This window comes from Garra rufa, chromosome 8 (assembly GCF_049309525.1).
Source record: "Garra rufa chromosome 8, GarRuf1.0, whole genome shotgun sequence".
In the NCBI taxonomy this organism is placed as follows: Eukaryota; Metazoa; Chordata; class Actinopteri; order Cypriniformes; family Cyprinidae; genus Garra; species Garra rufa.
The window spans coordinates 32,399,773-32,524,638 of NC_133368.1; the positions used below are offsets into that span (position 1 = coordinate 32,399,773).

Consider the following 124,866-nt stretch of genomic DNA (forward strand, 5'->3'; position numbering starts at 1 on the left):
ACTTTCATTTTATATATTCAGACTTTCATTCCATATATTCAGACTTTCATTTTATATATTCAGACTTTCATTCCATATATTCAGACTTTCATTTTATATATTCAGACTTTCATTTTAAATATTCAGACTTTCATTCCATATATTCAGACTTTCATTTTATATATTCAGACTTTCATTTTATATATTCAGACTTTCATTTTATATATTCAGTTTCCATATATTCAGACTATTTTATATATTCAGACTTTCATTTTATATATTCAGACTTTCATTCCATATATTCAGACTTTCATTTTATATATTCTGACTTTCGTTCCATATACTCAAACTTCGTATTATATATTCAGACTTTCATTCCATATATTCAGACTTTCATTTTATATATTCAGACTTTCATTTTATATATTCAGACTTTCATTTTATATATTCAGACTTTCATTCCATATATTCAGACTTTCATTTTATATATTCAGACTTTCATTTTATATATTCAGACTTTCATTCCATATATTCAGACTTTCATTTTATATATTCTGACTTTCGTTCCATATACTCAAACTTCGTATTATATATTCAGACTTTCATTCCATATATTCAGACTTTCATTTTATATATTCTGACTTTCGTTCCATATACTCAAACTTCGTATTATAAATATAATTATTTCCTGAACGGCATGCCATAATTATATATATATATATATATATATATATATATATATATATATATATATATATATATATATATTTCTTCAGTTGCTTTTTTTTTTTACAGAAAAAAAGTCTGTAGTGCATTAATTTTTTTCACTAGATGCAGGTATATTAATGGAATGTATTACTGTGTATAAAAAGCAAATATAATTAATAGTGCTGGGCAACGATTAATCGCTTTCAAAATAAATGTTATTTTTATATATTAAATATAGTTATATATAATATAAATTATATGAATATAAATATATACATGTAAATTTTCAAAATATATACTGTATGTGTGTATGTGTTTTTATATATACATAATAAATACAGTACACACACATATACATATTTATATACAGTCGTGGCCAAAAGTTTTGAGAATTACATAAATATTGGAAATTGGAAAAGTTGCTGGTTAAGTTTTTATAATAGCAATTTGCATATACTCCAGAATGTTATGAAGAGTGATCAGATGAATTGCATAGTCCTTCTTTGCCATGAAAATGAACTTAATCCCGAAAAAAACTTTCCACTGCATTTCATTGCTGTCATTAAAGGACCTGCTGAGATCATTTCAGTAATCGTCTTGTTAACTCAGGTGAGAATGTTGACGAGCACAAGGCTGGAGATCATTATGTCAGGCTGATTGGGTTAGAATGGCAGACTTGACATGTTAAAAGGAGGGTGATGCTTGAAATCATTGATCTTCCATTGTTAACCATGGTGACCTGCAAAGAAACGTGTGCAGCCATCATTGCATTGCATAAAAATGGCTTCACATGCAAGGATATTGTGGCTACTAAGATTGCACCTAAATCAACAATTTATAGGATCATCAAGAATTTCAAGGAAAGGATCGTCTCCTAAAGAGGATTGAGCTGCAGGATCGGAGTGCCACCAGTGCAGAGCTTGCTCAGGAATGGCAGCAGGCAGGTGTGAGCGCATCTGCACGCACAGTGAGGCCAAGACTTTTGGAAGAAGGCCTGGTGTCAAGAAGGGCAGCAAAGAAGCCACTTCTCTCCAAAAAAAAAACATCAGGGACAGATTGATCTTCTGCAAAAAGTATGGCGAATGGACTGCTGAGGACTGGGGCAAAGTCATATTCTCCGATGAAGGCTTGTCCGGAGAAGAAAAGGTGAGCGCTACCATCAGTCCTGTGTCATGCCAACAGTAAAGCATCCTGAGACCATTCATGTGTGGGGTTGCTTCTCATCCAAGGGAGTGGGCTCACTCACAATTTTGCCCAAAAACACAGCCATGAATAAAGAATGGTACCAAAACACCCTCCAACAGCAACTTCTTCCAACAATCCAACAACAGTTTGGTGAAGAACAATACATTTTCCAGCACGATGGAGCACCGTGCCATAAGGTAAAAGTGATAACTAAGTGGCTCGGGGACCAAAACGTTGAAATTTTGGGTCCATGGCCTGGAAACTCCCCAGATCTTAATCCCATTGAGAATTTGTGGTCAATCCTCAAGAGGCGGGAGGACAAACAAAAACCCACTAATTCTGACAAACTCCAAGAAGTGATTATGAAAGAATGGGTTGCTATCAGTCAGGATTTGGCCCAGAAGTTGATTGAGAGCATGCCCAGTCGAATTGCAGAGGTCCTGAAAAAGAAGGGCTAACACTGCAAATACTGACTCTTTGCATAAATGTCATGTAATTGTCGATAAAAGCCTTTGAAATGTATGAAGTGCTTGTAATTATATTTCAGTACAACACAGAAACAACTGAAACAAAGATCTAAAAGCAGTTTAGCAGCAAACTTTGTGAAAACTAATATTTGTGTCATTCTCAAAACTTTTGGCCACGACTGTACATATTTGATTATCAAACAATTATATATAATTATATATATATATATATATATATATATATATATATATATACTATATGTATATTTATTATGTAAATATAAATACACACACAAGCATGTATATATTTAAGAAAAATATGTTTATATAAAATATATTTATATATAATATAAATTAAATGAATATAAATATATACATGTAAATGTGTGTATTTATATTTACATAATAAATATACACAGTACACACACACACACACACACACACACACACACACACACACACACACACACACACACACACACACATTATATAACAGAAACTTTTATTTTGGATGCTCAGCACTAATAATTAAAGGGATAGTTCACCCAAAAATGAAAATTTAATGTTTATCTGCTTACCCCCAGGACATCCAAGATGTAGGTGACTTTGTTTCTTCAGCAGAACACAAACAAAGATTTTTAACGAAAACCGGTGCAGTCATATAATAGAAGCGGATGGGCACCAGACCTTAAAATGGTAATTACTTGCGCTTATCCTGATTGTTCAAACCGTTTTAAAACTAAAAGATTACATTTTCTTGCGCAAACTCATCTGGGACTTTTCACCGATTTCCCCTTACAGCATTTGCATATACTACGCCAGAGCGCGTACACGTGTAACGAGCCGGATGATAAACTTGTGCTCAGGACAGATGGATGTGGCTGTGTATCAAAGGTAAAAAAAATGTCCTAAGACACGAAACAATCGGTTTTTGCAAGAAACTGAACAGTATTTATATCATCAATGTATCGTCACGAGCCGCAGGGTGTAATTTGGATTTGTCTGTGCATGTTTTTTTTGTACTTTTAAAGGTCTGGTGCCCATCCACTGCCATTATTTGTCTGGCAGACTGCACCGGTTTTCGTTAAAAATCTTCATTTGTGTTCTGCAGAAGAAACAAAGTCACCTACATCTTGGATGCCCTGGGGGTAAGCAGATACACATCAAATTTTCATTTTTGGGTGAACTATCCCTTTAAGCAATATTGCACAAGCAAAATTACTGTTTACTGAATAGCAGCATGTTAACGTATTTTCTTAAAAAAATTAGCCAGTTCATTCTTCCCCATATTTCAAATTCATATTTCAATATTAGCCATCTACATAAAGGAAACCCTGCTATGAACGATCCTGACACAAGAGAAACATTCCATGTTCTGCTGCATAAATATATCTGTTTTTTTTTTTTTTTTTGCCTTTCATTTTTGTAGTGAAGACAAATTCCTCTATGTAATTTTTATTGTGGTCCAAAGAAAACATTCATATGAGAGAATTTACAGGAGGTAAATAAAAGATGGGGAAAATGAGTTCTCCGGGTGTCTGACCGTGTCTCTTTTGCATAATTTCTGTCGTTATAGTAACAAAACCACAGAGGACACTGAAATTTGCAAGCAAACATGTTGCTTTACTTTTAATGAGACATCTGACTATAAGACAGCTCCCTTTAGTCCAAAGTGCTTTGTTTGTCTGTTTTGTCATGACGATGAGATCTTAATGCAGCTGTCCGTGACACATTGTTTGCTCCTCCAGATGTACTGCGACAGCACGGATCTGATGTTTAACTGGCACCTGTATTGCTTACCTTTTGTTCTCTCTCAGTAGGTGAAAGACATTCGGTGGGCACACACTGTCATGGGGATTACGTCTCAGTGGTCGTACCTGACAAAGGCTTTCTTGACTGACTGACAGGAGGACTGTCAACAAAATGACTTGAACCAAACCCTGCTGCGTTTGAAGGAAACCCGTTTCACGGCGGGACGCATGTCCTTGTCCATCTAAGCAAAGAGAGGTTGGTATTCCCACTGGTTTGTTAGGGCTCCAAATATATTTGTTCTTTTTAGTTACCAGTTGACTTTGGTTTTATAGTGGTTTTGTTGAAGCAAGCATCAATAATAAGCTTGAGGTTGAACCTCTAACCCTAGTATTAAACTTCAGGGCATTACTCATCTTGCACTGTTTGTGCTACAGGCATGAATTTTCACCTGGTTGACGATAAAGCAAGTGAAAAAAAATCCCATAGGCTGAGGCCAGGGCTGCTTATATTTTTAGAGTTATTCATTTATTTGGATCAGTTTATATTAATGCATTCACTGAATGCATAAATCACACAAGTACACTTTTCAGATGTAACATAAAAAATAACATGGTTTGCGCAGGGCAAGAAGAGTGTACAGTTAGCTGTACCAAATGTGAGATGGCAGTGAGAAATTTCTGAATAATAATAATTTTATTATGTGGATATATAAGTTAATTAAGGAAATAACATAAATAATATTGTACGGCGAGAGGCAATTGATAGTTTTTAAAGAAAAACTAGTTGCTCTGGTATTTTTAAATACGGTACATATAGGTGCTATTTACTTACTTATTGTATTGTATTTATTTTATTTATTTTTATTATAACATACAAATAGGTGCCATTTATTTATTTATTTATTTATCAAATTCGGAAAACTCTGTTCATTATTGTTAGAAATACAATTTTATGTAAAACTAATGAGAAAAAATTCTTAATTCTTAAATTGTTAATCATAATACCAGACAAATAGGTGCCATTTATTTATTTATTCATAAAATTCAGAAATCTCTTTTCATTATTGTTTGAAATTATATTTTTGTAAAAAAATAAAATAAAAAAATAAAAAATAAGCTAATAATAATAATAATAATCATAATAATAATAATGGGAAAAACTGTAAAATTGCCGAAATTTCTTTCCATGATGGTTAGAAATTACATTTTTTTGTAAAAATAATGGGGAAATTTGTAAATTGTTAGAACATAATGGCATACAAATAGATGCTATTATTTATTTATTTGGAAATCTGTTTTCTTGATTGTTAACAGTGTTGTTTTCGTCAACGATGACGATGACGAAATCATTTCGTTGACGCCACTTTTTTTCCATGACGAAAACGAGACGATGACGAGATAAAAATGGCTCGTTGATGACTAAAACATGACGAGACGTGTGTGAGTTTTCGTTGACAAGACGAGAATAGACGAAAATGTTAGTGGGTGGTCCGTCAGACGTTTAAAATGCATGACATTTCTGCTTATTGTGCATGCCAATTAAAACCGAAAAAAGTACCTGCGGCTATGGCAAGCCTTTTAGCATTAAATGCTCTTTGCCATACTAGTATGGCAAGCCGTTTTAGCATTCCATCCTTGTTTGTCTTTTATGTTCTAAAACATTCCTTCATTATTGTAATTATTGGTGAAAATAGTCGATCTGGAAGCTCACATTGTGTTGAACTATAGATCTGCTATTTTCACAACTTATAAGTGACACTACCCAACAGCAAAATACTTACTGACCTACATTAATTTGTTAAAAGACTACTTTTCCCCTTTTTTTGACTAAAACTAGACTAAAACCTTTTTGACTTTTCGTCGACTAAAACTAGACTAAAACCTTCTTGACTTTTCGTCGACTAAAATTGGACTAAAACTATCACATATAGAAGTGACTAAAATTTGACTAAAACTAATAACCATTTTAGTCCAAAAGACTAAGACTAAGACTAAATCTCAGATGGTTGTCAAAAACAACACTGATTGTTAAAAATTATATTTTTTGTAAGTAAAAAATATTAAATAAAAAAAGGAAAAATTGTAAATTGTTGGAACATAACATACAAATAGGTGCTATTAATTAATTAATTTATTTATTTAGCAAATTCCAAAATCTCTTTTCATGATTGTCAGAAATTATTTTTTTTTGTAAAAAATAAAATAAAAAATAAATAAAAAAATAAGCTAATAATAATAATATAATAATAATAATTAGGGCTGGGACACGATTAATCGCGATTAATCGCATCCAAAATAAAAGTTTATGTTAACATACTAAATGTGTGTTTACTGTGTATATTTATTATGTATATATAAATACACACACATACATGTAAAGCCTTTAAAAAATACTTATATGTGTGGATAGTTATATTTGTATTTAATTTAGATTATATATAGAATTATAAATATTTTATTTATTTTAATTTAATTTTTATTTTCAGTTTTCTTTAATATACATGTTTGTGTGTGTATTTATACATACATTATATATACACACAGTAAACACACATTTAGTATGTTAACATAAACTTTTATTTTTTAATCGTGTCCCAGCCCTAATAATAATGTGAAAAACTGTAAAATTTCCGAAATTTCTTTCCATGATGGTTAGAAATTTAATTTTTTTTGTAAAAATAATGGGGAAATTTGTAAATTGGCATACAAATAGGTGCCATTTATTTATTCATTTATTTGTTTGTTTGTTTGTTTATTTAACAAATTCCGAAATTTCTTTTCATGGTTGTTAGAAATTATATATTTTTTGTAAAATAAATAAATTGTAAATAAATAAATAAAATAATAATAATAATAATATTAAAAAATAATAATAATAATGGGAACAATTGTAAAGTCTTATAACACAATAGCATACAAATAGTTTTTTGGTTTATTTATTTATTTATTTATTTATTTATTTAAATTCATAAAATATTTTATGTAAAAATAAATAAATAGCGGGAAAGCTTTTACATTGTTACAACGTAATAGCATAAAAATAAGTGGCATTTATTTATTTATTTATTTATTTACAAATTCAGAAATCTCTTTCATGGTTGTTAGAAATTATATTTTATATAAAAAATATGGGGAGAAGTGTAAATTGTTACAACATAATAGTATACAAATAGGTGGTATTTATTTATTTCATAATTTCATATTTTTTTATTTTTATATATGCTATTTTATGTCAATAATGGGAGAACCACAGTATTTAAGTTTTTTTTTTGTTTGTTTTGTTTTGTTTGTTTTTTTGACTAGATTGCAACCACCCAATTAAATGGAAAAAAATAAAATAGTCTGGCAAACTCTAACTTGGGTTTGCATGGGTACGCACATTTTCCTCTGAAGATCTAAGGTCTTTTATTTATTTGTTTATGAGTTTATTTTGATGAGCTGACAAGCTATAACCCACTGAAGTTCTCTTGGGCCAGTGCTCTCAATTTAATCTGACGGCCCGTATTACTTTGATAAACTTGTTTTATTCAAGCGTAATTTGATGTTAAAATTGACCCTAAGGAACAAATTCCTCGCGATGTGTGACACATTTCAATTTCCAATTACTTGCTCTGTGTTCATGGTTAGATGAACCATCTAATCAACAGTTCAGATATTCAGGTACTCCGTCTGTGACAGCACATGATTAGAATATAAGAGCGTGAATTACTGTAATTCAGTCTGACATGCTCTTAAAATCACTCTCTAATAATTTGACATAGCAGGAGCTGTGCCCTTCAGAAGTAATTAGGGCTTGTGAACAGAGGGGTCAGTGAATGAGGCCATTTTCTCCTCACTATCAAGTCTGCACGCTAAAAAAAATCTTTGAATCAGATTCATTGAATGATGACACTCTTAGTATTTTATTAAGCTTCTGACAGTGACCCGGCAATTCATAATGTATTTATGTGTCGAGTTGAAAATCACCTTGTATGTTTCCACAACGCTGAGACAACTCTGCCCCCTTGTGATACGTGCAAAACACAAGACCTCAAAGGTGCTTAATGTCTCAGAAACATGCTATCATTTCAGTATTAGATACTTAGCTTAACATCTGATTGTAGCCGGGGGAAAAAAAAAACCTTGCAGTTGTAGTTCTGCCTCTTCAAAGAATCTATTTGCAAATATCTGAAAGATTCCTTTCAGTTTTACAAACCCTAGAGATTTCACAGAGAAATATAAAAGCGTGGGCTATTATGAACAGATATAAATACCCCTGGGAGACACATCAACGAAACAGAAATGCATGTCATTGGAAACAAAACGGTTTTCAGTTGAAACAGTAAGGGATATTAGCATTTGTGTCTTTGTTTGACATAAATATTCTTCTGTCACATGTACAGTAAATAATGCTTTTAAATCGATCATTGCTTTTAAATGCTTTTAAATCTATCATTGCTTGTGAGATGTCTTACTATAGCTCCACTGACACTGCTACAGCAGCCATCCGACGTCCAAAAATACAGTGTGTGTCTTTTAGATAAAGGAAGTTTGTGTTGGATGGAACAGTAAAAAGTGACAAAAGCAAGAGGAGATGTCTCTTTTAGGCCTCTCAGGTGGAACATCGAAGCCTGTGTTGGTCGCATAGCTGTCCGTGTTTCATTAGGTTCAGGGCATAAACAGGAAAAAGTGCATTTGTTCTTCTCGACGGGTGGCGAAGAGCTGATACTCAACAATTTTCACAGGGAGCAATTTAGACTTCATCCCTTACCTTTCTAATGTAAGTACATTCTGCAAAACTCTGACCACAACAGGTATTTCAAAGGGCAAATTATGAGAAACCAAATTAGATGTTCATATGCAGCTCCCTATAGGGATTGCTCACATACACATATACACAAAATTATTTACTTGTGCTTATGCATCTGACTGTACTGACAGTGTCACATGGAAACTATCTATTTAAAGGGATTGTTCACCAAAAAATTAAAATTACCCCATGATTCACTCACCCTAAAGTAGGGCTGTCCTCGACTGAAGATTTTTATGGTCAACTAGTAGTCGTTCATTTAAGCATTAGTCGACTATTAGTCGCACGTTTAATAAACCATATAAATCATAATAATGAGCCTTTAATTGCCTACATAGCCTAATAAGCACTCAGCGCATGCAAAAACGCGTGCCACAGTGCACTGGCAGATATAATATTTATGAATGTTACAGGGAAAAACAGCAACACTGCATTGATGTTTGATTAAATTGATAAAATTGATAAACTAGTGCTTTCTTAGTTTTCGGCTTAAGAGATGAAGTCCGCAGTAGTGATGGACCTGTATGTTTCATAAGGATTACATAATCTGAGAATATTTGTTTTCTATTTGAATTGGTTTATTTAAAAGTAGACATTTCACCCTCTATAAATAGCCTATATTGTTCATGTCAGTAAGATTAGAATACAAAGTTTTGTGCTTAAGTTCACAGAGACCTAGACAGCAGAAAGCACATCCTGTTTGCTTACTTTACACAAGCACAACATTTCGTTATTCTGAGTGCACACAAATAAACGTAGAGTCTTTACAGATTCAAAATTAAAAATTGATTACACTCCACAGTACACATCCATCTGTCATGCAGTAAGCAAGCTACTATGCAGCTTCCACACTTCCACACTTGAATAGCGCACATTTTTCTAGGGTAACATTAGCGGCCATGTAAAGTTGCTACTACTAACATATTTCAGATGAAAAGCCATTTTTGATGTTGATGGATGATAGGTGAGCGTTTGGATGTCCTGCCCGATGTACTCGTCGACTAATGGTTAATTGATTATTAGGGGGCCCTACTCTGAAGTCGTCCTAGTTGTATGAGACTGTCTTCAGAAGGCATGGAAAAAATTAACAATATAGCCTAATTCAATGAAACAAATGTCTCATTATTGTAATCAGAAAGATGGTTACATAAACACATTAGCATGAAAAACACACATTATATTAAGACATTGTTTGTATTTAGACTATTCTTGTAGTATTTCAGCTTTACTCTCATAATTTCTACATTTTATTATCATAATTTTGACTTTATTTTCGAAATATTACTAATTTATTCTCATAATTTCAGCTTTATTCTTGAAATATTACTTGTAGTATTTTAACTTTATTCTTGGAATTTCGACTTTATTCTCTAAATATTTCGACTTTATTCTTGTAGTATTTCAACTTTATTCTTGTAGTATTTCAACTTTATTCTTGTAGTATTTCAGCTTTACTCTCATAATTTCTACATTTTATTCTCATAATTTTGACTTTATTTTCGAAATATTACTAATTTATTCTCATAATTTAAGCTTTATTCTTGAAATATTACTTGTAGTATTTTAACTTTATTCTTGGAATTTCAACTTTATTCTCATAATTTCGACTTTATTCTCTAAATATTTTCGACTTTATTCTTGTAGTATTTTAACTTTATTCTTGGAATTTCAACTTTATTCTCATAATTTCGACTTTATTCTCTAAATATTTCGACTTTATTCTTGTTGTATTTCAACTTTATTCTCATAGCATTTCGACTTTATTCTCGTAATTTCTACTTTATTCTCATAATTTTGACTTAATTTCAAAATATTACTAATTCTCGTGATTTCAACTTTATTCTTGAAATATTACTTGTGTATTTCAATTTTATTCTTGGAATTTCTACTTTATTCTCAGAACTTTGATTTTATTCTCGTAATATTTCACCTTTATTCTCTAAATATTTCTACTTTATTCTCGGAATTTCTGCTTTATTCTCATAATTTCGACTTTATTCTCATAATATTTTGACTTTATTCTCAAAATATTTCACCTTTATTCTTGTAATTTCGACTTTATTCTCATAATTTCGACTTTATTCTTGAAATATTGCAACTTTAATCTCGTGATTTTAAATTTTTTTATTTTTTAATATGGCACTAAAACACTTTCGTATATTATAAAACTTAAAAAAGTCTGGACATTTTTAAATATAACATTGATTGTATTCATCAAAAAGAAGAAAGTCGTATACACTTAGGATGGCTTGAGGGTGAGTAAATTGTGGTGTAATTTCTATTTTGTAATTCAGTTAAACTATCCCTAATTGAATTGATCTGAATGAAGACACTTTTGTCTTCTGTAGAGCTGCTTTATAGCTACAATTAGAATTCTTTTATATATATATATATATAATTGATGAACTTTGCGACACTGAAAGTTCACTGAAATTGTTCATAAGTAAATAACGCTTTAAATAGTAAGGTGAGTTAACAGCTACTTGAAACAGTGTGAAGTGTTCATGTGTTCTCCAGCTCTGCCCTTGAGCTGTATCACTGAGAAAGTGTTGAACATCATGAAGGGGAGGGAGGGTTTGTTGGCTGTCTGAGTTTAGAATGCAACTGGAACAGACACCAAGCTAACAGGTGTGATTTATCACAAAGTGACAGAAGTCATTGTTTGTCGACTAGGCTTTTTTAAGAATGATCTACACCACTCCCATTCTTGGACATCATTCATTATTCCAAATGAAAGAAAGTGAAGGGCCTCTCAGTGTGTCGTACACCGTGAGACAGTTATACATTGCTGTGGGACTATAAGAGTTGAAGTGGGCGGAACTACTGATGTCATTTCCTGTCTAGATTAATTATGTTAGCTGCATCATGAGTATCCCTTAAAACATCCATCATTTGTGATGATGAATGAAGTGGAGGAGTAATCAAAACATGCTTTACGAAGGCATGATGTTTCTTGGATGAACTTCATTTTGTAGACCTCATTAATTTCTTGGATAGCATCTCGGTCTGTGTCGCATTAATGTGCACATGTCTGAAATATGTGTTCTTCTCATGGAAATACCCAGATATTATTGGCATCAGATGCATCCAATGGTGACTTGCACGGCGGATCAAGCCTCCCTCGGAAGCGGTCAGAGTCGAGCAGGTTCCCGCTATCAGAACAGACCTTTTAAAGCCCTGCCTTAGGGCCCTCTCTCTAAGACGATTCGCCAGAGAAGAGGAGACACGTGGACCGGATCCAAGAGAATCAGCACTGAGTGTGTGGCGCTGCAGTCTGACACATTCTGTGAGCTGAATTCTAAAGCGCCGCCTTCAAGGCTTGACAGACTTCAGGGCATCTGCTGCAGAAGCTCTTCCTCTGGAACATCTCCATGGTGGGAAATCTTTGACTGACATACTGTTGATTTATGCTTTTCTCAGCTCTACTTCCCAGAATGACAGGCTTTACATTAGTAAGAATCATGAGCCACGTGACCCCCTGCTCTCAAACAGTCTTTGTTATGTGATTTGGGAGCTCACGTCAGCCAAGTTAACCCACATTTCCTTCAGTTGGATGAGGACACTGGCATGGGCTCATGCATCTATACAGTTGGTTTACTAAGTAGTAAGACACTTCCTGCTTTATTTGTGTGTTACTGGTGTAAATAATGCTTGAAATTATGAGAACCATTGATTAACTAGCATGTCACTTTCTTTTGGCCTTCTGGTGATGTTAACAGGCAAACTTAGAAAAAGATAAAAATGTTTTGTAGTGTCACTATCCATTCCATTTTTTATCAGTTTATAGGAATTTCATGAGCCAGACAGCAATGTTCTACAATACAGAGAAAGACTTTTAAGACATTTAAGCAAACACTGTATGTTCTGTATCTAAGTTCCCTTGCTAGGGGCCTTCAGTCTGAACAGTCAAAAGTTTACATACACCTTGCAGAATCTGCAAAAGGTTAATTATTCTACTAAAATAAGAGGGAGCATACAAAATGCATGGTATTTTTTATTTAATACTGACCTGAATAAGTTTTTTTCACATAAAGGATGTTTACATATAGCCCACAAGAGAAAATAATAGAGTCCCTTGTTTGTCCTGAACAATTAAACTGCCTGCTGTTCTTCAGAAAAAAAAATTAGGTCCCACAGATTCTTTGGTTTTTCAGAGTTTTTGTGTATTTTAACCCTTTCCAACAATGATTGTATGATTTTGAGATCCATTTTTTGAAACTGAAGACAACTGAGGGACTCATGTGCATCTATTACAGAAGGTTCAAATGCTCACTGATGCTTCAGAAGGAAAAACTATGTATTAAGAGTCAGGGGTGAAAACTTTTGAACAATGGAGGTGTGTATATTTTTCATATTTTTTCATTTAGTACTGTCCTTCAGAAGCTACTGAAGATACTTACATGCTCCCCAGAAGACAAAATAAGTTAAATTGACCCTGAGCTTCAAATTCTAAAAGTTTTCACCCCCTTAATCCATCATTTTTCAGTGAGTGTTTGAACCTTCTGTAATAGTTGCATATGATTCCCTCAATTGTCCTCAGTGTAAAAAGCCAAAATAATTGTGGGACCTGACGGATTTTTCTGAAGAACAGTGGGCAGTTTGACTGTTCAGGATGAGCAAGGAACTTATGAACAACTATCACTAAACAAACAAACAAACAAACAAACAAAAAAACAGATGTGGATCATTCAGGTAACAAGTAACAGTATTAAGAATCAAGTGTATGTAAACTTTTGAACGGGGTCATTTTAATATATAAATTCAACTATTATTTTCTCTTGTGGACTATATGTAAATGTATTTTATGTGAAATGTCTTATTCAGGTCAGTACTAAATAAAAAATAACATGCATTTTGTATGATCCCCCTTATTTTGCTATAAAAACAATTACCAGATACCGCAAGGTGTGTGTAAACTTTTGACTTCAACTGTGCATGCACTATTTGGAATCTCAGTTATGCTTCTGTATCTTATATGTATACCTTATAAATTCAGTAGGAATTTATTACAAATACTCTTAGGTTCAGCTCACAGAAATGTGCCCTTTGTTTCCAAGGAATGTTATTAATCTTCATAACTCCGCTTTGAACAATGTAGAGCTGAATAAAAACAAGGCAAGGAGAGTGTATACATTTACAGCTTTGATCAGTCAGGCAGTATGGGGAGAACAGGCCCTGCTCTATTAGAAGAAAATATTAAGATGTGTTTAAGGGAAAGAAAGAGGGATGCAGAAAACAACAACACTTTGTGGTGGAAATCTCACAAGACTTAGTGCCAGGGTATTCATTCCCTGCTTCTACTTTTTCCCCGTTGCTTTTTGTTTCATTCTTTTTGAGGCGGTAAAACAGCGAGCATTTGTAATAGTTTTCTTACGCAATGATTACAGCTCCATATGTTTTGCTTTCTGGCTGTAACAAACTGGAATGGAATGGGTATTAGGATGTGGAATCCTTGGGTACGAATCCTGTGAAAAACACGACTCACGGTGAAAGAGCTGAAAGATGACAGATTGAAAAACAAGCTAAAATGGCATGCTTGCAATTATGTTTTTATGTCACATTCACTTTTGTTCATACTATTGGGTAGGTTTAAGTGTAGAGTGTAGTTTACACTCACTTGACATTGAATTGAAGATTTCATGATTTCAGTTTAGAGAAAGTATTTAGTATTGAGCATGAATTTTTTTTTAAAGTATTTTTCCTGTTCCTGTCTATCATTTTCTATTTGACATTTACTATATACTGACTAGTAAATAAGTCTTGTGTGCACATAGTTTATAATGCATTAACATTATTTGTTGTTTGTGCACTCATTTGAGTTCCTGAACTTTAAAAACATTAACAAGGCCTCTGGGGTTAAGCGGCCACCATCAGCCCAGTGAGACAGGAAGGTGAAGATTTTGTTCCCAGCATTCTCTACACTTCTCACTAATTGACCCAGCCAAGTGCCTTCGATTTCATCATGCGGCTAGCACTAGCCCATAATACGCTGCCGCCAGCCTGGTTTGGTGGCTGGAGATAAGACAGTGGCAGCTGCGAGAATCTGCTGTACTGTTATGGCTAAGACGGCATGTCTGGGGTCACACAGGCTAATTGGTTTGTGCACAATGGGAACAGATCATTAACCATGTCACCCTCGAGAGAACACAGTTCTCTCAGCTCCCATTAATGGGAATTTTCTCTACTATGAAGACAACTTTAAGTAGACAGTGGAGCTTTTTAAGCGACTGTTTAATACCCAGATTTTCTTGTTATCTATCAAGAGTCCCTGTAACACCTGCATATGATCCCCAGTGCCCTAGAATGATCAATGTCATTTTGAAAGCAGTTTTGCTATTTAGTGCATTTTAATTAGGTACTTGGCACACTGATTAGACTGAGTCTGAGTAGTCCTCTAATGTTAATTCTTTGAAGGTTACTCTGAACTGCTACTTAAGTACTTCCACTACATCTATCTATCTATCTATCTATCTATCTATCTATCTATCTATCTATCTATCTATCTATCTATCTATCTATCTATCTATCTATCTATCTATCTATCTATCTATCTATCTATCTATCTACAGTGCCTTGCAAAAGTCATTTTTTCACGTTTTGTTGCAGCATTATGTTAAACTGCTTTAAATTACTTTTTTTCCCCACATCAATCTATCTCATGCACCATAATGACAAAGCACAAAACAGGTTTGTAACAACTTTGCAAATTTATTAGAAATAAAAAACTAAAAAGATCCCGTTGCATAAGTATTCACACCCTTTTCTGGGACACTCGAAATTTAGCTCAGGAGCATTCATATTGCTTCTAGATGTTACTACACTTCGAGTGGAGTTAAACTGTGGCCAATTCATTTGAATGAGTATGATTTAGAAAGGCACACACCACTAAGAAAAAGGTCTAACAGCTGAAAATGCATATCAGAGCAAAAACCAAGTCCTGAGGTCAAGATAACTGCCTGCAGAGCTCAGTGACAGACTTGCGTTGATCTAGGGAAGAGTTCAGAAAAAAATCTGCTGCATTCAAGGTTCACAGAAGCATGTAGCCTCCATTATCCATAATGGAAGATGATTGGAACAACTAGGACTCTGCCAGCCCCCATCCAAGCTGACAGAGCTTGAGAGGTGAAAAGGTGAGGCAAAGAATGGCAGATAATTGCTAAATGCAGATGTGCAAAGCTTGTCACATCATACCCAAAAAGACTGGGGGTTTTAAAGATGCTTCAACTATGTACTGAGTTAAGGGTATGAATACTTATGCAATGTACTTATTTCAGTGTTTTATTTTTAATACATTCGTAAAATTAGCAAATCTGGTTTTTGCTTTGTCATTATTATGGTGTATGGAGTGTAAATTGATGTGGGGAAAAACTAATTTAATGATGCTTCTTAAAGCAAAGTTCGGGAGGAGCACGTCAGATACTTAGCCTAATTAACACAGCTGGAACTCACTCAAGCCAATCTACATCATGCATAAATACAGCCGACTCACCTCTACCCATTTGACGGATTATCAGCATCCCTCCACCACCCCATCTCCTCACTCCGAGTTCCTTCTACACATATACATAGGGGGGGGTACTCTAGGTTCGGGCCATTCCCGAGCTCGGAGCCCTTCCCCGGACAGCACGCCAAACATGCTTACATACTCCAGCTAATTATATGTAAGTGGGAACTCGTGAAAAGTAGTTTAACATAATGCTGCAACAAAATGTGAAAAAATGAAGGGGTATGAATACATTTGCATGGCACTCTATCTATCGTTCTATCGATCGTTCTATCCATCTATCTATCTATCTATCTATCTATCTATCTATCTATCTATCTATCTATCTATCTATCTATCTATCTATCTATCTATCTATCTATCTTTCTATCTATCTATCTATCTTTCTATAATTCTGTTTCTCTTGTATGGATTATCTAGCTGTCGTTCTATCATTCTGTTTGTTGTTCTATCATTCTAACTATCATTGTATCGATAGTTCAGTTCTGTCTTTCTATAATTCTGTTTCTCTTGTATGGATTATCTATCTATCGTTCTATCATTCTATCTATCGTTTTATCCTTCTGACGTTCTATCTATCGTTCTATTTGTCATTCTATCTATCAATCTATCTATCTATCTATCTATCTATCTATCTATCTATCTATCTGTCTGTCTGTCCGTCTGTCCGTCCGTCCGTCCGTCAGTCAGTCAGCATTCCATTATTCTATTTGTAGTTCTACCATTCTATAAACAGTTCAGTTGTCTTTCTATCATTCAGTCTTTGCCATTTTCTTTATCATTTGTTTCACTTGATGTTTTTTCTGTTATCTGTTTGTGTCTCTCATTCTATCAGTGTATTTGTCGTCGTGTCAATCGTTCTATCTGTTGTTCTGTCTGTCTGTCATCTATGCATTAATCTATCTGTCGTTCTGTCTTCTTAGCTGTTGTTCAGTTTATCCATCATTTTATCTTTCTGTCTGTCATTTTGTCTATGATAGTCTATGATAGACTATCATTATTAGTGCACTCCTGGAACAATATTTCACCATTTAATTAATGGTTTGAAATTAAACCGCAGCAAATTAAAGAACCATAAATGATAAATTCATTAAACAATAGTTCAGTTGGAGGTCAAACCAGATGCTGATAATTGAACGTGTTGTTTTGATGTATATTTATGACACAGAGTTAAGGTGACACAGTTCTTAATTAAGACGGAAAGAGATCAAAAAGGACAGACTGCTATATTAGTCTCCCTCTCTTCCTCATCATCATTCTAAGCAGGAAGCAGGTTATCAGTGCTGTAGCTCTTCATTTAGAGAGTACGGGACAAGATAAATTCCACATCATTGGAATCTAATGATGTTGCGTCTAATGTCGACGTATCCACCGAAGGAATTTATGAGTGCGAGGCTTCGTTAGAGACAGCGGGTTAAAGTTGCTGCGATTATCCAAAGAACTGCGACAGGATGTAATCTTGCCAACTCCTTGCCTAGTGCTTTAAAAATAAGACACACAGCAGTGAGTCTGTTACTGATCCTAAGTTGATAATGACTAGCTGGCTATTTATTCTTAAAACTAGTGGATAGACTGTAGTTTTTTTTTTTTCTTCACTCTTTGCTCTAAATCTGTCACTGTGGAGTGAGCGTTTCATCAGCCTCATTCACACAATCCTTGCCTGCAGCTCCTCTACAAAGGGCAGAAGATTTTCAGACAAAACACCCAAGGCATTTTGTCAATGTTTTGGCACCTGTATCAGCTCAATTACTTAGCAGCCTCATCCGTGCATGGGATTGGAATGTGTTCCATGGCAGATTCCCATTTTGCTCCTCATCACGGTGTAATTAGAGGGAGATGGTGGAGATTGAATTTGCGAGGCTCTCCGCATGGCACCAGCTACAGATCCCTCACTGAGGGAACAGTATCTGGTAATTGAGAGGTGAGCTGGGAAAGAAGTGGAGGTTGAGGGAACAGCTGTATAGAGGTGTTAAGACTCACTTAATGTGGTCGCCTGACAGCATTGAGGAAGGCAGGGACTGGAAACAGCAGCGTGATTCAACAGCATTTTTTAGTTAGAGGTACTTTGGCTCCTCTGGTGGATGTGTCCCCTTTTGATATTTTTAATTTAAATATTGACACTGGCAAAGATCTCAACTAGCGCAGAACAGATTGGTATCTAAACAGATTTGAGCACCAAAACCCTAGTCAGTTACACACTGGCAATGTGAGGGAGATGCGTACTAAATTATCAATAGAAAGCTGTTCAAGGTGTTGGTATTTACAAATTTAAGGTTACAAGTTGTTACAAGAGGTAACAGTGACATTATTGTTTGTTGGTTGATTAGTTGATTGGTTGATTGATTGATAATTGAACATTTTAGAGGCCGTAATTAACAAATCATATATATCAAAGTACATTCATGTATGGCAAATGGAAATTATGTGAACAAATTAAATTAAAATTGGAGTTTTCTATCTATCTACTTACTTACTTACATTACTTACTATACTTGCTTGCTTAAGTACGTACTTACTGGCAAAAAGCACTCACTGGCATTTCTCTGCCATTTCCAACCAATAAAATACTTTAGTTTTAGTTTCTTTTTCTTGTTTTAGAAAAACATAAACATTTGCATAAAATTTGAATATTTTATTAATTTTCTTAACTTCACTGTTTTACATTTGCCTTATAAGTCCAAGTTTTTTCATGACACCGCTTTTTTTCTTTTTAAAAAAAAATTAAAATAAGAAATGTGATGTCTGCTTACATTTTGACTGTTTTAAAAGATTATTTAGATGTTGTTTTTATTTCAAATTTTTTTTTTAGAAACAAACATTTACATTAAATTTTATGGATTTCTTTGACTCCACTTTTAAATTTCCCTCATAAATCCAAGTTTTTCATGACAGTGGGGATTTTTAATTAAAATAAGAAATGTGATGTCTGCTTACATATTGACTGTTTTAAAAGATGATTTAGATGTTGTTTTATTTTTTTTAGAAACAAACATTTACATGGGATTGTAAGATTTTATGAATTTCTTTGACTGCACTCTTTTAAATTTTCCTCATAAATCCAAGTTTTTCATGACAGTGGGGATTTTTAATTAAAATAAGAAATGTGATGCCTGCTTACATCTTGAATGTTTTGTAAAGATTTAGTTTTTTTTTTTTTTTAGAAACACAAACATTCACATGAAATTTTAAGATTTTATTAATTTTTTTTGACTTTACTCTTTTTTTTATTGACCTCATAAATTCAATTTTTTATGCCAGTAGGGATTTTTTATTCAATTAAAATAAGAAATGTGATGTCTGCTTACATATTGACTGTTTTAAAAGATGATTTAGATGTATTTTTATTTTTTTTTAGAAACAAACATTTACATGGGATTGTAAGATTTTATGAATTTCTTTGACTCCACTCTTTTAAATTTTCCTCATAAATCCAAGTTTTTCATGACAGTGGGGATTTTTAAATTCAAATAAGAAATGTGATGTCTGCCTTCATTTTGACTGTTTTGTTAAGATTTAGGTTTTTTTTGTTTTGTTTTTTTAGAAAAACAAACATTCACATGAAATTTTAAGGTTTTTTAATTTTCTTGACTTCACTCTTTCAAATTTACCTCATAAATCCAAGCTCTTCATGACACTGCAGATTTCTTTTTTTTTATTAAAATAAGAAATGTGATGTCTGCTTACATCTTGACTGTTTTAAAAGATGATTTAGATATTATTTTTGTTAATTATTTTTAGACAAACATTTACATGAAATGTAAAGATTTTATGAATTTCTTGGACTCCACTCTTATAAAGTTTTTCATGACAGTGGGGATTTTTTTAATTAAAAAAAGAAATGTGATGTCTGCTTACATCTTGATTGTTTTGTAAAGATTTATTTTATTTTTTCATTCGCATAAAATGCGATAAAATTAAGATTATATGAATTTAATGACTTAACTCTTTTACATTTTCCTCATAAATCCAAATTTATTTATTTATTTATTTTGTCATCAAAATAAGAAATGTGATGTCCGCTTACACCTTGACTGTTTTTTAGAGATGTTTCTTTTTTTTCATGAAATTTTAAGATTTTATTAATTTCCTTGACTTCACTCTTTTAAAATGTCCTCATAAAACTTAAAATTAAAGTACCTAGTAGTTTATATAAGTAATTCTGTTCTCTATGTGAAATAGGTGGTAAATTTGACTAATAAAACTGGCTTATAGTGCCAGGAGGGAGGCCTTAGGCTCCAGGCCTTGTACTCCGGTTCTGCCATAATGATCATCGAAGGATCACACCAGCTTCAGCTGGAGATCTGGAGTTGAAAACGGATTACTTCAATGTTTTTTACCAAGCTGACATTTAATTAAAGAAAAGCTAGGGATTCATAGCTCATTTCAATTACGTCTAAGAGACAGACCAAGTGATGCACTTTGCGTTGACAAGACAGGTAGTTCTCCGCGTAAAATAACACCCGCAGACATTCTCAACACGATGGTAGAATGAATATGGAAGAGCAAACATGCTGTATCTCTCTCTGTCTTTCCCGCTCGCTCGGCGTCTGTGCAAATTCAATGGTTTTATCGGTGTAATGCCAGCACTCACTATCCTAGTGTGTTTAAAACAGATTGCTCACTCCTGTACATTACATTCGGTTGCACATCGAGCCGTGTTATCAGTAAACAGAAAACAGAATGTCGGTTGCACAGGAGATTATTCATTCTGTAAGTAATGCGATTAGAAAACACTCTCGAGATGCCAAGCTACCACCAGAGGGCATCCCATCATTACTGTCATGAGCTTCATCAGTGTCAAATGAATTTCAGGCTTCAGAGGCATAGCAAACGCTGTTCAACGCTGGATGTAAAGGTACAGCTGTAGAGAAAAAAAAATGTTGACTTTCTTGACAAATAGATATTTTTTATGCAGTTATTTATTGTGTTGTAAATTAACAGACATTTAGAATAAAACCATCCATGCTTCGCGGAAATCATCATGCTTTTACCAATTTTTTTGGACATTGGCCATGGATATTCTCTGAACTATGCTTTATATGACCACTTGAGAGCATCACTGTACTATGATACTGTGTTATATTGATTACTGATATATTGAAGAGTGTTTTTTATTGATTTACTTATTTATTGTATATGATATAATGGTAATACCATGTTATTATTTGAAACTTTATATAGATTTCATAGCATTTATTTGATAATCATTCAGCATCTCTATATAAACTGGTAGTGTGTTTGTGAGAGATTCTGCAGTAGTTGGCGGTGTTTCGGTGTGTTTAGTTTTGAAACCTGTTGGATGTAAAGTACAGATGTACAGAATTGTCTGTAGTGCCTGTTCTTGCTGTTCCTCCGCGCTGTCTAAACCTCGGGCTCATGCTCAGTTTCCTCTGACTTCCTTGAAAAACGTAAAGGTCAAAATTGCTGTAGTCATGAGTGATTCTGTGAGTGAGAGGCTTTGTGTTTTATTTATAGGTGATTCTTCACCTACAGGCATTTTGGTTGATCTTCATTAAAACTAACAGGTTTTAGGTTTTTTGTAACATTTCTCCATGCCTTATTCAGAGGTTGGAATACACTACACGACCTTCTGTACCAGTTTGGAGGAGCTAATGCTAGTTGTTGAAAGTCAGAGCCAGTGTGCTGATCATAGTTGACAGATTTGATGGGTACTCTGATTTATTTAGCTTCAGAGTCAGACTGTTGCTAAATTTACACTGCAAACGTGGCACTGAAACGCCTCTGAAGTGGCATTTAGGTGTCATTACTAGACTGTTAAATGCTTCTCAGAGGTGGCATGAATGCATTTACACAGCAATTTCAACTGTATTAGGGCTGTCACTAAAGTCTATTTTGGTAACTGTATAATCAGTCGATTATTCTGACGATTAATCGAGTGATCGGATAATAATAACTTGTTTTTTTCGTAGTAATAAAAGTAGACCTTAGCGAACAATAGCCTTTAAAATTAAAGTACATATGAAATAGCAACAAGGTAATAATAATTAGTTTAAATAAAGTATCAAAGCAAGTAATCATATGGTTTTATTGAACAAAACCTGTAAAAAATACAAAATGTATTATAAACAATAGAGTTAAGGTGCAATACGCAATATAACAAACAACCTGACAATTGTTTTTACTCTAAGATTGACTAAACAACACTTGAGTCACTTAAACTTTAATATTTGGCCATTTCTTCATGCTACAGCCACTGTAATTACTTGAGTATGTAGACGTCAAAACATGTAAACTCAGAGTAAGGGTTTGAGCTTTTATTTTGACATCGCAATGAACGGTTAGCGTATTGAGGGTTTGCACTTGCGTCATGATTTGGTCAGTTTACTTGGATGTGTGGCCATATTGGTTATACTAATGTAAAAAACAGCATGGATTGCATGGTAATGTACCGCTGAGTACGTGTTACCACTAATTTATGGTGTCTAAACCATAGTAAAAACGTCTGGAAGCTGCTAACTCATATAAAGAATTGGGATCTAGTAAACAGGAAAGCTCAGAATTTTGACAAACTAAAGTTAATAGGTGGTAAAGATACGTATGAGCAGTGTTAATTAAGATATTAGCCTAATATTTCACCTACCTGACCAGAAATGATAAGAACAAATACAAATGTTGTCAAGATTCTTGCCCTGGAAATCCTGGTTCAGTTTGGCCAACCACAAATGCCATTTGTTCCTCAGTTTTTATGCACTCTTCTTGATTTGTTATAACTTTTGACAGTCTATAGTACTCCAAATGTTTTTCCCGGTCTGACCGATTTGCACAGCCCAAAGCATGACAAAAATTGACTGTTTTCAGCAGCAATAATCAGCAAAATATGTAAGTTTTGTTCCGTTTAGTGGCATTGGATGTTCAGTGCCGCCAATATGGCCGATTGGTCAAATTATTGCAGTTATCGACCCTTGTTTTTTGCAGCAAACACATAGAGTTGTATATGTGAAAGAAGTTAATGTGTCTTCTAAAAATATAAACAATTAAGACAGTAATATTTATGTTTTAAATAAATAGAATAAATGATAAACTCGATTTATCCCTTTTAATGGTATAAAGGCTGAAATTCCATTGTATAAGATATTTTGTTTTTGTGTGAACCTGTATCTGAATTATAAATCATGCCATTTTATGCCTTAATATTCTACCGTACATTGTCCAATCCTACTCATACTGTTCATTTTACTTGTGCAGCTCTTAAAAAGGGTCATAAATTGCCTTTAATTGATTTTTAAAATATTTAAAATAGTAAAATAAAATTCCTTCCTTAATATGTTTGTTTTATTTCTATACTCTGCAGTATCAACTGCACATCCCCAGCTACTCCCTAAAAGGTATTTCAGCCCAAAGTGTTTTAAAGCCTGTTGTCTACAATCTTACAATACAATACATCAGGGGCCACATATATTTTCAATAGTGACCACACAGAGTTTAATATAACAGCTGTTCTTTATTATTGTGTTCAACAGAGAGAAGAAAATCTTTAGGTTTGACCATTTAATACACAACAATTTCTAATCAAAATGAATAGGTCCAAAGAAAATATTTTTAATCTTTTAAACATTAAAATGGTCTTTTATGTTCTGTTTCTTTCTCAAAACTGCTTCACAGCATTGGCTGCTAGAAGCCTCTGTAATAATACGTATATCAGCAAGGAATGTGTCACAATATACAGTACAGTTTGCTGTACTGATGTTTTGAGCACAGCCCTGTTTAGGGAACCCCTTTTATAGTGATAAAAATATTACTAATTCTATTGTTTGAGTCTTGAACTAAACATAAATGCAATTAAAACTACGAATAATGCATTATTTGTCTTATTAATGACATTGGCTGTGTCCAAATTCAGGGTCTGCATCCTCCTTAGGATCCTTCCTACCCGGTTGAAGGAGGAGGGGTCCTCCGAAGACCGCAAAACCTGGAAGTAGGTGTCTGTGAATTTGGACAGCCTACCCTTCTTTCAGTTCCCTCCCCTACCCGTTGCTCATATTCGGTCGCCTAGCAACCGTGACAGCGCTAAGCAAGAAGTAAGGTTATCTGTACTGCACAAAACAAAAGAACTGCTCTTTCGTCCCTAAAAGCGTTAAAAACAGCTTCAATCACTAACAAGAAATTAGCTGTGTGTAAGGGGATATTCACACAGGCAGTAAGAAAGAAGCTAGTTTACGAAAGAGATGTTTTTTTAACATATAAACATACAAATGTAAAAAAAAAAAATAAGCTTAACGCTAAAACCAAAGGCCTAACAAGACAACCGCTGTAAAAAATATATTTTTTTAAACTTACATCATTACTACCACTCGCTTCGTCCGCTATTATTTGAAAATTCCAGAAGCGCTCTGCCGAAAGGAATTATGGGATAGGTAGGACGGGAAAGGATCCACCAGACCCATCCTTCCAATTCGGGGAAAAGGAGGACGTATTTGTGGGCCGCATTTGAAGGATCCTACGAATTTGGACAGCCTTCGTCGCGGCGCTGTGACGTAACATCCTTCAAATGACTCCTCCGAAGGATGTAGACCCTGAATTTGGACACAGCCATTGTTATTTGTTACGTAAGTAACTGGATGCCTACATTGAGGTGATGGACCCAAGGGGCTCTTTAATGCCTTGTTCCAGGTGCCCTTTTTATACTTTGAGCACCTGCCCCTTTAAAGGTCTCTGCACGGCCCTGCATATGATGCCCAGTTTTTCTCTGTAACTAGCCTATAAGTCGTTTTTCTAAATATCCACAGACCCTGTAGTAAAAGAAGCATCCATTCAATCTATTTTGGTAGTATAAGTTGAAGGAAGGCCCCTAGTCTATAACCGCTGAGCCCCCCTGAGTTCCTTTTACGTGACATTTCTACCAGTTGTGGTTATTTACCAGTCCTGCCGTTTCCATTCACCTCAAGCATAGACTGCTCGGAAAGACGACAGAAGTTTCGCTGTGAAACGTGATGAAGAACACCGCTTTAAACATCTGACCCTCCAGGCAGATTAACCTATTGATAGAAAGGAAAGTGTAAAAGTGTAAGGATTGGGATCTGAACTAGAGAAGGCTCCACTCAGCTTTTGCTAAATGGTTTTGGCATTTAAAAGGATTTGAAAGTAAAAAGGAAGACATTCTTGCCTTTGAAACTTTCAAAAGGTCTACGACTAAACAATTAGGCAGAGGTGCTTTAAACAAGGACTATTCTCTCTGAGTAATAGTAGTTTTTTAGTGTTCAATTTTGCATTTTAAAGGATATTTCAGAAAAAAGTCTGAACATTTACTCACTTTCTTGTTCTTTCAAAACTGCAAGACTTTAGTTTTTTAATGGAACAACAAATGAGATGTTTAGAAAAATATCTGAGCTGTTCATTCACTAAAAATCTTGGTGTATGGAAGCAGCTGCTTTTGTGTTCCACTGAAGAAAAATCAAGAGTGAGTAAAAATGACACAAGGGCTTGAAAATGAGAAAAGGCCTTGAGTATGATTTTTAATGTGTCTATCTCGAGAGAAAGAAAAACATGGCAAACAATGTAAAACTGACAATGTTACTGAAAGGTTAGAGTTTAACAGGCGCCTGTGCTGTTGAAAGTACTGCAACAACTTAGTTGTGCAAGAGTAAAAGGTCACAGCCGTATGCACACAGAGACTTTATTCATCCTAATAAGCGTTCAAGTGCCGCAACTCTGCACAGCACAAGCATTAATGCTGCTAAAGTAAGAACAAAGCTAAACCGTAATTGTCTGAGACGTAAAGCAGTTTTGGCAGAGCTGTTGTTCAGCTACTGGTAAATCATTGTGAAATATGAGAATTGAATACGCAAAATTGAAATATTTTGTGTTTGGGTTGGGCTGGAAATCAAGGTTGTTACCTTCTTTCAACATAATTTTGGCAAACACTGCTTTTTATTCGGCATCGGTTTTTAAGATTCACATAATATAAAATATTTTTAAATATACAGTGTATTTTTTTTAAATAAACTTTTGATTAAAATGTATTAAGTAGGTGCAATTTAGGCAATAGTTTGTCTAATTATTGTTTTGTTGAGTGACTTTTCTTTGTGCATTCATTACGAATGCAGTAGTAATTTTGAGCATGAACACATGCCAGTAATAGTTCTTTTTGTTTTCAAAGGCCAGTCACTGTAGTTTTGTAATGACTCCAGTAATTTGCCTAATTGCCTTTTTTTCCAAGGATGAGTCAAAGAGTCTATTTATGAGTGGAAGTGGTTTGTCAAGATAAGAGTACAGTGAAGTGAGTATATGATAGTCATATCTCACCTGACTGATGGCAATGTCACCCACACAGTACTGGAAGTTTACAGGTGCTATCACACTACAAACCCCAGGAGAGTTTCTCCACAGCCCACCTTACATTCCCATACATGGGCTTAACACATGTTCTCGAATGGGAGGGGGTGAGATGATAGATCTGCCGTGGGGGCTGGGAACGAACTTTGTGGTTCATGGTGAGAACCCAAGCAGACACAAGGAGCACAGCGTCACTTTCAAGAATGTGAATTTGTCATAGATCTTGAAAGATTGGCTTTAGCCGTGCTAAAGTCTTATAGGTGTCTTAAAAACTGATATTGATATGACGATGCCTGTCTGCGCTGTTGTTTTGACCTCAGACGAACTTTCATCCAGTGTAGGAAATCTTCAAAGCTACAAGCTGCAGGGTTAAGAGGTACCGCATGCAGCACTTACTCACGCGGTGTAGCTACTTAGAGATGTCAACACTTCAGATGAGTTGTTAATGTGAGTCTCACAATAGTTTCACTGAAAATTGAAAGTAACACATTTTAGGGTTCACAACAGTGATCATTAGCGATGATGATGCTAGCATAACACAGGGGAATGGTTTATCGCTTAGAGGTAGCTCAAGGCAAATGGTTACGTTTCATCTTAGTGTCAATTTGCCGTCTCGTAGAATTCTTTTATCAAATAAATTAGACGTTGTTGATGTATGATAAAGTATATCATGTGAAATGAATGTTGTTAGCGTAGCTAAGATGATTTGGTCTTTATTTCGAACAATTGAGTTCAAATTGAAATCTTGGCACATCTGAGCATAGTTTGAGACACTTCGATCTCTTTTTTCAGAAGCTAAATCTACTTGTCAGTGTCTTTGTCATCTATGAGAAACATTTATAGAAAAAGTTTGTTTTAGAAGATTAGAATGCAGTCCATTTTCAACACTGAAGATATTTAGACTGTAAATGTTTGTCAAAGTTTTTTGAATCCTATTTATGATTTGGAATGGGTAATTGAGTTCATATTAAAATCTCAGACATTGGTATTTTGGCAAATCTGAGCACAACTTTACTGACATCTTTTCTGAAACTCAACAGAGATATAAGTGAAAAATTACTGGTGTCTTTTTTGTCAAGAGAGACTCCATTTGCTCTCCAATGATGATATAAGAGATCTTGTGTGATTTAAAGTGAAACGTTTTAAAACATTTGCTATATGTCAGTGATTTAATAATCCATATTCAACAGTAAAGCTACTTAGACTACTTTGTAAATGTCACAGATATTTGAATCCAAATTATGATTTGGAATGAGAAATGATTGAGTTCATATTCAAATCTTGCCAACTTTGGCATTTGGAAAATCTGAGCACATGACAGACGTCATTGAAATGTTTTCGGAAACTCTACAATGATACATTTGAGATTATGTCAGCAGAAAAATCTGCTTTCGCGCTCTATTTAATCTCAGTGCAGTCTATGAGAAACAGGTGCGATATACAATTGAAGTCAAAAGTTTACATACACCTTGCAGAATCTGCAAAATGTTAATTATTTTACCAAAATAAGAGGGATCATACAAAATGCATGTTATTTTTTTTATTTAGTACTGACCTGAATAAGATATTTCACATGAAAGGCGTTTACATATAGTCCGTAAGAGAAAATAATAGGTGAATTTATAAAAATGACCCTGTTCAAAAGTTTACATACACTTGATTCTTAATACTGTGTTGTTACCTGAATGATCCACAGCTGTTTTTTTTTTTTTTTTTGATTTGTTTAGTAGTAAATGTTCATTAGATCCTTGTTTGTCCTGAACAGTTAAAGTGCCCACTGTTCTTCAGAAAAATCCTTTTTTGTGTATTTGATCCCTTTCCAACAATGACTGTATGATTTTGAGATCCATCTTTTCACACTGAGGACAACAGAGGGACTCATATGCAACTATTACAGAAGGTCCAAATGCTCACTGATGTTCCAGAAGTAAAAACGATGCATTAAGATTTGAAGATCAGGTAATTTTAACTTATCTTCTAAAGTATCTTCTGTAGCTTCTGAAGGACAGCACTAAATGAAAAAAATATGATATTTAGACAAAATACTTTTCTGAAGAACACCAGGCAGTTTAACTGTTCAGGACAAACAAGGTACTTATGAACAACTATCACTAAACAAAAAAACACAGCTGTGGATCATTCAGGTAACAACACAGTATTAAGAATCAAGTTTATGTAAACGTTTTAAACAGGGTTATTTTTATAAATTCAACTATTACTTTCTCTTGTGGATTATATGTAAACATATTTCATGTGAAATATCTTATTCAGGTCAGTACTAAATAAACAATAACATGCATTTTGTATGATCCCTCTTATTTTGGTAAAAATAAAAATAGCATTTCGCAGATTCTGAAAGGGGGTGTAAACTTTTGACTTCAACTGAATCGAGATCTTGTTATTTAAAGTGAAAAGTTTCTGCCACTTTACGGTTTTAAAACATTTGCTATATATATCATTGATAATCAATTTTCAACAATTAAGATATTTAAGATAACGTTGTAAATGATTATTACAGACAATTATGATTTGGAATGAGAAATGATTGAGTTCATGTTAAAATCTTGCCAATTGCATTTGGAAAATCTGAGCACATGCAACTTGAGACATTATTGAAATGTTTTCTGAAGCTACAGACATTTGAGATGATGTCAGCAGAAAAATCTGCTTTTGAGCTCAATTTAATCTCATTGCTGTCTGTGGGAAACAGTTGCGATATAAAGAGATCTCTTGTGTGATTTAAACATTTCTGTCAGGTTTAAAACATTTGCTTTCTTTTTAGTGGTTTTAATAATCCATTTTCAACACTGTAAATATTTAGACAACTTTGTACAGTAAATGTTCATCAGTCATTAGAATCAGTAGCTTTTGCACTGCAGTTATTAACTTTCCACATTTTTGCTTTTTATTTTCAAACAAGCAACAGAGATAAGAGCTTCTGAGAATTTCAATGTGTGAAACTTTAATGTCAGTTTTCAGTTAAAAACCAAAGAAGAATTTATGAGAAGTTGCTTATAGTGATAATGTAACGTTTATCCTCTCTACCGTGAATGGATGACAGGAGCAGATACTTGTTGTGGCTAACTTGAAGAGGATCATGACTCAATACTAAACTAGCAGTCTGTCCAAACTCAGCCTTGAGCCAAACTGTTGTTTGCATCAAGGCTAATTGCTTTTAACACAAAGAAACCCACCTCTGTGAACCAAAGCAGGATTTCTGTGAATAGTCTTACAATGAATGTGCTGAGCTGTCGGGGATTCCTGTAAACCTTTAACACACATTAGTGGGCAAATGTAATGTTGGAAAATCCATCTGTAGTGTAATATGTATGCTGCCACACAAAGGCAAAATGCTGTAACTTTGTTTTTGGTTGAAAATTAGTTATTGATATTTTTGGGACGATCAAGACCTTCTTTATCAAGTGGATAAGTATTGTGAGTCAATTTTTTTTTTTTTTTGAGAGAGAATATTAGGTTGTCCTAACAGTAACTTCGAAAAGCACAGGAGAAACCAAGGAAGAACACCTTATAACACCAGTTAGTGCTCTTTGACTTTGTTTTGTAATGCTAAAAGTGAGTTACGGTACTTTGCCTTTGTTTAGCTGTGCGTCAGTATGAAGTTACTGTGCCGGTTTGGAGTTATACAGTATTCTGCCTTTGTTTTAAATTACAGTGTAACTTTTGTACTTTCATACAGTTGAGGTCAAAAGTTTACATCCCCATTTCAGAATCTGCAAAATGTTAATTATTTTATCAAAATAAGAGGGATCATACAAAATGAATGAACCATGTGTTTCTTTGTTTAGTCATAGTTGTTAATGAGTCCCTTGTTTGTCCTGAACAGTTAAACTGTCTGCTTCTTCAGAAAAATCCTTCAGGTCCCACAAATTCTTTGGTTTTCCAGCATTATTTGTGTATTTAAACCCTTTCCAGCAATGACTGTATGATTTTGAGATCCAACTTTCACACTGAGGACTACTGAGGGAATAATTTTGTCTTCTGGGAAACATGTATTATCTGTAGCCTCTAAAGGGCAGTACTGAATGAAAAAAAAAAAAAAGATATTTAGGAAAAATAAGAAAAATGTACACATCTCCATTCTGTTCAAAAGTTTTCACCCTCGGCTCTTAATGCATTGTTTTTCCTTCTGGAGCATCAGAGAGCGTTTGAACCTATCTGTAATAGTTGCATATCAGTCCCTCAGTTGTCCTCAGTGTGAAAAGATGGATCTCAAAATCATACAGTCATTATTGGAAAGGGTTCAAATGCACAAACATGCTGGAAAACCAAAGAATTTGTTGAACATGTATGGACTCGAATTCCTTGACAGCATAGCATGTATCACACATAAAATCAGTAGTAACAGTTCACAATTAAATCCATTTCCTTTACTTGTAACCCAAAAAAATCCATGGCAGTAAATGTCGTCTGAGATGTTCACTCCACAAGCATTCTGTTAATTTTAGTTGGTGTCAAAATATTGCGCTCTTTCCTGCTTACTAAGTCCTTCTCTGTATGATTTAACAGCCTTCACACATTTGATCTGTTGTTTAGACAGCATAAATTAACAAAACAATGTATTTAGTAGTACATTAACCATCATAGCCCATGATCACTAGATTTTATACTAGTGTTACTAATAATTTTGTAAATGGTGACCAAATGGGAAATAATGTACATAATGTGGAATTTACTTCCTTTTGTCTTGGCGTGACTTTTCACTTTTTGTAGACAATGCAAAGGCAGAGTACAGTAACTTCAGAATAGGGGTAAAAATAAAGTTTGAGCTCAATTTTTTATGTAGAACATTTTCATTACTAAAACACCTTATTGTCAGATTTTCAATGTCCTACCTAAAATTAATTCGGCTGGGCAAATAAAATTTTTCTCAGTTTCACACTCACGAGTTAAGGTCTTCTGCCTTTGTAGGTCAGTATGTATAGATGTATGTATGTAAGTATATTAAATTTTTTCTACGACTAAGATGGTGAAAAAAATTGTGTTTGAAGTCTAACAGCATGACAAAGTCAATTCGGAGAAATATAGACTGTGACCATTATGATTCATAATGTTTCACTTCACTGAAATTATCTGTAATATGCGCAATTTCTGTCTTTTTCCTTTCGTTAGGGGAAAAAAATCACAGTCACCCCTGGGAAACAAATGTTTGAATATAAATGGGAAAAAAAAAATCAATACTTTCTGTTTCATTGTGATTAGTGATAGCAAGTGGCAAAGACCAGACTGAAAAAAAACAAAACAGTCTGTACAGTCTTACATGTTCCTAAATGAAGCATTATATACGGTTTTCCTGAACTTCATATGTCACAGCTGGACCTACATTTCATTACAGACTGTAATATCACCAAAATATGAGCGTCAGGTTTTTCCTTTGGGATAAAAGACCTTTAGCCTCAATAAATGTACTGACATGCTGCAGAAAGCTTATAATGCTGTTAGTAGGATTAAAATATCATAGCTTCTGTACCACCGCTGCTGTACAAAACATTTAAGTAACTTAACATGCTCTCGTGAACTCACTTTAGGAGATTTTACAGAGAAAGGAAGCACTCACCTGGGAGTAATTCCTCCTTTTGGTAGTATACAAAAGAAAGTGTTGACCTTGAGAAAAGCTGCCCTTGTTATAAAGATTGTGTCAGGCTTGCTGCATACAGAGCATATGTATTTCCCAATAACCCTGAGAGCAGATGATGCTGTTGTGATTTCAGTCACTTTTTGTTGCTTTTATTGTTCACATCATTACCACCTTTAAAGAAACAGTTCAACCAGTAAACACAAGTAGTACAACTCGTGTGCTGAATTCTATAAGTATTCTGAAACCATACTATAGTTAGACTGAAAGTTATAGTCACAGCGGTTAACAAGTCACTGGAGGGACTGAGTCAGTGAGTAAGTGAGTTGAACTTACTCTGAGAACCAGATCCGTTTTGTGAACAAATCATTTAGACCGGATTTGTGACTAACTTTGTAAGTATGAACTGATTCATTAAAAAGATCCAAATGTTTATTAACAAATTGGACATTGCTGATTGTGAATAACAACTTAAATTTCAGTTTCTCACACAAAACTATCAAACTTTTAAGGGCTTGTTTTGTCAAGAATCTTTAAAGGGATAGTTCACCCAAAAATGAAAATTTGATGTTTATCTGCTTACCCCCAGGGCATCCAAGATGTAGGTGACTTTGTTTCCTCAGCAGAACACAAACGAAGATTTTTAACAAAAACTGGTGCAGTCTGTCAGCTATATAGACGGTTTCAACGGCAACAACATAAACAAACGTTACTGCGCATGCGCGCTTTTGTGGCCCAAACTTAACTTCCGGTAGACATCCAAATAGAATCAATAACAACAGCTAAGTCCTTCTAGAGTAGATTATTTTTTTAATAACAAGCGAAATATGTTGGCTGCGTAAATTAGACTGATTTATTAAAAATGCAAACTTATTATTTGCCAGCAGGAGGTGCTTTAAGCACGAGAAACGAGGTTTCCCCGGTAATGGCTATAGACAAAGCAGCTCTTAATTTAAAAACGCTGCCTTATGCAGGAGGAAATGAAAATGACATTTTCGAAAGACAGTCTTTCTTCAGAAATACAGTGATATAAAAACACCCACGCCTCGGTTTGATTTTTAAACGTGCATTACGTTTATTCAACGAAGTCTATTAATAGATTAATTAATTAGTCTATTAATTTCAATTTCCAATTGGAAAATCAGTCGGTTTTTATATCGTGGCAGGTCGCCACAAATAAATAAATGTTTGGGAAACACATACCACAGCACAATAACCTGAGACCAACTTCATTACTCATTATTAGCTGGTTTGTAGCCCGCGACACGAACCAGACAGATAAACAAACACAGACCGGAAGTTAACTTAGGTCCAGGCGCGTGCGCCCGATGAAACCGTCTATAATAGAAGTGGATGGGCACCAGACCTTTAAAAGTAAACAAAAACATGCACAGACAAATCCAAATTACACCCTGCGGCTCGTGACGATACATTGATGTCCTAAGACACGAAACGATCGGTTTTTGCGAGAAACTGAACAGTATTTATATCATTTTTTACCTTTGATTCACAGCCACGTCCATCTGTCATGAGCACGAGGTTAGCATCCGGCTCGTGACATGTGAACACGCTCTGACGTAGAATACGCAAACGCCGGAAGCGATCTGTCGCATGTGTACGACACTCATTGTTTACACAGTGCACAGAGATTTTGGGTATAGCGGCTATTCAAAATGCTAATTACTTGCGCTTATCCTGATTGTTCAAACCGATTCAAAGCTAAAAGATTACATTTACTTGCGCAAACTCATCCGGGACTTTTCACCGATTTCCACTTCCGGCGTTTGCGTATACTACGCCAGAGCGCGTTCACATGTAACCGATGATGAGCTCGTGCTCAGGACAGATGGAACTGGCTGTGTACCAAAGGTAAAAATTACATAAATACAGTTTATCGCAAAAACCGATCATTTCGTGTCTTAGGACATCAATGTATTGTCACAAGCCGCAGGGTGTAATTTGGATTTGTCTGTGCATGTTTTTGTTTACTTTTAAAGGTCTGATGCCCATCCACCTCCATTATTTGGCTGACATCCTCCACCGGTTTTCATTAAAAATCTTCGTTTGTGTTCTTCTGAGGAAACAAAGTCACCTACATCTTGGATGCCCTGGGGGTAAGCAGATAAACATCAAATTTTCATTTTTGGGTGAACTATCCCTAATAGAGCTGTTTATACAATATGGTTTTCTTTTTTATGTTTTACCTAATACTTTTTTTTTTTATTAATATATTTTTTAATGTTTGTATTTATCATATTGCCTGTTGAATCTGCAATGTAAAAGCCTCTGGAGCTGATATGGCATTAAAGGGTTAATTTACGGCAGGCAAAATGGGGTTTTAATAATTTGACTGTCTATAGACAAAGATAAGAAAACTTCAAAACCCATAATGCGCTGGGCTCGATCAGACTCTCCATGCACAGGAATACAAAAGGGCTAAAGTATGATCTGCAGTTTTCACAGAAGCCCTGGGGCTGTCAAAAGTCATCCAACATGCTTTTGCTGACAAATAAATGGAAATATCTTGGTGAAATACAGTCCCCAAGTCAACTGATACTTTTGTGAAGTTAATCAGAATTGGGATTCAGAATTTCTTGTTGCATTTCGTGGAAGAAAGTCATATGGGTTTTGAGAGTAAACCTGTAATGTGCAATCTCAGTATTTATTTTGTCTGTTGATCTTCGTTTATTGGCCTGAAATGAGTGGTCCGATTTCCTGCCATCCATCCTGGTGTTGTTTTAGCACACTGAAAATGAGGTGCGGGTCTCAGGGGCTGTTGTTGACTACAACTCTAAATGTGGTGCTGATAAAGTCAGCAGGTGATGGTAATCATTTTTGTGGTCCCACTGACTCATTGCAGTGTCTATGGGTCAACTCACGACTCCTACATATGGTCTGTTAGAAGTGTAGGTAACCTACTTCAGGCTCATGCTATGACAAACGGTTGGCTTTGTTTTTACAGTAACATACTGTAATGACTTAAGAGTTTTTACTTGTTATGACGGCAACCCTATTTTGGGGTACAATGGGGCTAAAGGCACCCCCTAAGAAGTGTATGATTGCAGAAAAATACATACGTTTGTATTGAACATTTATGGAGCAACAGATTTTGTGTGAAAATAAATCATACAACTCGTTTATTTTGTTTAAAAAACTCATAAATGTATGAGGTGTCAAGGGGGTGCCTTTTACCCCACACACGGGGTAAAAGGCTCACCAGCATGGGGTAAAAGGCACACAGTATTAATACAAATGCTTTAGCTACTTTAGATCTTTTAAAAAATAATAATAATAATAATGTACAAGTTAATACTTGTTCAAAACAAAGTTTGTAAAATTGTCTGCTTATTTCGATAAATAAAATAATTATTTTTTGTTTGATAAATATAATGCCATTAAACTGTTAATATAAAACATATATTTTAAAATACAGAAACTAAATAATTTGAAAATGTAAAGATTCTAAAAACATTGAAGGAGATCCCATAATAATTTAATTTAGATTTACAGTAGTAACAACAAATTATATTTTATTATATGATTTGATTAATATACCATTATGTTTTTAAATATGACGGTTTCATTCTAAACATGGTGATTATCTCTAAGATGACCCACACTTAGAATAGACTACATACCCTATTCAGGGCTCATTTGCAATAGTGGGAAGAAGTTAACTAAAAGTAAATTTAGTAGTGTTGTAAATAAGTGTTTTTGGTCTCTCTTAAAGGTGACATATCATAAAAAAAAATCTGACTTTTTCCATGTTTAAGTGCTATAATCGCGTCCCTGGTGCATCTACGTTTTTTTTGGTAAGCCTGTCTCTGCAAGCTTGTAAAAAACGAGCCACTCAGATTTCGTTCCCCCAGTGACATAGAAAGGGGATTTTATTATAATATTACCGCCCCTTTAATCTCCACATTTCTAACCAGCCTTAGAGTAGACAAGAGAGTAGTGAATTTATTGATTTGTTTACTGTATATTACGCTGCTTCCATACAGATCTAATATAAACATAATTTCTTTCCCAGCTGTTTACCTTCCAGGGCTCTACAGTGCGACCATTTTACTCACATTTGCGACTGAAAACTACTACATGCGACTATAAAAAATATTTAGGAGCACCGTGTTCGACTGACCCGATCAGCATATTTGCGTTTGCACTCAGGGGAGCTTCAAAGATTTCTACGTGTTTTTGCAACGTTGAGTAATGTATCACAGACATATCTCACAAATCCTTTCATGAACAAAGTGTAGAGAGAGTGTAAATAAGAGATTGCTTGTGCAGTGTAGAGAGCTTCATTGATTATAATAAAGCTTTGTGAGATCGTGAACTAAGATGATTGTAAGTTTGTAAATAAGATATTGATTTAATACAACAGTTAAATAAACAAGAAGTTATTATTAAGTGACTTACATTGTCTGACTATAACAATATTGCCTGATTTTGTTCTATTTCGTCGTCTAAAACAAGTCACAACTGAGTCACTGCGCATCTCCATTCAAACACAGCGGTGTTTCGTTTATGAACGAATGTGCGTTTTTAAACGAATCTAGTCTAAAATAATCAATTTCCCATTCATAAAGACAGTCACTTGCTTTACTCCTGAATGAACCAGCCGTTTGAACGAATCAAATGAATGATGTGATTCAGTAATTAAATCAGTGTCTTGCCGCCACCTGCTGGCAGATCTTTTCAGTTATTTAAATCATTTAATATTTTTCTATTCAAAATTTTATATTTAAAACATTCTCAACATGAATTCATGAATTTGATTGAATTCACGCCACCTCTGAGTCTCATTAAACATATGAAAAGGTAAAAAACAAAATTCCCCTGTAAATCACTTTAAGGAGTCAAATATCACCTTGTAACGAGAAGGCTAATTTTTTATACAATTTTTTTTATATATTGTGTAGAATGTGCTCCTGAAATTTTGACACAAGTGCTTCTAACAAGAAAAGTAAGCACAGAGACCTGCCTTCACAGACATAACCGACTGTTTTTGTAACTTGTGTGGTTTAGAATAAACTTCTGTGTATGCTCAATAAGATATGAAAGAGAATTTGTTTAGTACTCACATGCCGTGTGACAGGCGTTTTTTGTGCACGTTGTTCGGAAGTGCGCTCGGAAAACCCTATATCAGAAGTTTAAACTAAAATGTTTTAAAAACGCATGATTTCAGTGCGATAGACATGATAATCAAAACTAAACAGATGTTTTTTAGCAGATTATCTAAGGTACGAGCTGTAAAGGCAAAGCCCTATTCTGGAAAAGGGGGCGGGGAGCAGCAGCTCATTTGCATTTAAAGAGCCATGCACGAAAACAGCTTGTTTCTGCTTCGACTCAAAATAGGCATTTTCAAAATGAAATAATAATAAATGATCTATGGGGTATTTTAAATGTGAAAGCTGAAACTTCACAGACAAATGCTGGGGACACCTGAGAGATATATTACATATTGTAAAAAGTGGCATAATAGGTCTCCTTTAATGTTCTCTTAATTTTGGATTCCAGAAATATATATTCAGTTTTAATCTGCTAACATGACAAAAATGCTAGGATTTATTTGATCAAAACTACAGTAAAAAGTATTATTGTGAAATTGATACAGTAAAAAATAACTCTGGTATTTTGTTTCACTTTTTTTTATTTTTTTTATTCCTGCAGTGCCAAAGCTGAATTTTCAGCAGTCAATACACTCTTAAAAATAAAGGTTCCAAAAGGGTATTTTTGCAGTGATGCCATAGAAGAGCCATTTTTGGTTGCCTAAAGAACCGTTCAGTGAACAGTTATTAAAGGAACCATTTTGAAGATCAATCTTCGACTATAAAGAACCTTTTCTGCATTTGAAAGGTTCCATTGGATGTTCAAGGTTCTTGAACCATCAATGCCAATAAAGAACGTTTATTTTTAATAGTGTAATAGTGTAAAAAATATTTAAACTAGAAATCATTTGTAAACATATTCATTTATTTACTCTCACTTTTGGTCAATTTAATGCATCCTTGCTGACTAAAAGTATTAATTTACTGGCTAACTTAGACTTCTTCTGACTTACACTATCGTAATTTGTAATGACTTGCACAGAACAGTAGCGGAAATTTTTTTCATCTGCCACGTGATTTGAGCACAACAATAACCCTGTCATGACCCTGGTCCTCCTCACCAATATGATCAATGAAGTTACATTTGCATTTGCATTACATTTGAAGTTAAAAGTCAAAAAGTTGGCAGCCTGTATCTCCTGCATATGTTTGATTTTTTTTGGATGGCTCCTGTAAATGCATTTTGAGCTTCGTTTTGCACACATTATATTCATCCTGTTATCTGTGTCTGCAAGTTGTTGACTGTAAAATCCATCCAGATTGTTGAGTCTCTTACATGCCTTCGGGCATAATGCCAGTGCCGATATGAGATATGATTGGGGTTTTGCAACCAACTATTTCTACTTCTTCCCACACTCTTATAAAGCCAGACATATGAAGGGTGCACGCTGCTGTGGCACAGGTTGCAATGTGCAATTCACTGTTATATACAGTACCTTACAGAATCATTGTTCCTTGTTGTAATAAGGTTCTAAGGGGCGACTTGCTGTAGGCACTTTTTCCCTTTGGTGTCTCATTTTATTATATGATTTTCAGACACATTCAGCCATACCTCCACTGACAGACAATAGGAAACCTGGGACAGAGAAGGCTGCTGGGAAATATGTCTAGATCAATAAATGTGTATGCCAGGACACATGACAGCCATGAACAAATCTCATTGCGAATTATTCAGTTGTTCCCTACGTAAAATGTTATCCTTTTGTGCTTTAATGCCTAGTTTCTGTTTTGATTTTGTGAACTGATGAGGAGAGAAGTGTTTCACATCAACATGTGCTGGATCTGGATCTACAAAATGACAGATAATATTAATCTAACACAAGATTGAGCAGGGTTTATGTTATATCTTAAAAATTGAGAATGCAAGCATGAGTTTAATGGTAATGTTTATGTAACATAATATCTATGTTCAGTCTTCGAAGAAAGAGGGTTAAATAATTAAGTAATTTTTCTGATGAAATCTTTAGGATGTGAGGAGATTGAGTTAGGAAAATGGGCTTATTATTTAACATGCTGTGTGAATATTGAATTTTGTTCATTTGGAGGATCCGGAAGACCAATAGTGCCATCTACCAGCTGCCAAAGGCTACATATCCTTTTCCTAATGGAAGCTATAGTGCATAAGCATCCACTCTCCTTGAACATTGCGTTACAGCATGAAAGCATGATGGATTAAACTGCCATGTTTAAATGCCATGATTTTGTTGAAAAACCTCACGTCTTCCTTTAAGCTTTGGTAAAAGGCACACTGAAGGAATATTCTCAGATCCAGAAGTTTTCAAACTGGAGTCCGAGAGGCTGAACCTTTCTTCTGCTTTTTTTTTTTTTTTTTTGTCATTTTTCTTTTTCTGGGTTGTTATAAAATTTACATAAATTTTAAAAATATTATTTAAAAATACAAATATTCAAATTGGTTGTAATATATGTGGGATTATTAGCAGAAATAATACCATGTGTTATACTCGCAGGGGCAGTATACATATCTTCATCTTTTTTTTTTCATTTTTCTGTTTTTGGGTTGTTGTAAAATGAACATAAATTTTGGATATATTTTTAAAAAATACTAAATAAATAGTTTTTCTTTACATAGAACATTAACATTGAGATTAAAGTAATATTTTGAGAATAAAATCGAAATTACGAAAATAAAGTCGAAATGTTTAGAGAATAAAGTCGAAATGTTTGAAGAATAAAGGCGAAAAAAATCGAAAATTACGAAATTAAAGTTGAGAATAAAGTCAATATATTTTGAGAATAAAGTTGAAAGTAGAAGTAGAACTGTTTACTCTATTTTTGATCAAAAATCCATTGTTGGTGAACATAAGAGACTTAAGAGAACATAAGAGAAAAAATACTATGCCAACCCCAAACTTTTGAATGGTAGTGTATTCTTATTCCTACTCTAACTACACTAGTAGTCAAAAGTATTTGAACAGTAAGATTTGTAATGTTTGTTTAAAGAAAACAACTTAAAAATATATATATATATTTCTGTTTTTTTTTCTATTTAAATATATTTTTAAATGTAATTTATTTCTGTGATCAAAGCTAAATTTTCAACATCATTACTCCTGTTTTCAGTGTCACATGATCATTTACAAGTCATTTGAATATGCTGATTTGCTGTCCAAGAAACATTTTTTTTATATTATTATTATAATCAATATTTAAAACAGTAAATTCTTTTCAGGATTCTTTGATGAATAGAAAGATCCAATGATCAGCATTTATCTTAAAAATAAAAAGCTTTTGTAACACACTTTACCATCCAAAAGCTTGGAGTTAGTATATAATATAGTATATAATTAGTATATATTTTTTTGGTTTTGGTAAAGAAATGATAGAAATTACTGCTTTTATTTAGCAAAGATGCTTTTGATCAAAATATTGATTTTACTCTGTTTTCAACATAATAATAATACATGTTTTTTTTAACAGGAAATCAGAATATTGAAAACAGAAGGATGTTTTGAGAAAAGTAGAATAAAGTCAAAATTACGAAAATAAAGTCAAAATGTGTTAAGAATAAAGGCGAAATTACTAAAAAAAAAATCTAAAATTACGAAAATTTTTACGAAAATTCTTTACGAAATTAAAGTTGTAATTTGAGAATAAAGTCAATATGTTTTGAGAATAAAGCCAAAACATTTTGAGAATAAAGTTGAAATGTTTCAAGAATAAAGTCGAGATGTTTTTGAGAATAAAGTCAAAATGTTTCGAGAATTAAATTAAAATGTTTTGAGAATAAAGTCAAAATTATGAGAATAAAGTTAAAATGTTTTGAGAATTAAGTTGAAATGTTTCGAGAATAAAGTCGAAATGTTTTCAGAATAAAGTCGAAATTATGAGAATTAAAGTTATAATATTTTAAGAGTATAGCCCAGGGATCATCAAATCTGGACCTCGAGATCCATTTTCCTGCAGAGTTTAGCTCTTACCCTAATCAAACACACCTGAGCATGCTAATCAAGGATCATTAGAGAATAACAGGTAGGTGAGTGTGATCAGGGTTGGAGCTAAACTCTGCAGCGCATTGGACCTCCAGGGTAAGATTTGGGGAACCCTGGTATAGCCTGTTCATGCAAATGACCTGGATTGGGAGCACCGGGAGAAGTTGCCAGGTCACTGGAATTGATTTGAATATAAGTGAGATTATTAACAGAAATCATACCATGTGTTATACTCACAGGGACAGTAAGCTTAGAAATAATATGTCATGTCCTCGATTGCATTACTGTAGTCTCAGCTTTAAAAATGTGTCAGTTTTATAGCGAAATACAAACAATGTATCTTGCAATAATGATACAACTTTATTCTCAAAATATTTTGACTTTATTCTCTTAATATTTAGATTTTATTCTTGTGATTGCAACTATATTTTTAAAATATTTTGACTTTATTCTGTTAATATTAAGATTTTATTCTCGGAATTGCAACTTATTTTTTTAAAATACTCTGACTTTATTTTCATAATTTTGACTTTATTTTTGAAATACTACATCTTTAATATCGTAATTTTAGATTATAATTTGTTTTTTAACATGGCCCTAAAATGCCGTCATAAGTGTATTATTGCCTTAATGTTTTAAAGGCCTCCTATTATGCAAAATTCACTTTTACATGTTGTTTGAACATAAATGTGTGTTGGCAGTGTGTGAACATAACCACCCCATAATGATAAAAATCTTTTTTTTAATCTCCATAAATCATAAGCAGTGGCTCAGAACAAGCTGTTCATGACTGTTGGCGGACACAGCCGTATTAACAGAGACCCTGCACACAATCTGCCATGTTTATCTTAATGCTAGAGCATTTAAAAGCAGCATTCAAATAAGAAATGTCATCTTATTAAAGCTATAGACACGATTAAGTCCAGAGCTGTGGTGATTTTCTGCTTTTTTTATTGTTTAGGTCATATTAACATCATTGACAGTAGGTGTATATTATGCTGATGTCACTTAATATATCTAATATAATCATGTAATTTCTTTCCTTGCTGTTTACCTGTTAGTTGTTTTGTAACTTACATGTGTTTTTAACATAAACGTGTGTGTATTTGACAGTTTAAGTGCATAGAACTTAGTTTAGTACTCACATGCCATGTGACAGCCGTATAGGAGAAGTTTAAACTGATGTGGCTTTAAAACGTGCGATTTCAGTACGGTAGACTTATTAATCAATAACAAACATATGTTTTTAGCAGAGTATCTGAGCTACGAGTTGTAAAGGCACAGTTATTTTCTGAAAAAAGGGGGCGGGGAGCAGCAGCTCATTTGCATTTAAAGAGACATGCACGAAAATATTCTTCACAGACACATTATAGGGACACCTGAGACTTGTAAAAAGGAGCATAATAGGTGCCTTTCCAAGGAAATACCTCACAACTGGAACATTATATCTGGGGGACCTTTGACTTAAAAAGAAAATCTTAGTGTGAAGAGCCATTACATAAGAACAATAACTCTATATTTTCTTTACATCACACTTTTCCGCATCAGAAGCTGTACAACACATAAAAAACAAAAGAAGCATCCATGGACCAAGTAAAGAAAGCTCCTTTTGGAAAGCACGCTTCGATCCACAATATCACTATGACTCTGAGGGCGATTTATGTTCCAACTGGGAACATAATGACATGAAACATAAAGCAGAAACCACACTGGAGTGGCTCAAAACCAAAGAGCGTGTTCTGGAGTGGCTCAATCAAAAGCCCAGTCCACAATTCAACTAAACATCTGTGGTAAGACATAAAAAATGTCTAAAAAGGGTTGCTTCTGAAATCAGTGTAGTTTAGGAAACGCAGAAATAGGGATTCATCCAACTCTGTCTTATCCAAAGGTAGTATGAGAGCATCTGGGTATATTTGTCTGGACTTCATAATCTTCAACATCCTTCAACCTTCTTGCATGCGAACTGTTAATAGCACTACCAGACTAAAGTTATTTCACAGATGCTAAATTGGATTGAGGTCTGTGCTTTGACTGGGCCACTCCAGGACAGACATATATTGTGTATTGTAGGTCATTGTCCCATTGGATGATGACTCAGCCTCTAAATCCCAGTGATTTTGTGGATTTCAGCAGGATTTCAGTTGTCTTTCAGGATTTTTCTGTGCTCCATTCATTGTTTGCTGCTTTCATCTTTATGAGTTTTTCAGGCCTTGCTGCGGAGAAACGCTACTGAAGAATAACGATGCTATCGCAATGCTGCATGGATAACTGCACTTGGTTTTGTCGTTATCAAACATAGCACTTGGAGTTTATATACAGTACACAATGTATTTATAGAAATTATTACTTCAACAAGGATTTTGGCCGCTAAGACATTTATAATGTTACAAAATCTGTCTAATGTGAAAACTAATGTCACAGTTCCCACAAAAATATTAGACATATCAATAGTTTTCAATATTGATACAAATATGAGCTATTTCTTGAGCATCAAATCAGCATATTACAATGATTTCTGAAGAATCAGCAAAAAAGACTGGAGTAATGGCTTCTGAAATTATAATTACATTTTACAGTAGAACTGTTTACTGTATTTTTTTTAACAAAAATCCATTGTTGGTGAACATAAGAGATTTGGTGTATTCGTATACCTACTCTAACTACACTACTAGTCAAAAGTATTTGAACAGTAAGATTTTTAATGTTTTTTTTTTTAAAGAAGTCTCTTCTGCTCACCAAGCCTGCATTTATTTGATACAAAGTACAGCAAAAAAAATAAAAGTATTTAAATAGAATATTTTTCTATTTGAATATATTTTAAAATGTAATTTATTTCTGTGATCAAAGCTAAATTTTCCTTCAGAAATCTTTCTAATATGCTGATTTGCTGTCCAAAAATGTTTTTTTTTTTTTTTTGATGAATAGAAAGATCCAAAGAGCAGCATTTATCTGAAATAAAAAAGCTTTTGTAACATTACACACTATCCAAAAGCTTGGAGTTAGTATATATAATTTTTATTTTATTTTTTGGTAAAGAAATGATAGAAATTACTGCTTTTATTTAGCAAAGACGCTTTACATTGATCAAAAGATTGATTTTACTCAGCTGTTTTCAAAATCATAATAATAATAATAAAAATAATAAATGTTTTTGAGCAGCAAATCATAATATTAGAATGATTTCTGAAGGATGATGTGACTGGAGTAATGATTCTAAAAAAAATCAGCTTTGAAATCACAGGAATAAATTACATTTAAAAATATAAAAAAATAAAACAGTTATTTTAAATAATCAAAATTCTAAATGTTACTGTTTTTTTTTTTTTTTTTGTCTTGGTAAGCAGAAGAGACTAAAAAATTGACTTTCAAAAAACTTTTGACTGGCAGTGTATTAGAGAAATACACGATGGTTTTATACTACAACATCAGAAATTGTGAAAAATGAGGTAAATACTCAACAGTTGTCATACTCTTCACATGCTGTCACTAGGCAGTGAAATGCTTCCTATGTGCCACATTAATATGCTCGAGGTGCCTCATTTAGTCACAAGCAGGAAATGGCTTTCTCCTGTGAAAGACCTTGGGTTGTGTTCCAGTCTTGGGTATGAAGATGTTTCCTGTTTAAAAAGTGCATCAGTGACTGTGAGAGAAGCTAATGTGCAACCTGCACGCTCTCACAAGCTTTCAAACATTTTCACATATATGGCCATCCATCCTCGGTGCAGGGCTGTGCAGATATCCAACCTCACTACATGTGATCTCCGTGTGGGTGTCTGAAACTCAACCCTATCTGAGGTTTTACTTTGGTTCTCTTTCTGTGTGCAAAGAGCATAAGTCTGGTAGGCACAAGTATCTGTGGTGAATTAATACAGGTTGATTATGTGTGTGTGTGCATGTGAAATGTGGCATAAACCTCACTTTTGGATATCTTCCGTTATATAAAACAACTTGCAATTTCTTTTTTTTATTATAAAAATGCAAAAGGCTTTCCTTTAGGGAGGTTTGTGAGTGTGAAAATAAGATCGAAGCACAAAATCAAATATAAAGAGCTGTGCAAAACATTAGAAAGAGTACAGTGACAGTTGTTGTTCATACATGTCTCTATGGTTTTTTTTATGTGTGTGTGTGTGTGTGTGTGTGTGTGTGTGTGTGTGTGTGTGTGTGTGCGTGCGCGCTTTGGGGTACAGAGGGTTGGAAATGGGGGAGGTGAGTGCAAAAAAAGAAAAAAAAAACATTCTCAATTAGAATATGAGGAAAACGAGGCCTGTGGTTTAGGCTGTTTTTCTAATCAGTGGTTTTGTGACACATTTAAGCTTGAATATGTGTTGCTTGTTATACACGACTGCACCAGCATATGCCAGATGAAGATGAAACAAATTCCTTCGTTTCGGTTTAGACGTAATGAGACTCGCTTCGCTTCTTGACTGAAACCAAGTTTCAAAAGTTTGCAACCATGATCGTCAAACTCAGTCATATGATCCACACTTTTTTCAGATTTCCTTTTATTTCAGACCTCTTAATCCAAATATGTCCTCCTCAACTTTTTTTTTTTAAGTGGAGAATAATTAAATGCTTTTAGAAACATAACGCTTATATGCTGTAAAAACCATCTGAGGGAATCGGTTACCATAACTCCACCGGTGAACAGAGAAACCATATCTGTGACATTATTTTGATTCATACTGAAGTCATAAGAGATGATTGTTCTGGAGAAATAGTTCATCCTCATCCCAGACATCTTTTGGCTTTATATTTTCTTGTAAAATCCGTATTCTGTCGTCTTACTCTGATAGATAGAGACAATAAAATCCTATTTTATCTATTTGAGTTATGTTAGAGTGAATCTAGTTGAGTAAAATAGAAGGTACCCAAGAGTAACAGTATTGAAAGAAGTGAGATAAACTACTGAAGGAATGAACTAGAAAGCTTATTATAGAGCTGAAATTACTGATTGACCGGTAGTGAATTATGATTAATTTTTGTGCCCAATAGGAATCCAAAATATTACTATTATTGTTCACGGAAAAGCTTCAGAAAAAGTAATAGCCCAACGGGTGTGTAATTTTTATTGATTGTATATATAGAGTACAATGGGCTTGAAGGTCTCCTGTGTGTGTGTGTGTGTGTGTGTGTGTGTGTGTGTGTGTGTGTGTGTGTGTGTGTGTGTGTGTGTGTGTGTGTGTGTGTGTGTGTGTGTGTTTGTGTGTGTGTGTGTGTGTGTGTGTGTGTGTGTGTGTGTGTTTGTGTGTGTGTGTGTGTGTGTGTGTGTGTGTGTGTGTGTGTGTGTGTGTGTGTGTGTGTGTCAAAACACTAATAAGCAACACCATTTTCTCAAACACCTGCTGTTACTATCCACTGCAAAATTGTCATGCATTAATCTTGGAGTGTAAGGACAAAATATTCATTTTGAGGTAATTTTGAGTCTGTAAAATAATAATACATTCGTCACACTTGTTTAAGGTGATTAAAATCTATGGTTTTTAAAGGAGAAGTTCACTTCCAGAACAAAAAATTACATATAATGCACTCACCCCCTTGTCATCCAAGATGTTCATGTCTTTCTTTCTACAGTTGCAAAGAAGGAAAACATTTCAGGATTTTTCTCCATAGTGGACTTCTATGGTGCCCTAAGTTTGAACATCCAAAATGCAGTTCAAATGCAGCTTCAAACGATCCCAAATGTCATTGTTAACGATCCCAGCCGAGGAACAAGGGTCTTATAGTGAAACATTCAGTTATTAAAAAAAATATATATATATATACAATTTATATACTTTTTAACCTCAAACACTTGTCTTGGCTTGCTTGAACTTTTTTTTTTCTGGTTCAATTAGGGTATGTCGAAAAACTCTCATCCTTTTTCTCCCTCATCTTCAAAAAATATTTCAAAATCACCCTACATCGCTCCAGAAGTACCGACCCAGTGTTTGCAAAGTGAACATGCAAAGATCAAAAATCTTAACAAAAAAGTAAAACAGCGATGTAGGGCGATTTTGAAGTTGAGGGAGAAAATGAGATGGGAGTTTTTCGACATACCCTAACTGTCTTGAACCGGAAAAAAACTGTTTAGGCAGAGCAAGACAAGACTTGCATTTAAGGTAAAAAAAAATATATATAAAAATTGTAATTAAAAAAAATCTATTGTTTTGCTAGATAAGACCCTTCTTCCTCAGTTGGGATTGTTTGAAGCCACATTTAAACTGCATTTTGGAAGTTCAAACTTGGGGCACCATAGAAGTCCAGTATATAGAGAAAGGGAGAAATGTTTTCCTCAAAAACATCATTTCTCTACGACTGAAGAAAGAAAGACATGAACAGCTGAGGAGCTGAGTACATTATCTGTAAATTTTTGTTCTGGAAGTGAACTTCTCTTTTAAGTGATGACTGAATAAGTAAAAGTATTTGAGCACCCACACCTTACCATAAAAAGTGATATTTGTTCTTAAACTTGTCTTTAAACTTTTTTTTAAATTGTGATTAGATTGATCTTACACAATCAAAATGGACTCCAGTCCATCAAATAATGTCTTGTAAAGCTAAAAATTGCATATTCATATGTAACAAATCCATCATTAAGGTGTTTTCATTTCAAACCATCACTTAAACCATCAAATAACAGTCCAAAATCCATAATAACACTTCTTAGTGAAAAAAAAAAACTCACTAAAATATCTGTTTAGAACTGTTTTTACTTGCATATTTCTCTCCTGATTCAGACAAGACAACATTTTCACTGGAGAAAGCAATGTTATAGATAGAGAAATCGTTTTGAAGTTAAAACATTTTAATGGTGTATTTTTCACTTTTCACTTCACAAGATGTTAATTGATGGACTGGATTTGTCTGGTTTGGTGGATTATTGTGATGTTTTTATCAGCTGTTTGAACTCTCATTCTGACGGCACCCATTCACTACAGAGGATCCATTGGTGACCAATTGATAAAGAAACACTCATCTGTCTTAAATGTAAATGTTAAGCAACTTTTCATTTTTTGGGGTGAATGATTTCTCTGAGGGGGTCTTTTAGCTCTATTATAATATATAATATATATTTTTAACCTTAAACAAATAGAGAATAGAATAAAAAGGCAGAGATTCAACCCATGTAACTTGTCTAAGTTTATGTAGAATATTTAACACACTTTACAAACATTGGGTGAACCTCGTTACCCACGATTGAACCTGCACAGGATGTACAATGAACTTCATGCTTCAGTTAGCACATTTGCTTTTCTATTGTCAAAATGTGCCCTGACAGTATGTACAGTATATTTCATATCATCAGCTAAATCTATAAATCTTGCTTTTCTATTGTAAGCCTTACTTTGCTTATATTCGTTATTCTTATTTTCTCTGTAATTTGTTTTATTCGGTGACTGATTTGTTTTCTTGATTCACTGTCCATTGTTTAACTTTGTTTTTTCCAACTGTTTGAATTGTAGTTATTTTTTATTCTTTTTTTTTATGTGTAACTAAACAATTGCTCAAGCCTGACCTTCATGATTGAGAATATAAATCAAACCTGTTGAATTTAATTTTAGTCATCTGCTGACTCCAGTTACAGTCTAAATGGTTCACTAGAACTAAAAGATGCTGACACTCACCTGAGAATCCTTATTTGGAACTGAGCTTAAGTCTATGTCTGGAACACTCTCTATTTTACTGGCACTAAATATATTATGCTCATGCAGGACTGTGGAAACCATTACAGAATGAATGAGGTAATTCATGGATGGCTGAAACCTAAAGAAGAGAAACATAGACAGCAATGTAAAAAAACAAAAATGAAATAAATAAAGACATAAAAGAGAGGTAGGGGAGAGGGTTGCAGAGGAGGGGGGCGTCTAACGGTTTCCCCTCTACTTCAAACAGTGCTCTTTAAACCATGGAAAGTTAACCAGCAGCTTCTGAACAAAAGCAACTGATTGTTATCTGAGGATACTTCTACAAATCAGAGAGCTGATGGCAGAGTAAACAAACAATGCGGCCTCAAAGAACACAGTTGAACATGTAAATGGTGACCTTATTAAATTGTTCAAAGCAAATCTGCTTTTGTTCATTTTTAGTCCATTTTCCAATGAGATCACTTTTATAAATATTTGTGGGTGAGAAATGATCTCAGCCTATTTTATAATTGTTTGCCTAGTTTTTACTGTGGTAAAATGTTTATGTATGTATTTGTATATGTATGGACTGATTTGGTTTGAGTTATCAAATTATTTATTAAACAGTTTTTTTCTGTATGTAGTAACAATAGCACAATATCTGAAACCCTTTGAAATGGTGACCTTATTACATTATTTAAAACAAATATTTTGTTCATTATTTAAATAAATCAATTATTTAATAATTTTTTGTTGGTGAGAAATTATCTCTACTGGCTTGTGTAGTTTTTAACTGTGGTAAAATGTTTATTTATGTATTTAAATGAACTGATTTGGTTTAAGTTATCAAATTATTGATTAAACTGTTTTTGTTTCTGTATGGAGTAACAATAGCACAATATCTGAAACCATTTTAAATGGTGACCTTATTACATTATTTAAAACAAATCATTTTTTGTTCATTTTTTAAATAAATTATTAAATACATTTTTGTTGGTGAGAAATCATCTCTGCCTATTTTATAATGGCTTGTGTAGTTTTTACTGTGGTAAAATGTTTATGTTTATGTTTGGATGGACTGATATGGTTTGAGTTATCAAATTATTGATTAAACTGTTTTTTTTTTCTTGTATGTAGTAACAATAGCACAATATCTTTAACCATTTTAAATGGTGACCTTATTCAATTGTTCAAAGCAAATCAGCTTTTGTTCATTTTCCACAAGATCACTTTAATAAATATTTGTGGGTGAGAAATGATCTCAGCCTATTTTATAATTGTTTGCCTAGTTTTTACTGTGGTAAAATGTTTATGTATGTATTTGTATATGTATGGACTGATTTGGTTTGAGTTATCAAATTATTTATTAAACAGTTTTTTTCTGTATGTAGTAACAATAGCACAATATCTGAAACCCTTTGAAATGGTGACCTTATTACATTATTTAAAACAAATATTTTGTTCATTATTTAAATAAATCAATTATTTAATAATTTTTTGTTGGTGAGAAATTATCTCTACTGGCTTGTGTAGTTTTTAACTGTGGTAAAATGTTTATTTATGTATTTAAATGAACTGATTTGGTTTAAGTTATCAAATTATTGATTAAACTGTTTTTGTTTCTGTATGGAGTAACAATAGCACAATATCTGAAACCATTTTAAATGGTGACCTTATTACATTATTTAAAACAAATCATTTTTTGTTCATTTTTTGAATAAATTATTAAATACATTTTTGTTGGTGAGAAATCATCTCTGCCTATTTTATAATGGCTTGTGTAGTTTTTACTGTGGTAAAATGTTTATGTTTATATTTGGATGGACTGATATGGTTTGAGTTATCAAATTATTGATTAAACTGTTTTTTTTTTCTTGTATGTAGTAACAATAGCACAATATCTTTAACCATTTTAAATGGTGACCTTATTCAATTGTTCAAAGCAAATCAGCTTTTGTTCATTTTCCTCAAGATCACTTTAATAAATATTTGTGGGTGAGAAACGATCTCAGCCTATTTTATAATTGTTCGCTTAGTTTTTACTGTGGTAAAATTTCTATTTTTGTATTTAAATGGACTGATTTGGTTTGAGTTATGAAATTATTGATAAAACAGTTTTTTTTCTGTATGTAGTATAGCAATAGCACAATATTGTAAACTATTTTAAATGGTGACCTTGTTACATCATTTAAAACAAATTATCTTTTGTTAATTTTTTAATAAATGAATTCTTTAATACATTTTTGTTAGTAAGAAATTATTTCTGCCTATTTTATAAATGCTTGTGTAGTTTTTACTGTGTTAAAATGTTTATTTATGTATTTAAATGAACTGATTTGGTTTGAGTTATCAAATTATCGATTAAACTGTTTTATTTTTCTGTATGCAGTAACAATAGCACAATATCTTAAACCATTTTAAATGGTGACCTTATTACATCATTTAAAACAAATTATCTTTTGTTAATTTTTTAATAAATGAATTCTTTAATACATTTTTGTTAGTAAGAAATGATTTCTGCCTATTTTATAATTGCTTGTGTAGTTTTTACTGTGGTAAAATGTTTATGTATCTGTTTGGATAGACTGATTTGGTTTGGGTTTGAGTCATCAAATTATTGATTCAACTTTTTTCTGTATGCAGTAACAATTGCACAATGTCTTAAACCATTTTAAATGGTGACCTTATTAAATTATTCAAAGCAAATCATCCTCTGTTCATTAAAAAAAAAATCTTTAATACATTTTGTTGGTGAGAAATTATCTCTGCCTATTTTATAATTGCTTGTGTAGTTTTTACTGTGGTAAAAATCTTTATTTTTTAAATTTGTTTCACCTTTGATTTGAGTGTAGATTAAACATTTTTTTTTTGTATAAAACCATTTTACACCTTTAGATTGATCCAAACATTTAACAGATATGTTTCAGTTCTCATCACCATATAGTCAAGGAAAGAGTGCTTAGTGAAATGGAAAAGTTAAAAGTTTTTTTTTTTTTTTGTTATAAAAGAAATGCAACCTCTTTAAGCAGATCACTTACAGTAATAAATTTTAATACCCACATCTTCAATTTACTGTAAAAGAAACAATGAAAAAATGGAAGTGCACAACCTTTCATGACTAATATGACCTGCTTCATTTCCTTCAGTTATAAGTTATTCATCTCAGTGAAACATCTCAGTGACATTCTTATGCAGATCCAAATGACCACACTGATTCACTCTCTAAGGATGATAAAGAAAATGACAAGATCATTAGTGGCACTGGTTTCGCTGACTTATTGAAATTATTGCTCAGTTTGTTTTTCATATATATATACATATATAAAGATCTATCTTAAAATTGTATCTGATATGTATTGTATTGACATGAATTTTTAATAATGTGTGATTTCCTCAGCATTTTCAAAAAGAACTTTACTGATATCACCAGCTCTCCACAGTTCTGACAGGATTCCAACTAGGTCAGCGGTGTATTTCTCTCTCTGGTCAGTAGAGGGCGCACACGAGAAGAATTACTGCCATTCAAACTGATGCCCACCCTGAATCTTTTATTTAAATATATATATATAAAAAAAATTAACTGTAATAATTGACTAATTTCTCACATTCTTCCTCCACATTAGAAATGTGTTTGAAAACCTATTTAAAACGAAAACTTTAGGCTAATATAGGCTAAAGGAAGCAGTGAGGAGGCGTAAGGATGTGTAAGAACAAGCCCCCAACAGTGGTCATTGCATATGGAATAGCTAAAAATAGACCAAATAATCATAACAAAGGCTTATAATGTTAATAACCACAATTTCGTTATAAGACAAGTTGTGAATATATTATAACACGCAACTGGATTTGGAATAACAGGTTTAATTCCAGTTTCTCTTCTTTCGTGCGTTCCTATAGCTGCCTAAACAGTGGATATCATGCCAAACGTATTTTAAATGCAGTGATAAGGCGTCTAATCGATTACCGAGTGGCACTGATAGATCCGTTTCTCTGAGTCAGCCGGTCGCTGCTGTCCGTTCTGAAGATGGAGGAAGCAGGCGAAGGGAATCGCTACTGCTGCGCGTCTATCGCACTGCAGTGGATACACAGTATTTAGAGGCTGTCTGGAACTCCATATCAGTTGAGATGGATGTGTGTCCCCCCGTGCATTGCTAAAGGTGAGCTAAAACGTCCGTTTTGAACGTTAAGGTTTTCCTAATGTCTTTATGCGTCTGTGTTTTGACAGGTCCAGGACGCGTCCGGATCAGGGTGCGAATTATGGGGGAGTTTGACCCCACCTATTTAAGGGTTGAACCCCTCAAAACAGGCTTTATAAAAAAAAGTGTGGAGTCTTAAAGTGTTAGTTTTTTACGTGTAAGTATACGTGCGTTTCAGCAGCGTTTTCAAACGTTTCTATAACCAAAAAAGTTGCATTATAAGTTACAAGTGCTTATATTACAAGAGAAGAAGTCGCGAACAGAAATTGACCATACAGCTAATTGAGGTAACCACAGCAACAGGTGCTTGCATAAAACATATTGTCATTACTTATTTGAAAAATTCATATAGTGGCCTGCGACTGCGACTATTCATCGCCAGTTAAAATTTAGGTGAATTGTTTTTTTTTTTTTCATTTATTTATTTTTGTTAGGCACAAACAGATATGTGATAGGTGAATCTGTATTAACGTCCTAAATTATCATAGTAGCCTACATGTTTTAGACAGCGGTCAAGCAGTTGTTGCTTGCTTTGGGTAATTTTTCAGGTAAAAGCGATAAACAAACATGCTAAATAAGTAGCGCGCTCGAAGTAACTTGTAATCTAACTTTGTAGTTAATCGTATACTTACATGGAAAAAAGTAACTACGTACTTTAAAGACCCCCCATGCTTTTTTAAATAATTGACACTATAATCCGTCCATAATTCGCACTTTTACCAGTATTTATGACTCGTGTTTGTAAATAAAAGAATGAATCATTCCCGCATTCATTGCGCATTAGGAGAAGTCGTGACGCCTCTGCCAAGTTTTTTAATTGATGTGAATTAGCCTACTATCGGTGTATGTGTCACATGAATACTGATACACTTAGCTGCACATGAAGCATATAGAAAACACGCACACAGTCATCCCACAACCTTTGACGGCGTGTCAGACAGGTGGAAATATTGGGCTCTAAGCCTGTTGTAGGCAGTTCCCATCATTTCCTTATTTATGGCTTAATTCCCTTGGAACCGGTGGATCCAGTTGAGTATTCGCCCCAGCCTGACATCGATTGACCCAGGTGTTGAACAGGCACAGGTTTCACTTCACTATGTCAAAGCAGTTTCAGATCAGAGGAAGAAATCTAATAGTCAGGGGAAAGGCGCTTAGACGCGTGTGAAATGGAAAAGCTGACGGGCTTGTTCGGCGCAAAGGAAGTCACCAAATCTTACAAACCCGAGCTTGCTTCCTAACTTTTTTCTTCTTCTTTTTTTTCGTTTTGGTGCAAGATCGTCCCCTGTTTGTGACCAATATGAACTCCAGCTGAACATGACAGTCATCAGAGGACTTCATCATCACAGTAGAGACTGAAAAGCCTCTGTCATTGGAAATAATCGATCGTTTTTTACGCAAGGATTTCTTTGGACACTTAATTTGCGTTTTCACAGGGGGGAGACCAAACACAAAGGTAACGTTTCATCTTGTATTGTCAATACCTCGTAGAGTCTTGTAGTTCAATTAATGTCCGGAAAGACTTTTTCTATACTATTATGCTGATAGTTAAATACTAAGTTATTAATACTTCTACGTAGGTAAAGTGACACTTCTATATTAAAACCTATATTAATATCCGTTTATGGGTCAATGTGACGCTAATTTTTGTCCTGATCTCATGACTTGATCAACACTTCTTGAGTGCACATCCTTTATGATGATGTTTTACAGTGTCTTAATTAAAGCCATTTTGATACTTTTTTAGTAAAAGTTTCTTATAGTCAAAAACAAAAAAATGTCTAGTGTCATAAAAAGTGTCATTAACGTTCTCGTAATTGTTGGTGTTATTAGTTTGGCAAGTCTTTTATTAGTATTTATTATTATTATTATTATTAATAAAAATAAAAAACATTAACATTTTGAGATTGTTAATTAAAAAAATATATATTATTATTATTTAAATGATAATAATAAAAGTCAGTGTGGCATAACTAACATGCAGGAAGCCATTTTGTTTTCATGTGACAACCATAGAATAAGACCCCTGTAGACCCTCATGACTGTGTGATGATTTTCATATATTTTTAACTTTTTGTGAAGATGCTTTGTTTCGTTTGGGTTAAATAGAATAACCCTAAACAAATGCCTCGATATTTCTCAATTCTCTTTATGTTAACGTGCAAAGTTAAGTTTAAGCTTTAAATGTTATAAAATGTAAGTAAAAATGATGTGGTGTAGAATTTTTTTAGTAGTGTTCACTTGATGGTTATACCATATGACAATTTTAAAGTCATAAAATTTCATTTTTAACAAAAAATTATTTATTTTTTTACCATGTGAAACCGTCTTGAATCCAAAGATTACATTTCTAAGAACAAAGTGCATGTGTTTTGCATTCAGTTTTTAACAGTTCTCTTTTTTATCGTTTCGGACATCCTTATTCGTCATTGACCCATATAACGCATATAACTTTCATTAAATCTCAAAGGAGTTTAATCAGGGATTATTTTTTAAATTAGGAAATAGATATTACTATGTCTTCTATTGATATTGAGGAATTAATAAGAGTCAGCAGTGTTGTACTGTAGCACTGGAAGAAGGCTGTGTGCACGCGTGCCGTGATCAGTGTCTATGTTTGGGCCCCTGGAGAAGCGCGGCACCATACTCAAGGCCAACTTCACTTATAATGCTTTGCATGACATTTCATCACTATGTTGTTGTTGTTCAGTGCATTTAATTTGAAGGTTAATTTCTTCTACTAATCTGGTTGTATTTCCATATCAAGGAGCTTTTTTTTTTTTCAGAAACTTTGATCAGGGTCAGAGTATCCAGGTGCACTTTTGTGTAATGTCAGATCGTTCCTCATGATTTATGGAATTTCAGGAAAGATGGTTCTTTATTGTGTGATTCCTGACTTAATTAGGGCTGATAAGCTAACTTTATACTTTTCTGATTTATCAGTATGCACATAATAGTTATTAATGCTTTTAAGACCGTGCATTTCCTCTGATCATGTAGAGTGCAGAGCAGAGAATTTATTTTATTATTCTTTTAATCAAAGTTATTTTCTGTCGAGTGCTCTTGTTTGGATTGTTTAATCATCTGCGATTTAATAAAGCAGTGAATATGTACTTAATATTAAGCTGCTTAATTAGTACTTTATATTAGCTTAATAGATTTAGAAATACTGTTTGTTCATACAAATATTAATGTCACTGCTTAATGAACTAAATCACAATTAGTTAACATTTTAACGTTGTTTAATATTAAAACTATCACAGTTCTGTTTCCAAACCTGATCCAGAGCTTCTAAATGCCCTACCCTCAGGCATAAGTGAGGGTCTTTAAGGATACTATGGGTCTATGTCAAGAGATTATATTTTTACAAATGTACATGAAGCCATTTTTGCACTTCCCATCCATAAGCAAAACACAAACACCATGCAGTAGCTCATATTTATGAAACTCTCCTAATAAACCTCTTTATTTCTAACTTGATCTGTAATCACTTGTCAAAATTACATTCCTCCTAGTCCGTTCTAGAATATTAAACAAGTACGCTTATTAATGCTGTAATCAGTTGTGTTTGTGATATTTAGTTTTTTTTTATTTGTAAATGCATATGCATAATATAAGCATAACCCTAACTTAAATTAAAGCTGTATAAGTTATAGAATATATTATATCGTGGCTAAACGTGTTTCTGTCCAGCAGTGAGGTTAGCCTGATATGATCTGATGGACGATACACATCAGATGAGGCATTACTTCTTTTCATAGCTCACTTGCTCTGTCCAAGCATTTAATTTTAGACTTATATTTCAATAGCAGGACCTGAAACTCAGTGAAAACATGGTAATTTTCACACTTTGCATGTATCTTTTTTTTGCCTAACCAGGAAGTTGTCACTTCCCTAATACTTCACAAGACAATTTAGAAATGTTTTATATAAAACACGTTGCACTTTATAGAGCAAGACTTGGTAGTATACACAGCTGCGTTCAGTTTAGAAGAGCTAGAAACTCTAACAGTGTATTGAAAATTGTACTAAGTGTGTTTTTGCACAGCAGCTTGTTTACGTCCCAGAGATACTGGTTTACTGATTTGGAAATGAAAAATTCATTACAAAAACTGACATTGAACGCCTAGCGTTTGTACCTTGTTGTTGTATAATTTAAGAAGCAAAACTGAACTATGCAGTTTGAATAATTAAAATCAAATTATTATATCATTTCTTGGTCCCTCATTTATTTTTAAAAGTCTCTACGTTCAGTTTCCCTAGATATTTTAATATCCACTACTGTTAAAAAAATCTGTGCCAGAAATGTTTGACCATTTGTACAAAAAAAGTCATGCAATACTTCATCTAATTTATAACTCATCTTCATTTTACAGTTCTGCCCCCTGAATATGAACATGGAGGCGTCGAATGGCTATATTGCAAGTAAGTACGTTTTTTTTTGCGTTTGGCCATATTCAGGTTATTCAAGATGTTAAAAGGGTTTTTAATGCATTTCTAGTAAAAAAAAAAGTGACTTTGAAAACTAGTGTTCTTTATTACTTGCGTCTGTTGCGTGCATTTGAGCTTCCTTTTTTTTATACATTTCAGTGTTTACCTCCTGTACAATTCATTTATAACTGAGCTAACTGGAGACACTAAAACATAAACGGAAAGTTGATAGCACAGTAATAGTTTTTACTGTAATCAATCAGAGCACATACAGACCTAAAATAGTCAAGCAGTTCCGCCATCACAGTGATTTTATCATGTCACCTGCTTCTCTCATGCTGGGTTTGTGTATAGCACACACTTCATTAGGTTTTTAGTAATCATCTTTTTGCTCTGACTTCTTAAAGTGAGGTTCACATATTTGGATCAAGGTTTATCAAGGAGTGCTTTTGGGTTTGGATAACCTGGATAACTTTTTTGCATTGGAGACATATTTGGTTGCTTTATTTTGCACGTGTATTGATTTATATTAGATATGCTATCTAAATCCAACAGCACTGTGGGAGTCTGTCTGCAGCTGTAAAGTCAGCTCTGCTTTATGAATATGTGCAGTAGTCAAGCACAAGAGCTGCCCCCAAGATCCCGTTCAAAAGCTAACTGCATCGACTCTTGGCTCCTCTTGAGATTTGTTATCTGGACGGGGCTTCAGTACCAGGTGCACAGTGGTACCTTCAAGCCCGTTGACTCCCCCGGCAGATTCCCTCAGATGGAACATGCTGATAAAACGTCCCTCATCTAAAAATTCTTGCAGGTGTCTTGGAAAATGAAAAGTTTACAGTTTAACTTGATTCCATGCACTTTTAAAGGCTTTTTAGACTCTTAAAAGGCTTGTTATATTTCAAAAACGTGAATGAATACCAATCCACACCTTGTTTTTGAATAGCAATATCACGTTACAAAAATCATAACTCTTTAAAGACTTTAAACTGTCTCAGAAGTTTCTTCACAGCTTATTTTCACATCATTTATACATAATTCTTTAAAACCAGTTAGTGATAGTTTTCCAAATTTGGGAGTAGTTGAACTACAGCTTGGTTTCTGTTGCCTGAAAAACAGTCTTAAGTTTGTCCATCTCAGATCACAGGCTAATACTTCAACCTTTTGTACAGTAAACTGCTATTGATATGCTAATAAGACCTCGTCCCCTTCAGCTTGTCCTTTTAAACGAGCAATTCAGTGGTGGCAGGTGGTGAGGAGCGTGAGTGGGAATGTGTTTTGTGTTTGATGTGGAAGGATGGTTTGGAGGTGTGTGGACGGACAGGCTAAACCTGATCCACGCTCGAACTTTAGCAACTACGACATGCCACAACCAATCACTCTCTTTCCTGGGAGAAGCGATCCTGTTTAAAACTCCTCTTTTTTTGTCTAGTATCGTCGCTCTGGCACTGAACCTGCCTCCAAGCTCCACCCCCATTACTGGAATAGCGCCGGCGGCAACCATGATGCAAAAATCACTTCAGTGTTCTATCAGCCATTGAGTTTGTTAATAATATTTGCATATATCACAAATATGCATAACCAATATGCATTATAAACTCATCTCTCAATCTCTCATCGATTATCCTGTTTCACTCTAAAGTCTTTATAGAAGTCACTCGTGTTGCGTTTCGCATTGACTTTAACCCGTGGGCCACTATTGAAAACACCCCCAATTATTTTCCTCATCGATCCACTGAAAAAAAGGTGCATGGAACAGTCCATTCTGTAGGTTGTTGTTTGATTTGTATACACGCAGCCTTAGCGAATGAGTGAATCGGGATCTGATTCTGACTCAGCAGTGTCACAGGCCAGACCTGTAGTCACTCCAGTAGTCTCCAAAGGGCCTACGGATTTTCAGCATGCATCACTACACGGGGGATGATGGTAGCCTTATTAATATAAACCGTATGCTGTAGGCCGTCATTACAAGAGAGCTCTCAGGCCATCAACAATCATATGTGTGGGAATGTCAGTGTGATTTGTAGAACAAATTAAACAAAGCGGAATCATTGTAAAACTGCGAAAAACCACATATTAAAGTGCGTCAGAGATTGTTTGTATGATAGCAGAGCCAAGCACAGACTGCAAGACTGCGTAATTGGGAAGCTGGACCCAAAAAAGAAACATATTTTTACATCATTTATAATATATTACTTATATTAATATAAGAAATACTTTTATTCAGGAAGAATGCTTTGAATTAAACAAAAGTGATAGCAAATACATTTATAGTGTTGCAAATGCTGTTCTTTTAAACATTTGTGACCCTGGACCACAAAACCAGTCATAATGGTCAGTTTTTTGAAATTGAGATTTATAGATTTATACATAGCTTTCCACTGATGTATTTGTTAGGTTTGTTAGGATAGGACAATATTTGGCCGAGATACAACTATTTGAAAATCTGGAATCAGAGATTGCACAAATCTAAGGTTGTCTAGTTCTTAGCAATGCATATTAGTAATCAAAAATTAAGTTTTGACATATTTATAGTAGGAAATTTACAAAATATCTTCATGAAACATGATCTTTACTTTTAATATACTTTTAAATATAATGATTTTTGGCATAAAAGGAAAATCGATAATTTTGACCCATACAATGTGCTACTTAAGACTGTTTTTTTGGTCTAGGATCACATTTTATTTATAAAAAATATATCACAGTTTCCACAAAACATATTAGGCAGATTAGGCAGCAAAACAGCATATTAGAATGATTTCTGAAGGATCATGTGACACTGAAGACTGGAGTAAAGATGATGAGAATTCAGCTTTGCCATCACATGAAAAAATTTAATTTTTAATATACTGCAATTAAAAGCATTGATTTTAAATAGTAATAATATTTTGTAAAATTGCTATTTTTGCAGTATTTTTGATCAAATAAATACAGCATTGTCAAGAGAAAAAGAAAACTATGTGTATATATAGCTATAAATTTGTTTTAAACACAAGCTTTAAACGAGTCTTTAAACATGCACATGGAAATGATTTCTTCAGTCTTGTAGCGTGCACTTGGCATTAGAAATGATATTTATCATGGTTCGGTTTAGATGTGGGATAAGAGAGCGGTTTCAGTCGCTACTGTACAGTTTAGTTTACTCTCGCAGATCTCTTTTCCTGAGAACCTTTCTCAGGCCGGGAGGCCATCAGACACAGCGCTCTGTTATGGAAAATCCTCCCCTCGGCCGTCACTCAAATCGGAGTGGCTGCTTGTTTCCCGTTACCAAGGGACTGCCGGTTACCTGAGATTTCCCTCAACCCCGGCACCGTAACCGGAGACGGGCTTTGGGATTGTGTCATTGGCTGCGTCCCCCTGAGTTGCTCTCCCTGTCAGAATGACAGTGTCTGTCTGCCAGCATGACAGCACAGATACCAGTCGCCTGATATACCTCAAAGGCCCTCATTTACTGATTCATTTACAAATGTAAAACTTTTATAGGGCATGAAAGTTAAAATAGTCCGGCTGATTCACAAGAACAACGCGGCCAAATTAATCATTAAAAATGCCGTGAATACTGTTTTAAAGCCCTTTGGCAGACTGACTCGGCTACCCAACAAACCTGTTTGAAGGAGGGACTGACTAGATTTAGTACACTGGTTAGAGATATAACAGCCAGCTTAACTGTGACATCCAAGGTACTTTCCAGTCATAAACGTGGAGTTCAAGGAATGATCTAAGTTGTAATACCGCCCTTGGTGGTTGTGCGTATGCATAATGCAAGCATTAAGAGCTGTCTACTGTCGTTGCCGTTGTATTGAGTGTTTGGCTCTGAAGGGGTCAGTGGGTAACGGGATCAGGGAGCAGGAATCGCTCCCCCTGAGTGGACGCGCTGAAGCCGTATTATTTCCCGAAGCCGGTGTGCGGCGGGTGCCGAGAGATGAGGAAATCCAACCTGAATCTTAAGGATGTGGCTGAAAGCTTAACAAGCTCTCCTCACATGAGATGATGGCACACTGTCTCTGTAAACTGAAGTGTTGAGCTGGTCACTGACGCTGGAGAAATTTCAACTCCGGTAACAGAGACGTGTGCTATTAAAAGCAGTTAGTGTATACAGTACCTGAAAACCATTGGATATGTTGATCTTCTTTACCAAGTTATCACCAAGTATTATAGAGGATCATAGAACATTTTAAATGGATCTATTAAAGTATTAGAGTATTAAAAAGTGTAGAAAGTGAATATGAGCAGTTGTTGTGTAATCAGTCTGGTTGATTCAGTCATTTTAATATTTAATAAAAATTGTTTTAAAATGTGACCACAAAACCAGTATTAAGTAGCACAGGTATATTTGTAGCAATAGCCAAAAATACATTGTATGTGTCAAAATTGTTTTTTCTTTTATGCCAAAAATCATTAGGATATTAAGTAAAGATCATGAAGATATTTTGTATATTTACTACCATAAATATATCAGAACTTCTTTTTTGATTAACTTTAGAGGCAACTTTAAAGGCGATTTTCTCAGTATTTAGATATTTTTGCATCCTCGGATTCCAGATCTCGGCCAAATATTGTCAATGGAAAGCTTATTTATTGAGCTTTCAGATAACAAATCTCAATTTCAAAAAATTGGTCTTGTGGTCCAGTGTCACAAATATTAAATCCCATTTTGAGTCAAATATTATTATTATTGTTATTTTTAGACCACAGCTTACATGAAAACGTTTAATTCAGTAACTGTTATATTATATCAATATTTTATGCATTATTGCATTATGTGAGTAGTATAGAATTCAATTAAAAACATTCAGTTTAATTAATCAGTTAATTTGGATAAACTATAGCGTTAACCACATTTCTTAGTTTACCTGATTTTTACTTTTTTTAGATTTAGGTGTTAGGAAGCAAACCACAGTAGATTTAAACAGAGTTTTAAACAGAAGGCTATCAAGTGTGTAATACAATGAGTGGTATACAATATATAGTAACTAGGTGAAAATGTATTAACACTGTATGTATTAAAACCAATCAGCAGTTTCAAATAGTAGATTGCTCTAAAAAGTGCCAAAAACACTATTTGGTTGGAAGTTTTGAACAGCAGCGTACAGTTGAAAGTATTAAATGACAGTAAGAAATGAATCTAGAAGAGTTTTTGTTGCAGTTATCTTTTATTCCGTTTCATCTTTGACTGATAATCTCCAAGTGTTGCCATTATGAAAGGTGTTCCTTGAACTGTCTGCTTGTATAGATCTGAGTTCAGAGCTGCATTTAGCCACAATAGCTGCGCTGCCTGGAGCAAGGCAATGTCCTCAGTGCACTTGTTTCTGTCTGTCTCCTAGGTAACGGCGACTGCTCTCCCAGGAAGGAGAACTCGAGAATGCTGGTGGACCTGTCGACCAGCACACCCAATGGCCAACGTTCCCAAAGTCCTGATTCCCCTGCTAGTGAGTAGGCCTGTCTTCTAACAAGTCCACTCCCTGCAATACATGTTCTCATTCAGCTTTCTTAGATGCGGTGCATTCATTAGATTATCTTAAAGGGATAGTTCACCCTATTGTCATGTCGCCTACTCACCCTCATGCACTCTCAGAGAAAAAAAGCATTACCCTAAGGTACGAAAGCTAAAAGGTACTTTGAAATTACCATTTAAGGCACTAGTATGTACCATTTAGGGGGGTACAAAGACCTTGTAGCTTTTGTAACTTAGGGTACCGACCCAATGCCAGCTTTTTTTTGTGGAGTGTGCTATTGCCAACATATATGACTTTCTTTCTTTTGGTGCAACACAAAAGATCATGACTGGAACTTTTAACCTTCACAACTACATTTAAGCTTCAAAAAGGGTGCAAAATTCATAAATGTAGGCCATATGACTGTATCTAAAGTCTTCCAAATCATATAAGGACAAAGTTTCAGTCAGTATTCAATAAAAAACATCTCTCACAAATGTGCCAAGAAGAGCTAAGCCAGAAGTAACAATTTCTGTTTGAATGATTTGTTCAAATGAATCAACTCATTGACTCAAAGATTCAGTCACAGCAGTTGTCATGTTAAAAAAGAGTAGTTCACTTTCAGAGCAAAAACTTACAGATAATGTACTCACCCTGTTGTCATCCAAGATGTTCATGTTTTTGGAGGAAAACATTTCAGGAATTATCCCCATATAGTGGACTTCTATGGTGCCCCTGAGTTTGAACTTCCAAAATGCAGTTTCAATGCAAATTCAAGGGGCCCTAAATGATCCCAGCTGAGGAATAAAGGTCTTATCTAGTGAAACAATCTCTAATTTTCTAAAAAAAAAAAAAAAAAAAAAAAAAATTTGTATACTTTTAAACCTCAAATGCTTGTCTTGTCTAGCTATGCCATGCACGTGCATACTCTGTGTGATCTCTGGTTCAAGACAGTTGTTGAAAAACTCCATCTCATTGTCTCCTTCAACTTCAAAATCGTCCTACATCGCTGTTTTAACTTTTTATGTAAAGGGCGTTTTTGTAAAGGGTGATTTTGAAGTTGCAGGAGAAAATGAGATGAGTTTTTCGACATACCCTAACTGTCTTGCACCGGAATGTACAGACTGCACACAGAGCTAGACTAGATGAGAAATTTGTATTTATTTATTTATTTTTAGAAAATGACAGATCGTTTCACTAGATAAGGCCCTTATTCCTCAGCTGGGATCGTTTGAAGCTGCATTGAAACTGCATTTTGGAAGATCAAACTCGTGGGCACCATAGAAGTCCACTATACAGAGATAATTCCTAATGTTTTACTCAAAAAACATAACTTCTTCACGACTGGAGAAAGAAAGACGTGAACATCTTGGATGACAAGGGAGTGAGTGCATTAACTGTACATTTTTGTTCGGAAACTTAACAACTTACCAGGAGAGGAATATTATCAATAAATACAACTGACACAAAGCTTTCATGTGGCTTCAAAACATATAGTACACAAGTCATATTCACAATATTGTCAGAGAATTGTAATTTTTGGTTAACTATCCCTTTAGCATTAGAATAAGTACAGGATCTCACTTTCTGTTGCAAAAGATCTGAAAAAGGAGAAATGAGTGAGCATCAGCTTGCAAGGGACAGAGGAAGGACCTTTATCTTGCAGTGTAAAAAAATAGAAGTTGCAGCTTTATCTACGATACGATGGGATAGGCCCAGTCTTTGACATGTCCCTTCCTCAAAATCAACTGCTGGTTAAATGGAGGGCTCGTCAGCATGAACATGCATACTGAAAAAAGGGAAGCACTTGCCGCTGAAGGATGGAGGTGCAGACCATGATCCCAGATGGAGATTGTTCTTCTAGATAATTTGATGGTCATGTTGCACAGGACGTTGAGAAACATGTTACTGGTTATAGAGAAGTCTAATCAACACTTTAGGTTTAGTTAACCCCATGCTTGCACTCGGAGGCGGAGGGATGCGCAAACTCATCTACTGTATATCATTCAGTGCAGAAATTACTCAGAGGATCATTTCTAAGGGTTAGACATCGCCTTCTGCAAAGGTGGAATTTTAATAAAAAGAGACCTGACACATTATTTTTGCATCTGACTATGTCGGTTTACTCTGCTTTTGTCATGTGAGCCTGTTAGCTCCTGGCTCGGGTGTATGTATCCTCAGCACTGAGTGCGTTCTGTTCTCATTCATCTCCTTTGATCAGTTGATGATGAGAATGCTAAAGGATTCTGTATGTTGTCCAGGCAACCATTTCAAGTTCACTCAGCTGCAGCCATCATAGACACTCCATAACGTTAATGCTAGAGATAGTTAAACCACAGGCAGCTGTTTTCTAAGGTCAGTGATTGACAGAATGGACACAGAAATTGGAAAAAACATACGTCTCGATGAATTAAGGTAATGCGTTTGATTGTGATGTGTTGACAGGATTGCACCGCTTTTGCTGTGGCTATAGAGTAAGTTTATGTGCACCGAGGCTTGCCGTTCTTTATGCGAGTCATACATGTTTTTTTTTGAAAGTGAAGATCTCTTGTGCAATATTAAGCAAGTACGCCTGTAATACTTCGTTGGAAGTGCCAGCGGGTGAAGTGAGGGTTATCGTGTGGCACTGCCACACAGAATATCTTTCAAAATCTCTGTGAACCTTGTATGTTTGAATACATTTGAGAGTAGCTTTGATAGTTTGTATAGCATTATTTGAAAGGAATTTTCTAAACTGATTCGAATGGGATCTTATTTGTTGATGCCAGAGTTTTAAAAAAAAAACGCTTATACCTAAATATTTTTAGAATAATTAGGATTTACATTTATATAGTTTGGAATAATTAAGACTTTTTAATGTTTTTAAAAGAAGACTTGGTAACACTTGGGTGTCATTTGTTAACAATAGCTATTGTATTAACTAACAAATGAACATTTAACAATACATTTATTACACTATTTATTAATGTTATTCACTAAAAATACAGTCGTTCATTGTTAGTTCATGTTAATTCAGTGTGCATTAACTAATGTTAACAAACACAACTTGTGATTTTAATTTCGCATTGGTAAATGCAAAATTAACAATAACTAAGATTAATAAATGTTGTTGATCATTCTTAGTTCATGTTAACTAATAAACCTTAAGTGTTACCAAAGTTTTTTATGCTTACCAAGGCTGCATATTTAATTAAAAGTATAGTAAAACTGTAATGTTGTGAAATATATATATATTTTTAATTTAAATAAACTTTTCTATTTTAATATATATTTAAAAATGTAATTTATTCCAACATCTTTTACTGCAATCTTCAACATCACGTGATCCTTTAAAAATAATTCTGATATGCTATATGTAATATTATATAACATTCTTAATGGATGAATTAATAGAGTTTACCTCACACTCAGACTGATCAGAATTTCCTTATGGATTTAATTAATTTTCTTTCTACATTCAGTAAGATGAGTACAAAGTTGGCAAAAGGTTGCCCTAGGGAGCACAACAATAAAATCTAGGCTTATTAACAGTATTCAAAGGTATATATAATTCAGGAGAACTTGGGCAATTTGCGTCGTAATTTTCACCAAGATTGCTTGAGGGAAAAAATGCAAGTCTGACAAATCTGTACGACTCTATGTTTGTGAAACACACGTCTACCTCCTCAGGGAAAACTAGTCCCATCTGAATAGTGTTTATGAGTGATATTGCTCTGTTGTGAGCGTCTGCAAAGATTGGGAACCACTGACCTTTTTTGAAGGGATCAGAGAAATTTCAGTCATACGTGCAGACTGTGACTCAAATCTAGTGAAGCAGCGGAGCGGTTTGCCTGAGGGACAACACTCACACGGATGGGAAAGACGGAGGTGACTCAAAGCTTAGTCTCAAGCTCTCGCCCAGAGATTAAACTCACGGTAAAATTACAAACAGGTTTGTCTGGATGGCGTAGAAAGCTGCCTGCTCTTTTTTCCACCTGTCGTGAAACCTGGAGAGTGTGCGTGGTTGAGACGGAAAACTCGAGGGCCGGGCTGTCGCGTGTTTACGTGTCGCTATGTGTTTATACGTCCCTTTGCATGTCTATTTTTGTCACGCTCTGTGTGTCTGCGCGTGTGGGGGTGGCCTCCCTAGAGGTGCTCAACAGCCTGCGCGCTGAGATAAATGAAGAGGCCCAAACAGTCCAGACCAAAGCGCTGGCCCACCTCCTCTACATTGTCTCCCACTGTCAGTCATGTAGAACTCCACCTGCCCACCGTTTGCCTCGCTACCCTAGAGACTACAGCTGCATCTGCCTTTTTTTCCTGTTTGCTGTCATCCCGATGCTGTTATCGTGTTGGAGGACAGATTTCTTGGTCACTGCGCTGTCATAGTAACCAGTGATTTCAAAAGAGTCTTAATTCACACTTTAGTTCTCGATCATGTGTATGGAAACTACTGCAGCGCAGTGGGCGATGAAGGCTGACTTTTGTAATGTTTGAAAACTCCTTTTAAAGCTTGAATGCTTTTCTTACAGCACGCACAATCAAACAAGAAGAAGGCACTGAGGAGGAGACGGAGAGGAGGCCGGATGAGGCGGGTCAAAGTGGGGAAGAAGGCTCTGGATTGGAGGAGCCCATGATTGACAGCCCAAATAACTTACAAGATGCTGGGCCAGGAACAGAAGTGCAAAATGAGACGGGGATAAGACTGCCAAATGGTAAATATAATGGTAAATATAATTAAATGTGAATTTACTTTAAAAATAACTTTCCAAATATCAATTATATGTGACCCTCAATCAAAAGGGTCAATTTTGTGAAATTTGATATATGGTTATTAAGTTGAGATACAACTATTTGAAAATCAGGAATCTGAAGGTGCAAATAAATCTGAAAAAAATTATAAAATTGCTTTTAAAGTTGTTCAAATGAAGTTCTTAGCACTGCATAATACTAATCAAAAATTAAGTTTTGATATATTTATGGTAGGAAATGTACAAAATATCTTCATGGAACATGATCTTTACTTATTATCCTAATGATTTTTGGCATAATAGAAAAATTGATCATTTTGACCCATACAATGTATTTCTGGCTGTTGCTACAAACCTACCTGTGCTACTTAAGATTGGTTTTGTGGTCCAGGGTCACATATATGTCAGCATCTCTGTGTGTTTAGTCAGAATATGTCAGCATGCATAAGTGTATTTATAAATTACAGGCATATTTATGGAAAAGTCAAAGAATTATTGAAGTGTGATAACCCTAAATAAAATGGGAGTTTAAATATATTTTTAAAAGATAGGTAGGCCAACATTTATTTTTTTATTGATTATATCTTGTCCATTTGATGAAAATCCCCATAATCCATCAGTTCGCAGTGCAAATGATTTGCCTAAATTCATTGTGACACTTCTCAAGTAAGTTTCGACAGAACACATTTTACTGACTTCCCATTAAAATAGCAAAACCCTTTCGTGACCAAGGCTCGTCACTCATGCGTTCTTCCTTTTTTAGTGTTAAAAAGGGTGTGGAGCGGATAGCTGTTCTGTAAGAAGACAATAGTTAAGACTAGGAGTTATTCTCAGGGAAAACATCCCAGGAATCCTCCACAACCTGTTCCCAAGCCCAGGGCTGACGTTGATACTACCAGGCGACACGCTAACAGGACAGGGTCATATTTCACTTTTCCAGGTTTTCATGTCTGTAGACAATGAGAAAATGTTCAACTAATCAAGCTAGGGCGACGTGCTCAACGTGGGCTTGGAGAAACCGATGATTGAAACTTCTATGTGTCCATCAAATGTGTGTTTTAGAGTCACGGGCTATATTTAGAGCAGGTGCACACGCAGCAGATCTAATGCATGAGTAATCCAATTAATTCAACATAATTAGGTTCACAATGAACAAAACCCGAAAATTGTATCTGAGAGATTTAGCATAGTTATCATAGTTGTGAAAGATATTTTTTAGATCCTTTAGATCCTTAGGAGTGCTCCCATGGTATCATTTACATCACACTATGTTTAACAGACAGCTAGTGTGCGTTATTCTATGGTGGCAGTAAAGCCGAGTGATACATTTAAAAATCATATATATATATATATATATATATATATATATATTATTATTATTATTATTATTATTATTGTTATTATTTCTAATGATATTATAGTGTATTTGTAGAACTGTGTATATATTAGCTCAAAAAAATGGTTTAACACGGGTAAATGTTCTTCAATCATAAATTAAACCAAACTGTCATTTTAGCTAATTAAACTGAAAATCTATATGTAATAAGGAAAGAAAAGACAGTAAAAATCTAGATAACAATCAAGACATGCCTTCATCATCATTTTCTTTTCTTTAAGCTGATTTAACTTAAAAATTTAAGGCAGCTGCTGAACTTAGGTTTTTAAGTTGAATCTGGTGACAACTTTTTACAGTGTATGTTAAAGTCTAATAATACTTCACAAAATTATTGTTTTTCTGTTTTTTTGCTAAAATAAGTGTAGCCTTGGTAAACATAAGAGACATCTTTCAAAACTTTTTTTTACATTTCTTTTTAAAACTACAAGTCATTTTAACATATTACAATAAAAATTAGTTGATTTAACTTGTGAGTTTAAACGACTTAAGTTGATTTAACTTAAAATTTTAAGGCAGCTGCTGAACTTAAGTTTTTAAGTTGAAACTGGTGAAAACTTTTTACAGTGTACACTTTAACACGTTAATATACATGATCCTTCTGTTAGATCAAGTCTCCATGCCTAGAAAATTAAGATCCAGCCCCGGACGCCATATGTTTTGTCTGGTAACCGTACAACTCGTCAACAAAGTAGTCTAATACTCAAACCCTGTTAACAGGAGGTCTTGCCTGGTACCTAAAATACCCAAAAGACTATTAACAGTCTTCTATCAGCCAAGAAGTTGACTGAGGAAAAAGCCAGTGAAAGTAAAGAGCAGAAGCAGGAGATGAAGTGATGATGGTAAAAAGGAGCAGAGTTTATTGAATATTCTTAGTTGCGTATGTTTTAGTGCTCAGACTTCGTCTGAAGAATACAAATCCAACAAGTTGTGTTATACCAAACTGATTCACAACAGCATAAACCTTGAGTTTCCATAAACATTCTCTCGTATCTCTTATACAGCCCTTGAAACCACACACTCATAGGACTAAACAACAATGGAAAAATATATATAAACAACAACAATAAAGTAATATGATATAAATGATTAATCAATTCATGAATCAATGAAATGGGTATATAAATGGCTATAATGTTTATTATAAATGATTAAATGTAATAATAAAATGAATAAATAAATGATGAATATATAAAAAAGAAAGTAAAACAACACAAATGTATGGTTGCTCTCTTGAAGCAAAACACACACAGTTTGCATTTGAGAATCCTCAGATCCTTCACTTCAGACATCAAAAATTGATGCTTATTTGATGCTCAAGAACATTTCTTATTTCTTTTATTTTAAATAAAACTTTTGTAAAATTGTGATCAATGTAGTCCATCATTGCAATTTTTTTTCTTAAAAAAAAAAAGTACTGATTTTTGAATGGTATAATTTATTCATATTCACCAATATAAACAGAAGCCTGTATTGAATTGATCTACTGAATCAGACAGTTTGAACCAATTCATGAAAATGAATCAAACTCCATATTGAAGATATGTAGACATTTTGGTCTCATAAATGGGCTGTGAACGTTTTAACTAAGAGTGAGTGATGATGCAAACAAGTCATTTAAATAGACTGATTCATGTAAATACAATTTTTGTATTTTATATCAAAGCCACTACTGAAACATTTTAATGTTGCTTCATTTAATATTTGTTTTATATATCAGCCAACCCTGAGTGGAAACAGCAGTCCCTGCATGTGCTGTGTGGTAGTCTATATAAAGACTCAGCTACGCTGAAAACACTGCAGTATTTATATGTTTTTTAACATTAGCTCAAGCAGTGATCAGCATGTGTCTCTTGTTCGTGACTCTGTGCATCCTCTGTCCATCAGGTGACCGGCCGTTCCAGTGTAACCAGTGTGGGGTTTCATTCACTCAAAAAGGCAACCTACTGAGGCACATTAAACTCCACACGGGAGAGAAGCCCTTCAAATGCCCGTTCTGCAGCTACGCTTGCCGCCGCCGTGACGCTCTGACCGGACATCTGCGCACACACTCAGGTCAGGCTCCCACAACTCTATGCAACTGCTATAAGAAGACACATGTATGGGTGGTAGTGTGGTATTAATCTATGCCATAGCCTACAAAAACGATTGCGGTTCTATGCCCACAGCTGACATGCTCTGGAAAAACCGAGCAGAGCTGTTCTGTCCTGAGGGACGTGAATAGAGCAAACACTGCGGTTAGGCCACCTAGGACTTGCTGCTGTGTTGCCTGTAAGACTTGCGCTTCACCAAAGGAAATGCTCTCTGACAACCAAAGGGAAGTGTCGCTTTGGTGAAGCATCACTCTCTAACCCACTTTCATATCAGCCCACCATCAGTTGTCTAGTCCTCATCGTTGAAGATCCGGGTCATAATGATACCATCAGCGCTCGGCTCGGGACTTCACGAGCTGTCACTCAGGGACGGCTTGGTTAAAATGCACAGGGAGAGCAGGAGCGACCTATCACTCTCATCGTGTTTTGCTGCCTTTCTTCGTCTTTTGTCATTTCCTGTTTTGCAGCTCTAATCACAGCGCAGGGATAGTGCAGTTTTTTAGGCCAGGCAGCTGTTGTCTGTGGTGTCCTGCTTTTGTGGGCAGAATTTATGAAATAATTCTTAAAGTCTTAGCTGAATTTTGGTTTCACGTATGCGCTGATGGTCGCTGGTTTTTTAGGGCAGATGACCAACTTGTGTTTTTGTTCACACAATCGACTGGAATTCTGTTTCTCGTGATTTTAAAAACTCAAATTTAAATAATTGTATAGTAAACACACTCCCGTCGTTAAACATTTTGAATATTTTAGTTTCATTTATTTGATCAAAAATACTGTACAAATTTTGAAATATTATTACAATTTACAGTAACTGTTTTCTACATTAATATATTGTAGGGATGTAACAATAACAAAATCTCACGATACAATATTATTGGGATATTAAAAAAAAGACGTGTACATTTTAAAGTTAAATTCATCCATCTAATGCTCTTTGAGAGTTCTCTTAACTAAGAAAACTTAAGTCAGAAAAAAATCTGTGAATTGACTCAACTCTCTTTTTATTTATGGTAAACTGTCTCAGTCTAAATTACATTCAGACTGGTGTTTTAGCAAGCCAAACTAATTAGAATATAATTTTAATAACAACAATGACAGTATTAGCCATATGTTGTAAAACAATTGCACTGTAAAATAAATGAAAATGAGTATTTCCTAGGTACTTTACCCATTTAAACTGCTAGTTGTCAGCAATTCATACTGCACTTTTAAGCTTTTATTTTGACGGAAATGCCACTAGAGCTGTTTTTTGACAGAAAACTGATAATATCGAGACAGTTTTGCTATCATGTGATTATGAAATGTAATTTATTCCTGTGATGGCAAAGCCAAATTTTCAGCAGCATTACTTCAGTCTTCAGTGTCACATGATCCTTATAATAAAAATCACTATAATATGCAGATTTTGGAGCATCTTCTGTGAAATTATAAATGTCACTTTTTGAATTTAATTTGTCATTACTGAATAAATATATAAAAAGCACAAATGCAGTCTTGCTGACCACAGATTTTTGGAAAAATTGTGCTTGTGTGTGAATTTCTTTACAAAACATTTAAATGTAAAACCTTTTCGACTGTCTTATTACATAGTTTTGATGACTTGACTGTCGTTCAGTCACAGTCATGATACAGAACAAGTAGGTGTATCCAGACTGGTAGTATAGATTCCCCATCATTTAATAACTAACTAACTAACTAACTATGCAAAATTTGTGGTGTGTGTGTGTGTTGTGGTCTATCATATTGATATCAAATGTCAGTGCGAGAACTTTTACCACCAAAGCCTACGCACCAAACTACCTCAGCATGTAAACGGTTGTGGCCGATGAGAGTCATTAACTCATTTGCACATCCTTTTCTAAAGGCATTGTAAGGAGATGCCACAAGAAAGCTTTGCTCCACCACAGTGTGAGACGTGTAGTTGTTGCTGGAGTCACTTTAAGGAGTAATTCAAGGACTTAAGCAGCGACGTCGCCCGGGGCGGACTCACCTATTTTGCCACAAGTGCATCCCTGCTCCACAGTGACCCGTCCGCCTTCTCGCCAGCCACCTCGGTTGGAGCGGAATGCGAGTGACTTAGCAGGTCTGACGGCTTCTTGTGCAACGGGCGCCACATGAAAGGCCTCTTCCTTTCTGGCCCTTGGCAAACAGCCCAGGAAGGTTAAGTTAAGAGGGAGTCAAAACGTGCAAAACATTGGCCATCGATCTTCGACAAACGGCTGTCTCTGGAATCCATATGCATGCACGCAAACCACAAACGTGCTCTAAAAGATGAAACTGAAACAGCATATGTTGCACCACAGTTTTAGGCGTGTGTCATAATGTTGGCGACTTTGCTTTGGGTTGCTTTGGCTGGTTTTGGCAGCTTAGTAAAATAAGAAACGTGAGGTGAGTGGCTAACGTTTGATTCAGGGAGTGGATGCTTTGAGCTGGGTACGTGTTTAACTACTAGTTGACTAAGTCGAGCACTTTTGCTGATGCTCTACAATTGATAGGCACTTACTTGAAATGAAATGTCATCCTCATCTCACTGTTTCCTGTTTTCAACCCGAATGGATGCGGTTTAGAGGGCTTTAATGCAGCACTATGTGCATGAATTTGCATTTGAATAAGTGCTTAGACAGGGATTTTTTTTTCTGATTCGTCCAAACTTTGCAACAGGAACTCAAAGGGTTTTGAAAAGCTGCTATTAATCGATAAAACCGTTTGTTGCATTTCGTACAAGTTCGCATCTTTGTCCTCATCGCATATTAGCATGATGGCCTGTCCCAGACTTTGCAGTTTGCAGGTGTTTTGACAGTTCATTGAACCAAACAATTCAGTTCTCTTTTTTTTCCATTTATAGTGTCGTTTTGTCAGTGTGGATACACTGTATCCTCTGTATGTCTGCTCCGAATCTTTTCTGATGTGCTGTCATGCGCACACCTACAATTGTAAAGTCTCCTGCCTATTAGAAATATTGAAAGTGTGACAAAAAATGGCACTTTCAGAGTTGTCTCATCAGTGAAACTGTTCCAATACAGTCACCCACTGACATATAAAGACCCCAAAACTTTGACGTATTGATGTCTGCCCCAGATCACTTGATTACCTGACATTTACACAATGACATATAGACCAAGTTTACGAAATGTCGTAATAATAAGGAAATGTAGGCGTTATTAAAAGCTGGTATGGTGTGACAGTTCACATGAATGCCATTTAAGCATATAGATTTGCATTTTACATGTATTTTTAAATATTATTTTAGGTATTTTTATTTTATAAAAAATGTTAAATTATAAATATTATGTTTATTGATTGATTTGTATATAAATAAAATGCATTTTATGTTTTTTTAAATAATTTATTTTAAATACTTTTATTTTATTTATATGAATAAATTATTTTTAATAAATATTTTAATCTTGTTAAAACATTTTTAATGTTGTATTTAAATATATGTGTATTTATTATATGAATAAAATACATATTTATTTTATAATATTATTTACTTAATAATATTTTTTAATATTTATTTATTTAATTACAGCCAGTTAACAATTTCAGCCAACTGAAATCGAAACATCAGCAATTAAATTATTGTACGATACATTGTATTCCAAGAGAACCAAAGCTATTTTTTCTGTCACTGTAATCCATCCTTTCCCACAGAAGTGACAGGGCCTTGGTTGTATGACATGCGTTCTACATGTGAAAGGTCACTTAACAGCGTCTCAGTCAGGAGCTCTCACTTTCACTGTTTGCTTCAGACTGAAAGCACTACGGCACTTTGAAGAGGGTTACCGAAAAGTGTAGGGGGTATTTTTACAATTGGCACGCTTTTACAGGTAATCCCACAGGCTTGCTAGTAACAGGTGTGAATTTTCATTGTTTTCTCACGTGCAGTAAGAGACTGGTTAACTGCGCTCATACAGTATGACTCAATTCACTAGGCTGTTTTGTTTCACTGCCGCGCTCTTTATGAATAATTCTGAAAGTCCCTTTTACCAGAGGATTGACCACAGAGCTGAAAGCAGCCCCTGTCTCAAATTCAATTATGTTTTTAGCTGACATAACAGAACAGTGCAGATGTAATGGTGGGCTATGTTCCGATTTGATACCGATGAGTGAATGAGAAAAACTCGACAGATAAATGAATGACTCAACCAATTGATGAATGAAGCTCGGAATGAATCGATAAACGGATGGTTCCATTAGCTACTGGAAAACTCTGTTTCTGGAGGCTAAGCATCGTCCTCCTCCTACTCTCCTCTGCCCACGACGGAAGGACAAGGTGCTTGTTCCTTTTGCATCTTTCTTGGGAGGTTCTGTCCCGTATTATCGCCCTTGCACTGACCTAATCTGAATGGAACTGACTGTGAATCACTTCACACCTTATCCGGCTGAGGAGAAACACTCACTGCGTTTCTGCTTAGTGTTCAAAGAGACTTTCCGAGTCATCACTCGTGGCGCCAATAACAGATCGATGGTGATAAAACGACATCAAATACTACTACTATAGTACGTAATTCTATGGAGCAAACCCCCTCACAGTAGTGGTTGCATCATCACGAAAATCTGGCTTTGCCCACTTTCTCGCTTACTCACTTGGAGACCGAAACCTTGATTGTGTGAGCGGTCTGAATGACTTATTTTACGTCTTAATACTTATTTTGCTACTCTTTGATGTCTTTTTTAGTGGGCAAACCACACAAGTGTAACTACTGTGGGCGGAGCTACAAGCAGCGCACGTCATTGGAGGAGCACAAAGAACGGTGTCACAATTACTTGCAGAGCGTCGGCATGGACTCCGCCTCCAATCCTGGCCCATATCCAGGTGAGTGGCTCATGACTTCATTTAGAATGTAAGATGACGGTTTTCCACCTCATTGATCTTGTGTTATTGTGACTTATTGTGAAATGTCTCGGTGTTCCACAGCTGGTATGTTTCTTGGGAACAAAACAATAATAAAAGCAGGTCATATGGGTTTGTAACATAGCCATCCTTCAATGTAAATAAAGACATTGTCTCTTAAAAGAAAGATTCGATTCTGAATGCCTTAATGAGTCGTCATATATTTAAATGGCTGTTACCAATCTACATCACTAGGTAACATATCAGCATAATCCCCGCCTGCCTGCGAAATACGAACAGTCTGACCTGCCCACAAACAACACTAAATTCGCTAAACGCAACGCTTGTCCATGAAAGATAAGTCTGTACCTTCTTTATTTGGACTAACAAGTGTTTCCGAACCACAGCTTGTAAGTACGATAGATACGTTATATCAAGTGTCAAGTTTTTTGTGATAATATGTGATGTACTGTATACCTAGTGCAGCTTTAAGTTTCCAGGTAAACCACAATATTACTGTCTTACAAAATAGTTCTGATAACTCGCTGTGAACCCACCAATTCCTAAGAATGTTTCATTAATGTAGACTGTTGTTGTTCTAATAACTTTGTTTAATAATAAAGAATGTAGTGTAGCGCACAGACTTTATAATCATTGTGAAATTCCTGTTTATTTAGAAAATGATCTGGCTTTTTTCCCTTGACGAACTCACTTTGTTGAGTTAAGTCGAGTTGTAAAGTCCGAAATAGGAGATATAAATTTATAGAACAGTTCGTAGGAGATGTCACAGTTACGTCAACTGCAGCTGCACACGGATAGTGGTGGCAGAAAAACACTGGTAACAAGTGGAAGGAAACAGGTAAAATCTATGGAATAAGAGAAAATAAACCATTTTTGCGCCTTTCGATGCCAGAATTGGAATGCAAATAATTTTTACAGAATAATGTCCTCAAAGACGTCATTAAAAGTTAAACACAGATGTTTAAACAAACAGACTATGGATGAAAACTGTTATGATTACTGTACTATTAAGGCATAAATTTGATTTAAACAATATGTCTACATAATATTCATATATGCTGTTCATAGAAGATGTACTGTATTAGCCCTACACTTACAGCATGACATAATATTATTTTAAACCTATTACTATTAACATTTTATATTATTTTAAATTATAACATTTATTTATTTTGTCTCACAGTTCTGACTTTTTTTTTTACCACAAATGCAAGTTTATATCTCCTAGTTTGGACTTTCTAACTCAATTAAACTCAATAATAGTGAGTTTTCTGCAACCAGATAAGCTCCACCCACAAAAAAACATCATCACTGTTTGCAAACACTTAGTTGGTCTATAGGGTTAATGCAGTGAGTAAAAGTCTGGCGCGCATGTGATACAGCTGTTCTGCATTCTAATTACAAGTTAAGACACGGAGCGTCTTTTGTCTGTTGTTCGTCAGACATTACAGTAGACATATTTTGGTTTACAAACTGTATTGTTTCATCAGTTAGTCACGATAGCACCCAGCTAACGTATCCACCATTCTAGCTTCGTAAAGTGTTTACAGTTTAACAGCTAAACTTTAGCTGTGGGCATGATTCGCTTGCATTATATCTGGAAAGATCAATCACAACAGACTTGGCCAGCTGACCAATCAGAGCAGAGTAGACCTTAAGCTCAGAGCTGCTCAAACAAACCATTTAGAAATCATTGTGAAATGACTCTAATATTAAATGTATATTCTTAAAAAATTACAATGTTGTCAGGCCTTAGATGCATGTAAACCTGTTGTAGGGTACTCCAACGCAATATTAGAACACTTTAAAATACCACATGACCTGCTCTTTAATTACTAACACAGAACTGCTGCATTTAACATTTGTGGGGTACATTTTGTTTACACAAAGCGGTCAAGGTTTTGCTGGTTAGCATGGTTAGCCCCTGCGTTATCTAGTGTTATTGTGAAATCGTTAAGGTGTCGGCTGACACAACGGTGTTCCACAAGCTGGTGTGTTTCTTGGAAACCAAAAAAAAAAAAAAAGAATTAGCTACATTTAACGTTTATGGGGTACATTTATGGGTGACACCAAGGGGTTTTGCTGGTTAGCATGGTTAGCCTCTACTGGTAGATGGTCCGAACCACACCATCTGACAGCAAGAAGCTTCTTTCTCCATTCAAAGTTATCATTCTAGCTGAAATCAGTGTTGTCTTGACAGCTCCACTGCAATTATGGCTCAAAACAACCTGGCTGCAAAACTTTGAGATTCATGGGAATGCTAAAGAATAGTTTTCTATAGACATTATGAACCAGCTTTGTTGAGATGCTGAATGGTTTTATCGTTTTCCCAGGGGAGGTACCAAAGGAGCAGAGGCCACTGGAGTCCGCTGGGATGGTGGCTTTCGACCGGCCTCCTGTAATTGAAAGACTGCAAGGGAATGTGGGTAAACGGAAGAGCACAACGCCACAGAAGTTTGTGGGTAAGTGTCACCTCAGCAGTAAATGTGGTTGAATCTACTGTATGCAACACACTGAGCTTCAAAGTTCTAGCAGTGCAAGAAACATTTGTAACCTCACACATAAAATGGGGTTTTATTTGGGTAATGGCAAACAATGTTTTTTGCGGGGGCCCACTGAATTATATAAAATGCTTCCATTATTTAATCATTAAAAATGTACGAAAAATATAATTTTAGTAATGAAAAAATAAGTAGGAGCAATAGTAATTGTGTCAGGCAAATAGGGCTGGGTTTTGTGAATTAAGCTCAAGCTATAAGGTCTAATTCAGAAAGTCGTGTATTTGCGCTTACAAATAAAGACAATGGCTTATTTAAATACAGCACAGTATTATTTCAGAGCATTTAGAGCCTGGTTTAACTGGATTGCTGGTGGTTAGTGAGTAACATGCAGGTTTTGGAACTAAAATACCACATGCAACCGTTTAGTGAACGCTGAGTTTCCACATGAAGGAACAGAGAGCAGAACTTACATTTTAAAAAATAAAAACAGGGTTAAATTGTAATGGAAGATCACTTAAGAGAGATAAAATATATGCACAGCTCAGAATCAGAAACATTAAACATTATTTGAAATGAAACTCATGACATTGATGTAATGACAGTATCTGCGGAAATCAAACTAAGTATTAAAGTGAAAGAGAGAGAAAAAAAAGCTTTGAGTAGGAGTTGTTTTTTTTTTCATTCTGTGGTTTTTGCACACCTGTAACTTTGCCATTGCTTTTACTGACTACGCCAGAGCAGTTTACCGCATCCATATTATGCAGGGGTTAAATTTTCTCACTTCGGTCTCCAAACGGGGCTTTCCGTCATTAATGCAACAAAACCATAGTAACAGTTTTATAAATGAACTTTTTACAGTAAATTGCAAGGTTAGTCTATAATGGAAAGTACTATGAGGGTGTTTCTAATGTATGTTTTATCACATTGTCTGTTAAGGTGAGAAAATGGTTCGCTATTCGTACCCCGAGCTGAGCTATGAGATGAGCCACAAGTATGAGAAGGAAGCTGAGGCGATGCACGCCCAATTGATGGACCACTCCATTAGCAATGCCATCAGCTACTTGGGCTCTGACTCCTTGAGGCCTGTTGTCCATCACCCATCCCTCTCCATGGCCGAAGTCCTCCCTATGGTGAACCCGCTCTTCCATCCCATGTACCCGCTCGGCCCACGCATGGATCGTCCCAGCAGTCGCGAGGCTCCTCCGCTGCCTCACCCGACCCCGGAGTTCCCACACCCGACCAATGGCGCGATCCCCTTGGTCAGGCCTAAGAATCCTCAATCTGCCCGAGACGGGTCTCCGTGCAACAGCGGACAGGATTCAGCCGATTCGGCTCGGAGCAGCCCTCGAGACAAGCTCGGTGGTGCTGGGCCCAGGACGAGATCCAGCCCGGGGTTCGGCCGGGCGGAGGAAGGCAGGGTGATCGACGCCAGCCGCGTCGCCGCCAGAGACGGCATCCGCGTCTTCGGCCGCGAAGGCCAGGAGCTGAGGGTGTTCCAGTGCGAACACTGCCGCGTCCTGTTCCTGGACCACGTCATGTACACCATCCACATGGGCTGCCACGGTTACAGAGACCCGCTCGAGTGCAACATCTGCGGCCACTGCAGCAAAGATCGCTACGAGTTCTCCTCGCACATCGTCCGCGGAGAACACACCTTTCGTTAAGAATTCCGAGTAAGTTTACTGCAGGCGGCATCAGTTTACTGCCGAAGCATTACGTGAGCACCCGTCGGCAGATATATGAAGGTTTGGGTCCAATAGAAAGTTTTCATTTTGGAGCTGTTTGAAGTTTTTTTAGTTCTGGGTGAGGGGAGTTTATGTTGTGAATGTTTTTAAGTTTTTTTTGTTTGTTTTTTTCACCCCACTCACGGTTTATTGTTGTATATGTACTGAACCTTCCAACAGAGCAGCTATGTGTTATCTAAAGTTGTGAAGTTCTTTCTCTTTTTTTGTCATCTGTATTACCTCGATGCATGCTGTCATTCCTGTTTCATGGACCTTGATCAATATTACAGGTAAACCGAGCAACCAGAGGACCACTGGAGAACTAAACCGCTTCGTTTTGCATACGAAAAAGACTTTAATTCATAGCTTCTTGCTGCTGTGGCTTCTTAGTGCCTTGCTGATGTTACGGCACGATTTTGCCTTTTATGGAGTGTTTTGTATCCTTTTAGCCTCTTTTCTCACCGCTCGCTCCCTTTCGATGAAGTTCCGGAGAGTATGAGCTTGTGCTGATGTCCTCATGTCGGTGCTATTCTAGTTTCACAAAAGCAGTCCTGTATGGGTGGCACAAACCTTTCAGACACATTCTAATGAAGTTGACGACAATCCCCCTCGTGTCTCCTAGATTTTAACGGAAGACTTTTGCCGTGCTGTGTTTTGCTGCTGTCGCACACTTACTATCATCTCTTGCGTTCTTATGCACTTCTCTGAAAACAGCACTGCGACATGCCTTGATAAACCTGTTTTTGCACTATTAGCTTGAGGCCTTGGGCGAAAATATGCTATTTCCATGCTATTGATAAAGCGAACAAAGGTCAGTGTGTAGTTTAGCTAGTATATTGTCATCTGTGATTCAACAGGGAACAAGCCTGTACCTATATTAACATGCTTTAAAAACAGGGTTGCCATACTTTTGATTGAAATCTGTGAATTTCATTCAGCCTTCAGACCAAATGCCTCATTATTATTGCCTCGTTAAATCAACCTCCTCTGACTGTCTTCAGTGTTACAGCACAAACTCAAACCTAGAGTTTAGATTTTATTATTTCTTTTTCTGTCAACAAATGCAGCTTTCTAAGAGCTGAGATCATATGCATTTTTGGTTTTATCTTTTGTTTGGGGTCACGAGAGACGAACAAATATCATTTGCACATTGACAAAAACTCTGCTTGGTAACAGAACAACAATAAAACAACTTTTACAGATTGCCGTCGAGATTTCATCGCTAACCCGAACTGCACAAGAGCTTTAGAAGATAAAACGCGGTTTATTAATCAGACAATGTTTCACCCCCTCAACAATTTTCCCATACTTGATGCAGACTATTTTCACATTGTTTTGAGGGCATTGAAATCAGTCGTACGTAGATTGTTTTGAATGTTCACGTAGCCGTTTATTTTCCTTTCCTGTTTTTTCTTTACTCAATGTTGATGAATATTTACATCTGTAGCACAACCATGAATCCAGCTTTAAAGTGTACAATCGCAGCCTTCATGACGTTCAGAACCTCCCTTGCACATTTGTTGGGCTTTTATGTCAGCGCTGAAAGAGCCTTACATCACTATCAGACTTTGTTGCACCTATTGTTTTTTAAAGCTTTGCTTTTCTGCTTTGAGAAAAACTCCAAAAAACTGTGAATATGCCCTTTAAACGTTATGAGGAAAAAAGGCACAGAAGCACTGATAGAAATGCATTCATATTGTTTGAACATGTCGTTTTATTGTTCTTTAAAATATCGCTTTGCCTTTTTACACCTCCAAAAAACGTCACAAATCTCACATACCACCTGAAGCGTTTTGAAGACTTTTATTTGTTCTTGTGAAGCATGAAAATCTTTATGAAAATCTTTTTATTTTTGTTTTGGTGTCACATGCAGGCATGCTATTGAATGTGCTCCACAATTCCAGGGCATTTTATAGAATTGTTATCAAAGCTTATTGTATATTAGACATTGTTTTTGTTTTGTTAGGTTTTTTTTTTTCCAAAAAAGAAACAAGGTGAAGGAAACATTGATGTAAGACTATGTTTACAACCCGTATGAACAAGAGTACACGAACAAAACGTGTCCAAAAAGTCCACACTTTCGGCAGTGGAGAGTACTTGAAATCACGAGAAAGGCACTCTAGAGTCAGGTTTCACTTTTTACCTTAAAGTGTATGGGACTGCTATTTTCTCATCTGTGTAAATATATATTTTTTTGTGAGAGAAAGGTGTTTTTTAACTGTTCTTATTCACTGTGGACCTTACAAACGGTTAAGACAAGGGTTTGCAGTGTATTTTTATATAAGTGAATAAATGTTGAATTATATACAGTATATTTTGGTAAAAATGTTGAAAGGGGGATATCTTTTGCTGTGTGTCGGTTGGCTTTTTTGGGTTTTCTCAGGTACCGTGTTGTCAAAAATCTTCTTATAAGGCATTTGTATGGAACTGTTGGAGAGATTTGAATTAATATTGAATTGTTTAGTACAGTTTGACTTGAAGTCCAAAGTCAAATATAGAAATAAATGAATATATAAATATATATATATAGTTTTATTTTTAAAGATAGAAATCTTATAAGCAAGACCAAGGTTTACTGTTGTAAAACTCTTTCTAAGGTTGACTTTTGTAACCTTGGCATCTTTAAGGAAAGTGTGTTGTTTTATGTTGGTTTTTAAAGCATGTGCTTTTCTGCATTAAATACTGTCTTCATCTCAACCTGTTACTGTCTGTTCCGCTCTTTTCCTTCTCATTTTCACACAGAACTGTTTTCACATGGCTGTGTGGTGTTTATATTGTTACTTGTGTGAATCTCTCGATCTTGTACTGAGAATAGATATGTGGTCTTATATAGAATGAGGCCCCCTTTTTTTGAAGGACTTGTGGTTTTAGTCAAAGGCCATCTCTTTTCTTTCCACTGCCCCTCTCCGGTTTGCAAATATGCCTCAGCAGCCTCAGAGATGTCAGACCAACAAACACACGCAGTGTTACAGGAAAAACCAGCAAGAGACTGATAATACTCTTACTGGGTGATAAAGAAAGCAGTAATTACTTTAAATTAGATGACCAATTTGGATGTAATATACACTACCATTTAAAAGAAATGAACACTTTAATTCAGCAAGGATGCATTAAACTCATCAAAAATGATAGTAAAGACATTTAAAATAAATGTACAATAGATTTCCATTTCAAATAAATGCTTAAAAAACACTTTGTATTAATATTCCACATAAATATTCCACATAGGCAGCACAACCGTTTCAACATTTCTGAAGGATCATGTGACACTGAAGACTGAAAATACTGAAAAATGAGCTTTACCATCAAGGAAATAAATGACATTTTAAGACATGATCAAATGTATAAGTTACTTTAAATTGTAATATTATTTTACAATATTGTTGTTTTTACTGTGTGTTTGTTCAAATGAATGAATCCTTGATGAGCATAAAAGGCTTCTTTCAAAAAATTAAATAAAATTAAATAATGTAAGTATTCAGTAAGTTCATTTTTTTTACTGCAGAATAAATTAAATCTATGTTTTTTAAGTGCAAACTAAATAGACTAATTAAAAACTGATTTGATTAAAGATACAGAAGTTCACAAGTTGATTTTACATATGCATCATTACTTTTGTAGTTTTTTACTGATTTATTTATAAATTAATATTTAAATGGTATTATAATTCAGATAGTTTGGGTCCTGGCAGCTGATTGGTCTATGTTTCAGTTATTTAGTTGCTTAATAAAATAATTTTAAAGAAAACTTGTCCCTGAAATATAACAAATAAAACAAAGAAAAAAATACTTTTAAAAAATTAACAACGTTAATAATTTTTTTTAAATATAATTACAAAAATAAATAAAAAATAATGCATGTATATTAGTGCAGAAATAACTCTTCACTCTTACTTGTAAAAATAAAACGTAATAAATTAAAACTGACACTGAAAATGTATGCTTTCGGCTAAAACAAAAAAATTATTTGTATAAAATTACATTTTAAGACATAATAAAATATATAAAAGTGACTTTAAATTGTAATATTATTTTGCAATATTGTTGTTTTTACTGTGTTTGTTCCAATTAACGGATCATTGGTGAGCTAAAAAGGCTTCTTTTAAATTATGAAATTAATCTATAGTAATATTAAATAAAGTAACAGAATTTAGTAAGTTATTAATTCTTTACCACAAAATAAATGAAATCTGTTTTTAAGTGCAAACTAAATAGACTAATTAGAAACTGATTTGATTAAAGATACAGAAGTTCACAAATTTTCACAAGATTTAGATTTGTGCTTTTATATATGCATCATTCATTTTGTAGTTTTTTTTTTTTTTACTGATTCATTTATTAATGAATATTTAAAGGGTATTATAATTCAGATAGTTCGGGTCCTGGCAGCTGATTGGTCGATGTTTCAGTTATTTAGTTACTTAATAAAAATCCCTGAAATTTTTGTTTTATTAACCTTTATAAAGACTAGGGTAATGATTCAGAAAATACTGAAAAATGAGCTTTACCATCACAGAAAGAAATTAAAATTTAAGACGTGATAAAATATATAAAAGTGACTTTAAATTATATATTTTTAAGTGCAAACTTAATAGACTATGATTAAAGATACAGAAGTTCACAAGTTGATTTAGATTTGTGCTTTTAAACATGCATCATTAATTTTGTTGTTTTTTACTGGTTTATTATAAATGAATATTTGAAGGCTGTTTAAATCCAGACAGTTTGGGTTTCAGTTATGCTAAAAATTGACCTAATAAAAATAGTTTTATGTCCCTGAAATTGTTGTTATATTAACCTTTATATACAGCAATAAGTCTCCCGAGGCTGTTTGTTTTGCTCAACGGTGCTCTTCAAAACTTAATCTAATACATTTGTACTTTATTACTTCATTTTAATTGCCTTTAATGACTATCATTCAAAGCTTTCTGACTGACACAAGTTTGACTGACAGGTAAAGGCAGGTATAATCTGCGTGCAAGCGTCTGCTAGAGCAGGACGTTTAAATGTTTTATCTGGATGCAGACATGCGATCCTGTTTATTTTAGAGTGGATGTGTTCTGAGAAGCCCTCGAGGGACCTCTAACAGCACTGAACCTGCCGGGGCTCCACCAGCATTGCAAAAAAGCTGCTTCTTGTCACAGTCTGTGACCTTTGCTTTGGCTCGTGTGTTTCTTGAGTGATGCTCCAAATGCCAGGTAGCGGTGGGTACCTCCTTGTCTGTGGCTTTCTATGCAGCAACGCTGGCATCCCCTCTACCTCTCAAAGTCCACATGCATCAAAGTCCTGCTCGATTATGTGCGCCCACAATGTCAAAGCCCCCCTAGAGATGCGTGCAGTTGCAGAGAGATGATAGAGATATGTTTGTGTCGAAGGGGCTGTGTTGGTTAAGACATGATTGCAACAGAATATCTCTAAACCTCCACTCAGCTCTCCTCATTGTTTGGGGTTTTGTCAGTTTGCTACTGTGTTTTCTCTCTCTCTCTCTCTCTTTCTTTCTCTCTCTTTTTTTTTTTTTTTTTTGAAAGGTTGCTGGCCTGATCTTGTCTGAACATGACTCATATCCTTAACGGTGAAGGTGAGCTTTATCTCTTCAACAGATTTTTTTGCTTAGCTTTGATTTTAGGAGCGCTGCCAATGCATTGGCTCATACAGGCAATTTTAAAGACACAATGTGAGAGAAACTACTGTATCAGACTATTAAATTGCTTTTAGAACGTGTTTATATACTAGAAAAAGACTCATTTTACTTCTGAGGACTGATAGTGCGAGTGTTAGGGAAGCTCCTGCTGCACATGCTAATCTTTTAGCTTGTTAGCTAAAAGCTACTTGTAAACAAAAGAGTATAACGATAAATGATCATTTTGAAGCTATTTATGGGGGCAATATCTTTTAAAATATAAAGCTCAGTATAAATCAGGTTATATAATTTGTTCTTAAATCAAAGGTGTGGCACTAAACAATGAGGATTTTGAATGAATGAACAATTGGTAACTGCACTAAACTTGAAGGGTTACATTTATTAGGCTACACTGAACGCGACAAGCGACCTTTGCAAATCATTTGAACTTTGTCAGATTTCCTTAATGCTGTTTAAGATAAATTATAAATGAAAAGTGTCCTGCTTTTGTTATTAAAATATGGTACGTTTCTTTGTGACAATTGTGACAAAAAAAAACAAAAAAAACTAAATCGAAATTTTAAAACACACCCAAATCAAATAAGAAACACAAATAAAATAAATATATTAATATAAGGCTTTGCCTGTGCTTTATCAATTTAAAATTAGAGGCAACCACTGCATTTTAATCACAATTCAAACAAAGATGCAGCATATGTGACCCTGGACCACAAAACTAGGCATAAGGGTAAATTTTATGAAATTGAGATTTATACATCAAATGAAAGCTGAATAAATAAGCTTTCCATTGATGTATGGTTTGTTAGGACACTATTTGGCCGAGACACAACTGTTTGAAAATCTGGAATCTTTAAAGTTGTCCAAATTAAGATCTTTGCAATGCATATTACTAATCAAAATGTAAGTTTTTATATATTTATGGTAGGAAATTTACAAAATATCCTTATGTAATATGATCTTTACTCAATATCCTAATGATTTTTGGCATAAAAGACAAAATTGATCATTTTGATCTATACAGTGTTTGGCTATTGCTACAAATATACCCATGCTACTTATGACTGGTTTTGTGGTCTGGGGTCACATATATGCAGTTTAAAATCTAAATTAGATTGTATAATTATAAAATCTGAAGCAAAATGATTTTGATTTTGGTTGTGTGAAACTATACAACATAAAACATCTGCACAAAACAAAAACAGCAGACGGGCTGAATGAAAACACAAATTCACTCGTAGCCTCGTTCAAACTGTCAGCCTAAATCCGATTGAAATCTGATATTTAAAGGTGCCACAGAATGCAATGAAACAATGTTTTCTCTGATATCTACATAGAAGGTATATGGCATAGGAAAGGGCAAAAAATCTCCAGAAACGGTTTTACAGGTCCATTTACAATCCTAGGATTTGTCCCTAGAATGAAATGGTCTGTTATTGCCTTATTTGGAAGGTTCGTGAATATTAATGAGCTCTGCTCTGATTGGCTGTTTCACAGAGCTGCTCATCTCAATAGCTTGCACATGGAGGAAATATATATTTAATTACAGAGCTCTAGCAGCTTTTAATATGCGGTTTGTTGAATCTGCCGTTTTGAATCCCCAACATTTTACTCTCACTATTGTGTTCGCATGTGCTCTGTGTAACGTTATACTGCAGCGACACAAGTACTTACCACACAAGTTTTGATGCTTGTTAGTGATGCTCAGGATCTGTAAATCATTCGCCATCATCAGAGCAGTCATCTCTCCGTTTATGTGGTAAGTGAAATGAATCTTATGTACTGCAATGTAACAGGCTACCGCTAGCATTAAGCTAACCATGTCTCTTCAGTGGCTCGCCTTATTTTATGATCGGGACTATTGCATAATAATCGGTGTTATGTTAGAATTTACCTATTTTTCAGTGGTCTTTTGCAAACACCAGAATTATATAAGGAGGAAATGGTGGTGTTTGAGACTCATGGTATGTCATGTCCATGTACTGAACTGTTATTATTTAACTATGCCAAGGTAAATACAGTTTTCCATTCTATGGCACCTTTAAATCTAGTCTAAATGACAACGAATTACGGCCACGTACACACTGCAGCTAAATTCGGTTGTCACTTCACCTTTTACTTATTAATCGTGTTCTGTACACACATAATTCACTAAAATACGGGAGTGACAACTGTATTCGACAACCACATTAACTCCCGAAAATGCAGTGTGTACGGAACTGAACTGAACAACTAGTTGTTGATGACATATTTCATTTCTCATCTGGCAAAACTGACACTTTACCACAGGGCTAGTTGCTCACAAGCACTGTGGTAAAGTGTCAGTGTTGCCAGATCAGCATAGAAAAACAACAACAACAGAGGACAAGCACACACAAAAAAAAAATAAAAAAAATAAAAAAACAACAAATTACATATCTCATATCTGCAACAGACCACTTTATTAACTCTACAAAGTGCATAGCTTTATGAGCTAACCCCAAACCACATGCCTAAAAGCACTTAATATGAGGACATGGCAACACTGCAAGACAGCGCTCTCTAAAGCAGCCTCCCGAGCGTAAACAAAACACAGCACATCTATCAGTGGTAGTTTAGTTAAGAAATCAACGGATTAAAAGAATCTTTACCCAAAAAATACCAAACGGCTAAATTCTTATTCACTCCCTTAAGATGACAAAATGTTTCTATGGTTACAAATTAAAAATCTAAAGAACCTTTTTCGACTATAAAGAACCTTTTCTGCATTTGAAAGATTCCAAGGTGTTCAAGGTTCTTCAAGGAACCATAGATGCCAATAAAGAACCTTTATTTTTAATAGTGTACTGTAAACAAAGCGGCATGGTAACTTAACTTTATCGCGATTCATGTAATATCTCAACCGATTTTAATCGCATTTCTGTCATGACAACTTTTGGAAAAGTTTAGCATGGTAATGGATATTTGTCTTGGAGGAATAGATCTGCTAAGCTGCTGCTGCTGTTGGTTATTTCTGTAGTTGTAGATTATTGCTGCTGCAAGCAAGTACAGGAACTTGCTACTGCCAAAGCATATGGTGATATGGTGCTGTGAGTATTTAAGACATACTGCTGCTGCACAAATAGCATAAAATAACCCATAGCAGATCTATACAGGTGGAGCTGGGGAAGGTGGAGGGTTTCAGAGGAAGTCTGAGAGCATGCGGCGACATGCCCAAGTGAATGCTACCAGCCATTTAAATAGCTGCAAGCTCATGAACCAATCAGCTTGTGTCAAGTTGTATAACCCTGTGATATCATCAGTTATGTTAACAACCCGTCAGCCTGCGCCATCTAGAGTTTCACGACAGAACTAGGCATTTGCATTGTGCATTGTTACATCCCTACAAAATACAACTTAAAAAGCTGGAATACACCTTAAATTATATAACTGAGGGGATGGTAGTTATTAACAACAGGATTTAACAAAATAATTTACACAAATCAACCAAATAAATCGATTAGATCACTTGAATGAATCAGACCTCACAATGCTATATAAGAGTCAAGCTAACTATGCTATAAAGCTACAAGTGCAAATGTAGTAGGCCTATTTTGTCACATTAAAATGCTAATGGTTGTAAGAAGTAGATGTTTACTATAAAAGCTATGCTGTTTTGAAAAGAGCTTGGGCTACTGCCTATAGAAAGTGTAGGTAAAGGTTCACCCCAAAATTAACAAAATGAGAATGTTTGCATTTCTCACACTCATGTTGTTCCAAACCTATGACTTACTTTTTTCTGTGAAACTCAAATGAAGATTTGGTGAGAACTGAATTCCATTGTGAGGACAAAATGCATTTCTCGACAACATGATAACTGACGATTTCATTTTTTGTGTGAAATATGCCAGCAGATTAGTAGCATTGCTTCTGTTACTTGCCAACATCGGTTAGTGCTGGAGGCTGGTAGTACATTAACAAGTGGGGATGTTCATGTCTCACATTTTATCTGTGTAAAATCTTAGGGAAGCTGCAGACCAGAATGTACCACAGTGTGAAGGAAAGCTAAAACTGATGTGTGACTTGTGCTATAAAATGCTTTTAGCCTTTAGCCCTCATGCTGCGGCAAATGTACAATGAGCCCTCAGCTAGGTGTGAACTTACTCTGTGGCATTTAGTTGCTTCCTTATTTCAATATTCTCACACAACTTGAGCGTCAGAATGGAAAGAACCGTATAACTTTCTTGTAACCTGCACTATTCATTTGCCTCACATTGGTTTTGATGATGAGTTTTGAATAGCATGTTCTAAATATATACTATAAATTTATACTACTGTTCAAAAGTTTGCTCTTTTTAACTTTCTTCTATTTTCTTTCAAACGAGATATTCATCATAGAATCCTAAAATTATTATAAAAAATACTAAGCAGAACAATCTTGATGTTTCATGAGTGCCGAATCAGCATGATTTCTGAAGTAATTTCATCTATTATGGCTGCTAAAAATTTAGAACACTGTAATAATATTTCACAATATTACTATATTTTTAATTAAATAAATGCAGAATGCTTTTAAAAACATACAAATCCTACCAAACTTTTGAATGGTATATGTGCAACAAGATCTTTCTTTTACATTTAGTGTCTTTTAACAAAGATTGCTTCTCATTTTTCAGTTTATGAATGGATGTCACTCATCTCTTAAAACTTCCAGCTGAATTCAAGGGAACAGGGTTTATATTTTGGAACTTTCAACCTTCTTTCACGCTTCCCTCTTCTATTTAATGATCAGAGCCAATCAGATGAGTCAGCCTTATGAGGGCTTCAGTGAAGCATGCCAATTTTTGGATGATTACTGTTGTGTTGGTAGGTAAAAACTGATCACTGTGACCCAGAAATATCTTCAGGATTGTTGTGCAATCATCACAGGTGACTCCTATTCCAGTTTTTCCAGCCCGGCAGTGTGGGGGTTGTCTTAGCTGGCCTTTGTGCCATCCATTGCACTGGAGAACACACCCTATTAAAATGCATGCCTTCATAAGACCAACGCTCCACACACCTCCACAGTCAGAGGCCAGGATTTAGCGTGCGCTATGACAGAACATCCGAAAAATGTTCGGAGCTCAAATCTCTGTCATGACTGTCATGGTGTCTATTTACTAGAGTTATGAAAATGATGTAGGAAAAACAGAGCAATTGTCATTGAGTGTTTAGCACTGGGAGTGTCAGGAGAATCCAGCTCCACTGGTGTGGGCGGTTTACCGCCACTGTCATGGAGTCCCAACAGCCAGTATCCTTTCTTACAAAGCCTCAGGAAAGCAAGGCCAGTATCTTAAGTGCCTGAAGCTACTGTTGAAATCCTACACAGACTCAGGAGAGGTGAATATCTGTGAGAGAGGAAAAATATGTGCTGTCAACATGTGCCTGAAGCCACTTTCATGAAAACTAAACAGAAAAACTTGGGTGTGATCTACTAAGTCTTGATTTAAAAAATAGTTCACCCAGAAAATAACCCTTGTGTCATTAGTTTCATGTTCAATATTAATGTATTTTTTAATGAGACAGAACATTTAATTCATAATACATCATTATCTGAGCTTGTGTTTTTCAAACAATGAAAGTAAAAGGCCATTTATACTGTGACACTGATGGTTACCCAACAAGCTTTGTGGTTAGGATCAAATTAGACTCGCTACGACTACAAACGTGTGTGAAATGGTTTTTGGTGGGTATTCATAAGCTATTGTAGTGTATATGTGTTACCATTGTTGAGTCTCAGAAGTAAAGTACCAGCTTGTCATCCACATATGTTAGGGATAGTTCATGTAAAAGTTAAAGTACTTTGTTTTTGTGTTCTCGTGTGATTCTAAATGTGAATGATTTTTTTGTGGTAGACAGAGGCACTGTTACTACTTTCATTGGAACATATAAAGCCTACTCACTAAGGCCACATACACACTGCAAGTTTCAGGAGTGACAACCGCATTTTAAATGCGGGAGTGAGTCCCGTAAATTATCGTGGTGTCTGTGTATGGAACACGACTCACTCCTGAAACTGCTGTCTATACACACACAATGGCGTGCTTCTCGTGACATAATCATTAACAACTAGTTGTTCAGGTCGGTTCCATACACACTGCATAAAATTTCTATAAATGCGGTTGTCGCTATTTTTCGGGAGTTAATTCGGTTGTTACTCCCATATTTTAGGGAATTATGTGTGTAGAGAATACGATTACGGAGTAAAAGGTGAACTGACAACCGAATATAGCTGCAGTGTGTACGTTGCTAGATCATACTGGTGATTTGTTTGCTAGGTGAAGTTGCTAAATTGGCAAGTTAAGTTGGATTTCTCTGGATGCTTTAAAGACTCTATTGATATTAATTGCATAAATTAGTCTGTTTTCAAAAAATCCTGTAGTTTTCTGTAACACACTGACATGGTTAACAACAAACACCATTACGTCTTGCTTATCATGTGACCAGTCAAAAAAGGTTTGATAAAACATTTGCTTAAAACATGAAACAAATTTCATAAAAAGCTACTTTATGAGTTGTATTGTTGTACAGAGCCTTTAAAGGCACATTTTGATCTCAAAAACGTAACATTCCCCCGAAAAACACTGGCTATGTCTGTTAAAGATCTCTTGATCTGGAAAGCATCTGCTGTGTACAAACAACTGGCAGACGTCTGTAAGATGACAGTTTTACATACATTCCAATTCATAAACATCTTAAAGACACCTAATAGACGTCTATTTGACATCTGATAGGAAACGTCCAATAGACGTATTGCAAATGTTAAAAAAGTCTTGCAGATGTAAATAGACGTCTCTGAGATGTACGTGTGCTATCAGGGTCTATAAATAAGGATTTTGTCATTTTTATTTATTATTTATTATAATTACTTAGCAGCCTTATAAAACAATACACTCTATAGACCCTATGCAGCAGGGAAACGAGTGCACAGCCATCTTTAGAATTATATCTTTTAACTCCCGTTTTTGCAGTAGCTCGCATCGCTGTTAAAGAGTAATCAGCTAGTGAAGTGGATTTACTTATCTTATTGGGTACTATATAGAGTTAACGAAAGTTATCATGTACATTGTAATGTTTGAAGTGGATGTCATATGTATGGAAGCCCATTTCCACCACTGAATAAAAATAACTCATTATCTCACAATTCTGACTTTTTTTCTCAGAATTGCGTGATACAAACTCACAATTGCGAGTTAGAAAGTCAGAATTGTGAGACATAAACTCGCAATTCTGTGAATAGTCTTTTTTCTCCTTAAAACTGGACTTAACTCACAATTGCGAGTTTACATCTCACAATTCTGAGAAAAAAGTCAAAAGATACAAAGTTGCAACTGCCAGAAAAAAGGTCAGAATTGCGAGTTTATATCTCGCAGTTCTGACTTTATTTCTCGGAATTGTGAGTTTATATCTAGCACTTCTGACTTTATACTTCGCAATTGCGCTTTTATATCTTACAGTTCTGAGGAAAAAAAGTCAGAATTGCGAGTTTATATGACATATTATATAGAGTTTATATTATATTATAACTCAAAACTGCGAGAAAAAAAATCGAATTGTGGATCATTCATAAATCCGTAAAACCATGCTATGGAAATACAAACGGGACATAGAAGACAATGGCTGTATCTGAAATCGCCCCCTATACCCTATTCACTATTCCCTACATTAGTCCACTCATACAGTTCACTTGAAGGAGTGAATAAAAACGAGTGAGTTAATTCGGAGTGAATTCTGTGTCGTACGCTGTATTATGCCTTGGACGAGCACGTGTTCTGGCGAGACGCGGGAATCCAATCAGCGCGCGACTCTCAGGCTGTATCCGAAATCGCCCCCTGGGGACAACCATTTTAAGTGGTGTTCGTAACCATAGTGGACCTTCTCGAGTGCACTCATTCAATCCCACAATGCACCGAAAAAACGAGTGTACAACCGATGTACACTCAACAGCTAGAGATAACCCATAACGCACTGTGACAGTCGCGCGTTTTACCAGAAGATGGCGCCCGCAGCTGAATCATCCAGCATTCATTTTACAACGCGCTCTTCCACTGCGTATACAGCGTACAACACAGGTACAAATTCGTTGTAAATTGATTATTAAATTGTTTAACTAGGGTTTCTACATCACTTCTGTGACAGAGTAAAAGATAAATCCTTTAATCTTACTACTGGACCTGCCCGTTTCAAATAATTATTAAACAGCAAGCAAACTATGCAAAAGCAGCAGTCCTTCCAGTGCACTAGTGTCCGAATTCACTAACTCGTTTTCACTCACTCCTTCAAGTGAACTGTATGAGTGGACTAATGTAGTGAATAGGGTATAGAGGGCGATACAGCCTCACAGTGCATTATGGGTTATCTCTAGCCATTTGGTGCGTTCGACTTCATGCGGCGCCGACAGAAATCAGCTGCCGCCTTACAAAACAATGCATTCTGGTAAGATCATTTGTCCGACTTTGATCGGCGCTGCAGCCGCCTTTCAATCACGTGTTCCATCAAAGTACCGTGAGAGCAAAACGAGACCAGCCGCAGAGGTCAGGCGCTGCAGTTGCTCAAATTCGGCTGCGAAAGCCTTGATGACGACACACTTTATGTCCTATAGCTAACTACAATACCAAGATACAAATAATAAACGTCATATTGCATTACATAAAAGTAACTCACATTGATATGATCAATAAAAAAGCAAAACAATTGTATAGAATAAACGATAGGGAAACTTTTTTCTTTTCTTTTTTTATCTAATGTAGTTTCATTTATTCTTTTTCTTTATTCCTTTTTTTTTGTATGTTTGGAATACAGTTTCATCCTCTGTAAGTGTCCGACCTGACGGCCGCCTCTTTACTCCTCCCCCGACTGTGTACATCGGCTGTAGACCCGTTTTTGCGGTGTATTGTGGGATTGAATGAGTGCACTCGAGAACGTCCACTATGGTTTCGAACACCACTTAAAATGGCTGTCCCCTCAAAGAGTGACCTATTTGAGGGTATGGGGGCGATTTTGGATACAGCCATGAGAGCAGCGCTGAAAAGGGGCGGAGCTACATAAGGTCTTTACAGCGTGATTGAGTACACACTACTGCACTAAATTCGGTTGTCAGTTCACCTTTTACTCCTTAATTATAAAATCATGTTCTGTGCACACATAATTCACTAAAAATACGGGAGTGACAACCACATACGACAACCGCTTTAACTCCTGAAAAAACTGGTAAGGGCAACCGCTTTTACAGAAATTCACAAGTACACGTACATCTTGGAGAAGTCTATTTGACATCTGCATTTACATCTGCAAGACTTAGTTTGCTCATCTGCAATACGTCTATTGGACGTTCCCTATCAGATGTCAAATAGACATCTATTAGACATTTATGAATTAGAATGTATGTAAAACCGACATCTTACAGACGTTTGTACACACCAGATGCTTTCCAGATCAAGAGATCTTTAACAGACATCTTGCAGACGCATATGTGCTATCTGGGCAGTGTGAACGGAACGGAACTGAACAACTAGTTGTTAAAAGATGATGTCACAAGAAGCACGCCAATGTGCGTGCATGGACGTGTAATATGGACATACCCTGCTACATCTGTCATGTTGTCACTTTGCTTCACTGTCATCCACAAATTCTCTTCAGTGGCGTCATAGATAGTGAAGTGTCCAGTGCACTTTAAAATCTTGTTGGAAATAGTAATGCAACTTTTGCATTAAAATGCAAAAACACTGAAATATAATTTTTTCCCCATGTCATTGTTCCCCATCACTGGTCTGGTTTTATAAGATTGTATGGGCTTTGGCAGAGTCCAAATTCACATACTCTCTAAATACTGTAGGTACTTCTTTTGAATAAGTAATTGGCTGTTAGAAAAGTATGTTCTATATGTTATGAATTTTGAATGATGACGTATTACATTGGTTATGTTGTTAATGTCATGTGACCTACCAGCATCAATTGCATTGCTTCACTTTGATTTCAGATGCAACCAATGTCTTTTTTAAATTTGGCAGTTTTAATCACCATCTACTTGGATGGAAATCAGGCACCCAGACCTTCTGGCTAAGATCTCCTGTTGTTTTTCAACACCAGTGTTGTGTGTAACATAATAAGGGTAAGTAAATGCTTTTCAATGTTCAGTCCAATAGTTCTTTGGAGGCTACAGGAGCACCTCAGAGTCCAAAGTACTCATTGCCTGACCCTCCCTGGCCTGTAATATCACACCTTTGCCTAGCTACGGGGATGCTACACCTCCATCTTGGTTTGTCTGAAGGGGCTGAGGAGTGCTATTTCCTGTGTTGAGCGTGAAAGAAAGAAAAAGAAGAAAAAAAGAAAGAGGGAGAGAGAGAGAGAGAGAGAGAGAGAGAGAGAGAGAGAGAGAGAGAGACTGCTGCAAAGGCCTCTGGGTATTGGCTGGTTTGTGGTTAGGCTAGGTCACAATCTGAAGCGAGAGGAGGAAGGAGGAGCGGGAGGGGGGCTTCCACTTTCCTTCCTACCGCTCACCAAATTCATACAGCCACTGCCAAGGGGAAACTCCCAAAGCGGGACCCATTTAGGGCAAAACAGGCCAAAAAAGCAAAAAAGCATGATCGCCGAACCCAAAAGCTCACAGAGAACTTTGCACTCGCTCGAGGAGGGAATGAACTTCAACGACAAAGGCAGAAAACCGAGGGTTGTGTGTTTGCACCTGTGTGGAGCCTGACTGAAAGGAGATGTGTGGAAAGAGACATCTGTGGAGAGGTGGAGGAAAGTGAGAGAAGGCTGGAGGGAGTTGTATGTGTGGGGAGAGAGAGACAGATAACTGGAGGAAAACTGTGAAACAGTGGTTTGATAAAAATGGGTGCACAGCTGTCAATAGCTGAAGTGAAAACAGGAAACAAATGAAGATGACATCTCCCAACACATCTGACAACCCCATGATGACATACAGAAGGTATTTTAGGATGCAAGTAGGAGTGAGAATTCACGGGCGGATGTCATGAAGTGCAAATTTTGACCTCTGTCCCATCGCACAGACCACTGGCACACGGTAACCCGCTGTACCCTCCTCGCGGGTATGAGGCAGACATTAGGCCTCAGAATCTGAGTGTTAGCGACTTGCTTGCTCTCTTCACACTCTCACATCCTGAGCAGGCGTTTGAGCGTTGCGGACTGAAAAGGTCAGTGGAACGTAACCACAGAGGAGCTGAAGGAGCCGGTTAGCTGTGACAACCAAAGGCCTTACACTGGTCTCACGTCTCTGTATGGAGTGTGGTGTCACTTACTCAGCAAACCCTTATTGCAAAGATGTCCCTGACACTGTTTTCGGGCACGTGTCAAAATAACAACGAAAAAGTTTAATTAATAATGTTTTTTTTTATTGAAATAGATTTTTTTAAATTTAATATTTCATTTAATGTTAAGTTTAAAATATAATATTGAATTGAATAAAATATTATGAAAATATATTTAAAAAATAACCAATGAAAAATAACAGTGCAGAAGCACTTTTCAGAAGCATATCAACACAACATTAATTTGATTCATATATTGCTTTATTAGTATGAAATAAAATAATTGCATAAAATGAATATTAAACAAGTATAAAATATTAAACAAATTATATATAAAACGTATTTTAGCTTTCACATTTCACCTAAAACACTCTCGAATCAGTTTGTGAAATCCAGTGTTATTTTAGTATTATAGAGATATGATATTGTTACAGTTTTTATTAATATTTCCAATTCTGTTTTCATTTTAGTTAAAAGTTTTAGTAAATTTGTGTGTTTTTAAATTATTTGTATATATATATTCAGTTTTAGTTGAGTTCAAGTTGAACTACAAGAAAATAACAAGTGCCTTCTTGGCTACTAGCGGATTTAAAAAAATATATTTTATTCATTTATATATATCTTATTATTCTTTAAGTTTTTGCTAACTATAATAACCCTGGTTCCATCGTGGGCTGTGCTATTTAAGGAGTTCAAGTCGAAACTTACTCCTCTTGTTTTTGACTCTCTGCATCAGTTTCAGTGTTTTAATTATCTTTTTAACATAAATTCATGTGTCGGTACAATTTGTTTATCTATTCATTTTAAAACATTATAGCCTTCAAAGACTTAAGATCAAAAAGATTTTTTAAGATCACAAGGAACGTAAATTCGGTCAAGTTCCATCCTTTTGGTCATGCAGCTCTTTTATTACATCACTTGTACTGTCTAGCCCACGTAAACGTATGTGACAAACTCTGCCTCTGTCATTTGGCATTGTGCCTTCTTCTCCAAATGTCACAGCGACCGCTGTGTCTCCACTGTACTGTAATGAGTAGGAAGAGTTTTGGTAGTAGGTAACTGTGGATAAAATTGTGTGTGTGGGCTGGTATTGGTTGTCTGTGAATGGCGCGATCAGTGAGAGGTTATGGCAGGTTAGATGTGAGACACTTGAGCAAATGACATAGACAAACACACACACACACACACACACACACACACACACACACACACACACACACACACACACACATGTTGGGTTTACATGTTTTATGGGGACATTCCATAGGCATAATGGTTTTCATACTGTACAAACCGTACTTTCTATCGCCTTACACCTACCCTACACCTAAACCTAGCCCTCACAGGAGATTGTGCATACGTTTACTTCATCAAAAAAACTCATTGTGCATGATTTATAAGCCTGTTTCCTCATGGGGACCTGAGAAATGTCCCCACAAGGTCAAAATCTACTGGTATTCCTATCCTTGTGGGGACATTTGGTCCCCACAACGTGATGAATACCAGGTACACACACACACACACACACACACACACACACACACACACACACACACACACACACACACACACACGCACGCACGCAGGTTGGGTGGAGTATTATTTTAAAAGCAATTGTTTCTGCCCTGACAGGAGGATCCAGATGTCGTACAGTCAGCAGCGCGTCGTACTTAAAAAAATTGAGGAGGGATTTTCCCTCAGGCATGACAAGAGATGGATATATATGTTAATCTGAGGCCAAGTAAAAATTAAGTAAGCAATTAACTGTTTAAACACTGCTTAAAAGAGATGACATATTTATTTATGATTCTTCAACAACAATTATAAAGACAGTGACTATGATTCTTGATCACTTGCTAAAAAAACAATAGACAGTACATTCTAATGGATTCCACTACAAATACCATTACAAACCATCAACTATTAACCATTTAAACCAGTAAAAATGTTTTCCTGTAGTGTTCAAACATATTCCATTAGGATTTAGCCACCAATAGAAGGCAACCAATACAATTCCTATTATAACCAGTAAACCTATTACAAATTCTGTGATGGTTTATATATATATATATATATTTTGTAAGTGATAGATATAAAGCAACCAACAGACACACAACCATTAAAAATGACTTAAGGCCTTTCGTAGTAGTAATGTTTCATTCGAATTGTTGTTTTGAGGCTATTTATTTTAAAGATTCACTTACAAACATTTGTAAATTTGACTGTAAGCGAGTAAAACCATCAGGTAGAAACGAACTGATAACTTATAATTAAGTCAAATTTATTAAAATATATAGTGATGCCAATTATAAAATATAGCGATAAACAGCTAATCTTCTACTAAAATAAAAGGCTACGTTTACATTAATCCGGATACATTTGAAAACGGAATTTTCATTTTAAAACGCTCTCCTTTTCCAAGCGTTTTCCAAAAGTTTCTCATCCACACTGAAAGTTTTTAGAAATAATCGTTTTCTATGATAAAAACGGGGTTTTCGTGTAAATGAGAGGCCAAACTGCAGGGAAATATCTGCGTCTTCCCTTCATGTAAACGGGGCCTAAAGAGACCTCATGGACTCAAAAGAATCAGTGAATCATTTTTTAAACGGTTCGCTGAAGCACAACTAAGACACGCGAATCACAATTCAGTTTGTAAATCGATGTTAGAAAGACGACCAATCACAGCGTAGTTTGGGAATATTTCGGTTACGTCATCGGCGTCGGATTCGGCTCCTGTTTTTGGAAGGTGAGCGTGAGTTTTTAGTCCACTGGCGATTTTTAAACTTTACTGGAAAGTGTGACTTTACAAAACTTAATTAATGGCAGACGCTTGATACTCAGGGTTTGAGGTTAGAAAAAAACCCAAACCAGAGTTTGACTCTAATTAAACAGTTCAGGTAGTAAACGAACCGCGTTCAATTGCATTATAGGTGTTTGAATGGCGTCCCATTCACACTTGATTCAGAGTTAAATATATAATTGCTCAATCGCCCTCTCTGCTTTCGATGATGACGATAAGATCATAAATAATGACAGTAATAAATATAAAGGAATAGTTGATTTGTGGTGAACAGACTGTGGTTTGTATTTGCTGTTAGTTGGTAACTAGACCGTTTCTTCAACCATGGCCTCCACTTCAAGGAACTGACTGTACAGCATGACTGTAAGTTTCTTTCTGTGGCTGTAGGCCTTTCATCACAACAGAAGTAGGTTGAATAATTAGGAAATTGTGTAGAGAGACTGGATGCTGCTGGAGGTTAAGTGGTGGGAGTGACTTCATTGTGTGATAGTGGAAAGTCTTAGTGTACAGAAACAAACTGACACTTGTGCATGGACAAAATCACTCATGCACACGTGCAAACTTATGCACGCTTACAAATACATACCCGTACATATAAAGTCAAGCTTGAGATCCAGTTTGTACACAGACACATATGAGAGCGTTCACACATGATGAGCTGGTGTTAACCTCCTTCTCTATCAGTACAGAAATAGTGATAGCTGTGAATGTGAACCAGCAGGTCCATATACCCCAAGCCACTTGAGACCGCAGGACTGCACTCTTGTCTTTTTATAGAGACTCAGAGCGGCTTTTTCAGACCTTTTATCTGTGAGAAAAAGATGTGCAAGGCTTCTCAGTGGCCCTCTTTACCTTAACGACAAAGATAACGTGTGTAATTATGTAACAAGCTGGAATTGAACATTCAGTGTTTACTTGTCTCTGTCTCCTGCATTGTACATTTTTTTTATTTCAAAATGCAGTGGTGCATGGCATGACTACCAATGCAGTTTCCATACCAGCTGAAGCAATGTACTTTTGTACACTGTTTACCCAAGACTTATGCTGCCTCCAAGTGGCAGAGTCTTTATTTGTTGTTCTTTTAAATTTTAGTCTCTGGTTTTCTGTTTTTTTTGTTTTTTTTGTTACCTAACTAGGAGTGCTTTACCCAAGTGTCCAGCAGATGGCATCATTTCACAAACGATGTGGAAGTACATTGTGTTTTAAAGGAATCGTTAACCTATAAAAAGTTCTGTCATTGTTTAGTCACTCTCAAACAGTCTTAAGAATATAAAGGCTCCACATTTTTGCAGCAGTGGCATAGAAACAACATTGTGGGTGGATGTGGTGTGTGGATGTTCTGTGAGAAGTTTTTTCATTGAATAATCAATGCCTATGAAGAACCTTTCATTTTAAGATTGTTTGCTGCTCGTTGTTTTGCATGGAAGACGAAATGAGTACCTTCAGATTTTTCTGAAGGCATACAGTAGATTTGTGTAAGGAACACTGACTTTTGATGTCCATTTTAAACTATTGTAATATAATTAAAAATTAAATCTAAGTAAAATTAATATTTAAACTGGCACTTTTTTATGAAAAAAGTGAGAACTAATGCTGTTTTAGCATTAATGATGTTAAAAATATCACAACATCTTTATTTAGGTCTAAATATTAGATTTCAGAGCCTTGGCAGAGGGCAAGAAGGTTCAAAGATTATAATGACAGAAAATCCTTTATTGATTTACATCCCTCTTTCAGAATCTGCAAAATGTTAATTATTTTACTGAAATAAGAGGGATTGTACAAAAAGTTCATTTAGTACTGACCTGAATAAGATATTTCACACAAATTATGTTTACATATAGTCCACAAGAGAAAATAATAGTTGAATTTATAAAAATGTTCAAAAGTTTACATCCCCTTGATTCTTAATACTGTGTTCTTGCCTGAATGATCCACATCTGTTTTTTTGTTTTGTTTTGTTTAGTGATAGTTGGTAATGAGTCCTTTGTTCTGAACAATTAAAATGCCTGCTGTTCTTCTGAAAAATCCTTCAGGTCCCACAAATTCTTTGATTTTCCAGCATTTTAGTATATTTGAACCCTGTCCAACAATGAATATGATTTTGACATCCATCTTTTCACACTGAGGGACTCATAATCAACTATTACAGAAGGTTCAAATGCTCACTAACGCTTCAGAAGAAAAAAAACATACATTAGAGCTGGGGAGTACAAACCTTTGAATGTGTACATTTTTCTTATTTTGCCTAAATATCATATTTTTTTCATTTAGTACTGCCCTTTAGAGGCTATAGAAGATATTTGCATGTTTCCCAGAAGACAAAATAATTAAAATTTACCCTGATCTTCAAATTCAAAAAGTTTTCACCTCCCGGCTCGTAATGTATGGTTTTTCTCTCTGGAGCATCAGTAAGCGTTTGAACTTTCTGTAATAGTTGTATATGAGTCCCTCAGTGTGAAAAGATGAATTTCAAGATCATATAGTCATTGTTGGTTCACATACACAAAAATGCTGAAAAAACAAAGAATTTGTGGGACCTGAAGGATTTTTCTGAAGAACACTGGCCAGTTTAACTGTTCAGGACAAACAAGGGACTCATAAAAAAAATCACTAAACCAAAAAAAAAAAAAAAAAAAAAAAAAAACAGCTGTGGATTATTCAGGTAAAAATATAGGGGATGTAAACTTTTGAAGTGGGTCATTTTTATAAATTCAACTATTATTTTCTCTTGTAAATATCTTTTATGTGAAATATCTTTTTCAGTTCAATACTAAATAAACGATACCATGCATGATCCCTCTTATTTTGGTAAAATTAACATTTTGCAGATGCTGAAGGGGGATGTAAACTTTTGACCTCAACTGTATGTGAAGGAATTTTTACCTTTTTATTTTTATTTAAAATAATTTCATTTATGGTTGAAAAATTCAAAGTTCTTTTTTTTTTTCTTGGTCATTACAATGGCGTGATATGCATTTTTCATAATTATTAAACATATTTTCAAAAGAACTATTAATGTCTTTTGCAGTAAAACCTTTTAACAGTGTAAAAAAGTTAATTTTTCTACCTGTTGACTGTCTCGGGTCTCAACCACGTTTGAGCCACATTTATCACTCTGTTTGTTGTGTCTCTGTGGTCCTGAAGATGGCAGCATCCTATAGCAAATGTTGCTATCATCTTGATGGTCTGGAGTCACAAGATCGCTGTTAAAGCACACTTAAATTAACAAGCAGTCGTGCATTTGGAAAAAGGCGTATGAATCATTACAATTAGATTTCATCAGTTTGTTGCCCAATGATTCCATTCTCTGTTCAACTCTAACTCCACTTGAGTCATACGAGAGGTCCCAGTGAAAATAATGAGTAATTTAAAACCCTTTTGGCAACATCTTCACACAGGCTGCTATTATTAATCAGCTCTTATAGCTGATGCAGAAAGACTCTCACTCGTTTATTCACACAGCTATACATTCATACCACTCTGCATATGTTTTAGTGGGTAAATGTTTGTTATGAAAGCTCTGCGCAGATGAGAACAGTGAGAACCTGAGTCAGAAAACTCTCTCAATGAGATGGTAGCAGAGAGCATTCACCGAATGGAAAACAATTACACAGTCACTGAATCCTCTTCTAAGTTCTGATGAGGGTGGTTAGCGATGGCAGTGGCCACGTAATGGTGTGTGTGTAATTCGGTAATGCTTCTCATTGCTCAGCGCCTCCAGATCTAAGCTGCCTAAAGACGACACAATTTGTCAATTGGCTCCGGGCCATTAAAAAAGGAACAGATCATCAAACTTTAAGGCAGATTTAGATTACTGAATGCAGACTCATTCAAAAGAGCATAATTATGTCATAAGTTGGTAATTTGTACATTGTGATGTATTGATCTCGATTAAGGTCTGAGATAGTAAAATTAATTCTGTGTCGTTCAGCTCAGTTATTTTCTCAAAAATGGATCATTTGTTGCCGCAGTTCATCGTACAGTAGGTGATTCAGTTCATTTAAAGAGTCGAATGTTTGTTCAGACAGGATATTAAACACAACCATATTACTCTATGGAGTTTACTAGATGGGATAACACAGTTTATAACAGAATAGATAATCTGAAAATTACAATTTGCTCAAAGTTTACTCATCCTCAAGATCACAAGCTCAGCAATAGATCCTCTGCAGTGAATGGGTGCTGTCAGAATAAGAGTTCATACTGCTGACAAAAACATCACAATAATTCAAAAGTAGGCTAATCCACATTACTCCAGTCCATCAATTAACATCTTGTGAAGTAAAAATCTGTTTGTTTGTACGAAACAGATTAATCATTTTAATCTCAAACAGTCATTTCAAGACAAAATATCAGTCCATAATAACATATCCTCCGGTGAGAAAGTCCATCTCTGTTGTCATCTCACATCAAAATCCACTTTTGTATTGGTTTAGAACTGTTGCAAATGGTGATTGATCTGTGCATATTTCTCTTCTGATTCAGACAAGAAAGCAATATTATGGGAAAAGAACTCCTATTTTAGCCAGAAGTAACATTTTGAAGTTGATAACATCTTGATGGATTTGTTTCCTACAAACACACAGCTTTCACTTCACAAAACGCTAATCAGTTTTGGGGAAAGTTACTTTTCAAAGTAATGCATTACAATATTGTGTTACTCCTAAAAAAAAGTAACTAATTACATTACTTAGTTACTTTTTATGGAAAGTAATGTGCTTTTGCGTTACTTTTTAAATCTGGACAGGCTTGCTTGTTTGTTTTTAATATAAAAGTTAGATTTTTAGCAAATGTAGAAGCCCTTCATTTCTGTGAAATTAATAAGCCTAATGCTGAAGGAAAGGTAAATTTGTGTCTGTACATTAGAACTGTATGAAAAGGAAGTTTAACTCTCTTCAGCAATGGGAAAAAATTAATCTCAAATGATAGTTAATCTAAAGTAAGTTTTTCTTATTAGTAATGAATTTAATCAACAGCGGTCAGCAGCAAAAACATTGGTTAATAAAATGGGATTAAATAATAAGTAACTGGCATTACTTTTTTTTAAAAAGTAACTCAGATATTTTCTTGTAAATAAAAAAAGTAATGCGTTACTTTACTAGTTACTTGAAAAAAATAATCTTATTACGTAACCCCAACACTGACGCTAATTGATGGACTTCAATCACCTCTCATCTTGACGGCACCCATTCACTTTAGAGGATCCTTTGGTGAGCAAGTTATGTAATGCTAAATTTCTCCAAACCTGTTTTGATAAAGAAAAAAACTAGTCTACATCTTGATTGGCCTGAGTTAAATTTTCATTTTTGGGTGAACGATTCCTTTAGCGAGTCAAATGTTTGTTCAGACAGGAAATTAAATGCAATCATATTACTATATGGAGTTTACTAGATAAGATAACACAGCTTCTTGTGCAGACTATATTTAAAGGAGGTTATGTTTTATGCAATGTAATGAGTTTTTACATAGACTGACACTTTAATAGGACTGCTTTTGCTTTGATAACTAACACCTGAGTTATTATTCCATTTCAGTTTGTACCCTGAACCATTTCTGCCCACTTCTGTGGCCATAATACATGCAGTCTGATATGATCTCTAGTGCTTCTGATGGTCTGTTGGGAAATAGCATTTCCTGAATGTAAATAATTTCAGTTTTTCCCGAAATTAACTAATTCTCTGGCACACGCCGCTGTTGAGCGCCGATGCCGTTTGAATGCAGGAAGTGTAATGGGAGATAGCAGGGGAGAGAAGGACACCGGTGGAAATAAGCTCTGCCTAGTTTGATAAAGCCGCTTCATTACTTGGATATTGTGTGTCTGGAATCATTATGCACGGAAGGGCCTCTGGAGGCTCAGGTTTTATTGGCGGTCCTTGCACAGCTAACTCTCATCCATTAAACAAATCATGGAGTCATGTATTAGATTAGCTCTACACCCGGCATCAAGGGTGTTTTTGCCAACCGGCAGAACCTCTGCTATTCACTCTCCTAATCCGGAGAATGAATTATGCGATTGAGAGCATCTGGAAGATATTGTCATACATACCATTCTGAGAGATTTATTAAAGGAACAAAAAAGGCCCATTCGAATATTTTGTCACTTAATTGTGTTGTTTGCTCTCGAGCTGACAAATGAAAACAGGAAAGCGTCTTGTTAAGTGACAGCCGATGTTTTGTAATATTTAATCAAATCGCAAAACTTAGTTGCTTGTTTAAAAGAACTTGTCATCTGCATACAATAAGAAGGAGAAGAAGCCAATGTCATTTACAGGGCTGTATGCTTGGGTGGAAACAGCTTGCTCTCCTGCTGGCTCTGACCCTTGGTAACCTCAGAGGTGTGGTTATGACTCCCTCCTGTGGTGAAAGGTCAGTACTACAGTAACTATGCAGTTATGCCACACACCAGCTGAACGAGCTGTCAAAGTTTTCTTTGACTCCATCAGCAATGTGAAAGGCAGAGTTTACAGGAATAAGGATGCAGTGAAAATGAAAGTGCATAGGACTTTCTAGGTCAGCCCAGCTGACTTTTTGTAATCATTACACAATGTGATGTTATATAAAATCTATATATGCTTGTATATACTATGTTTTATATTTGTTTTTTATATATTTTAAACACACACGCACGCACACGCACACACATACACTGAATTGCTCTATATTTCTATATTATACATTTGTGGACTTGATATATCAGCTGCAAACTTATATCATGCCATATTAATAAATATTGAGAAGCACTGAAATGTTTGCAGTTGTAGACCAAAGCAAAATTTAGAATATTCAAACTTTGACATTGCATCTTTCTTGCTTTTTGTTCTTGAGAAGTGTGACTGTGTGACCTGTTTATATGAGGGTGTGTGTGAAGCACACCAGATGCTTTACTGTATTATTGCATCTGACTGTTCTCGTCTTTGATAGCAGGTGTGAATGTGAAGTGTGTCATTGTAGGAACTTGGCCAAGTGTTGGCCAAGTGTCAGAGTGGTCCAAACCAAGATTATTTCAACCTTTAGAGACCCAGGGATGCTCATCTAAGTCAGGGACTACTAATATAAAAAGCTGGATTTCAAATTCAATAAATCTTTAAACATCAGGGACATTTCTATTGTCAGTATACATTGTTTGACACTAAACTATTTAATTAAATATATATGTGACCCTGGACCGCATAAGTAGCACAGGTATATTTGTAGCAATAGCTAACAATACATTGTATCAGTCAAAATTATTGATTTTTCTTTTATGCCAAAAATCATAAGGATATTAAGATCATGTTCCATAAAGATATTTTGTGAATTTCCTACTGTAAATGTATCACAACTTATTTTTTATTTAGTAATATACATTGCTAAGAACTTCATTTGGACAACTTTAAAGGCAATTTTCTCAATATTTAGATTTTTCTTTTTGCACCCTCAGATGCCAGATTTTTTTCAAATAGTTGAATCTCAGCCACATATTGTCCTATCCTAACAAACATCAATGAAAAGCTCATTTATTCAGCTTTCAAATCTTGTGGTCACGGGTCACATATTGCTCTTTGTGAGTGAAAGTGCTATATATTGTGATTTAAAAAAATCTTTACAGTAATCCAAGTGAATAAGAATGTAATGAAAAAAATGTAAAGTCATTGAAGTCTGACATTACAAGATTACAAACATCAAGCTTGTACCTATTGTGAAAATTGTTTTTATACGCAAAGGCTGGAATGGTACTGTGTTGGTAACCAGTGGAAGTACTATCGTACTTTTTGATACATTTGAAAGTGTACTACACACAACTTATGTGGATCTTTATTCGAAATAACGACATCATGCGTTCTCTGACAATTCATGAAGCCTCCTGAAATTTGAACAAACGCCCTGTTTGAAGAAGACGACGCCGTATGCAGAACAAGACAGGTGTATTTAGAAGCGAGAGCTTCTTGAGCCAATCAAAAACTTACGCTGAGCGTCGAAGGGCGGGCGCTTGTCTAATTATCCAGACTTTGGGCCAATTAAATGAGCCGAGGGCGGTGCTGAGTTCGATGGGGGCGTGTCTTAGGCTTTGTGCCGTCGCAGCGCTGAAGAGCGTCTGAAGAGAGTAATGGCATGAGCCTTGCGTCGAGATCCTGTCAAAGCACTATACAGCGAATTTGTCGCACCTGAACTTTTACACTCTTTCCTGAGGACTATTTTACCATTTAAACGGGACGTCTTATTACCTTATTCACACTGACACGCAACAGCAGGACTTGAGAAGTCACTCCACCGCAGTTGCGTTCCTGTCTTAGGACATTTAAAATAAAAGGATATGGTGTTGGACATGTGAAATACACGGGCAACTTCAAACATGAAGCTGGCATCTTCTCTGTGTTGCCTCGGGTTTCTTCTCACTTCTGTGGCGGTCCGTCTGAGCGACTCGCAGCAAGGTGAGTAAACGACTGACCATCGTCTCGTGCGCAAAGGTGTTTATGCGTCTCGTGCACGCACCTATGAGCTCTGCTTACTTTTTTGTGGATCCTTCTCGCAGTACCCATCCTCCGGTGCGAGGAACCATTTTTGTGCCCGACAATTAAACCATGGTGTGTATATGCGTTATTGTGATTGTAAATGAGTGCCATTCATTCACCACCACAATGATGCATAGATTTCATGCATAGAGTCTCTTATGTGTGTTGGTGTGAAATAAGCTGGCATACAGTTGGAGCAGTGGCACTGATAGCGCAGAATGGCACTGTTGAAGTGCCACTGAAAGGGGCATTCAGTCTCACTGGACGTTTGTTTTGTTATTCTCAGCCCGTACACTGTCTGAGAAAGAGTTTGAGTGGTCATTGCTTTCCATGCATGTGAAAAGTCACTTCTGTTGCCTTGAGTCGAACCTCTGGTGCGTGTGACTCGTTTATGCTTGACTTTTCGTGGGCTGAAAAGAAAACGTAAACTTGAAATGTCAGCGTGCAATCAAATGCACCCTATTTGATTTCCCATCCTTTTCATTTGGTGTAGAAATGCAAAAATACTGTTACATATCAGCTGGGAATTTATGGTTTATTTCGAATGCGTTTTTATTGAGAAGTTTGCTTAACTAAACAGACTCATTGTGTTTGAAGTGTAAATGGCTTTTCGGAAAATATAACACGATTGGCGGATTTGCTGGTTTATGACATAAGAATAACCTGAATACACATCAGTGTGGTGTTCACATCTCCACATGGTGGTAGTATATGAACCGAGATAGTCTGAATCACAAATCTCTCTCTCCCTACCTCCCCCTTCTCTCTCTCTGTACTTTATTGGCATTATAGTTTTTCGTATGCAAATAATGTAAAAATCCAGATGTATAACATGTTAAAAAATAATGCTATTAAATCAATAATTGCAACATGTAATATAAAATAAAATGCAAAGAAATAATTTAAGCAAAACACACTCATACTCTCTCTCCTTCACACACTCTCAAACACGCAAACACATCCATTGATGAATAGTCGTCCTGAATAATTTCCAAACGTAGATCCATTCAGAATAGCCAAATTCATCAATATGAAACCTCAATATCGATTACAGTAGTATAAATGATGCTGTAGCCACCGATCCTCCATCACTGTCGAGCTGAATTGACCTCATTAAAAGCTTCCAAGAAAACTTTACAACGAAGCATTACGCCATTTAATGAATTTTAACACCTTGGAACACTTCAAAATGTTTGTGTCTTTACGCGCGGTTTGCGTTGTTCTTTTTTCACCTCTAATCAGTTATTATACTGAAGATTAGACACACTGATTGTTAACTAACGGGTGAAATAAAGCTATTTCAGTTGACTAACCGAAAGCAGGTAAAGAGCACGAACTAATCAGGTCTTATGGCTCGTTACTGATCTCAGTGTCATTGGCAAAGGCACGCACTCCTGACGCACTTCTGCGCTCCGCTGCGCTGCCGGAGGAGACACGATGCTGATCCAATTGTTATTTTAGATTAAATAAATTAAAAAGCCTGAAGGGAGAGCGATTTTAATGGGTTTACAGGTTAAAAAAAAAATCAACACTGTAGGATATTCTTGCAAAAGTTACAGTTGTTAAAAGTAAATGAATAACACCTTTATTTCGTAAAGAAGTGGTACTGTATAGCTTCGGATGGTTTTCTTTTGCTTGCAACAGTAGCATTTTATTTTAAGTTTCATGAAGAACTGTTTTGAAAGTGTAGGTGTGATGAACATTAACCCTCACAACAAACAACCATTCTAACAGAAATGGTTTTGCACTGAACTATATAGTCTGGTAGTTGACAAACTTTCAAGATGATGTATAGTAAGTTTAACATGCTGTACTTAATGTAAAACTATAGTAGGCTAAATGTTTCTAGTTAATCTGTAATTGTTGTGCATGCAGGACATAGAGACTTTTCACATTTTTATACTTGGTCAAAAGGTGCATTTTAAAAGAACATGTGAAAGTAAAAATGTAATTAAAAGTGATTTTAAAAATTTGGCATATGTGACCCTGAACTCAAAACCAGTCTTAAGTAGCTCAGGTATATTTGTAGCAATAGCCAAAAGTGATTAATTTTCTTTTACGCCCAAAGTCATAAGCATATTAAGTAAAGATAGTGTTCCATGAAGATATTTTCTGAAGTAAATTACCTACCATACATATATCAAAACTGAGTTTTTGATTTAACATGCATTGCTAAGAACTTAATTTGGACAACTTTAAAGGCGATTTTCTCAATATTTAGATATTTTTGCACCCTCAGATTCGAAATGTTCAAATAGTTGTATATCGAACAAATATTGTCATATCCTAACAAACCATACATCAATGGAAAGCTTATTTATTCAACTTTTAGATAATGTAAATCTCAATTAAAAAAAAGACCCTTATGACTGGTTTTGTGGTCCAGGGTCACATGTGACGTGAATTTTTCCATATTCATGACATTTTTAGCCTTAAATTGAAAATAAATAAATAAAGCATTGTTATATGTCCGAGTTTGAACTACCCAAATATAAGTTTTATATATTTAAATAATATTTTATATTATATTTAATATTAAATATTACAAATTAAAAATATATTAAAATTATGTAATCTTGTTTTGGTCAATAATATGTTCTTTTTTGGGAATTATTGTTATGTATAATTTGTCTCATCAGTTCCAAGTTGTAATATGGGCAATTTCTGAAGTGCTTTCTTCTGTTGATTACAAAGTTAATGAAAGGGTTAATGATTATGACAATGATTATGATGATGAGGGATCTGACCACTGCAGTGTGCTGCTGTTTAGTTGGCTGTATTACTCATTACTGTGATCTGTATCGGTTATCGCTTCAGTCTGTCTGAAGACGGCCGTGAATTTAAATCAGTCTCTTCCGTGACATTTAGGAGCCGTGCCAGTAGTAAGACTTGTGGGGAATAGTAGGAACACAAATATCAGTTTGTTAATCGGCTTAGCTTTGGATTAAGTCCCGTCAGTGAGACTGGCTGCTGATGAAAATTAATCGTTCAGCAATTTAACTCTCCTCCTCTCTATTTGATCTTTTTCTTAGATAGATTCCCTGTTACAATGGAGCTGTGTAACAAGCATGAGAAGTGAATAATGCCATGTATACTTGATATTTTGTTATTATTAAGAAACCTAACTAGATTAATCATATTTAACTTATGATGAGCAAAACCATTTGAGGTGTTAATATTCCTTTTTTAATGTAGGTTGCATAAAGAAACTTGCTTTGGAAAAAGTTCATGTTTAAACCAAGGAAAAGCATACTTTAGTTACGAATGATTCTAAATTGAACTTAAAACATATTTATTTATTTATTTGTGAATATTCAATTTTTGATGACTGTGGGAAAGTTTTCTTAGCTCACCTCTGTCCATTCTGGTTTGGCCTCTTGAGGTTTCATACACAATTTTGATTGACAGGTCCCATATGAGGCCAGAGTGTCTCACGGGAATCTTCCCTCCTTTTTTCCCTCACTTTCTGGAAGTTTCAATACTCTATCAAATACATTTTGAGCTTGCCGACTTCCCTAATTGAATCCTTTTTTAACACAGTTGTTTACTCGAATCTTTTTTTTGCGTTTGCGGAGTATGATATGACACAGAGACATGCTCGTGAGTACTGTATATTTATTTACAAGCTCACACATCTGAAGTTCACAGTACATCTAAATGTTTACACAGTGTGGCACAGACAGGAAGCCCTGTCAACAAAGAAGGGTAAAGTATTCACTTTTATCGTGGCAGTCGAAGCGCAGCATCTCTCGCTCCCTTTTTATTTCGTCAAAGCGAGAGGCCACAGTGCTACAAACGCCTGCCCACACAGCAATAACCCATTGTCTCACAAAGCCCATTTATTCCGTTTTTCTCCATCTTGGTCCAAGAAAGGCAGGCTGACCTCTGAGCCCGTGTGTCTCAATGGGAAGAAAAGCAGCCTTTGATTCTGTTAGGAGCGCCAACTCCTGCCAAGCGAAGGCAGGTTCCTGCGCAGCGTGTTGCTCTCTGCTCCGACTCTGAGTGTCTCTCTCTCCCTCTGGAGCTGTGCTGACTGACTGCTGCTGCTGCGGCTGTACAAGCGCTGCCTCATCCTTCCAGAGGCTAATGGGAATTTGATAATTTGATGATTTGTTTGAGGATTTGATCACGGTAGACCCGCTACTGGCTCAAAATGCATTGCTTATTCGTTCTGTCACTTTCTCTCTATCTCATAGACTTGTCACAGATTTCTACACTGATTTCACCAACAAAAGCTGCCCTCTGCCTCCTTTGACAGATTTTTGGGAGGCACAAGGATCATACCTAGATGTTTTCTTAAAGGAATAGTTCACATTTACTTTCAAAGACATACATATTTTTCTTCTGTGTTGCACAATCAGAGAAACAACATGAAGTTGAATGAATGATGCCAGTTTTTATTTCTGGGTAAATTATCTTTTTAAAATTTTCTAGCAATATTTTTTTTTTGGCATTGGTCTTTTTCACACAGGATGTGTTGCATTATAAACATCTAGATTAGCTGGAACTGACATATGGAGGCACATTTTTACATCTATTATTACGCTGTTGCCCAACATAAAGACTAAATTAGCTCTTTCATATATAATTATGTAAACATAGAACATATGTGACTCTGGATTATGAAAGAAGTCATAAGTAGCACAGGTATATTTGTAGTAATAGCCAACATTTTATGGGATTATCGATTTTTCTGTGCCAAATATCATTAGGATATTAAGATCATGTTCCATGAAGACATTTTAATTAATTTCCTACCGTAAATATACCAAAACTTAATTTTTTTGATTAGTCATATGCATTGCTAAGACCTTCATTTGGACAACTTTAAAGGTGATTTTCTCAATATTTCGATTTTTTTTTTTTTTTTTGCACTCTCAAATTCCATATTTATTCAAATATTGTCCTATTCTAACAAACCATACATCAATGGAAAGCTTATTTATTCAGCTTTCAGATGATGTATAAATCTGAATTTCAAAATATTGACCCTTATCACTGGTTTTGTGGTCCAGGGTCAAATATGTGACACTGGATCACAAAAAGTAGGACAGGTATATTTGTAGCAATAGCCAAAAATACATTGTATATGGTCAAAATGATCTTTTATGCCAAAAATCATTAGGATATTAAGTAAAGATCATGTTCCATGAAGATATTTTGTACATTTCCTACAGTAAATATATCTAAAGTAAATTTTTGATGGTTCCAGATAAATCTTGATATCTTGAGCAAACCAGACATCAACAGAAAGCTTATTTATTCAGCTTTCAGATGATGTAAACACCTCAATTTTTGACTGGTTTTGTGGTCTAGGGTCACATATGTACATGCATGCTTGTCTATATTTAAATATACAAACAAAATTGACTTTACCCAGTTTTCTGTTCACTTGTTTTTTCATGAGAATTTGTGGGATTTTGCATAAAACATGCCAGATGGACGCACCAAAATGTGCATAAAACAACACTTATGCCTGTTTTGATGGATACATTTTTTATTCAGTAAGCATAAACTGAATTTTTAACTTGAAACGACATCTAAAAATGCTTTGCTCATGGTGTAAGGCGGTGAAAAAAAATCCTTGGTGGCCAATGATGTCCATCTGACAGATGTGCATGGACCAAAAATTACAAAATGGCAAAAAAAAAACAAAAAAAAAACACACACACACACACACACACACACACACTAGAACACATCCTGTGTACTCTAACTAAACTACTGTTTTTCTCTCTTTGTCTCTCTCAGCATCTATCATAAATTAAATTACATGGCCTTTTGGTAGCAGTTACTAAGCAGAATTGTGCTACAATTAGTGCCAACAGCAAGTGTGAAATGCCTTAATAAAGCATGAAGTTTAACACTTACAGATACCGCAGTGTCCGTAAGGGAGAGACACACAAGGAGATAGAAAAAAAATGACGGAGAGCATGTTTGTTATGTGGCCTTTCTTGTATAAATTTATATTCACGTGCTGTGTTTACAATCTTCTATTGCTTCGACACATTACTGAACTGCTATCAGTATTCATACATGCAGTGTTTGACCATGGGTAAAAGGACATGGCAACTCATGTGTAATTCATAACGTAAAATTGTTTGCAGACAAAGCGTTGATTCTGACAATAGCTTTCCCCATACGCTGAGTATCTAAGAAAATCACATCAGACAGAAGTCGGCTATTTTCCTTTCTAGGTCAGTTACACGGTAAGTCAGAAGTTCAAATCATTTAACCTCGGACTGCGCAGCTCTGCTGGCTGGGGATGCTTTCTCTTTATCTAGAACAGCAGTGATTGCCAGATCGACCCCATGTAGCTGTTTTCTTGATTCCCATCCTTACAAGTTCAGTAGTGATGTATTGAAACAAGACCAATCTCAGCTTGAAGAGAATGTGCTGGAATCGAATTGAGCTAAGAGAGGCGGTAGAACGATTACAGCATGACAACAACTTTCTATCTGATTTCAGGCATCTCTTTGTAACGTTCAATTCCTTGTTGCCCAAAAAATCCCAAAGATCCTTTGTGCTTGCATATCCACCTAGAATGTAGGAGTACAGCAATGTTCAGAGTTCAATACAAGTAACGCTCAATCAAAAAATAATTTTGACTCATCTCTCCTTTTCTTCAAAAATAATAGAAAGTAAGGTAAAGTAAATCGGGCATAAAAGCAGAAATATCAAGGTTATAATTTTAGCACTTACATTAATTCTTCTGCTAAAACGTATTATTTGAGGTGTCAAGTGGTTTAAATCATCAATTGAGAATCATTTTATAGTGTTGTAAAATTGGATATAACTACATAAAGGTTCGAAATAGTGTTAATTTCGTCACCTATTTTTAATTTAGTCTTAGTCTTAGTCTTGTGCCAAATGTCCTTGTTAGTTTTAGTCATATTTAGTCATTCACATATCTTTTTTTGTTAGTCAAGTTTTAGTCGACTAAAAGTCTCGTCATTTTAGTCTAGTTTTAGTCAAAAGAAAACTCAAGGTATCTTAGTCAAGTTTTAGTCGACTAAAAGTCTTTTAATTTTAGTCTAGTTTTAGTCAAAAAAGAACTCAATATATTTTAGTCTAGGTTTAGTAAAAAAATTGTAGTCTTTTTTTAAAATAACACATTATTACTGAGATTATTACTGATACACATTTCAGTAAAAAAAGTGTTATCATATCTCAACATATCTCAAACATTGGTTAAATGTCATAATTACCTGACAAAATACACTTGTTGAATGATTTTTGTTGAATGCAAATGTTAAACGTGTCTGGTTTTCAATTTCTGATTTAGGAGACACATTCACAAATGATTAACCCTTTCAGTGGTGAGTTTAAAATATTCTAGCGGACCCCTGAGAGTGAGTTTTTTTTTAAGCGACCGTTATTTTAGAACTTTCGTCCTTATTGTTTCCATGGCGACGCATCAAGCTTGTCACGTGACACAACACAGACACAATAACACTGTATGACAGATAGATCGCTTTTATTTCGTTTTTCCTTTTTTATCCAGAATACTCACACACTTGCTTACCATGCAATGAACTATCTAATATTCCGATTCACAAATATGTCTGAATTAGTATGTTTCGTCGTTTAAAACCCTATATAAATGATCTGGATCATAATCTGTAACGTGAGATGGGCGCGGCCATGTTTGTTCGCGCTGCCGTTCAGATCAGAGTCCTGTCAGCCGTATTTACAGCATTCATCCGTTTCTCCCGAAATACATGCAAGTAGCTGGTGAACTAGAAGAGGAATAGAGTGAACTTTTTAGTTACTAAGCCTATGTGTATGTGATATGAATAAAACACATCGGCAAATTATATTTGAATAGATTGTTATTTGCTGCTTCCATAGACCTATGTGTGTATTTTACAAACTCTAAATGTCTCCTTTTACTAGTACTTATGTGTATTTAAATGTCTGAAACCTAAAATAAGCGTTATGTGGTTAAAAACACTGCATAGTTGTGATTAAATGACAAGTGCAGAGCTCGTCCGTCTCTGGCTCAGCGCCAGCCAGCGCGCCAAAGCGCAGTTTGAATATTTTAAAGCCGTAACAGCTGATGAAAAAGCAGAGACGATTGTAGACGAAAATGAAGAGAGATTTTATCTTAGTTTTTATTTTATGCAAAACATTTTCGTCTCGTCTTTTTTCGTCAACAATAATGCATGTTAATTTAGTCTTAGTCAGCGTTTTTGGACAGTGGTGCAGTCTTGTCATCGTCTCGTCTTAGTCATGAAAAAAAAGGTCGTTGACGAACATATTTCGTCTCGTCTCGTCTGACGAAATTAACACTAGTTCGAAAGGGAATTTGCACTGTAATTTGCTTTTTTGAGGGACAAGTGCAAATATTTTTTTTGTGATAGTCAACATTTTGACGCAGACACTGTCAATGGAGACCTTTCTTTGTTGTATTACATAAAATTATGTCTTGTTTTCAAGTCAACATGATTTTGGGAGGTTGCTATACTCTTAAAAAATAAAGGTTCCAAAAGGGTTTTTTTTGCAGAAGAACCGTTTTTGGTTCCTTTTCACATCCATTTTGAAAAAAAAAATTTTTTTGACTATAAAGAACCTTTTCTGCATTTGAAGGGTTCCATGTTCACCCAAAAATGAAAATTTGATGTTTATATGCTTACCCCCAGGGCATCCAAGATGTAGGTGACTTTGTTTCTTCAGCAGAACACAAACAAAAATTACATTTGCTTGTGCAAACTCATCCGGGACTGTTGACTTTTCACCGATTTCCCCTTCCGGTGTTTGCGTATACGACTTCAGAGCGCGTACACTTGTAACATGCCTGATGCTGAGCTCTTGCTCGTGACAGTTGGATGTGGCTGTGTATCAAAGGTAAAAAATGATATAAATATTGTTCAGTTTCTTACCAAAAAGTTGTGTGTCTTAGCACATCAATGTATCGTCACGAGCAGCGGGGTGTAATTTGGATTTGTCTGTTGTTTTTTTTTTTTTTACTTTTAAAGGTCTGGTGCCCATCCACTGCCATTATATGGCTGGCAGACTGCACCGGTTTTAGTTTAAAATCTTTGTTTGTGTTCTGCTGAAGAAACAAAGTCACCTACATCTTGGATGCCCTGGGGGTAAGCAAATAAACATCAAATTTTAATTTTTGGGTGAACTATCCCTTTAATATCTCCTCGACAAACCACAAAGTTTAGGTTTCATTCATGTCTGGGGCTATAAACAAAGTTAAAAAAGTGTCAATGGGGTTTGTTCAAACCTCTGATCCTAAGCCGGAGTCTTAGCCAACACTACTATTGATATAATTTGAGCATTCCAGCTAATCATTAGCTGCAATTTTCACATTTGCAGACTGTCGATTTTGCCCATTTCACCCGAGTCAGAGTTCAGATGAACAGTCGAGTTTAATAGCAGTTCTGTTCACTTTTAAGTGACAAGGGTGAAAGAGTGACAGCCGAGCAGGCAGTAAACAGCGCAACGTCAGTCAGCGGCAAACAACCACTTGCTATTGTTTCACGCAAACTCAAGTTCCACCTCTCCGCACTGACAAAATTCATAACATTCAGTGCTCTGACTCATTATACAAAGTGCTATTCAGATGTACATGAGCTGCTCAGACGTCCGTGACTATGATGTTTGAGAGCTGCTTTTTTCCCTCTCTCCCAAAGCCAAAGACAGGCTTTGTCAGCCTACAATTAAGAACAGCAGAGGGGCTGTTAATAAGTGCCATTCTGAGGATTTTCGTCTGCGTGAGGACGGAGATGGAGAAAGCGAAACATTGGCTCTGATTGACGCTGCCAATCGTTTAATACAGAGTCGTCCTGCTCTCCAGGCTTCTCCCTCCGTCTGCTTCAATTCTTCCTTTCAACTTCTTTCATCCCTTTCTTGTGGATGCCACAAAAGGAAGAAATTAGTATGACAATGGATATAGGCCTAATCTTTGCTAAAACGCACTCATTACTGCGGCGCGTGGAATTAAAAGCGATTGCACGGAATTAAAGTTAATTGTGCATCCCCAATTTCTAGTCTTTTTTCCCCTTGTTGTTCCCTCTGAGGTCGCTGACAACTAAGTGAGCTGTTTCTCCTTATTTAAACCCCGCCCTCCTCCCCTTTTCGCTTTTTCCGAACTCCTAAATAATGAACTTAACAAATAAAAGAATAATTACAGACTCGTCTTCTCGGCTATAAACGAAATGCACCTCCCTCTAATGAGCGTTTCATGTTTTGCTTTCTTGTGAGGGGCTGCTGAAGGGCCAGTTTCTCTGTATGCCTTGCACTGCACTCTCTTACTGTAATTCTTTTTTTAAATATTCAGTGGTAATCTGCATTTACAATGTAATTACAGGAAGGCTTTGAGCGATGTCTCCTTTTAATAAAGTTTGTATATGGAGCCTTTTTTGCAGACCGTGGCGAAGGCGTTTCTACAGATATTAATATAGTAAAATTAGCAACAAATGTTTAATTGTTTTAAAGTAGTACTCTTTTGCGCTAATTATTTTACTGGTACATGTCTACTTTTTTAATGTATTTTATAAGACCCTTTTCAAAGACTGTGATGACATGTTTCCACAGTTATTAGTAAAACTATCTATTTTTTAATTTAAAAATCATTTTAATGGACATTTATAACACTATACTTGTAGAAGTTTACCCAACTTTTGTCAATTTTTATGTATTTTTTTATGTATTTACTTATAAATAAATATGTAAAGCCAACAAATGAATAAATTAATTTATTTGTCTGAACACCTTTCACCTGATTCACTTTGGAACTTTTTAAAATCACTATTAAGTAAGTCAAATTTTTTCAGTATTTTGCCCATCTCTAATGGACAGTCAAAATGAATTTTGTAAGTACTTAAGTTATAGGTGAAGTGTGTAATTTCAGCACCTCTAATAGTACAAAATTTCAATTCTCAAACACATTAAACACATTTAGTTTCTCCCTTAAACCATGGAATTTTGTTACAAATCTGAAACTGTTTGCAATTTTGTTTGTTGCCACTCGTGGTGCAGAGCTTGCACACTTCACCTTTAAGCCATTTCTCTTTCTTTCACTGTTCCTCTCTCTGTTTTTTAATGTCATTGCTGTATAATTAAATGTTTGTATTCCCTCTCAGGGCTGGATTTTCATTGTGCTGCACGCAACAGACACATTTTGTCCCCACTAATGAAGCTCTTATGGATATGAGCGGTTATAGGTGATTTTGCAGCATGTAAGGAGACATCAGGGAGAGAGGAAATCGAGGAGATGGAAATGTGAGCACAAATGCAAGATTTAGAGGTGTTGAAGAGTAAAAGAAAGTACTTAAGAGAAAAGCGAATGCTTAAGCTGTTTATGAGAGTAAAATGCAGAAATGTGAAATGAAAGTTAATGGCAAAGGGTAGAAAAAGCAATAATGTGATTTAAAAATATGAAGATATAAAAATAAAATGACCAAAGGTAAAAAGAGAAAACAGTGGGTCAGGCCAGCGCTGCATCTGCTGATCTCGAACGCTGGCCAGCAGTCTGTGCCAGTCTCTTGTGGGCCAGCAGTCACCTTGGTGCAGAGGAGAAATAACGTCGGCCGTAAAGGCACATAAAGCACTGAATGAGAGAAAGGGGGAAAGGCAATTGACCTTGGCTGGCTGACTGACTGCAGGAGAGATGAGCCATGTGCTGAGCAAGGACTGTCGTTCAACCTGAGGAACGGAGAGATGCTGTCTTTGTGTCTGTCAGCTGAGTTATTTTTCTCGGTGAAAGTCTGTTTTTAGCTCCGTTTTACCTGGAAGTGATACCGAGCGATTTCCCCAATGAATGGACTATAAAGTGAGCTCATTCTTCTGTAGATGGTAGAGTGGGAAGCCTAGAACATTGCTTTTCTTCTTCTTTTTATTTAATACCAGGAACTGAATGGTGTTTGGATGGCTGTCATGAGCTGGTTCTTTTTAGTGAATTGGAACCATACAGTGCAACCATTAAAGGCCAGTTGATTTCTGAATGAATGAATCTTATTAATTGAATCATTGGCTGCACTGGTTTAAAAGACTGTCTTAAGATGCGCTATGTTCTTTTTTTTTTTTTGTAGTCCAGCTGATTCTCACGTGAATTAATTTTATCTTTTCTTAGTGAATTAAAACTCTCAAACAGTGTCCAACTAATTCCTGAGCAAATTACTCTTACAAGTCTAATCTTACGAGCCTCAGCTTACTTTTTTCAGTGGGACTCAATGGGTTGAAGGTCCAAATTGCAGTTTCAATGCAGCCTCTACGATCTCAGCTGAAGAATAAGGGTCTTATTTAGCAAAACGATAAGTCATTTAAAAACAAATGACAAATTTATGTACTTTAACCACAAATGCTCGTCTAGAACTAGCTCTGCAAAGCTCATCTGTGACTTCACACACCATGGTGGACTTGACTAATAAGTGAGGTAAGCGGCTGCTTTGGGCCCCATCTGATATTGCCCAAATATATTTGTAGTGTTGAACAATGTTGCCAATCATGGACACATCTGTTCATTTCTTGAACTCATTGACAGGAAGTGTTTTAAGTTATCCACTCACCACTCAAAATGGTGATTTCTGCAGTCTCGGGAATCCTCTCATTATATCAATGTAAGAGATTGATTGTGCAGTGTATAGAGCTTATTAACACAATGTTGTGAGATCGCAATGAACTGAAGTGAGTGACAGATTTTAGTGATTATATGAGGGAGCACACTTTGCATGCATTAGACTGTATATTACTGTCTGACTGTCTCAGGACAGAGATATTCCCCTCAGTAAAGAAAGTATTGTGCTTCAATTCATAATTTTATTTGTCTTGATGTTTCAAAGTGACTCTGTTGTGTGCTTTTCCTTGGCACGCTGGCATGAATTGCCGCACACCTATAAAAGCACTTGCATGAATACATGCATTTTTGCTAATTAATAGATTACATTTTCAATTTGCTTCTCTGCAAACCCTACCGTATGCCTTCAGAACACCTGGAATATGGAATGAGTTGCATGGAATAATTTCATGTTTGTAAAAAGTTTACGTTTACTAAAATTTATTAAATGGACAGGTTCAAGCATTTTTTATCTTCTTTTGTGATCCGAAACAAAAAGGTAGCTTAATATGCCTTTAGAACAACATCAGGTTGACTAATTACTGATTGTGAAGGGATAAATAAACTATGAAGTATGAGAGAGAGCGAGCAAAATAAGCGTTAGGCGTAAAAGAGCACATAGTTATTAGCACACGTTGTTAGTTTTTCATCTGTGTACTTCGGTTCAAAAAGGTCGAGTAGACCAAAAAACGCCATCTCATTTTCTCTTCCAACTTTAAAATCATCCAACATCGTTGTTTTACCTTTTTTTTTTTTGCAAAGGGCGTTTGACTTTCTTTTCACGTTCAGTTTGTGAACACTGGGTTGGTACATGTGACCTTGCCAACAGGACTACATAATGTGTAAAGTCATGGACGCAGAGCTAGTGCAAGATGCGCATTTGTGGTTAAAAAGTATATACATTTTGTATTTTTTATTATTTATTTTTTTCGTTTTGCTAGATAAGACCCTTATTCCTCGGCTAGGATCGTGTAGCGCCCTTTTAAGCTACATTGAAATAAGGGGTCTTCTCTAGTGAAACGATCAGTCATTTCCTTAAAAAAACAAAATATGTATATACTTTTTAATCACAAATCCTTCAAAAAGGTAGGGTAAGGTGAAAAACTCCATCTCATTTTCTCCTCAAACTTCAAAATCATCTGATATCATTGTTTTACCTTTTTTTGTAAAGGGCGTTTGACTTTCTTTGCACATTTGCTTAGTAAACACTGGTTTGAAACTTTCGCCTACATCACACGTGCATGATTACGTAATGCATAAAGTCGAGCTACTGCAAGATGAGCATTTGTGGTTTTAAAGTATTTACATTTGTATTTTTCTTAGAAATTTACCAATCGTTTTGCTAGATAAGACCCTTATTCCTCAGCTGGGATCATGTAGAGCCCTTTGAAGCTGCACTGAAACTGCAATTTGGACCTTCAACTCGTAGGCTCCCATTGAAGTCCAACATATGGAGAAAAATCCTCAATTGCTTTTCTCAAAAACCGTAACTACTTTTCGACTAAAGAAAGAAAGACATGAAAATCTTGGATGACATGGGGATGATTAAATTATCAGGAAATGTTTATTCTGGAAGTGAACTTATCCTTTAAAATTCCTATGCCTAGTAAAAGGTGATTCAGTAGAGTAGAAAACGAAGGGCAGCATTGCAGGGTTTAGTAGGACTTTGCATAGCAATTTTGTTGCAATGTCATCTCTGTTGAGTTTTGCCTTCTGTGACTATTTACTGTGGACAGCGGTGCTTAATCTAGGAGGCCTGCTGGTGACCTGGCTATAGATTTAATGGTTTGTTACACACTTGTACACACGCACACATGACTGAGACTGAAACTTGCTCTGTAAATGCTTCATGCTGAGGTGTCTGCTGTTTGAATGTCCCCTGCTTCCCGATACACATGCATAAAGACACATTAAACCCCCCCCAGCAAGGTGAACGGACTGCTGATGCAGGATCATTTTGGAATATGGTGGGAGAGAGACAGCAAACATGAGAGGCGAGGGAAGAGGGTCTCTAATTTTAGCCGCAAAGACTCGAAGGCCAGATATTCGCTTCTTTCTTCTTTCGTTCCCTTTTTTGGCATGGGGTTGAGTGAAAGGGGCATGGGTACGGTTCCCAGGAGTGCTGGGTAAAGCAGCCGCTATCAGAGAGGCTGGACAGCCCAATTAATCAGAACTCACTCTGGGGAGCCACAAGCCTCTGACAGGGACGTTTTATTCTGGCCTGCCACCGGACACCCAAGAGTCTGTCATCTACACAACCACTGCATGCCGCTCGCTTTTTCAGTCTCTATCTCACACTTTTCTCCCTCAAAACTCACCGCTGGCACACCCCAGGGATGCCCGAAGGATTATGATCTGTGGTACGCAGAAGAAAATATGCCATAGAAAAGTTATGAGTCATGCCACCCACTGTACACCGTTCACTTCCCATGCAAAACTCTTCAGATGAATTATTTATTATTATTGTTATGTAGACGGGTAGGTAAATTGCATACCAGTATGCCTACTCATATCATATTGACTCATTTACTCAATCAGCAAAACCCTGTTTCAACTTTCAATCAAATAGAACATTAAAGTGTAAAGTCGGCAACACCAAAGCTCCAAAGATATCAAAAATGTATTAGAACAAACTTTGTTTTTTCAATACATTTTTGATATCTTTGGTGTTGCCGACTTTACACTTTAATGTTCTACTTGTTTTTTAGTTGAGCACCCATTTGAGATTGATGTGCATGCTTTTGTTTGCTTTTTAACCTTCTATCAAATACCATATCATCTCAGACCCCATCAATAGCGTTAGTACAAACATTAACATTTTAAAAGTTGGACAGTCCACCTTCTACAAAAGTTTAAAATGGATTTGTCTGGTGACTTTTATATTGCTTGTACTACCATTCAAAAGTCTAGGGTCAGAATAAAAATAATAATAACTGATGTTTTAAATTGATTAGAAGTGACATGTTTGTTTATGTTGTTAAAAAAGATTTCAGTTTCAAATAAATGCTGTACTTTTTTTTATTTTTTTAATCAGACTTTCTGTTCATCAGAGTCCTGAAAAAACTGTCAGTTTCCACAAAAGAATTAAGCAACATAAGTGTTTTCAACATTGATAATCATCATATGATATAGTGACAGTGAAGACTAGAGTAATGGCTGCTGAAAATTCAGCTTTGCCATCACAAGAATAAGTGATAGCTTAAAATATATTAAAATATAAAACAGTTACTTTAAGTGATAATAATGTTTCACTGTTTGATATTACTGTTTGTACTGTATTTTTGACCAAACAAATGCAGCCTCAATGAAATGATTTAAGAGACCCCTGACTTTTGAATGGTAGTTTTTATGAATATGAATGCTAGTAAAAAGCGTATAAAGCGTATAGTTGCTAGTATTGGTAATGCGATTGGATAGCTTTCACCAGGTACTGCAGACCTACTTGATTAAGATTTGGATTTGAGTTGGAGAAACTGATCGGAGACCAGCTGATATAGTTAGGTTTTTTTTTTCAGAGGAATAATCAGAAGCAGCAGGCAGTGGATTGAGTGAGATAATTCCACCCCGAATTGCTAGCATTTGCATTTAACTATGCATTTACACACAACATGCCCATGGCTAGAGGAAGAATTGCATTTCGCACATTCTATGCATAAGCTGCTTATGCATTTTATATATATATATATATATATATATATATATATATATATATATATATATATATATATATATATATATATATATATATATATATATATATATATATATATATATATATATATATATATATATATATATATATATATATAT

The 124,866-nt window shown here is 35.4% G+C and overlaps 2 protein-coding genes across 3 annotated transcripts in view; both read left to right on the forward strand.

Moving 5' to 3' along the window:
- The first annotated feature begins 52,950 nt into the window (after positions 1 to 52,950).
- On the forward strand, positions 52,951 to 82,974 carry ikzf2 (IKAROS family zinc finger 2). Of its 2 annotated transcripts, none has more exons than XM_073845527.1 (9): positions 52,951 to 53,088; positions 54,402 to 54,580; positions 57,501 to 57,549; positions 62,880 to 62,984; positions 67,502 to 67,696; positions 71,001 to 71,168; positions 75,888 to 76,025; positions 78,398 to 78,526; positions 79,502 to 82,974. In XM_073845527.1, the coding sequence occupies exons 3-9, from the start codon at positions 57,516 to 57,518 to the stop codon at positions 80,227 to 80,229; spliced, it is 1,497 nt and encodes a 498-aa protein (XP_073701628.1). In that variant the 5' UTR covers positions 52,951 to 53,088; positions 54,402 to 54,580; positions 57,501 to 57,515; the 3' UTR covers positions 80,230 to 82,974. The 2 variants fall into 2 exon arrangements, with proteins under 2 accessions (XP_073701628.1, XP_073701629.1); XM_073845528.1 differs by having other exon boundaries at positions 67,502 to 67,684.
- A 25,140-nt stretch (positions 82,975 to 108,114) lies between these two features.
- Positions 108,115 to 124,866, forward strand: part of LOC141340152 (receptor tyrosine-protein kinase erbB-4-like) — a 352,964-nt gene continuing 336,212 nt past the window's right edge. The window contains exon 1 of the mRNA XM_073845081.1: positions 108,115 to 108,407. Within this exon, the coding sequence (XP_073701182.1) occupies positions 108,329 to 108,407 (79 nt within the window). The 5' untranslated portion in view covers positions 108,115 to 108,328. The remainder of the gene's footprint in view (positions 108,408 to 124,866) is intronic.

Bases quoted from the DNA above. Each gene is read 5' to 3' on its own strand.
- ikzf2 (XM_073845527.1), top strand. From the start codon at position 57,516: ATGAACATGGAGGCGTCGAATGGCTATATTGCAA. The intron at 57,550-62,879 runs GTAAGTACGTTT...TCTGTCTCCTAG, and splicing joins GTCGAATGGCTATATTGCAA to GTAACGGCGACTGCTCTCCC. The intron at 78,527-79,501 runs GTAAGTGTCACC...TTGTCTGTTAAG, and splicing joins AACGCCACAGAAGTTTGTGG to GTGAGAAAATGGTTCGCTAT.